A 144,179-nucleotide genomic window follows, 5' to 3' on the forward strand; every position below is an offset into this window, starting at 1 on the left:
GTGGAGTGATACAGCCACAAATCAGGAAACACCAAAAGAATTATGGTAATCACCAGAAGCAAGGAGCAAGCATGAAATAGATCATCCCTCATTGCCTCCAGAGGTAACAAACCCTGTCAACACCTTGACTTCAGATGTCTGGACTCTGGAATTGTGAGACAATACATTTCTATTATTTTAAATAACCTACTTTGTGATCATTTATTACAGCAGTCCTAGGAAACTAACATACCCCCTGCGAAAATCTCATTCCCCAGCTTTTCTTTTTAGCATTCTTTTTTTTTTTTTTTTTTTTTTGAGACGGAGTCTCGCTCTGTCGCCCAGGCTGGAGTGCAGTGGCGCGATCTCGGCTCACTGCAAGCTCCGCTTCCCGGGTTCACGCCATTCTCCTGCCTCAGCCTCCCGAGTAGCTGGGACTACAGGCGCCCACAACCGCGCCCGGCTAATTTTTTGTATTTTTAGTAGAGACGGGGTTTCACCGTGGTCTCGATCTCCTGACCTTGTGATCCGCCCGCCTCGGCCTCCCAAAGTGATGGGATTACAGGCGTGAGCCACCGCGCCCGGCCACCCAGCTTTTCTTTTAACCTTTTTCGGTCAGCAACTATTTTTTTTTTCTTTTTTTGGTACCAACTATTATCTCTGACTTAGGCAGCTGTCATGTTAAACAATTGTCTCTGATATTTTTGACAAATGCCTCAGGGAAATGTTTAGTCAAATAATGACAAGTCATGAGAGGTAGTGTTTCCAGCAAACTTCCAGACAGGTTGAATAATAACATACTCTATGGGGTTAGGACTTTTTGGGAAAACTAAACCTGTTCTGCCCATCTAGTGACTGCTAGGCTGCTGATTTCATGGTTACTGTGATTATCACAGAACTGACCACCACAGAACTAAGGGGAAGGGAATGCAAATGAGGTAGGTTGAAGTACCACAGAGCTTATTTTTCTTAACAAGATTCACCTGTTTTCCTTGAATAGATGCTACTCAGATTGATGCAATCTTTATGTTAATTTTCAAATTTTGAAAAAGTTGATTTTGAGAATTTTTGCCAGTGTTCTCATTGCTCTTGTGGAGTAGATTTTAAGAGAGCTTTATTTCAGTACTCCAGAAGTGCTGTCTCCAGTGATTGATTTTTTTTTATATAAGACATGGTCATTTCTGATAACTCATAAACAAAGTCAACTACCTCAACCATAATTCTCTAAGTGCTTTAAATGTGTGAAAGTCTTTTAGTTTTTGTTTTTATTCCCCATTTAACGGGGAGTAATACTGTAAATGCATTACTTCACTTTCCTCTCAGACATAGATAAATGTATGAATAATTAAATGAGTGGAAACAACATGACCCAGGGGAAAGGAAAATAAGTGTTAGGAGACAAGAATAGGTGGATTTTTGAGATCTCATTTTAAAACTGGCCATAGATGAAACAGGATAGTTATTAATGTGCTATGAAAGGGTCAAATAGCTTCTTAGCCCTATTTTGTTTTACCATTAGAGATCTAATACCATAAAAACCTAGAAGAAAACCTAGGTAATACCATTCAGGACATAGGCATGGGCAAGGACTTCATGTCTAAAACACCAAAAGCAACGGCAGCAAAAGCCAAAATTGACAAATGGGATCTCATTAAACTAAAGAGCTTCTGCACAGCAAAAGAAACTACCATCAGAGTGAACAGGCAACCTACAGAATGGGAGAAAATTTTTGCAATCTACTCATCTGACAAAGGGCTAATATCCAGAACCTACAAAGAACTCAGACAAATTTACAAGAAAAAAACAAACAACCCCATCAAAAAGTGGGCAAAGGATATGAACAGACAGTTCTCAAAAGAAGACATTCATACAGCCAACAGACACATGAAAAAATGCTCATCATCACTGGCCATCAGAGAAATGCAAATCAAAACCACAATGAGATACCATCTCACACCAGTTAGAATGGCGATCATTAAAAAGTCAGGAAACAACAGGTGCTGGAGAGGATGTGGAGAAATAGGAACACTTTTACACTGTTGGTGGGATTGTAAACTAGTTCAACCATTATGGAAAACAGTATGGTGATTCCTCAAGGATCTAGAACTAGAAGTACCATATGACCCAGCCATCCCATTACTGGGTATATACCCAAAGGATTATAAATCATGCTGCTCTAAAGACACATGCACACGTATGTTTATTGCGGCACTATTCACAATAGCAAAGACTTGGAATCAACCCAAATGTCCATCAGTGACAGACTGGATTAAGAAAATTTGGTACATATACACCATGGAATACTTGCAGCCATAAAAAAGGATGAGTTTGTGTCCTTTGTAGGGACATGGATGCAGCTGGAAACCATCATTCTTAGCAAAGTATCACAAGAACAGAAAACCAAACACCGCATGTTCTCACTCATAGGTGGGAACTGAACAATGAGATCAGTTGGACTCGGGAAGTGGAGCATCACACACCGGGGCCTATCATGGGGAGGGGGAAGGCGGGAGGGATTGCATTGGGAGTTATACCTGATGTAAATGACGAGTTGATGGGTGCTGACGAGTTGATGGGTGCAGCACACCAACATGGCACAAGTATACATATGTAACAAACCTGCACGTTATGCACATGTACCCTAGAACTTAAAGTATAATAATAATAATAAATTAATTTTTTTTAAAAAGTCTCCATTTACAGCCTATTGTGTCATATGACCAATTCAAATGGTCATTTCTTTAAGAAGTAGATGCTCCATGCTTTAGGGAAACTTGCCTAGGTAAAGGCTGATCATGGTGGGAAATTAAACAACAGGCAGTAATGGGTGTGGTTGATGGCTGCCTATATTATTAGACACTAGAAAACGTTGTGTTGCCTGATTTTGTTGTTTTCTTTACTGAAGAATGAGAATAATTCTTCCTTTAATATCCCTCTTCTGAAAGGTAAATGAGGTAATCCTACAGCCCTCACAAGACAATTTGACCTATAGGATATGTCACTTTGTTTCTAATTAATATTTCTAAATAAAATTTATTGCAGTATAAATTACATCCAATTATGCAGTTTAATGAGTTTTTGGCAAATATTCAGACCTGTGTAACCACCCCACCTTCTGCTTTCGGAACTTTCTATCACCTCAAAAATGTTCACTTGTGGCCCTTTACATTCAAACCACCCACCCCAAATTCGAACTCCAGGCAATTGTTGATCTTTCTGTCAACATAGATTCATTTTACCTTTCTTAGAATTTCAAACAAATGGAATCATGAAGTATATACTCTTTTTAATTCAGCCTGTTTTTCTCAGTATATTGTTTTTGAGATTCCTCCATGTTTTTGTGTGCATCAATAATAGTTCATTCATTTTTCAATGCAGAGTAGTACTACCATGTATGACTATACCCCAGTTTATTTACCATTCATAATTTAATAAGTACTTTATTTTTTAGCAGTTTGGGGCTGTTGTGAATAAATCTGCTATGAGTGTTCATATATGAGTCTTCATGTGGACATTTATTTTCATTTGTCTTATATAAATGCTGAAGAATATAATTACTAGGTCAAAAGTTAACTATATATTTAACCATATAAGAAAACGCCAAACTTTTTCCAGAGTATTTACACCATTTTACACTCTCACCAGCGATATATGAGACATCGAAATAGGTTCCAAATCCATGTCAACACTTGAGACTGTAGGTCTTTTTAATTTTAGTCATTTTAATGAATTTATAGAGATATTTCAATGTGATTTGAATTTGCCTTTTCTGAATAACAAAAAATATAAAACATCTCTTTAGGTAAAGAGTGATTGCTCATTTGTGTTGTTTGTTTGTTTTGAGACCAAGGTCTCGCTCTGTCCCCCAGGATGGAGTGCAGTGGTGCACTCTTGGCTCACTGCTGCCTTGACCTCCCTGTACTCATGTGATTCTCCCAGCTCAGCCTCACAAGTAGCTGGGACTACAGATGCGTGCCACTACAACTGGCTACTTTTTGTGTTTTTTATAGAGATGGGGTCTCCCTGCGTTGCTCATGCTGGTCTCAAACTCCTGGGATCAAGTGATCCTCCTGCCTCGGTCTCCCAAAGTGCTGGGATTCCAGGTGTAAGCCATTGCACCCAGCCAATGTTGCCCATTTGGATGACATCTTTTTTGAAATATGCACTCACATCTTTTACTGAGTATATATTGGGTTATCTTATTGATACACTGAAAGAGTTATTTATATATTTTGGATATGAGATATTTATTTTTTCACTATAAGATATTATTTTCATGAGATATTATTCATTTTGAGATATTTCACTATATTCATTATAGAATGATGGATATTCACAAATTGACATTTGCCTCCCAGTTTGACATTTGCCTTTTCATTTTTCTGTTTTCCAAAGAACAAGTTTTTAATTTTTTTGAAGTTCAATTTTTCAATTTTGTCCTGTTTTCTTCTAGAAATGTTATAATTTTAGCCCTCATGTTTAAGTCTATAATCTGTTTTGACTTAAATTTTGTATATATTTACAATAAGGGTTAAAGGTCCTTCCCACACTCACTCCCAATATGAGTATCCAGTTGTTCCCACAGAATTTGTTGAAAAGACTATCTTTCCCCCATCAGATTACTTTGGTACCTCTGTCAAAAATCGCTTGTCTAGATTTACTTTTATTTAAAGAGTCTGTAATTTTTGTGTGGCAAGTACTTTGGTTTTTTCAATATCGGTGTTTAAGATCTATCAGGACATGACAGAGGAGTCTTTATTCTATGACTAGCTTAAGCCCTGCTCTCAAGGCCAACAATTTTGGAGTTTCTAACAAATGTTCCAGGTATTCAATAATGTCTCTCTTCACTCTGGCTGTTTGGAAATGGAATATCCTCCTATCCTCTATGAACTCTGTGAATTATTTAACTTATAGCTGTTTAGTAGTTTTTTTTTTATCATGGCCTCATAGAGTTTTATTGGATGCAAGCTCAGTTTTTTCAAGCAAAGACTCAAGGGGATTCCTGGGCAAATGTTTGGAGCTATTTTTCTTGAAAATTCTCTCTTCTCTGCAACCCAGCCCTTCCAACTTGAGCTGCCTCGGTCTCCCTGAATTTGGTTTTATGTTTCCTCACTCACTGAGAGTGCCGTGCCCTTCTTGTTCCCCCACTGTGCATGCTAGTTCAGAAAAGGTTCCCATGTGGAAACCTCAGGTAATTGTGGGACTTGCCTTGTTAGTTTTCCTTATCTTATGAGTCATAGTCCTGCAGTTCCTATTGCTCAAGATCTCAACATGATGTGTCATGTGCTTTGTCCAATATTCTAGTTGTTTACAGCAAAAGAGCAAGTCTAAATATCAGTTATCCCATAGTGGCTATAAGTGGAAGATTTGGGAAACAGTGCTTTGTGAATTGTTTTATGTCTCTGCACTGTCAGATACACAAATTACCGACAGCCTTGTTGGAAGGATTGAAAGGTAAGCATGCTTTATAAATCAGAAATAGTAAATTGCTCTGCAGAGATCTGAACTTCCATCTCCATCAGAACTATTTGCTTACGCTCTAAGAGTGATAAAAACCTAAAGATTTTCCTTTCCTCTCCCCAGAGAGCATCTGTTTACATTTCAGAGCAGCAAGGTCTCTTTCATTCTCCCCTCCCTTCAGGGCAGGTAAGACATATGTGCCAGCCATCTTATAGAAGCTTCAAGTATCGTAATATTAGTCTTCTCTCCTATGAAGTAACTCCTGCACAACTAGGTAAATTTGGCCCCCACTATATTACCCCCACAACAAGAATTGGGGCGTGGGGAACGAGTGCTGCTAAGATGCTCTGAGTGAATGATCTGTTTCTGACCCAGAGACCTGTATTGTCAGAAAAAATAGATAAGTAAATATAGGGAGGTTTTTTTTAGACTCTTTTAAAGTCTATCCTGATTGTAAATTTAATCCATGTTCATATTTAAAACCTTTAAAATAAAAATCAAAAAGTATGAAAAGAAAACACTGTAAACAGTTTGACATGTTTCTGGGGATGAAAAACATAAAGAGAAGATGAGGAAATAAAGGGAAAATGTTTAAATTGTGTTAATAGCCTTTTTAAAACTTAGCATTATATTGTGAGCTGGTTTCTCTGTCGCTGAATACTCTTTGAAAACATGGCATTTAATAATTGAATAATCTTCTATTCACTAAATCTCGTTTGGTTTATTTAAATATTCACCTATCACTTGACATTTAAGTCATTTCAAGCTTTATTTATTATAAAGAATGTGACTTGCATGTAAGTTTTTAGCTACATCTCTGATTAAATCATATTCTTGAGATACAAACACATAGGTGAAAATTTTAGGTCAAATGAAACGAACTTCTTAAAGAGTTAGAAACGTCATTGGTATCACCAAATTCTTTGGCAGGTTCCGAGATGGGCTTCTGTTTTATTTTGAGGAGAAGCTTCTGCCTGTTTTTTGATAGCCAACAGACAAAACTTGCATGTGAAGAACATATAGAGAAGGATGAACCGACTTATTCTGGCTATCAACAGTTTGCAGGAACCTCTGAGCACATACCTCCCTCCCCATTCAAATAGTTTGCACATTTCGCACTCTTGGAGAAAAAGAAATTTTCTTTGTTTGCTTGGTTTCCTTATTTTGTTGTTGTTATTTTGTTTTCAACTACAATATTTAATCAAAATTATACATTTAAGGTCAAGATCCATATGCCTTAATAACAATGATACAAAATTAAAGTCTCACCAGAAATGCTATTTGAAAACAAGTGGATTTTTCTTCAAGATTTACAATTTGGATGTTCTCTTGCATAAGATAATAAGTTCATATTTTGTAGACAGATCCTTGGTCAATTGACTAGGCTATCCCTGGTCTTTCTGCACACTGGACATGCTTTGGTCAATGGTTCTTACTATTCTCACTAATGTTAGGCCCAACATTATGGCAGCAGTAGTACATCAGTAAGAGGAAGCATAGGGACAGCTTCGAGGTGAGTTACCAGAGATGTTAGTTAATTTACTCTCATCTCTGACTAAAATCCAGAAAAATATTTACATATCCCTTCCTAAGCCCAAACTCTCATCTGACATAGATAAATGTTAGTCATATGGAAGGGGAATTACTGGGAGAACAAAAGCTCTGTCTTTGGCTTCTCACACCTGTTGGCACTTTCTGTGTGACAAGAACCACGCTAGCATGTGGGAAACAGTGATTAACTGTAACCATGTGAGCCGATCAGCCAGGTCAGTCTGCTCCAGAAGACAGAATGTGGAATCACCTGTTCCTGAAATGGCCCCGGGAACATCAGTTGCATCAGTAAACAGACAATTACATTGGCAAATATTGATATGAAAAAAACTGCATGCTAGTTCAGAGTGGTATATGGATATCTTTTCTATTTTAAAAAATAAAAGGGAAAGTTGGAGAATGGCAGGTAGAGAACTGTCTAATCACTGGGGCCCTTTGATCTTTGGAATGTTGGTTCTAAAACTCTGCTCGAGCCTCTTTGCTGTGTTTCCCCTTTTTTATTTTGATGGCTTCTGTTTGTCAGCTTCTCTGATTTTTCTGTCTTTATTTCAGATAATTGATGACCCTGTGCAGCTGTTAAAAAATGTGGGAGTCCCTTTGGACTAGTCTGGATTCCTGATGCTGAGGAAATTGACCACATGGACAGCTTCTGGAATTTAACCAGATCCACAAGGGGTGAAGAGAGGGCAAGAGATCATCTTGGAGAAATTTTCAACGATTCTATTGTCTTTTGTTCTGCTTCATGAGAAAGACTAGATTGTGAAATTCATCCCATTTCTAATTCCCACCCTGGGAATAAAAGAGAGAATATTCATTTCCTTTTAATATCAGCTTAAGCAAAGAAAAATGCAGTTACACCAAGGAGAGATGATGGGAGAGTCACAGATGATTCATAATTGACTCCAAATTTCATTCCTCAACATGTCTGGTGTCAGTAATAAGACAGAAAAACAAATAAAATGTAAGAAGCTCCAATCGAGTAGAGCCTCCTTGATTCTTGCCATCTGCAGTGCACTGCATGTGACAGTGGCCATTTAAATCATTATAGTCCTCACATGCCATTTTTCAAACAGAAGACCTAGCTTCTTATCATTGTTTTAAGTCAGTTATGACACAAGCTTTCCCCATATACAATTAGCAGCTTGAAAGGTGGTACCACATCTTATCTATCTTTATATTTTTTTTATCTTTATCTTTATATTTCTATTTCTATTTATATTCTTTATATTTTTCTTTATATTTCTAGTGTGTAGTATGAGTGCCTTGAACACGGTAGGTGCTCAGTAAATGTTGTTAAACTGAATAAACATAATGAAAATGTGGGTATGGGGATCCCAATGGAACTAATACTTACTGAGCCCCTGATACTTTTTCCAAACTGTCTCATTTATTAGCTACAACAACTCTATGCAATAAGTCCTATCACCTCCATTTTGCAGTTGAGTAAACAGGACCAGAGAGATAAGTACAATCAGCCCAGCTAGTTAGTAGCAAGGCTGGTACTGAAAGTGGATGGGTTCAACTGACAAAATCAATTGACCTCCCCAACTGCAAGATGATCTGAACAGAAACAGGAGGTTATCTTGTCCCCAGCATCCTTACTCTTCCATAACCTCCTTCAACCAGGCTTTAACCTTCTTCCCTTCTGAGTATTTACTGGGATGTTACTACCGGAACATTAAGGTGTTTACATAATGTATCATCTAAAGTGGAAGGCATTCAGAGAGAGAATATGAATAAAATGAGAACTAAAATATACAGGGATTTAGGCAAAGTTGTATTAATACTAATTGGGAATATTGGAGACTAAGAAAATTGGAGACTACTAAGAAAATATGTAAAATTTGGTTGGACTGTATAAAAATAGTACTAATTACAGTTATTTACATAAATTGCTCAACATTCAGTCTAATTACTGTGAATTGCAATAATTCTTAGGTAAATGTTTAAATGTGGCTTTGATCAACCTGTGTAGATGGTGCATCTCAGAGCAAACGGCCCAAGACTGCTCAGTCTGTGGGTGTGTTGCCCATGGAGCTTGGATGAGAAGGCACAGAAGCAGAAAGCTTGCTCAGAAGGTAGAAATTAATTCATGTCATCAAAAGAGAAGCCATAAGGACTAGACTCTTCCTCAATCCCTGCTTCCCTTTTCCTTTCCCACTCTAAGTTTTAATATTTTTGTTAAAAAAGAAAAACCGAAAACACAAGTCCTACAGCAATATTGTCAACAGAATTATCCTTTAATGTGAAGGAACAGTCTTCTCTCTGTTTCTGCAGATTGGACTAGTAGCTCCTCCTTAAAAATCCAACCAGTTTCATAAGACTTTAGAGGTATGTTTCCAACTGTCTGGTAGCCTTTTTCAAAATGACTTCATAGTAGGCATAAAGCCTCAAATAAAAGAAGAAAACACTCAAAGGAAAATATTATTTCATAAATTAATGTACCATCTCAGAGTCTTAGAGGCAAGAAATGTGTATTGAATTACTTTTTCTTGGATAAAGAGGCTTGGAATGCCCACTACGTGCCCCATCATAAAGACACTGTATTTGTAAGCTTCCATAGTGTGCTGTCTCACTAATAGATGTACCTAAAAGGTATATATTGGTAGCAGCAAACCATGAAAGTTTACTATAGCCTAATGAGTAAAGTTATCATGCTAGGCTAGAAGTATAGAAATAGCTGGTAACATAATTTGAAATAAAATTGGAGTTAGTCATTCAAGAAATAGAAAACTATAACTTAGTTTAGCAAAGATTTAAAAAGCAGTGCTAATTCACTGTCTCCCTGCTTTCTCATGCATTTCCCTCCTTTCTCCTTCCATAAGAAATGACTAATCTTTAATATGAGGTCAACAACATAGTAAGTCTTTGGGTGGAGAGGACATGGTAAAATAACAAGAAAGCAAAGCCACACATGGACAAATGCCAGGTAACATAACAGCCACTTTCTAGATGTGAGTTGAGGGGTATGGAGTCCAGTCAATTTAAAAGAAACAACACTGATATAATCATTGAGAGTAATCAGGCCACATGCAATCAAAGTAACTTGAAGGAAGTAGTAGATGTGGGTTGGTGCAAAAGAATGACAAGGCTGTGCAGTTGGAGGAAGGAGCAGCCATTAATAGGCATATGTTGTTTGAAAGATACTGCTGGGGATGTTCATTCACAGTTGTGAAGGTAACAAACATTCTTCATATCCAGTAATATGTTTTAGTAAACAGAATGTACATTCACAGGATGATATATTAATTATGTGATTATTTAAAATGATCAGTATTACTAAGCAATGACTTAAGAAAAAACTTTTGATATCATGTTAAGCAACAAGAGTAATTACAAAGTTGTAAGTATGGCATACCTACAACTACATTAAAAATGCCTAGAAAAAATGTTAAGAAATAAACCAAAATATTTACACTGGAAATAAGTGGTAATTTTTTTTTCTTTTCAAAATCATGTTTAATGAGCATATACTATATTTATAATAAGAACTCTGGAGAAGCACAGGCTGCTCAAGAGAGTGGCTTGCTCATAATATTCTTCTCCTAAAAGATCTCCAGCATAACCTCTCTCTAGGCTTCAGTCTCTCCATTTGGGAAATTTGATGCTTACTCATAACAACTTTGCTGCCTGGCTGTCAGAGTAAATTGAGATGAGCAAAGCAGCACATATAATCATATCTTGTTTACTTAAGAGTCTGAGAACTCACTCCCAACATACATTTGTAATACATGTTCAATTACACTTCAGCCTTCTGTCTCATGATAAAAATAACTTTGAACAGATTTTCAGTCTAAAGTTGAATCATTGCTGATTAGTTCTTCTTGAACCTCTACACTCTAGAATTAGGACTTAAATATTTCTAATGATTACCAGCAACATCTATGGAAACTTAGTCAAAGACTACCATTGGCATGATCCAACAGAGACATGAAGGAACGTTGTTCGGATGGTGGATCTATTTCTCAGATGTCTAACTTTTAAGTTTCTTGAGATTACAAACAATATTTTTGAGCCATTTGCTAAGTTAGGTCTCTTGGAGGTACAAATAACAAGAGCTGCTCTAGCCAAGCTTAAGCAATGAAAGGGAAAAAATAGTATTGTGAGGATTTAATAACAGCTTAGAGAAAACAAGAAAAAATAAGCACGCTCTTAGGAAAGGGATGACAACCAGAAACTGAAAAGTTGTAAGAAATCCAGGTAGACCTCTCTATACCTCTCAGCTTTGTTCTTTCAGAAGATGTTTCATCTTTTTTTCTCTCACATGCCATAGACACCAACAACTTCCAGATTTACGTAGTACATACCCAGCTACCCAGAGAGAAACTGACCTCTCCTTTCGCTTCGAATTCCAAATTCCTGAATATACCACCCTAAACAGCTCAGCTTGCTCAATCCCCCAGTGAACAATGTACCCAATAGGTAATTTTTCAACCCTCCTCTCCTTCCTACCTTTTCACTTTTTGGAGTCTCTAATGCCTATTATTCCACTCTGTATGTCCATATGTTCCCGTCGTTTAGCTTCCACTTATAAACGAAAATATACTGTATTTGACTTTCTGTTTCTGCATTATTTCAGTCAGGATAATGGCCTCCAGTTCCAACCACACTGCTGCAAAGGATATGATTTCATTCTTCTTTATGGGTGAGTAGCTGGAATATGTTATGATGTTTAGCTGTTTGCCTCAATCATCTTTTAATGGCCTGGTGTCAGCAAAGATGTTTTATCACATTCCCTAATAATGAAAAGAGAAACTCTCAGATTGGTAAAATCTGGGTCATCCCATTTTGCAAAAACATGAAAGCCTGGAAACTTTCTCTATCCTTCTATCACACACCCACTTTGGACTACAGTAGCCTATTAGTTTACCCTGTAACCACTTACTGCCTACTCATGTGTGGCCTACACTTAGGTTTCCTCCTGTACGTTTTTTTTGTCACCAAGCTAAGAGAACACACTGGCAATAAAGTAATAGGTAAATGCCAATCAATTATAGCACTTCAGACACTCACTGGCCAGAAGACAAGAGTACCGGATCATCTGTCTCCTTCCTTTCTGAGTCTCCTATTTTTCAATCTGTCTATATCCAGCCAATGCATTTCATCCTCCCTACACAAACACCAAACAGTTAAATCAAAAGGGAAGAGAAAATGGGGCTGTTTAATTTTGGAATGTCCGAATAGTTTTTTACATCCCTCTCCTAAAATATCTCAAGGTCTTTGGCAAAGGGAGTTTGGTATTCAAAACCTTGGCATGGTGATATCCTAGTCTGGGATCCCAACAGTTGTCTGTAGCATTCTTTCTAATTTCCCATTGGGAAGAGCTAGGAGATGCCATTTATTAAATAACTGCCCCAATTCTGCAGCCCACTTCCCACCCCACCACTAGGAAATCACTAGGATTTTAAGGTTGATTACAATGAAGTCTGTCTACTGTCATGAGTGTAGAAAAGGCTGGGTTTACTTTGCAAGGAAAAGATGCGTTGTTACTGCTATCCTATATTATCAAGGGATTGTTAAATAGGTAAGAATGGACTCCAAATGATAAAATAATTGACAACCATCCTTCCACTTCCTTGGTAAGATGTTTCTGGTATTACCTCTTATGTCTGATGCACACTTAAGTGGGAGGTAGGATGGATAGGAGACTCCGAAAAACAAAAGTAAAATCACGTTCGCCATCTTTTTCCTTTTCAGAGTAAGAATACCTAAAAACATTAAAATAAACTCAGGATCTAATTTGATGCTGAGTATGACTCAACCAAATATCCCTCCAGGGACACAGACAACTTAGTACATTTCTTTCTGATGGCTTTATTAACTACACCTTTTGCCAATAAATGTAAGTCCATTTGAGGACAGTGGGCTCTAATTGCTCCAGGAAACATGGCTGAGGCTCTTTACTCTAACTCATCCCCCGCACAGAATCCACAAGGCCGCTCCAGCTTGAAACAAAGACTTCTCTCTGAGACAGGGCTATTGCCCTTGAAAGCCATGTTGACTGAAGTCCTGTGGGTTCATAGATGCTATGTGCACTTTTCACATTTCTATTGTATGAGGGAGACAGAGGGAGATAAATTTAAAAAACAAGAAAATTAAATGTAGTAATATAAAATGAATAGTACCCTGAGTCTAATTCATAATTCATTAATACCAGTGTTACATCTCTGAGATCATCTGTCTCTGATGATCTCAGATCATCATCTGAGAATATTTCTAAAAGAACTTTAGTGGATTCTGTGACTTTTCTCCAGGACATCAGTGAAAAATATTTAGGGATTCTTCATGTTATCTGGCAGAATACTTGAAGGCCTTAGAGTCTGCATATTCTCTGACTATACCTCTTTTAAGGAAATAAGTTTTGAAATTTTAGTTTTGAAACCAGTTTTGTGAAGGTAACTCCCTGTAATTATGTTCAAATACATCTCTTAATCCTTTAAATAATGTTGCCATAGACAAGCAGTTCTCAAAATGAACCAAGGAATCTAGGGGTCTCTGAGACCATTTAAGAGTCCATATGTACGAATTCTTTTTCTAGTAATACCAAGACACTATATGCTTTTTCTACTGTATTGACATTTGCACTGATAGTACAAAATCAATGACAAGTAAAATTGTTGGTGATTTAGCACAAATTAAGGCACTAATACCAACTATATTACAGCATAAATATCCCTTATCCAAAATATGAAGAACCAAAAGTTTCAGATTTCAACTTTGTTTTGGATTTTGTACTATTTGCATCATATTGGTTCAGCATTCCTAATCTAAAAATACAAAATGCTCCATTGAGCATTTTCTTTGAGTGTAATATTGGGGCTCAAAAAGTTTCAGATTTTGGAGCATTTTGTATTTTGGGTTTTGGAATTTGGGATATTCAACACATAGTAGTTGTTGTTTTATTCTTGCTGCACCTTCCCAGATAAGAAAAAAGTACCCGTTTCACCTAAAAATAACCTTGATGAATCAGTAAAAACTATTAATCTTATCATATCTCAACCTTTGAGTATGCATCTTTAACATCTATGTAACAAATTGGGAAGTAAACATAAAGCAATGCTGCTATACACCAAAGTATTCTGATTGCTTCAAGGAAGAGCACTTGGAGATCATTTTAGTTGCAAGCTAAACTAGCCACTCATTTCATGGATCATTTTATTTATTTTAATGATTGTCAGACAAACTGTGGTTAGTTAAGCTTTGGTATTTGTCAGACATTTTCTCAGAAATAAAGTGATTCTATCAGTTCAATAACGCAACTGACAGTATTTGTTGTCAGTGGTGAAATTTGAGATTTCAAGTGAAAATTAGAATTTTGAAAAAATCTTATTTTGGCATATAGCTTTTTATAGTGACATTTAGTTTGACAATTTCCCAATATTTAAAGCTATTTCTGATGAGATTAGCGCTAATGTTGGTGAATGTAATTTGTAATATTGTATAATTGTATAATGAAATACGTCAATATTTGCAAGGGCTGCATAAGACAATGTAACATCTAGAATTTTGACCCCATGACCTTTGACTTTTGGCTTCTGGTGCCATGGTTTTGATATTTTACATGACAAAAGAGTTGGCAGATATAATTAAGGTTACTAATCAGTTGATTTTAAGATAGAGAGATTACCCTGGATTATCTAGGTGGATTCAAACTGCAAAAGTACTTAACAGGAGAGAGAGGCAACGGAAGAGAAAGCCAGAGAAATATGAAGCATGATGAGGACTCAGCTTGCTTTAGCTGGCATGAAGACAGAGGATGCCACGTGAAAAGCACAGGAAGGAAATGAATTCTGCCAACATCCTTAACTTGAGAGTAGATTCTTCCCCAGAGCCTCCAATAAGCAATATAGCACTCCTGACACATTGATGTTTGCCTTTTGAGGCCTAAGCAGAGAACTTAATTCATTTATGGTATGTCCAGACATTTGACACATGGAATTTGGGGAAAATGTGTGTTGTTTTAAACCCCTAAGTTGTTGGAAATTTGTTGCAGCAGCAATAGAAAACTAATACATTCAGTGAACCAATAGTTTCCAAATGGCCAACTCATGATCTAACAAAATCATGCATGATTAAATGGACAAACTAAACTAATGGATTTTAATGTCACTAATTATGAAAGTTTCACAATACAGTTTCAGAATCTAGTTTGCAGCTTACCTTTAAGAAATTGTCACTTATGTAAGTTGAGTATAGTATCAAAGAAGAATGTTTACACTTTCTTTTAAAGGCCATTAAAATGTTTCTTCCTTTTGCAGCTACAGCCATCTTTCATTTGTCATTATTAATGCATTTAGCCTTCAAATCTATTTGTCTATGTTAATATGGCTGCACCAGCTTTCCTTTGGTTAGTGTTTGTATCTTCGGTCATCCTTTTACTTTCAAGCTTCCTAAATTCTTTCATTTTAGGTGTGACTTATAAGTAATACACATTTGGATTTTCTTTTCTCTATCTACAGTGTCAACTTTTGTTTGGAATATTTAGTCTATTTACATTTTGCATACAGTATAATATATTTGACTTTAAATCTAGTATGTTGCCATTTGTTTTCTATACATCCAATCTGTTCTATTTTCCTTTTTCCTTTCTTTCCTTTTCATTTTTCAATCAATCAAGTGTATTAAAAAATGGACTCTTTTTCCCTCTATTTACATATTAGATGTATTTTTTACTTAAAATTATAACATGCACACATTAAAATTTAGTTTAAATTAGTACTTTCACTTCATTCCACATAATGCTGAAACTGAGAACATTTTAATTATGCTTCTCCGAACATATATGCTAATGTTGTTGTATGATACATGTGTGTAAGCTCATATGCTATTATCATTATTCATATAGATATTTGTTTAGATTTACCCACATATTTATATTTTTATATATACATTGTTTCTTTCGTACTTTATTTTTTTCCCACTTCTTCAAGATTTCATCTGAGATAATTTTTCATCTGCCTGAAAAACAACTTTTAAGTTTCCTTTAGGAAGAGTCTGATGATTAATTCTAACAGTTTTGATTACATTTAAAATGTCTTTATTTCACCTTCATTATTGAAAGCTATTTTCACTTTGTATAGAATTTTATATTGGTAGTGATTTTCTGTCAGCTTTTTTAAGTTGTTGGACTTCTGGTTTTTATTATTTCTGTTAAAAAATTAGTTGTTAGTGTTACTGGTCCTTTGGTTTTCATTATTTCTGTTAAAAAATCAACTGTCCATCTTATTCCTGCTCTTTTGAATGTAATTGTCTTTTTTGCCTCTGACAACTGTTAAAATTTTCTCTTCATCTTTACTTAAATATGATAAGTTTAGATGTGATTTCCTTTTTAAGTATTCTTCTTTGGATTCATAATGCTTTGTAAATCTATAGGTTGAGACTTTATATCATTTTTAGAAAAATATCTAGGCAAATATTGCTTCTATCCTGTTCTGTTTCTCTCCTCTTTGAACTCTAATTACACGTAAATAAGAGCAAGTTCTGAATTATATGGATTTCCTTATATGTAGTTCATGTTATCCATAAGTATTTTTCATCTTTTTGGTTTTTAATTATTTATTCTAGAAATGTTCTTACAATTCATCTTCAAGCTCCCTAATTCTCTCTACAGCTATGCCTGTCTAATCTGTTAAATCCATCCATTGAGTCCTTAATTTCAATTACTATATTTTATCAGTGTTAGAATTTCCCTCTTGGTTCCTTTTTAAAGTTTCTTGTTCTCTTCTAAAATTCTCAGATTATCATGTCTTATGCATTAATTGAAGATACAAAGTCCAAGTCTGAAAGTCTATTCTCTAGACCACCTGTGAATCTCTTCCTATTTTCTGTCATTTTCTTGTTTTCTAGTCATGTTGTTTTCTTGTGTCCTAATTTATACATGGTTATACATGATCACATACACACCTGTACACACATAGGCATGCACATTGTATCTCTCTCTTTCTCTCATAAACACACACACACACACACACACACACACACACACACACACTTGTAGAGATAATTTGAAGCTCTGGATGATATATCTCTCATCTAGGCTTGTGCTAGGAGCATGCTGAATCCCAGACTCATCTTAATCTAATAAGTAATTGAGATTCTTAAACACTGAGTTTTAATCTCCATGTTGGTTTGTATATTCATTATACAACTTGAGTCCAAGGCTACCATCTCTTGGGACAGTAACCAAAAGCCTGGATGATTTACCAGTATCCTTCTCTCCTTGAGGGCTTCTGCAGGCCAGTGTTTTCCCTAGTCCTTTCAGACTTCCAGAAGCTTTGCTCAAGTTTACTGCTTCTCAATGGACTCTTCCACAATTGGACAATGCATTAGACGGAAAGCATCCCAAAATGCCAAGCTTATCTCTCTGAGTTTCCTTTTCCTGAATTTTGTCTTCATAATTAATTCTGAATTATGGCAGTAATCTGGTGTTTTCAAACATTTGTTGTTTACATTTTGTCCATATGTGCTGATTATTTTCAGTATGAAAATTAGTTCAATTTACTAGTCTTCCAAGTAGCTTTTAAGGTTTTTTAATTTTCCTGATATTTTGTAGTTTGTCTGTGATGTGTATAAGAATCAATTTGTTTTTATTTATCCTGCTTGATACTCATTGTTCTTTTTGAATCTGCATCCAATATCTCCTTTCAATTCTTGAACTCTCTGCCATCGTCTTTTTGAACATTGGCTGTCCCCATTGTCTCCAATCTCCTTCTCTGGAATTTTTACTAGACATTTGTTGGAGCCTCTCCTGTCTTCTATATCTTTCAACTTATCCTCCAAATTATTCATTTACTTATTATCATCTAGAAAATTCTAAGTGGTTTCCTTAAAATTATCTACCAATGTTTTAATCTGTCTTCTGGTAAACTACGAATTTTATTAATATTTTAATGCCTATTTTTTATTTTCAAGAATTTCTATTTTTTTCTTTTCAAATGTATCTGTTCTACTTCATATTTTTTGATTATTATGCTCTGGATTATTTTCCCTTATGATTTGAACATCTTTGATATGTTAATTTTTAAGTCTATTTTAAGGTTGAGAAGAAATAAATATTTATCAGATCTGTTTTCTGAATAGTTCCCACCCTTTCCTATAGTTAGGAATGTATCCCTAAAGCCATAGTTGTTTCTGTTGAGACCCTTTTGATATCACTGGTTCTAGACAAGCTATGTGTTAGAGTCTTGCCTCTGAATTTTCTTATTATATAGATAATATACTCATCCTTTGGTATTCATGAGAGATTTGTTTAAGGACTTCCAGCAGATACCAAAATGCACAGATGCTCAAGTCTGTGATATAAAATGGTATAGTATTTGTATATAGCCTATGTACATCTTTCTCTATACTTCAAATCACCTGTAGATTACTTATGATATCTAATACAATGTAAATGCTATGTAAATAGTTGCTACACTGTATTGTTTAGGGAATAATAACAAGGGAAAAAGTCTGTAAATGTTTAATAGAGATGCAATTTTTAAAAAATATTTTTGATTTCTAGTTGGTTGAATCCTTGGATGCAAAAATCCATGGATGTGGGTGGCAACTGTCCAAGAGTTTTACCTTTGCACCAAAGCACAATGTAGGCTAGAGGTTCTGATTGGTAATGGTGAGTATGCTTTCATCATATTAGTAAGACGACCCTAATTCTGCTTTGTATCCTTGATCAGGGGCTAGAGTTTTATTAGGAAGCAGGCTTTCTTGCAAAGTATCCATTTTCATCTCCCTCCAGATACGAAGCTTGCTGCTGGGCTCCTGTTCTGTCTTTGGTATTCAAAATGTGCAGCTTTCATCTGGTTGTGTAACCTGGGCCATATGGCTTCCAATCCTACTCAATTATTTCTTGATCCTCTTTATCATCGATACCTGAAGAATTCACTTCTTTCTTTCAAAATTGGCAATGTATTTTTTTAAAAAATTTAATCCATTATCTTGTACTTTTACGTGTTTGGCAAATAGTGACTTAATGAGGCCACTTCCAGAATTTACCTAGTCTACCGACTTGAAAGGGAGCCAGAATATTCTTTAAACTTCTAAGTGCAATCATTTTGTCAAGAAACGCTGGTGTATCTGCTGGAAATTTATCATAAAAATTCTAACTTCTTCTCCTCTTCCTGACAAAATAAATAAATCAGAGCAATTGCTTGAACCCAAGATCAAATTATATACATTATAAAAATGTATATACATATCAAAACATAATGTACACTGTAAGTAGGTATGATTTTTATTTGTCAATTATACCTTATTAAATCTGAGAAAAAACAAATATAATAAATACATAAAAATAATAGTTATCTGTGTTAGGAGAAAAAAATGTATAGCCTTTAACCTTATCCCCAACTTTATTACCAATAGATGAGAGTGCATTAATTATTAGGATTTATTTCAAGTATTTTTCTCAGCTTTGCCTTGGTTTAATACACCAATAAACCAAAAGCATCATGAAAAAAATTTAAAATGTTACGTTCATAAGCTAAGAAATTATGCATTAGATAGCATATTTACTGGTGTTGGTGGTAGAGAAATAGTCTGTCTTGGGCCTCATTTCCAAAGAGGTTTACTATAAAGTATTCAACAGACTTCATTATCAAACAGTGTTTTCTGTTTTCTCATTACTGTGGTGCTTCCAAGGACCATGGTCAGGAGGCAGAGGTCATTTGAGAGCATAATCCTACAAATATATATGTACATGTTTCATTGATGGACCTTGTAGCTGCCTATCTGAAGAAACTATACTATTTACTCAGCAGCAAAATGAGCACCACTGCTCTTTTTCCCCCAAAGTCTCAAACAATACTCAGCCCATAGTAGGATCCTGACAAAAGTTAGTTGGATAGTTAGAGAAATAAATGACTGGGGAGAAATGAGAATGCTGAGACTATAGTATTGATCACTTGCTACAACTCTCAATGTAGAACTCCTAAAGTCAGGCAGGAGAATAGTTTTAGTCCTGCAGTCCATGGGGATCTGGAATACTAAGCAGATAACCCATAGCTCTTTCCTGGACTTCTAAGGGTTTTTGTCATATGAGTAATCTAAAGCTTTAAATATTTTTAGTTCCTCGTGTAAAAGACAATCAATGCAGCAAGTATTTATTATTGCTGAATGCAAGCTTGGGAATTAATAGGCTTAGTCTTGGCTATATACCTTGAGTGAGTCACTTCTCCTTTGGGACTTCAGTTTCCTAATCTGTAATTTGAAGTTTGAAAGGCTTTGACTAGAAGGCATTTTAAGGCCCTTTCCAGTATGAACATTCTCTGATGTGTTAGTGACTTTCTAGCAGATGTAGTAACTATAAAGCAGATTTTTGATTGGGCTATTTTTTAAGCAATATGGCTATTTCCAAATAGCCAGTGGTTATTAAAAATATAAACACAATTCCTTCTTCATTCATGATATTTCTCCAAAAATCAGCAGGTTATTTACCACATATATTTTCAACAACTCAGAAGCCAGGGTTTATATTAATACCAGCCTCCCTTTACACAGTGCATTTTATTCTAAACTGCATTATCTTTAAAATTACCCTGAGACATTCTTTCACTCAGTAATGAAATGCAATTATTTCAGTAAGGAAAAAAATCACCTCTATTCAAGCACGCACCTGTGTGGCCAGATGAGAACCTAAAAACAAACCTGCTGCATTTGAGGGAGGAATTCTCAGTAGAGGAAATGAGGCAATGGAAAGCCTTTTGGTGGGGATTAGAATCCTGAGTCCCACCGCTCATTCAGCACTTCAAGCTGTGTGGCCTTGAGCATATCACTTCACCTTCAGCTTCTTTTGAATGAAATGGAAGGTTCTCTAGTGACTGTCTAACCCCGGCTGTGCCACAGGATTATCTACGGACCCTTCTACATGCACGGTATTGGGCCCCATCCAATATAAAGAAATCAGTACTTCTAGAGGTGGGGCTTTGTAATATATGTCGTTAAAAATTCAGCAAATTCTGGCTTCACACAGACTGGTATTTGGAGATAAGCAGGCTTGGAATCAAATCTCTCTCAGTCTTGATTTTTTAGGATTCTGTTAATGCATCTTTTGAATGAATCACTCCCAAATCTCCTAAGGATATGTAATACAATCTCTATTAGCAGTGACGGGTCCTTCTGAGGAGGATTAACAAACAAGCAATGACAGAAAGATACCTTTATCTTCAGAGTTATGGTAATTTAGTCTAATTATTGAATTCATTCAACAAATATTTATGGACAATCTATTATATGTATGGAAATGTGCCAGGTACTAGGGAAAAACATGAACAAGCCTCACAGATCTTATATTTGTTGGAGGATACAGACAAGTAAAGAGGCTATTGGAAAGCAGAGTAATAAGGCAAATAAAATAAGAATAGGGTACACAGGGCATGTTACAGGGGCTATAATACAGATTTCAGAAGACCAGGGAAGGCTTTCTGGAGGAAGAGACATCTAAGTTGAAGACTGAAAGGCAAGAAGAGAATGAAGAAGAGGGTTCCAACTGGGGGGAAGCAGCTTGGGTAAAAGCAAGGAACTCCATGCTAGTATAGGGTAAGCACTGAAGGATATGGTTGTTGCAGGGGTTTATTAAGGAGAATTGACCACAGGATCACAAGGTGAAGTCCCACAGTAGGCCACCTGCAAGCTGAGGAGCAAGGAAGTCATTCTGAGTCCCAAAACCTCAAAACTAGGGAAACCAACAGTGCTGCCTTCAGTCTGTGGTCAAAGGCCCGAGAACCCCTGGTAAATCACTGCTGTAAGTCCAAGAGTCCAAAAACTGAAGAACCTGGAGTCTGATGTTCAAGGGCAGGAAGCATCCAGAACAGGAGAAAGATGAAGGGCCAGAAGACCCAGCAAGTCTGCTCCTTCCACCTTCTTCTGCCTGCTTTTTTTCTAGCCACCTGCCTGCTTTCCTTCTGGCTGCACTGGCAACTGATTAGACTGTGCCCTCCCAGATTGAGGGTGGGTCTGACTCTCCCAGTCCACTGACTCAAATGTTAATCTCCTTTAGCAACACCCTCATAGACACACCCAGGAACAATACGTTGCATCCTTCAATCCAATCAAGTTGACACTCAATATTAACCATCACAGGATAAGAACAGGAGATGAAGCTGGAGAGCAGGAAGGGGAATCAGGGACCAGACCATGAATGTTGGTATCAGGGTTCCAACAATGACCACCCCTTTGGGAACTTGTCAAGTCCTGACCTGGACTCTGGTATGTGCCCCTGTGTTCCCAACTGAGTTTGAAGGTGTTTCCCCAGCCTTTCCCAGGAATGCTCACCTATCGTAGAGGCAATAGGCACTAGACAAGTGTGATGAGGTAACACTACTTTTCTAAGTGCTTTGTTTCCCTGAACATGCCATTTATTACATTTTGGGTTTTAGCTAAGGTTCAAGGGAATGGACTGGAAGGATGGGGCTTCCCAGCTCAGGTTCAGAGTGAAGCAGCATGCCAAGTGAGCCTGTTTCCAGAGCCCAGTGGGAGAAGGCTCAGGCGAAAGCTGTCAACTGGGGTGTGCCAAGAGGGTGGAGGTAAATAATCACCATGGCACGGCACCACCCTCTCCAACCCCGGCACTACTTTGAATTATCAGAAAACATACAGATTTCTGCCTTACAGAAGACCCCTTTATTTTTTGTTTTTATAACTTTATTGTGATATAGTATCAAATGTACAGAAGAATCACATATACTTCCATATATTCCTTATTCAGTCTCCTTATATATTAAAATTTTGCCCATATTTGTTGTGTTATTGCCTTGAATTATATACATACTATTTTCTGAATCATTAGAGAGTAGTTTCATATGTATATAATATAAATACATATTTTACTTTTAATTTGCCAGATATAACTTTATTTTTTTTAATTTTTCATTTTTGTGGGTACATAGCAGGTGTCCATATTTATGGGTTACCTGAGATATTTTGATACAAGGATGCAATCCATAATAATCCTGTCAGGGTACATAGGATATCCGTCACCTCAAGCATTTATCCTTTGTGTTTCAGTCAATTTAATTATAATATTTTAGTTATTTTAAAATGAAGGATTAAATTATTTTTTTTATTGTAGTCACCTTGTTGTACTAGCAAATACTAGGTCTTAATTATTCTTTCTAACTATTTACTGTACCCATTAACCGTCTCCCACTCCCGCCCATGATTACCCTTCCTAGCCTCTGGTAACCATCCTTCTGGGAGTAGTTGTATATATCATGCCTCTTTATTCCTGAATATTTCCATGTGTATTTCCTCAGAACATTCACACATAGTCACAGTGCAATTATCAATGTTTTTAAAAAATTAACATTATTATGAAAGTGTTAACTTATCCAGGGTCCATAATCAAATTTTGCCAACTATCTCCCAAAATGTTTTTTATTGCTATTTCTTCCTAATAAAGCATCAAATCCAGTATTACACGTTGTATTTAGTTGCCATATGTCTTAGTTTGCTTTAATCACTAGCAGTTCACTATGTACATCATTTCATTTAATCCTCATAACTGAGGCTCAGAAATGTTTAAGAAACTTGCCCAAAGTCACAGAGATTGAAATCCCAGTCTATTTGATTCCAACGAGTCTTTTCTTTCCATAGTATCATCCTGACCATAATTAAAATATTATGTTCTTCTAACATGGAACCAACTCTCTCTCAGAACTATCAGAGAAAAGATTTGGTTTGCTGTCCAAGATGTATCATTTGTTAAGTGCATGATCTTGAGGTTCTCATAAAAAAAAAAAAAGAAAGAAAATGAGCGTATAAATGACTTTTGTAAATTGTAGAGCTAGAAACATAAAAACCTACCAGTGCCACATTCACACTAAGGTGTAAATGGCTGAAATCAGACCCTACACTGAGTAATGACAGAAAAAATGGAGCAAGAATTAAACAGAGTAATAAAATATTCACGTAGAAAGGTAAAAAGGCACAAGAATGGGTTGAAGATTTTGGAAGGACATGTTTCAGCTACTTCCTAACTTTTCTGAACCAATTCCTTCCCAGACCCAAGGTGGTATCCTAAACTTTTGCATATCTCTTTCCTGTGTTTATCTAAGATTCCAGAATCCATAGACTGCCCCCCTCGCCCTCCACCCATGCACACACTCACACTCACTCCCCCATCCCTGGGGAGAAGTTTCTTCCTTCTCCAAATATGTACAAAACCACCAGTCCCTAAGCCCAAGTGGGCTGGCTGAGATCAGGGCTATTCTGGGGCAGCCAGTTTGCACGCTGATAGGGGAGGATTAATGAGACAGTCTGCTCATCCATTGCAATTAGAAACAACACTGGAACTGTTCTGAGGCTATTTCTATGCAGGGAACTTGAACTGCTCATCAGCCCTCCTCACTCAGAGACCTGTGGGTAATTAGGGCCGTGTTAAATATAGGAGAATCAACCCAGAACAGCCCCATCTGTGCTGGCGCCTTGGGTTCTGAGGATACACTGTGCCCTCAGCTAGCACTCCAACAGCAGGAAAGGGGGATTTAGCTTCAACCTGGAGGATTTTGGTGTTGCTTAACTCAAGCTAAAAATGCTCCGGCCTTTTAGCCCCACATGGGCTGTCAGATAAAATTCAGGAGTGAAAACCACATCAGCCCCAGGAAATCACCTAACATTTATGGGCCCTATTTGCCAAGCCACAGGGTTGCCACCAACTCTTAAAAAGGACAGTTTAGCTTAGGATGAAGGCATGGAGGGAGTCCAGTGTGTCTGTAAACCTTATATCTGAGGAAGAACAACTGAAAAAACAAAAACAGTGGGTAAGGAAGGATGCCATAGCATGTAATTACAACACTTTCTGACTCCAAACAGTTGTGTGGACACTGGGTCATAATGCAGCACTTTTCTGTCCTTCTGAAAAGACACTCCTAAGTAATAAGCTCATAGCACACAAGATTGGAAAATACTGCACAGTCTTTATTTTCTCATGATGTTGCTCAGGGGTAGAGGTGGTGCTGAATATATTAGCTCCACTTTACGGATTTTATTTTCTAGAAATTGTTGGGGGAGAGAATAAACTCAGACCCATAGGTAGAGCCCACAGTAAGTCCCAGAGAGAGTCATCCTGAGTTCCTGTGGCCACTAGTCTTCATGGTAATTACCTCGTTGCAAAATGCATCCTCTGGGACCTGCTACTCAAAGTGTGGTCCTTGAATTGGCAACTTTGGCCTCCACTGAAAGTGTGGTAGAAATGCAGAATCTCAGGTCTCATGTACTCAGTCAGAACCTGCCTTTTAACAAGGTCCCTTGGTGATCCATATGAACTAAGAGAAATATTAAAGTTTAAGAAATATTCTCCAGGAGGCCCATTGCCTTGTATCTGGGAGAGGGTGTGAGGCCATTTGTTGCAATGCCCCAGGTATTTGTTGTTTGCTTGTTTATGGTTGGTTGGTTTGTGTTTCCTGATGTCTGATGATTAGAAAGTCTTACAACATCTCAGGCTTCCAGGATGGGTGCATTTGAGGGTCCTAAGGTAAAATTTTAGGCCAAGTCTTCATTCTTAAGCCTTTCCATTTCGTCCATCTCATAAGGGATGAGGAGTCAAAGGTTTTAGACTGGGAGGGCCTGTCTCCTAATTGATTTAGGACATTCAGTTGTGTTTGTGGTTACCAAATGTCATAGGGGCTTGTCTTGCACTGATCTATAGCTCAGTGACTAACATCCTCAAGATGGGAACGTGGCTTGGTGTGTTCCTGTAGCTGTATACCTTGTTTCCACGGAGCCCATTTTTTATTCACCCTAAGTTTGCCTGGCCTTACAAAACTTCTTGGGTGGTAGCAGGGGCCATTGTATCCTAAGAAGATCCACTGGAATCAATGTTTGGTGGAAGCTGGCTCCAGTAGAGGTCAACTTCCCCAGGTAGAAAAGGAAATTGCTGTTTTTCCAGGTATTTGGGGGGCTTGCTGGCCAGGCAGGTTGCTGTCAGGGTTTGAAGGCACTAAGACCCAGGAAGCAGACACTCAGCCCAGTTGTTGAGACAGATCCAGACTCTCCATCTCTGACAAGCCATTTGGACTGTCTTTTTTGAGTTCTTTATGTTTTCCTAATTCATGGACTTCAGGCAATCACAGCCACCCATATGACATCCTCTTTCAGCTGCAAACTACCATGGGGTGATGGACAGAGCACTACCCTGGAGACACTATTTCACAGGCAATTTTGCATCCACTTAGCCCCATCTGAAGTTGACTCAAGTGGACTAGTATGGGCAGCAAAGAAGCACACAGATGGTGGCATCTCTAGGAGTACTAAGCTACCCAGATGACCGAGAAGGACAGTTATGATAAGGTGACAGGCTGCATTTCTCCAATCCTGAGTAGGAAACATATTTTCATCCCACATGGTCACTCAAGTTCTATGGTTGTCAGGAGCTTCTAATGTCCCCATATTAAGAACCACATAATATATTACACCACCAGCTATCTCAAGACACATGGGAGAGAGTTTCAGAAGAATGTCGCATTGGTTCTACTTCCTTATCCCTAAGTAATTCTCCTCTTGCCCATGGAAGCAACAGAAGTGCCATTTGCAGATTACCTTCCTTTTTGAGTTGTTTCTTTGACAAACTTAAATGCCCAGGCCAGACTATGTAAGTATTACAAGTATAGCAGTGAACAGGCAGATATACTTCTGCCTAATGAAACTTACTCCTTGGTGAGATACACAGACATTAAATCAGCAATCAGAGAATTAATGAGTAATTAAAATTATAACAAGTGTGACAAAGAAAACATACAGGATGCTGTATACAGTGGTTGTTGGTAAAAGAGCTTTCAAAAGAAGTCCTGATTTGTAGCATCTGCCAATTTCTGCAGTGTAAATATATCCACAGTTAATTTCAAGCTATGGGCAGTTGCAGTTGCCAGCTCACACTGTTCTAGAATATTCAACAATCAGCTCTGGTTAGCCAGCATGAGCCAACTTCAGCAGACCACTGCGTCACATCAGATATTATAGAGAAGGACTAAGCTGAGCTATGGGGGGGTCAGAGCTTTTCTGATGAAGTGAAATTTAAAGTGAGCCTTGAGGGAGCATCAGTAATTTGCTAGGGAAGAAGTGAGAACAAAAGACTTTTCATGCATAAGGAATAACTTGTACAATGCATAAGGAATAACATGTATAAGGAATAACCTGTACAATAGCTTGTACAAAAGAGGTAAGAAGGAACATGGTGTTTTATGTAATGGGAGAAGATCAATGTGGGGAAGCTTAGTGTGCCTCCAAACCAGATGAAATAGATACTATTATAATTATCCTCATTTTTAAGGAAACTGGGCTGCAGACAGGCTGAATAACCAAATAACTAGCTCAAGGTCACATAACTGTAAAGTGGTAGGATGTGGATCTGAATCTTGGCAATCTTTCTCTAGAGGCTGCCATGCTATCACTTTGTGCTGCCTTTCAGCTGAGAATGAAAATGGTAAGCAAGGGCTCAAACCATGCAAAATCTAGTAAAATGACTATCTTCTACAGGCAATATCAAATTCATTTCTCAAGGCAGCTCTCCAGGCCAGCAGATCTTACTTAACCCATTTGGTTAGGAGACCATAGGAAAATCTGATGAAATATGTAGACACCCTCATCGTAATGAATGTGTTCAAACACATACACAAATTTACATATTTTTTTGATGGTTCACGAATACGCTAGTCCATTTATAATCTCCTTAGTAGTCCAAACATTGCAGAAAAGCAATCTCTGTGGGCTGCATTTTCCCCTCCTGCTTGCCTCCTGCCTCCTATCTTAGATACTTTTCTCGATTCAGTTCTTGCTCTCTGCCATCTTACAAGGAATTTGCAAGTTTCTCTTGCTATTCCAGGAACAGAAGATTTCATCTTTTACTGAAGACCTGGGGCCATGTCATTTAAAATACCTCCAGCAAGAGTGTTGGGCTGTGGTCAGGAAATGTTGATTTTCATCTTAACCTGCTCTCTGATAACTTTCTCCTGTTTCCCTATCCTTAACATGGAAATTTGTTAGCACCTGTATTTAGTGCTTTCCTTGAAGACCTGTATCCTGGCACTTCCTATGTTAAAATATGCCATGAAAATCCAAATGTATGTCTATAATTAAGTTTATGATAAGTCTACTTTTCACTGAATTATATTTGAGAGTAAAATTGTATTACAGTATTGAATTATATTTCAGAGTAAAATTCTAGTATAATTATGCTTTACTCTGACTTCTTCATAATTGCTTTTGAATTTATAGCTGATATTCAGAAAAGTGTTCTGAGACCTTTGGGAAAAAATCCCATGTAAATGCGGAGCATTGCAACTATAATAATAATTATTTTACTGCTATTTCCACCACTGACCCTGACATATTTTTCCCTCTACTTCCAATCAGCTATTTTCTCCCTCCCATCCAAAATAAGGAGAGACAGCTTTAAATTAGCTAAAAAACAAAACAAAACAAAAAACAGATCCTTGAGGTACCATCTGCTGTGACAGCCTTACGAGGTAGAGGAGAGCTTTTTGATACCATCCAACATACCAGCTTATGAGAGCTGATTGTTAAATATCTTGGAGTTTTATAAGCTGACAACTGTTTTAGATATCAAAAACTAATGGAATAAAAATGCTCTGATGAGTCAGTAATAAAATACTGAGCAATGGCTGGGCACGGTGGCTCACGCCTGTAATCCCAGCTCTTTGGGAGGTCGAGGCAAGCAGATCACGAGGTCAGGAAATCAAGACCATCCTGGCTAACACAGTGAAACCCTGTCTGTACTAAAAATACAAAAAGAAAAAAAAAATTAGCCTGGCATGGTGGCGGGCATCTGTGGTCCCAGCTGCTCGGGAGGCTGAGGCAGGAGAATGACGTGAATCTGGGAGGCAGAGCTTGACTGAGCGGAGATCGTGCCACTGCACTCCAGCCTAGGCGACAGAGCAAGACTCCATCCCCCCCAAAAAAAAAAAAAAAAAACTGACCAATACTACAAGCAAGACACTGACCTAAGTGTTATAGGGAAGACCAAGTACGTCTTTAACCTATAGTCTAAATAGATACATGGGAGGCTATGGGCCCCTCAAGGGTAGTCTTCTTAATAAACACTTGCCATAGTTTGGGCCACTGAAAGATATAAATGAAACACATGTTTGTTGAATGAACAAATAAATGGATAAATGCTAAGGTGCAGTGCTGCCTAGCATTGGGAAGATGACTTTCAAGAGAATCCCAGAGACTCATGCCCAGATTAGGACAAAGGAAATGTCTTTCTGATGACTTTCCTGAAAGTGACATATATAAGGAATAAGAACTAATGAGTAAATACTTGTGTACTGTTCTGTTCTTTGGGCCTTTTTCTCTACCTTTCTAACTTCTCTTCCTGACTTGGTAGACCGTAATCCATTTGAAATACTGCTCAGTGGAACCCCAGTGGTTTAGTAGATCTGCGAAATTCGATATTATTTTCTTACAAAACCTCTCCTCTGGGGATAGTAACCTTAGTCAGTCTCCTAGTTTTGGCTTTGTTGCGCGAAGTGAACTATCGTGGATTAAAGATGGCCACAAGTTCTTTGCTGCTCTATGCATTGAGAAGTGAAGTCTAATTACCCAGCCCTTGGATCTAGGCTTGCATTACTGATTCATTTAATATATAGAATTTGGCAGAAGTGATCCAGAACTTCAGAATTTAAGTGATTCAGAAGACTTACAACTCTCATCCATGCCTTTTGGAATACGTGTTCTTGGAAACTAGCTGCCATGTTTTCAGGAAGCCCAAGCATTCCTATGGAGAGGTCCATGTGGAGAGGATCCAAGATATCCAGTAGATAACCCTGGATGAGTTCCAAGTCAACTATAAGAAGCACTTGCCAGTCATTTGAGCAAGCTATCTTGGAAGTAGGTTCTCCAGCCCCAGTCAAGCCTTCCCAGATGACATTTTTTATCTGCATGAGTTTATCAGAGGTGAACTGTCCCTACTGAACCTGCCTAAAACAGATTAGTGAACAAAACAATTGTTATTGTTTTAAGTCCCTAAGTTGTGTAGGAGTGTATTATGCAGCAATAAGAAACATGCCAAAATAGTAAACAAAAGGAATACTGGATTCTTAAAGGAGTATGAAGATTAATTAGAGCTACCAACAGTAACTGAAACAAAATGCGAGGATGGTGATTCCTACTAAATTCCCCATTTATTTTGCTGATCTATCCCATGCAGAACACAGATGAATTTTGAAGAATGACAGTGAATTTTTAATATCTCAATCAGATGTTGGCTCCAATTGCGGCTGTTGTTCCAAATGTAGTTTGATGGAACAAATCAATAAGCCTCCTGGCACCTGGTCAGGAGCCATTGAGCTGGCAAATGCTTATTTCTCTATACCTGTTAATAAAGTCCAGAAATTAGCAAATTCTAGCTCATGGGCCAAATTCTGACTACTGGATTTTTATAAATAAAGTTTTATTAGAACACAGTTACATTCATCTATTTACATATTAGGTATGGCTGCTCTTGTGGTACAACAGCAGATTTCAGTAATTATGGCAGAGTCCATCTGTCCTCCAAATTCTAAAATATTTATTTTCTAGCTTTTTACCGAAAATGTTTGCTAACCTCTGGTAAATACCATCTGAAGCAATTTGCTGCCAGCCAACAGGGTTAGTGATATGCCTCCACTGTACTACTTCAGGGCTCTTTCAACTTTACAGCCCTGTGTTATAATGTAGTCCACAGGGACCTTAATTGTCTACCCATTCCATCAGATAACATGCAGGCACATTATATTAATGATCTTATATCATGATTACTGTACCTGATAAATAGGGTGAAGTAACTAGTTCTAGATATGACGTTAAGATACTTGCATACCAGAGAGTGATAAATTCCACAAAATTCAGTTTATATCCAACTGAATGTTATTGAAATTTGTAGTGATCTACTTGTTTCGAGCATGCCAAGATATTCCTTTCATGAACATGATGACAAGTTGCTATATCTGACCTCTCCTACTATGAAGAAAGAGGGATAATGTCTAATGGGCCTTTGTGGATTTTGAAGAGAATATATATTTCATTGGGCATGCTACTATAATCCATTTACCAAGTAAGATGTAAGGTCATTAGTTCTGTGTGGGGTCCAGAACAAGAAAAGCCTCTCCAATAGTTCAAGACTGCCATGCAAACTGCTCTTACATCTAGATCCAGTAGATTCCATGGTGCTCAAAATGTCTCTGTTAGGCAGGAATCCTGAATGAAGTCATTAACCTGATAGATGAATCATAGAGCAGACATTTAGAATTCTGGAATAAAACTATAACAACTTCTTCAGAAAAATTCTTCTTTTAATTCAGAAATTCCTCTTTTCAAAATTCTTCTTTAGAATACCAGTTTGAAACTGGAAGTTTGATCATGGGCCATCAAATTATAATGCAACCTGAACTGCCCATGATGAACTAAGAGTTGTTGATCCATCAAGCCTCTAAGTTGTGCATGAATGATAGCATTCAGTGATCAAATGGAAGTAGAATATATGAGATCAAGCACAAGTACATTGAATAAGCAAGTGACCCAGTTACTCATGGTGTCTATTTGTGCAACAACAGCTTCAGAATCTTACACCCATGGCCTCATGGGAAGCACTCAGTGACCAGTGGACTGAAAAATATTTGGCCTTGTTTACAGAAATTTTTGCGTAATATTCTGGTATCATCCAAAACCGAATGATTACATTGTTGTGGCCCTATACTAGTGGTGTGGGGAAGAAAAATTTTCCCAGTAAGAACTTCCAGCAGTGTACCTAATTGTTCATTTTGCCTCAATGGAAAGACAGCCAGAGGTATAAATCTACATTGCTTCATGGGCAGTAGCTAACAGTTTAGATGGATAATGAGGGACTTAGAAGAAACATGACTAGAAAATTAGTGACAGGAAAATCTGGGGAAGAGGTAAATGGATAGACCTTCCTAAATGGGCCCATATGAATGCTCATCAAAGCTCAATCTCAGCTGATAAGAATTTTAATAATGGACAAGAGGACACATTCTGCAGACCTCTATCAGATTTTTCTTTCCAGTTTCTTCTGTTCTTGACCAATGAGCTCATGAACAAAATAGCCGTGATGGTAGACATGGAGGGTATGCATGAATTCGGCAACACGAACTTCTACTCACAAGGCATGAAAGGACAGTATTTTGTTCTTGCTCCATAGAAACTTACTCTTCATAGGGATTTGTCTTCCCTGCCTGTAATACCTTTGCCAAAATCAGTATCTGTGGACTTAAAGAATTCTTACGTCTTATTTCCCTTCATGTTATTCCACGATGCTTTGCTTTTGACCAAGCAACTTACTTTGCAACAAATGAAGAATAAGAGATTCATGCTTATGGAATTCATTAGTCTTAACTTGTTATCCATCACTCTAAAGCAATAGATAGGTGGAATTCTTCTTTTAACTATTTACTGTGCTAGATGGTTGGAAACACTTTGCAGGGCTAGAATAATATCCTGAAAGATGCAGTAAATTCTCTAAACGATCAATCAAGGCATGTTGCTGTTTCTCTCTTATCCAGATTTCATAGATTCAGGAATCAAGGGAGAAAAATGGAAAGGGCTCCTCTTACTGTTACCCATAGTGATCCACAGCAAAATTTATTCTTTCTATTCTCAACTTTAGACTCTGCTGGTCTAGAAGTTCTGGTCCCCAAGGAAGAGATGCTTCTACTAGGATATACAGTAATGATTCCATTAAGATAGAAGTTGATACTCCCTGCTGCCGACTTTGGGCTCCTCATGCTAAAGCATCAACAAACAGAATAGGTTATTGGTGTATTGGCTGGGATGACTGGGGAAATGGGATTACTACTACACTATAGAAGTAAGAAAAAGTGTGCCTGGAATTCAAGATCGTATCTTATACTCTCAAGTCTTGTAATTACTTTTGTTGCTGTAACGAACAAAGTAAGTGGAAAATAACCCAATACAGGCTCAATTGCAAAAGCTTGGATCCCTCAAAAATGAAAATTGACATCACCCCAGGCAAGAAACCATGACTAGGTGATGTGCTTGCTGAGAACACAAGTATATGGAATGGGTAGTGAAAGAAGGACGTTATAAATACCAGTTATGACCACAAGATCAGTTATAGAAATTAGGATGGTAAGAATTAGGAATACTTATTTTTTGATATAAATATATTTGGTTGTATATTAACCAATTCTTTTTTCTCCCCCATCTACCATCTAATATAAAATGGGGTAATAATAGTCTTTGTATTAGTTCCCTAGGGCTGCTATAACAAAGTACCACAAATTGGGTGGCTTAGAACAACAGAAATTTATTTTACTGCAGTCTGTATGTGAAAAGTCCTAAATCAAGGTGACAGTGGGGTCACTTCCTTTTTAGAGGCTCTGAGGGATAACCTGTCCAATGAGTCTCTTGTAGGCTCTGATGGTTGCTGGTAATCTTTGGTGTTCCTTTGTCCAATCTCTGCCTCCATTGTTACATGACATTCTTTGTGTCTGTGTTCAAATTCCCCTCCTCTTGTAAGTACACCAGTCACTGAATTAGAACCCACCTTAATCCAATATAACCTCTTCTTGATTATATCTGCAGAGATCCTATTTCCAAATAAGATCATCTTTACAAGGTCCAGGGGTTAGTACTTCAACATGGCTTTTTGACAGACACAATTCAACCCGTAATATCCTTGTATCTCAGTATATTTATATGACATGACATCGGAGGGAAAGTGGATCTCGGCTAAAAAAGGACTGAATATCATTCCAAAATGGACAAAGCAACCTATGAGGCTAGGTATCCTGTTTTTTTTTTTTTTTTGGGGGGGGGGCATCGTCTCACTCTATAGCCCAGGCTGGTGCCATGGTGCCATCTCGGTTCACTGCAACCTCTACCTCCTGGGTTCAAGAGTAGCTGGGATTACAGGCGTGTAACACCATGCCTGGCTAATTTTTGTACTTTTGGTAGAGACAGGTTTCACCATGTTGGCCAGGCTGGTCTCGAACTCCTGACCTCAAGTCATCCACCCACCTCAGCCTCCTAAAGTGTTGGGATTACTGGTGTGAGCCACCGCGCCCAGTCGTCTTTTAAGTGTGTTTTCATCTGTAGAACTGAGAGTTGCATCATACTAGATAGAAGCATCATTTTGCTAATGTCTTCATTTGGAAGTTATATTTAGTTAAGAGAAGTGGACATGGATGCCAAGTTGGCAAGGGATGGATTTTGGTAGCATCCTACGGTATCAACTTAGCTAAATCAGGAGCTATATTTTCCAGAATTTCCTCTCCTGATTCACACTGAGTTAAGGTTAGTCTTAAGGGAAATTTGCATGAGGTTGGAAAAGCAGAACTGAAGCAGCAAGCACATGAAGGGGGCACCAAACTCTATGATGGCAAAGCACACATTTTCCCTGATGTGGTGATTTACCTGGACTTAACGCAGCAGCTGTAGTTGAAGCTCCCAAAGCTCTGTCTTCAGCTTTGCCAAGTCCTATGCTAGGAACATGTTCAGCTCCATGGCAGAGGGCACTAGATCTCTCCGGAAGTCACTCCCATTGAGGTTGGTAAAAGGCTGATATGGGTTCCAGTTTTTCCTCCTAATTCCTATTCTTCTTTGTTCTCCTCTACTTCATGCCCAGCTTTTGTTACTGATGGCTGTGCTGACCCGGAGAGTTCAGCCCATTATCAGACAGATGCAACAGACTCCCATTGACTTATTCAACAGATCTCACACTTGCCTGAGGTCTAATCCCTGGAATAAACCCCTCATTCTATGTCACTGTTTCTGCTTCTTATTAAACCCCAATACATGTACCTTCTATCAACACTGACAAAGGTTGTCACGAAGGAAGAAATCAGGAACCACGGAAAGCACTGGTGTTCATATTCCACCACCTCAAAAAGGTGGGAAGTCTTCTACAGATAGGTGTGATTTGGCACACTTCTGAATTATGACCCATCCTTCTGGGTGCCAGTGCTAAATAGTCATTTTCTACCACCCTTCATCTGACCTCCATCCATATGCCACAACTGTCTCCAATCAGAGCTTGAAACCAAACAGCAACCTATATTTCATGAGATTGCATGTTTCATGTTTGGGGAAAAAAGCACAAAATAAAATGTGTTGTGGCCTATTTACAAGAGCCTGTCCCCAAATAAGGTGAAGGCCATCATTGATTGGTCTCTATTTAACTTGGCTCATTGGACTTCTTACCATCAGAATATCTAGCTGAGCAATTTATTAGCATTCTATCTTAGTCAGCTTCTGGAGTGTCATTCAGATCCTAGTTCTTTACTCTGACACAGGTTTTTTTCTTTTCATTTTAGCCTCCCAGTTTCTCCTGTTTCTCATATTACAAAAGGCCGTCTTTCCCCTTTACTGCCAGCACGTGATTGTGGGGTTGTGCACGTTTCTTCTTGCATATTTCCCCTTGTACATGTTTTTTGTCAGCTTCCTTGCCCTACCTCCCATGATGCCTTTTCTTATCCAGAAGAAACTGGCACAAACTCTTTCAAGAAATGAAAACTCCCTATCCTGGTTCACATGCATTGATTAGAAAAGTATTAACTATTGAAATAAATGTAATATATAAAGCTGAAGCTGCTGTTTTATTCAATCTAACAATGTTTGCTATATTTTAAAAAATTAATTGCAGATTCATTCTACTAAGTAATTAGATTCATTTAATATAAAACAACCCTTGCTGGATTCTGAGAATGGTTCATGCATTGGTCAGGGACTCAGCTTTCTTGGGGTGACACAATTATTTCCTAGGGCAGCCCGATAGCTCCCAGACAGCTAGTGAGGCCCAGCAACCTGTGGAGTCTGGCTTCTGGAGCTATGGCTTGGTTAATCTGTATTATTTTCATGAAGTGGTTAACATTCCTTATGAAGAAATGGAGGCTAAGTGACTCACAGCAGATTAGTAGAAAAGTCCTGAGTCCCTCTCAGAATCCTTGGTATTCTGGTTGGCAGGATTACTGTTTGCCTCAGGATAGGCTTTTCTCTCAAAATCATAAATTTCCAAAAACATAAATCACTTCCATGTGGATAAAGATGAGAAATTGTATTGATTTTTCTGTTTTGTTAGAAAGAAAAAAGAGAGGGAAAGAGGGAAAGTGGGAAAGTGGGAAAGTGGGAAAGGGAAGGGAAGGGAAAGGAGAGGGAAGGGAAGAGGGAGGGAAGAAAAGGAGGGAGGGGAACAAAGAAAAAGCAGAAGGAAAGAAGGAAGGGAGAGAGGGAGGCAATATACCTTACATGCTATCAGAAATTTAATATTTAGACTTAAAATAACAAAAGAAAAAGTCTGATAAATTACCATGTATTTTAAATCACTAATTATATATCAACCTGACTCCTTAAACCAAGGAAATTGTTAGCCTGAAGAATAGAAAGCACAGAGATTTACTTTTTACCTGATTAACACTTTGTATTAAAATAATCCAAAATAGCTGTTAATTCCTGTTAAATTCAGTCTCCACTTTTCTATAAAAGAAAAATTTAAATTATTTTTGGTAGAAAAGCTATTTTTTAATGTCAAAAATATTTCCTTATAACATTTTCAAGCCAACATACACAAAATTATTTATGTCAAATATTGTCACATAGAATCCAACATGCCAGATTCTTCAACTCTTTTATTCACCCCAGGCAAATTTCAGTTTGCCATAAATCTTCCTTATGGCCAAGTCCCACTAGACTTTTAATTTAATTAAACATTGAAAATATTTGCATTGTGTTTTTCCCATACTCCCAACCCTCCATCAACAGTGAATTGGGAACCCAGCTATGCATTAACCCAGAGTTATAAGGAAGCTGTACATATGTATGGAGCTCAGTTTCAGTTTGCTGGGAAGAGTAGGCAATAGCAATTTGCTGCAATGCATTCCACGGTTAATGTCACCAAAGATGTCAAGTGAGCAAGTGACAATGGGGCAGTTGGGGCAGAAGAGGGGGAGAGGAATAGCAAGATCCCTAAGTGGAAGATTGTCCTAAGTTTTTATCAAATACCCACTAGGGAGATCACTGAATTCTCACCAATCAATCTGGCAGTGATTTGGACACCAAGGCGCAAAGGCAGATGGGATCCCCTTAAGTTCACTTTATGCAGGGCTTCCCCAATGCAAAAGGAATTATATTTGCAGGAGAGGATGACAGCATTGTGAGAATAGAAGGGATAGTGACTGGGCAGATCAATACTGGAGCTGTTTCACTTCCTTGCTAATTCTGTTTCACAGTGAGAAAACTGGATATGTTTCCTTCCTCATCTCTCTTTCCCTATATAAAAATCTGTGTTTTATTTCAACTTTTATATGCAAATTACCAGAGCTAAGAAAGGCTTGAACCTGAGTTAAGGTAAAAGAGGGGGGAAAAAAGACACATCCCAAACCAGTTTCATTTATGTAATGAAAATAAATTTTTACACAATCAACAGAAACACACCAAGATTTTTTTTGCGAAAAATATTTTTAAATAAATTTTTCTTTTTTTCTTACATTCTGATATACATATGTAACAAGGTTTATGGCGCTGTAACCAGAATCAAATCAGAAAAAAAAAAAAAAAAAAAAGGAAAAAGGTGGGAAGGAAAGTAATTGATATATTGTTGAATTCCTTTCTATCTCCAACCTGGCAAATTTGCACTATTTGTCTACCATTCAGCTGCCAGCTCTAACTTGTTTGCACACTTAAAACATCATATTATTGCACAAGAAGCCAGTGAAGGCATATGGTATAATGGTCAGTTCCTCACTATTTCAAAAAAAATCTCTTAAACCCAGAGAAGGAAAAAAAAAAAAAAATGCAGAGCATGAAACACACAAAATCAAAGGTATCCTTTGTCTTTTTAAAGAATGCCTGAAGGATTCTTAGACCACTTAAGCTGCCCTGATCTTCTCTTTGCACCAGTAAGCACAACAGGGCTTGGTTTGGTTGGGTTTTTGTTTTCTATGTGGACAGCCCAGGCGGGTCCCAGGCCTTGGTGATTCAATGTCTTTTCTATTTACTTTTGGTTCTTTTTAATTGGTTTAAAGTGTGTAGTATTTTCGGTCTATGAACCTGCACAGACTATTTAGTCATAAACTCTACAAATAGCTTAAAAGGAAAAGGGGGAGAAACAAGTTGTATTATATTTTTATTGTTGGCTTAAAAAAATTACTTCTTTAACCTCCTGAATTTGTCAGTTTGTGGGAGGTGAATCTCAATGGCGTCAAAAGTTATAGTCTTCTCACACTTGTTAAAAATAAAGTGTTTAAACAAGTTTGTTTCCATTCACAAACTTTACTCCCAACTAAAAAAAAAAAAAAGAAGAAAAAAAAAAACCAGAATCCATCCTCCTTCCTCATTGTCTCCTAATGGAGAGCAGCAATCCTTTCCATCCAGACCATTGTCACACAACCGTCTCCACACCCATCAGCTTTGGTGTAAGGATTCTCGGTGTCACACCGTTGTTTAGGTCTTCCTCAAATTCTAGCAACTGCCCCATGAAGTTAAGGTTTGGGGAGATAATTGGTCGTTTGCCTTTGACAAATTTATAAGCATCAGTCATGGTCATCCGAGTGTGCTTCATCAAGTAAGCGATGACGATGGTGGCAGAGCGGGACACCCCAGCCTGGCAGTGGATGAGAAGCCCCTTCCCACACTGGTGAGCTTCCTCTGAAAAAAGGGAGAAAGACAAGAGATGAAGGGCAGATGGAAGGGAGAGGCACGGAGAGAGAAACTTTTATCTAAATTTTGCAATGCCTTATTTTGTAGAGAAATAATGAATTAAAACTGTTTTAAAGCCAAGTATAATCTACTAGTTCATTATATATATTTATGTCACAACTTCCAGAACTGGCTAAAGTTGATAGCAGCATGAACAAGAAGCTATACATCTACATTTAAAGAGAGGGAACAGTTTGCTTCACAGGTGACAGTGGCCTGAAGCCAGACCTATAACACAGTTAACTTTCACGCTGAACAAGCTACTGATTAAGTCAACTCTAACAGTCATTGAACCTCTCTCTTAAATGTCTTGTTCTCTTATTTTCTGGAATTATACTACTGAAAAAAAAAGAATGAAGGAAAAGGAGAGAGGGAGGGAAAAATTATACCAACACATGAAAATATACACTCACACACACATATATATATGTATGTGTATGTGTATGTGTGTGTGTGTGTGTGTGTATATATATGTTATATATATATATATAACAGTTCCTCTTTGGATTAAGGATGTTAATTCCAATTTTTGGTTGTGTGACTTAACAAACCTAAAGCTAGTAACAACAACTCTCTCACTTGTAATAGAGAAAAAACACTTTCTTTATTCTATAGAATTGCTCTGTACAGGAACGGGAATTAAATGGATAAGAGTTTTAGTCTTACTAAACCCTGATTAAGGTTAAAGGAATAAAGCTAAACTAGAAACATGCTATGTTCAGCTTCTCCCCAGAAAATCCAGTTGTTGCAAAGTTAACTAAAGGCCAGTAGCATACAGGCCCAGGGTGTCACCTCTCAAGCGTTCAACCCCATTTGCATCCACGTATGACATTCCAATGTGGCAATAATGCAGAAGATGGAGGAATCCCAGCAATGGTTCAAAATCCAGAGCAATTGAAAGAGGAAGACTTGCTAAGTTTTCGGATATATTAAAAGCTCAGGACAATAGCGTGTGGGCACTGCCTGAACAGATTCTTAACGACATTTCTAGACTCTAACGCATCTCTAAGCAAGCTTCCTTGAAGGAACACTAATTAGATAAACAGGTAGGGAAGGAGAAGGAGTAGAGAGAATAGCGATTTCACCTAAACTACATCTACTGGCTAGCCACCAGTGGACCAAGGAAAAAAAAAACCTGATGTAAATTTTCATCTTAAAAGTTTACAGATGAGGTTTACTTCTCATAGTCAACAGTATTTCAAGAAAAGTAAGCATCTCTCTTTTTCCAACCTTTTCCCTTCAGTGCACAGTATTGAGCTCCAAATCAAGACCAGAAAGCATGGTGATAAGAGAATGAGCTTCCAAGTGCCTGGCTGGACCACTGGTTCCACTACACACACTTGATTCAGGAATAAACAAACTGGCATAAACACTAAACTTAGATGCTGCTTAATTTATATTAGACTCTCAGTGAAAGCTATTATGTTTATAAAACCTGCTGTGTTTTTCCTAACGCAAGACTGTAAGATTTCAGTTTATCCAATAACATAACGATGAAAATAAAATTGTGCCTATGCAGGTTGTGATTTGGAGTTGTTCTTCGGGCTGAATGCTATTTGTTATTGGTCTCATTTTCCTTTAAAAAAAAAAAAAAAAAAAAAGGCAGGTAAGCCTGAGTAATCTATAAGGAATGTGAGAGCTTTGGTTGAAATCCTCGTAGAACAAGTATATCTTACCCTAGTCATTAAATAGAAAACAATTTCCTAACTTCCTCCAACTGGAATTAAGTCAGATGGAATCTCACTCATAACACCATGTATCAACCAGAAGTTCCTCATCTGCTTGTTGAGAAATTTTTCTTCCTCAGAGTTCCAGGTTTGGCTCAGATTTTATTAATAAAGAATCTGCAGTGTCTCTGCATCCTCAGTGTTGCCAGTTGGGAATTACTTAATAGGGCATCAGAAACATCACCTTAGTATGTTGTGAAAAGGCCTCAGGCTTGGGTCAAAAACCCTGGATTCTGGCCCCTTCTTGGACACTAGAATTCTTATGACCTCAGAGAAGTCACTTTCCTTCTCTAAGTTCAGTGATCACCCTGAATTTCCTTTCACACTCAATATTCCATGGTCCTGTGCTGACGGCATAATTAGCAAGGAAAACAGCTTGGCAACATGGCCGCAGATGTCAACACTACAGCAAATCCACCAGACCCCAGTGGCTGTTAAACCTAAGGCTGTTTTTTTTCTCTGGCGAAGGAACACCCCACTCCACTTAACTGTATTCTTCCTGGAATAACAACCTGCTGTAATATTTAGGAAAAGTACTAGACCACCCCTTTATGGTGACAAAAGTTGAAGTTACTTAAAAACAAAACAAAACAAAACAAAAACAAATGTTGAGTTTTGCTATATTGCAGGTGTTCCTAAAATGATATTTTGAGTCTTATAGCAGTTTGGGGCTATAGAAGTTGCAGAAATTAGGATTAGGATTAGGCTGATAGTTGCTTCCTTCTGGGGATTAAAGCCTGCTGTTGCTAAAACTTCCTCTTTGGGAACTACTCTGTCTACACAACCTGACCTTTCCTAGTTCAATGAGTTTGGGGCAGACTGTCAAAGGAAAGCTAGTACCATCTCCTCTTATGCTCGATGAATAAGGATTAGTAGGGTGACCGGAAGGCATGGGTGTGTTTGGAAGGGGTGTCATATTCACTAGATGTTGCTTCCAAGGTGCTGAAGGGTGCTAGTAGATCCAGTAGCAGTAGCACCAGCTCTGACCTCCAATTCCTTCCTTTCCATCCATTTTTCTGGTTATAGAGCACATAAATGCTAACTCCTACCACTATTTCACTGAGAACGTGAGGGATGAGGATTTCTAGTTGAACGGATCCCAACAAATTCAATTACTGCCCTTTTATATCCATCTTGATGGCTTGGATACACTTGACAGGCTATGACTTAGGAGAATGCTTAGGCTGTTTCAGTTAGCAGAGCCCTTCGAAACTCCAGGGCAGCTTTTTTTTTTTTTTTTTTTTTTTTTTTGCAACATAGGAATAAACCTTGAACTTGATATCAAAGCAAGAGCCGGAGGGAAAAGGAAGGCAGAGGATGAAAATTCCCTATGGGAGACAGTTACCAATGAACTCAAAAGCCTCTTCAAAGTACTGCCGCAGGTTCTGCTTGTTGCTGTCAGTGGCCGGCAGCCGCTTGTAGTTGAACAGGCCTTTCTCATAGTGGTAGAGGGGAAGATGAGTGGTGACATTGATGACGTAGCCGATGTTCAGCCGCTGCATGGTGTCCAGGTCCTGAGCATCCTGCTCATTGCCAAGGAACAGGAAGGGCAAGATGGGGGTGAGCTCAGCGTTCTCGATGTCAGGGGTGGTGGGGATAGGCTGAGGTAGCAAGCTCGAGGCCGCGGATGCGCCGCCCCCCACCTCCCGGCACTCTTGGAGCTGGAGGGAGTTATCACAGAGGTTTTCGTGGTTCTGCTTAAAACTACTAAGTCCACCTGGAACACAAACACAGAAAGTGAGAGTGACTGAGATTTCAGAGCTGGCAGAAAATGCTACCTCCCCATTAGAATGAGTTTGCATTGTAGCTCAAGCATATTTTAAATACACACATAAATATATATTTAAACAAAATACAAATAAAAATAAAACAAAAAATAAAAGTCCATTTAGAGACCCAAGACAAGCTTCGGGGAGTATCACTGCATGGAGCACTTGGGAAATGTGCTCTTTCTACAAATGAGGGCATGTTCCCCTAGAAAGAGTTCCACGCAGCGTCAGGCAATTTCCTCAGCTGCAAATGTGACCTGCCTCAAAGAGCCATATGCTCAGTGGCCTACATAGAACCCTGTGCTTTGGGAGCCAAGAAAGGCACAGATGACCTCCTCGGGTGGAATCTCAGCACCACAGGAGCACGTCTTGCACCCTTCATAGCTCACCTCACCCAGAGGGCCAAGTGTGCTCCCAATACAGCAGAGTGGTTACAAGCAAGAACGTTGGAAGAGACAGGTTACCTTGATTATACTCTGGGTACCATCATTTCCTGACACTATGACTTAAGTTCATTTACCTCTGTGCTTCAGTTCCACCATCTGTAAGCTGAGGGTGATGGCGTCTCCCTTTGAGTGCAACTGTGAGCCTCAGATAAATGAGTATGTGTAAAATACTTAACACATCTCCTGGCACACAGTAGAGCTCAGCAAGTAGTCACTATTTTAATTTATATTATTTATATGATTGCCCACAGGTGAAATCAGCAGAGAAGTACTTGGAAAAGACAAGCCAGGGTGGGGTGGGATGGATTGCTCTTATAATCTTTTTTCATATTCTCCATGTAGGTCCCTGACATTTGTCAACCCTGACTTTCAGTAGAACAGAATGTGAGAGCAGCGCAGTTGCTTACTCCTCGACTTTCCAAGGCTTATGGGCACATAAACCCATCAAGAAACCTCTTGTGGAAGTGTGAATGCATACTTTTGAGCTTACGGCTCTGCTCTGCCTCCTAAGAGTTATGCATCTAGCATAAAAAGCTTATAAACTGTGCTTGTTTCTCCATTTTTAAAATGCAAATCTTCCCCTGAACTAGTGCAATCTCATTTTGGGAATGGATCTTAGGGAAATCATCTAACCAAAGACAGTTAGCTAGATACATGGAGATGGTCACTACAATATTATCTGTTTTATATATATTTTTAAAAGGCCAAGTAAAACACAAAAACAAATTAAAAGAAAAAAAAGTTATTACATTCATTCCATGGAGTATTATGTGGCCTTTAAAAGAGTAGTTGCAAAAACGATGTGAAAATAAATAAAATATTTTGGTTTAATATTAAATTTTTAAAAAGCTAAGTAAAAAACATTCAACAAAAGCTGAAGGACTGTACAAAAAAATGAATAATTGTTTAAGTTAGGGAATTTATGGATCACAGTTTATTGTTTAAATTTTCTGCTAATATTTTTACACACAATGACCTGCACAGATAAACCCAAAGGATTATTACAAAGCTCAAATTATATAATATACATGTAAGTGCTATAAAATCTGGATTGACATTATTAGTGCCAACTGAACTCTAATTCAAATCAAACAGAACTAGATACACTCTGGCTTTCCCTTTGAAAAGAGGGGGAAGTAGAAAACTCCTATTAGCTGAAAGCCACCAGAACACAACATCTACTACCCTCAAAGACAGATGGCTTGTGGCTGTCTTGATAGTTCCAGGAGATAAGGCAGAAAACCCAAAGCATGAACAAGAGACGGTTATGTTGCAATAAGGACAGGAAGTCTATCTGTCCACTCGCCTCTGAGCCTAGCATATGTTCTTCTCCATTTCAAGTCTCATCTTTGACAAACCACAGCGGGAAACTCCAGACCATAACCTAGACCGAGTCTCATGACTTTTCATAACCAATGGAGCCGGAGCTGGCTGCGTAAAAGAGAGAAATCATATTCTCCTTAAGGTATGGTTATGATCCAAAGAAAACTCAAAGGGCAATACTATGTTCACTTTACTCATCGAAAGTAAAAAGTCAAAACCTACCTCAGCTTTTTGAAAAGAAAAACAAGAGCTGTATACAAATTTCAGCTGATTTCTAGAATTAACCTCTGCCCTTACGTATGACAGTTCATTCTGCTAGGCAGTTATGATAATAAACTTTGAACCTGAAGAGAGAATTCTGAAGTAGAAAGAAAGAAAATATTGAAAATAACTTCACCAGTGAAGACTTAAAAAATAAATAAGATAAAAACTACCCATTGTCATCATCACAGCCTCCACAAAAGGGATTCTGAAGAGTTAAAATCTGCTCAGCTTTGCCTCCACAGAAACCCAAATTCCACACAGATTCTGTGATGGGAACCTAATTCACTTTTTTCTTCAAAGGCGGCAGTTGTTACATTTTTCCATATAAGATGAGAGGAAAGAACAACAAAACAAATTCAAAAGAAGTCTCTAAAAGCAGGGGAAAAACCTCTCTGTTCTTATTTAGGGTACTCAAGCTGTAATTTGTCTTAAAAGCAGCTAGTTTAAAAAAAAATGCTAGAAAACCCCACACACAGAAAAAAGCAGCGTCCAGCTTTTTAAAATTCTGCCTCTACACCTCCTTTCTCAATGACATCAGCTGGAGGCTCCCCACCTGCCCAGTTGCCATAGCAGTTACACAAAGACATACAATGACATCAGTTGGCATGATATCAGCTCTTTGAGTGCAAACAATACAAGAAGAACTACTTTGTTTAAGGCCTTTGGTGCAACTGTGTTCTGGGGAGCCAATGATGTAATGCTAACAGGTGGCATGGGCCTTCCATTTGCCTAATGGGGGGAAAAAACCATGGGGAGTGGGGGGAGGAGGGAATTTGAGACAGACATGCAGAATGCTCCAAATCACAGAGCATGCTTATGTGCAAAAGTATGTGTGTATCGTATGTTTAAGCCATGTAGGAACTCTGTTCATATAATATTTGGAGGTGGGAGGGGTGGAGAGAAAAAGGAGATATTACAATTTAAACATATAAGGTAAACAAGGAAATTCTCCTTGAGGGGTCTGAAGAAATAGTCTCCTGTTCAACTGCCAGTATGCTAATCAGCTTGGGCATCAGTTCTCCATAAGGCTTATGCACAGCTACGTATTGCAGTTAAAAACTCTCTCTGTGGACGGTGCTTAAAGTAAAACAAAACAGTGGAAGCTCACAGTGGTGGCTTTTTCCAGAGAAGTCGGCAGGAAGGATTGTTTTCTTCTCTTGGGGAAGGGTTGAAATTGAAAGCTGGAGGGGAGGGGGAAGAGTAAAGCTAATCTGGTTTTTCTTTTCCAGTTACTTTCCCCCGACCCTACCCCATCGAATATCACCAGAGGCCAAAGGGACTGATCACTTAATGAGGAACCTTGATGATGTTATATTTATTACTATTTAAGAATATTAGAACATGATAATTAACAAACAAAGCAGGAGCAGTGTAGTATGGAGGTTAAGAGCAAAGGTCAGAGACAAACACACCTAGCTGCAGTTATGATTCTGCCTCCTAGCAGCTGTGAGACCCTGTGCAGGTCAGGTTCCCTCATTAAGCCTCAGTTTACCAATCTATTAAGTGGATGTAATATCATCTACCCAACAGGGTCATAGTTCAGGAAGGCTATGTAAAGGTTTTGATACACAACCAGGTATTCGATAAATAATGTCTTATTACCCCCAATATTATCACCTTTGTCGTAAATTCCAACTGATCTATGCAAACATCTAGTCCATGAGAGCCCTATGTGCAGTGCAGTCATTCAGCGCAGGGGTACTGAGTCTGGACTTACTGGGTTTGAATCCCCAGCACAGCCAAACACTAGCTATGAGACCCTGGGCAGGTTTCTCACCTGTCTATTCCTCCGTTTCCCTGTACACAAAATAGGGATAATAACAGTACCTACCTCACTGTACTGTTGTAATGATTAAAGTGGTTAATACAGTATTTTAAAACAATGTCCAGCACATTGTAAGTGCTTTTTCTTTCCATCACTTTGGGAAACTACCATTTTAAAGTTCTAAAAAAAAAAAAAAAAAAATCTGCTTGCTATAAAGACTCTATATAAGTAAGCTAATGTTCCTGAGTTTTTACTTTTAAAATTTGATTTAACAAAAAAGAATTAGGAACCAAGGTATCTGAGCAGTTTGAAAGTCTGCATAACATCCTTTTAACATAAAGAAAGCAGCAGCTCCCTATTTTTCCTAAACAAATATATCTGATTTTACTTTGTTGGTGCTAGCTTTCCTAGTAAAGACTATGTCTTTGCATTTCTGGTTTTTCCACAGGATTGGATTTTGAAAATAAAACCTTTCTTCCCTCTTTCTTCCCTTCCTCTAATTTCTACCAAGGTGGCTAACTTCTCTATGTGCACAAGAGCCTGCAGTTATTAGTGCAAACATATTGTAGCCATGAGCAACAATGCTGGGGTGGGGTGAGGCAGGGCAAGGTGGGGGTGGGCAGCAAACATTTTCAAAGCTTATCTCAAAAGTAGGTTCTCTGCCAAAATGAGTATGGTCAGTACACTGATTCTAAATGGCAGCAACAAAGAATACCTAGCATCCCTAAAGAACTGTATGTGGAAATACTGCCTGCCAGTTTCTGCTAACACAGGCTTAGTTCAGTGACAGTCCTACTGAAGCAATGGATTCTAGTTTTAGTGGGAAACTTCTCTTGATAGATGCATTTCAGCTCCTGTTGCTGTTTTGGCTACTGCAGTCCTGGAAACAGAAGAGTCCTCTGTAATGTGATTCAGAAGCAATGCACGAGGTGGTGAGTTAAAGAAACCACATCCAAATGCAGAATCTATAAGCAAGAGATTTTTATATTCTAAAGGTGGACAGCACTTTCTGGTCTTACGCTAAGCTAGAAAGTGAGTTGTTTCCAGAAATTTAAGGAACACTGTCACTGAAGGTCAGCAAACAGAAGTAATGTCCAAAGACCAGGGCGAGGGGTGTAGGCTAAAATTGGACTCTTCCACAGTTTGCTATAAGCATATTGATCACCTCTCTCTGTTGCCTAGTTTTTCTTACTGAGTAACTAGTCTTTTAAAGTAAAACAGTACCTTGATGATAGCGGTTAAGATCATAGACTGGAGCCAGACTGCTTGAGTTAAAAATCCTGACTCCTATCACTTACCTTGTAACAAGTTATTGATGGCTCTGCATTTCAGTTTACATATCTGTGACTTGTATATAATAATATCTATCTCACAGAGTTCTCAATATGGATACAATGCTACATGAGAGTTAGGTGTTTTATTGTAAGTGGGAGAGACATTGGTGTAAGTTGGATGCTATTTTGTTTATACCAAGAACAGATGGATGCTATGATATACTCCACAGAAACAGTAGAACATCAGAGCCACTAAAGATTCTATAAGCACAAGAATCTTGTGGAAGAACAAAGCCTGGATGAACTGGAGCTGATGTCAGGCTGCCAAGGCTGAAATCTTCTTCAAAGACAGGGTCAGAGTCACTTCATAAGTTTCAGGGCAGAATATCACCTAACAGGAGAAACATGTGGCGGCAGGCGGTGGGGGGGCAGTACCAGCTCCATCCACAAAGATTATTTCTACTTCTTGTTTTCTATGAAATGTTCTTTATACTCCATAGATGTGATTGGGTATTTTACAGTAGGAATTGGGTATTTTACAGTAGGGTATTTTCAAGTTCACTTGAAATCATTGCTACTGTAAAATACCCAAGGAAGTGTTACTTAAATTGTCTTATGATCTTACCCCCAGGGAACTTGTATTTCTTTCCCAAGAAGAGTGAAGGGAGGCCCTATCAAACAGAGGCAGAGAGAGTTGAATGGGAGTGTTGTCTCACTAGGTATAAGGTATGAAACAAGAGATAAAGAAGTGTTTCTCTTACTCACGGGAAGAGAGATTTAGGAGGCTATGAGTCAGAGAGAAGTCTTCTTATGATCACGTCATTTGACTGCTTCCCTCAAACCAGTGTGGTCTGGCTTACATGTGAAATGCCTTATGTGTGAAAAGACATAAACAAGGAGGTATCACAAGCTTAAAATACACACACATATACATAAAACTTCAGATATATACATACAACATACTGGCATCTTGAATCCCATTGAGTATCCATCCACATTATTTGGCTTGCTATATTATTAAGTCTTTTAGGAAGATATATCTAAAAATATTTTAGTCCCCCCACTCATGGGTTTTTTCCTGTGTGAAGGAAGCACAGTTATCTACAGATATATCTTAACAGCCAGCTCTAGAAAAGACAGTGGATGATATATAAAGCAGCAAAAAAAAAAAAAAAAAAAAAAAAGAGCTTTGCCTTAGATTTAGAATAGTGGGTCTACCACATGCCAAGTGTGTGACTTTTTGAAAGCTATTGAAGTCTTCTGGTCTATCTTTCCCTAACTATAAAATAGGATACTACTACTTAGGTCTGTCGTAATGATTCAATGATTTTGTGTGCACAATAGCCATCCTGGTATTTTAAGAAGGCATTCAAACCCTGCAGCTATTTGAATGATTATCAAATGGAGCAGCAAAGCTAACTAGCACTGGAGATAGTCCGATGCAGGAAGATGACCAGAGACTACAGTGGTCAATGTCAGTGTTGCTAGAGATGAACTTTTGACGCTGGTACAGTTGCTTCAGAGCAGTGGGGAAAAGGAGACCATCCTGCAGAGGCAACCCCAAACAAAGGGCATCAGCAGATAGAGAGAACAAAGCAGGAGCCATCGGGACAGCCCACTGTGGCTCTGCTCTGCTAAAAGTGTACTTAGTGTTGTTAGCCTAGTCTACACTCCATCACTGCCGGAGGAAGTGGCATGCAGAATGGGGGTTGGCGCTGGTGGTTAGTGTGGTCGCCCTTGAAAACCTCATTATATTTAGTTCTTTATGTCTCTGATTTTTAGAAGCCTTGAAAAAAAAAAAAAAGACTTTTTTTAGGCGTATCAAATAGCCAAAAATACATTTCTGGTATATTTTCTAAAAATATATGTATATTTCTAGAAATTTTAGAAATGGACATATAGAAAAGTTATCACACACACAACTTTTTCATACCTCAATTTTCTCAATAAGTTGAGGTGTTTACAGTTCTTAGTCATTCTATAAAAACTTAGTTTCAACAACTTATTATACATATACATGCAGCCTCACTCTACAACTATAATAGCATTATTAATACATATTCTTTTAAAATATACTTTTCTCTGTGTATTTCCAAATTAAGAGCTTTAATAGAATTTAGGTTCTTGGAGAGCAGGACTAGTCTTATTTAAATCCCTTTGTACACAGGAATTAGCCCCAAGTCACATGAAGACAGGTGACTGCTGATGTGTTAGATACCAACAGGAGCTATAGGGAAAGAGGTGTTGAGATAGGTGGTCAATTTCTTTCTGGAAATAATTTACAAAAACTTAACAATAAAGAGATCTTCCTGGTGTTTTCCTAGTGATAAACAATAGGCTGAAATCACTTCCAGAATAGCCCTCCCAAAACAACCTTCCAATAATAAAAGTTGTTCATTTTTACTTAGTTCATCTAACCAAGTAGTATTTAGTAATGTTTTAAGAGAAAAAAAAAATCTGAAAAGTTGATACCAGAATTTGCCTGAATTTTGAGTTAATAGTAGTCTTTTCTTTGGATTGTCTGGACAAAACAGCATAATATAGAATACTGATGCTTCCATGAAATAGACATTGCTTCTTTTGTTGTCATATAATAACTTTGGTATCATAGTGATACAGGAGTTAAGAAGAAATTACTTAGGCAGATAGTGAGGGTAAAGAAGTCCTAAGGTTTTCCTTTCAATGAAGAGAAGCCCCAAATCATTTTCTAACAAAGAGTAGCCTGTAAAGTCGAGCTGCAGACACAGACAAGCAAATTGGTAGCTTGCACGGGTGGATGCCAGCAGGAAAGAATTACCTGGGACTAGGCATGTTCAAAATGGAGGCTCCATCTTCCCTTCTCTGCCAGCCACATGTAAGGTAAGGAGCAGACAAGATGGCGCCAGGCAAGGGGAGAGTTCATTTGCATAATAAGTTTAGGGTGGGTTGACCACCCTCCCCAGAGTGCTGTGTAAACCTCACACCTGGTCAAACCAATCTGTGAGCCCTACATAAATCAGACACCGCCTCCACAAGCCAGACTATAAAATCTGGTGCATCCACCACCAGCCGGCCTTTTTCCTCTGGGAAGTCCCCTCTCTCTCACTAAAGAGTGAGCTGTTTTCCTTTCTCTTTCTTTTGCCTATTAAGCCTCTGCTCCTAAACTCCTGTGTGTCCATGTCCTAAATTTTCTTGGTGTGAGACAACAAACCCCAGTTATTTAACCCAGACAAGGTAACCACTTCAACAGTTACTGTTGTTTCTCTCAGATCATGTCCCCTCCCTCCCACCCCAACATTAAAAAATCCAGCATTCCAGAAATAAGCTAATACTTGATGATGACACTTACCAAGAACTAAAACAGTCACTTTTGCTCCTTCCTAATCTTTGTATAATTAGCAATGTGCTTTCTTCTCGATTTTTTGTTCCATATACTTCTACTTTTTCCAGTCATTAACTTGTTTATCGGAGGGGTCTTGTGGTTTGTTTTTTTTTATATATTTTCAAATATACTGTTCCCTTCCTTGTTTGATAAAAACCTTTGCCATGCCCTCAATAGGAATAATTTTTAAAAAATTCTTGCACACATATTTACCTCAAAAAAGTGAACTGAGTCAGAAACATCCAATGATTTAGGAATTGTGATTTATGAAAATTGAAAATAAAGTTTAATTGGAGGCCTTCCAAGAAATGCTGACCCTGGAAAGTTTTTATCAGAGCTTTAAAGATTCCCCTCTGCTGCCACCACCCTCCCCTCCTGGCTCAGAAGTTGCCTCAGGACAGAATTGGTATAGAAAAGAGCTGGGGATTATATTTCCGCAGGCTGGAGTAGCTCAGTCCACACAGAAAAGTCAGCCTCTGGTTCCTACCCCCTGAAGAAAGGTACACTTCTCTTGCCCCCCTCCTACCATTTCAATTTTAAGGTTTTAATGAATAACCAATGTTTGAGCTACCACAAGTTTAATTTGTGTGTATTTGAATAACACAGGCAGATTGTTTTGAGAGGATACCTCCAAGTATGTAAAGATTGTTTTGAGAGGATACCTCCAAGTATGTAAATACAGCCTGTTTCTTTAAATCTGTTACCTCATTTATTTACATTAGAACAGAAAGCACTGCCAGAAGCAACAGCTGATGACAGTCATGTAATTTTCCACAAAGACAACAATTAAACAGCTTTGTGTTATTTTAATGAGCAGATGACTTTTATGTGAGCCAGATTTGAACTGTTAAGATCTCAAGAGTTCCCAGAGCCAGGAACCCCCTCAGGTTTTGCAGAAGTCAGTGAGACTCTAAGACTCTGGTTTCTTCCCCACCGGGGCCTTGGGTTTGGTCTCTATCTCTATCCCTCTTGCCCACTTCTCCTCTCTTCTCTCCCTCACCTCTTCTCCCAGGCTCTTGCTCCTCTACCCTGATCCCTCCTCCCTCCCCTCCCCTCTGCCTCTTCTCCCTCCCTTCCCTGACATCTCCCTTCTTCTACCCTTCTCTCCCTCTCCCTCCACCTTCTCTGTCTCTCATAAATCCATCAGCAGTAGATGGGAAGAAAACATGAAAGAGAGGCATTCTACCTGGAATACATTTTGATGCTTGAATTTCAAACGAATCCACAGAATATTTGTTAGACCTATTTTTAAAAAGTCAAAGGTGGGCTGGGAAGAGTGATTGAGCACTCATTCCTGCCAGCCAAACACACAGTAAGGCTCTGCTAATGCAGAGAATACCATCTTTAACTCACCCTCCCCATTCTGTCTCACAAAGGTTTCCGTAAGAACCATCTGAAGACACTGTGAGGGCATGGTTGACTTCAAGTCAGTCCCTCTGCCAGAGGGGCAGGGAAGTGCCTTCTGCTTTCCCTTAAGCCTAGTCTGGAATGGAAGGGTCAGAACAGATGTTTCTGGTGGATCCAGTTGTCCCCTCCATCCACACACCCTCCTCCCAGCCTGTGTAGTCCCTTTTTTTTTTTTTTCACCAGGATTTTATCTACTTCTATTGAGCTCCATTCTCACTGACAAAAATGCCAACTAAAGAAAATAAGAGTAAGTATTTTTGCTTTCCAGGAAAGGGTTTTGGGCTTCAATCAAGTGAATGGCTAAGAAGGGTACCTACCAAGATCCAGTCTGGGGGTGAGGGGTCAGGGGCTGACAGAAAGACAGCCAAGTTCCAGCCCCCATGTTCCTGAAAACTTGCAAGTTCATTTTTTTTTTCTGGTTTCTCTAACTGTACATGTCTAAACTTTACCTATGTTAGCACAGACCAACCAGTTCCCAGGGAGAAAGGCACACCATAAACACTCATATCAAGTCTGGGATTTGTTAACAGACATGCCAGTTACATTAACACATTTTTCACTGTTATAATCTCTTGTATTTAAGATCAAACCCTCCCCAAACATTCTGGGAGTTGAGGAGGTAAGTGACATGCTGCAGAGGCCCCTTCCCCGCCCCTCCCCACTCCCTCAGGAGGAGACAGATGAAAATCATAAACACAGATTCCAGAAGGCAGTCACAAATTAGGGTAAGTCATAATGGAAGCTGCTCTCCAGTTCCTGGGTGCTATGAGAGGGGACTAATTAGATTGGGGTTCATGGACAGCCCTTCTGAGGTATGAGAGGAGACAGAATCCAGGAGAACAGAGGGAGAGGGAACACCACACTGGGAAAGGCAGAGAACTCAGGGGGTCTCTGAGTGACTCAAGGGAGCCAAATGTGGGGAGGCACAATGACTGGGCAAGAGGTGGGCGGGGGGAAGGTCTAGGAGACAGGGAGGTAGGGAGGCAGGGACCCTCCTCACAGGGCATCCTAGGCAGGTTTTATTCTGAGTTCAGTGGGAAGCTCGTGAGTGTTCCAAAGTCCACAACAGGTGATCAATATGTGTTTGAAAAGAAAAGGGGGGGGGGAGGGGAAAAGAAACAGAGAGAGAGAGAACGCACTGATTTACCAAATGGTGCAACTTTCCTACACTCCAAATCCTGGGCAAAATTCATACCCTTTCCTTTTCTGAATGCATTTTTTGTGGCCGCTATGGACTGATTGTATCTCTCTTCCCCACATTCAAACACACACACAAATTCGTATGCTGAAGCCCTAATCCCCAGTGTGGGGTCATGAGGGGAGGGCTCCTGTGATGGGAGTAGTGCCTTTATAAGAGACAACACAGAGCTTGCTGTCTCTCTCTCTGCCTTGTGAGGGCACAGCAAGAAGACAGCTGTCTGCACGCCAAGAAGGAAGCCTTCACCAGAACCCAACCATGCTGGCACCCCAATCTTGAACTTGCAGCCTCTAGAACTGTAAGAAAATAACTTTCTGTTGTTTAAGCCATCCAGTCTATGGCATTTGGTTAAAGCAGCCCAAATGAATATAGTTCCACTTGTAATTCCCAGTGTAGCTTACTTTTAGAAATATAACGTATAATACTTACTTTTGAAGAGCCACACCAAAACTTGTGGGCTGCCTGAGAACAAAGCCCCTGAGAGCCAGCCCAATTTGGTATCATACCTTAAAGCCAAGCCAGAAATGGTCCAAGGTCAGAATGGGGCTGGCAGGGTGGTGGGGGTGTGCTGAAAGGACCAGCATGCCTATAAAAGGCAAGCCCAGTAAGCCTTGCAGAACCTTAGTTCCATGAACCAGCTGCATGCATGCACAGAAGCCCACTCTGCTCCCAAAGACACTTCCCTCCTCATTAGATATACCCCCTTTCAGATCAGCACTGGCACATGACCTCCATGTGGCATCCTTCCGGGCAGAAGAATATTTTAGCTGGAGACATTCTGCGTACTGCGGAGGCTACTCTATACCATGTTAGGGCTCCACCTTTTTTGCTCACTGGTCTCAAACTTAATACTGGTTAATCCATCAAGACGGATTAAAGGAGGGGGAAAAATCCATGAGATCATCCTGGGAGGCTGCAGAGAGAGGAATGTTAACAGGAGGAGAGTGCTATAAAACACAAAACCATATTTCTCTCAAGAGCCCAACCAGATATTCTGCATTATTGTTTAATTCTCTAAAGAGAGAGAAAACATTCTTGCCTTTCAGTGCAGAAGTTTAAATAATGGAGCACTGCTAAACAAACAAACAGAGGAAAGCCTAGTAAAGCTATTCATTAAACAAGCCCACTGTACAAAAGGAAAACTGTTGCTCAACCATCCACCCTGAGGACCAACATTTATCCTAGACCCCAAATTAAACACATCACAGCTTCACAGCAAAAGTATGTTTCCCAATGGGATTTAAGTAAAGTCCAATTAAATAAATCTTCAGAAATGTCACGCACGAGCCTCACGGGAGAGCATATTTCTACTGTGAAACATTCCCATTGGAAGTTGCATTCACAAAAGGTCCTCTAGATACATCCGTGACAGGAGGGGTGGGGGAAAGCAGGAAGCTAGCAAAGTTACACAAGTGAAGCCTGGATAGGGTTCCATTGCTAAAATCATGTATGGAAGTGCCCAGCCAAAAATGCTGCATCTGAGTTTGCTTTGAATGAAACCCCCATGTCCAACAAACGGCATTTATAACTGTGTATTTCAGTAGGATCTGGAGGTCAAGGAGTTGTGGCTTAGGGAATTCAGGAAGTGGTAGGGGAAAGGATCAAATGTCAGTATCGAAATTTGAATTGTTTTCCTGAACCCATGTTTCCACTTCACAAAAGACATAGCAACAACTTCCTCAAGTCACTGAGCTGGATTCTATATTTGGCGAATATAATGAGCAAGGTTGAGTACTAAAGGATCAACTTCCAGAAAGAAGAGGCATGGGCTGTCCTTAAACATGGATTCAGCCATGTCCAATGATCACACCATACCATGAGGGCTGAGCTTCGACAGGTCCACCCGAAGGAAGGTGAGGTCTCCATGCACTAAGAGACATACAAAGTTACATTGGGTTAAAAAAAAAAAAAAAAAAAAAAAAAAAAAAGACTAGCATGTCCTTGCCTGGGTGACTACCTTCTGAGATTAGGGGCAAAACAAAACAATTAAAAACACTGCTTGTCTCTGAGGAGGTGGGCTGGAATTACATATTGTCAATGTGGACTTGAGGCTAAGTGGAGGACCAGCCAAGTAATGGTCAGTTCAACCTGGGGCATGCGGAATGAAGCGCTGACCTGGGATGCACCCCATATCTGGCACCATCAGACTTTCGACCATTTTTCCTGAAGCCATGTCTCACTTTGCGCAGGGTAACAGAAGCCCTGACTGCAAGGACTCAGAGGGCAGCCCTTCCTTCCACGCTAAAGAGACACTGGGTTCTAGCTCTATGACCTCTTTTGCCACCCCTATACAATCAGGACTTAGGGTAATCTTTAAGTTTTTCCCAACTCTGGTGTTCTAGAACTTCAGTATAGCCTTGATAAAGCATATGATATATGATATATATGATATGATATGGTATGATATGACATGAATGAACAATGGCAAGAACAAAATCAGCTGTCAGAGGGTGTGTAAAGTCTGGGTGCTCTGCTTCCCACTTCCAGGCCTTTGCATTTGCTGTTCCCTCTTCTGGGAACTCCCTTCCTGTAGATCCTCACTGTGACAGTGTGATATGAAAAAATATATATTTGATCTCTGCCCCTGGTTCCTGTAGCATAGCTTCTAAAACTCTTGGAATCTCTGAAGTTATGAGTGTTTTTTGAATGCCAATGAGATGACTAGTGGCTGGGGGTCCCTAAATGGCTCCAGGAAGGGAGCTGGTCACCAGAAAGAAAACAGCGTAATTAAAGGGTTGGGACATTCAGCCCCATCCCCCAAACCTCCAGGGAGGAGACAGGGACTGAAGGTTGGGTTGATCACCAATGACCAATGACGTAATTAATCTTGCCTATGTAATGAAGCCTCCATAAACCCCATCCATCTTCTTCATCTGACTATCCATCTATATTCTTTGTAATATCTTTTATAATAAATGTGTAAACACATTTCCCTGAGTTCTGTGAACTGTCCTAGAAAATTAATGGGACCCAGGGAGGGAGCTGCAGAAATACTGACTTATAACCAGTGTTGGAAAGGTGGGGTAATCTTGTAGGACTGAGCCCTCAACCTGTAGGGTCTGAGGCTAACACCAGGTAGAGTCAAAATTAAGTTGTAAGACATTCTGCTGGTGTCTGCTAGAGAACTGCTCTGTGTGTAGGGGGGAAAAATCCACAGAGGTGTTCTGAAAGTATGGTAGGAGAAAAATTTATTTTTCTTTAGACTCACATAGGTGATTCAGACCTCAGACCAGATGTGTTCTCAGAAAAGTCTTCCCTGACATTCAATTTACAGCCACCCTTCCAAATCTCTTTTTTCATTGACCACATTTTTTAGGCACTGTTTTTTTTTGTTTGTTTGTTTTTTGTTTTTTTTTTGGAGACGGAGTCTTACTCTGTTCCCCAGGCTGGAGTGCGGCGCCACCTGGGCTCACTGCAAGCTTCGCCTCCCGGGTTCACGGGTTCACGCCATTCTCCTGCCTCAGCCTCCTGAGTAGCTGAGACTACAGGCGCCTGCCACCGCGCCCGGCTAATTTTTTGTGTTTTTAGTAGAGACGGGGTTTCACCGTGGTCTCGATCTCCTGACCTTGTGATCTGCCCACCTTGGCCTCCCAAAGTGCTGGGATTACAAGCGTGAGCCACCGCGCCCGGCCCAAATCTCTTTTTTCATATCATGAAGTTTTTAAGAGTTTCATTGTCTTCAGAACACTTATCACTATCTGAAGTTACCTATTTATTTCTTCCCTGTTTATTGTTCTTATTAAAATGTCGACCCCAAGAAAATCAAGATGTTCTTTGTCTTAGAGGAAATAGAGTATAATGGTTTGGTGCACTAGGGCCAGACTGTCTCCACAACTTTCCAGTATGATCTTGACAAAGCTGTTTAACCTCTTTGTACCCTGAAATGGAGCTAATAATAGTACTAACAGGCAACAATAGTTATTGCAAGAATTAAATCAGCTACTACATTGTAGTTATTAATAGAAATTCTAAGTATTCCCTGTTTAGCATCTGAATTGTATATAGTAAGTGCTCATTAAATATTTTTAGATTCAGTGAACATTGGAATGAGATGAGAGAGGACCAATTTATTGTAAAGCATCTGTTATATGCTGTTCAGCACTATGCTATGTATTTGCAAGATCTGATTGAAAAAATTATCCCCAAAGATAAATCTAATGAGGGAAAAGAGGAAAGAACATTAGGGAAATTCAGTGACAGGACTGGCAGAAGAAACATTTTCAGAACACACTGAAGATTGATCTGAACAATGCCATCCAGCTGTAACTCACACAGGCAGGTGCAGGACTGGCCGGGTGAATTCAGCACAAGGATTTATAAATCCTGGCATTCCAAGGCTGGGAAGGAGGGCTGACTAGGCTTATGAGGAAGAGGCAATTTACAGGGGTGCTGGGCCTCCCTTAAATGTGATAAATGGGCACCTTCCAGGGAGGGCTCAGATCCAAGGCAAATCACACTTGGTGGCCTCTTACCCCTTCTCGTCTCTCCTCGCCCCTACTCCTTGGACATTCTATATGAGTGATGAATGGTGGAGATGGATGGAAGGTAGTCACGAAAGAGAGAGGACGACTCAGGAGGGAAACTCACCCTGAGGGATGTCACTAGGCAGGAGGAAGGGCCGTCAATTCAGTTTAATGTGCATTTATTAAGCACTAAATATGAAATGGGGGCACAGTACTCAGTATAGGGTATACACAAGCTAAGATCTAGGTGGGCCCTCCCAAGAGCTTGCTGGCCCTCTCACTTAGATGTGGTAAGCAGTAACAGATGATTCCGACAGTATCTTTCTTCACCACCCCCGGGTGGCCCTGTTTCTTCTATCTCCTTTTGAAGGGATACAACTCTGGATCTGAAATCAGTAATTTGGGGTTCCTCTTATCCCTCTTACTAACTGTGCACCTTTGGGCAAGTTACTTGACCTTAAGACCATGTGAAACCACACGATCATATCATAAGAGCTATTTCTTCAAACACAGGAGTTAGTTCTCTCTTTTCTAAAAATAAGGGCTGTTACAGCCCTAGATCTCTCCAAGAGCAATAGCACACTATAATGCTCTTGAAAGGTAGAAAAAGGGCCTTGAAGCCTCTGGTCTTCTGGAAGGTGAGATGCTCAGGGACTGTGTGAGAAGTGAATGCCTCATGTTCTGTCCCTCTTCAGTTGGTCCTGATGAATTTGCTCTCCCCCTGTCAGAAACTGGGACTGAGACTTCCACAGTCATTCAGTGGCAGAGAACACTGCCTCATAGTTATCTGGTGTGAACTGTTCATAGTCTCAAAGCTGAACACCTCTGAAGAGCAGGTCTGGTGTGGTGGCAGATGAAAAGTGCCCAGGGCTGGCCCGTGTTAGAAAAAACAAGTCATATGGATTTCTTTTCGAAAGAGGCCTGTTTTATACATTCCAAAATCTTGTTTTATTCCTGGTTTTCACTGGTGAAGGAAACTTTCCTCCCAATAACTGCAGAGTTCATGTTGGACTTTTCCTAGAAATCTGCATTCTAAGGTGGCCCCAAGAGGTACTCATAGGAGTCAACTTTCTAGGAGCTGGTGACCTAAGAGGGCCTTGCAGAACATGGGCCGGACCTGAGCAGGAAACAGAAGAGTAGTGGTTACCAGGACCACAGACAAGAGGCAGTGTCTATTTTAAGCAGGAATGAAGGAACTAAACCAAAATAAATAAAACACATGGATCTTGGCTTAAAAATTCAAACAAAAGCCCCAAAAGAAAAAGCAACAATTGAATTAAATACTTTGTTTATGAAATGTAATAGGACATACCACAAAAGAGTAATTCCAGACAAGGCAAATGATTAAAAAACACAACAAAAAAAATCAAAATATTCCTTACCCATAGTATCACCCTGTGTCAGCTTCCCATGAAGATCTCAATCCCAAAACCAACATTTAAGAATCCCTGGTATCAAAGAGGGGCCAACACATATCTCTGTTACCACCACTAACATGATGCTAACTGGGAGATGAAATAGAGAGGCCCAAGAGACTATAGCCTGAAGGGTTTTGAGTATGAAGGTCTCAGAGGCCTGCCTGCCTCCCAACTGATCCTAGTGGTCAAAAGCAGTTGCTCAAAGACTGAGTCATTTTCCAAGTCTAGAATGCAAATGGCCATTGTCACCAAGGAAATGGTGTTACAGAGATAAGCAAGTTAAGCTGCAGCACTTAGCTCTCTCAGCTGCTGTTTTCCTAATACATACATCCAAATAAAAGGCAGTCTATTCTTGCAATACTGCAATATAATTCTGAAACTGACTAAGCAGAGTCAATGCAGACTCCACAAGTTAAGGCCACAGTCTCAGTAAGAATGCTCTCACTTCCAGACGCTAGCCACAGGTTCAGGGGTTCCCAGGCCACCTACATTTCTAACCAGCTGGTTATAAATTCTGTGGCTTCTACAATGCTTCAGGTTTGATAATTCACTAGAATGACTCACAGAATGCAAGCCCTGTCCTTATGATAGCTTTATTATAAAAGCTACAAATCAGGAAGACCAGATGAAGACACATACAGGGCAGTATCTGGGAAGGTCCTGTATATGGGACTTCTAGGCCCTCTCCCTGTGGGATCAGGACACGTTACCCTGCTGACACAGCAATGTGTTCACTAACTAGGAAGTTTAATTGAGCTTTGGTGTCCAGAGTTTTTACTGGGATTCCATTACTTAGGCATAATTAATTATTGGCATTGTGATTGAACTCAATCTTCAGTCCCACTCTCCTCTGCTGAGGAAGATGAACTAATACAAAGCCCTGACCTTCTAATCATGTGGATGTCTTTCTGATGACAAACTCTTGTCCTGAGTCATCTCATTAACATAAACACAGGTGTGATCCAAGGGGCTCATCATGCACAACAAAGACACTCCTAACATTCGGGGAGTTCCAAAGGTTTAGAAATTATTTCCCAGGAACTGAGGACAACAGCCAGACAAATTCTCTATTATAGAACAGTTTCTTAATGATGAAGAGTGTGGGCTCTGGAATCAGGCAGGTCTGAATTTGGCATTCTGCTGTGAGACCTTGGGCAACTTACCTAACCTCTCTCAGCCTCAACTGCCTCATCTAAAAAGTGGGGATAATAACAGTTATTACCACATTGAGATTGGCAACATTTGATAGACAAGTGATTCAGGCTACTATAATAACAAGAATTTTTTTCCAGTAGCTGCATTCAAGAAAGTAAAAACAAACAGGTAAAATATTGCTAACATATTTTTCTTAACATGTCCAAATATTATTTCAAGAGTCAATATCAAAATATTACTAATGAAATATTTTACATTATTTTCTATATAAAGTCTTGAAATCTACTATATATTTTACATCTACAGCACATCTCCATTTGGACTGGTCCCATTTCAAGTGCTCAATGGCCACGTTTGGCTTGCGGCAAGGCTACTATATTGGACACTACAGGTAGATTTAATAATACTATTGCTATCCCCATTAAATGAGTTAATGCTCAGTGTCATAATTGTTCCCATTCTACAAATGTTAACTAAAATATGCATTTGTTTGCATGTGAATGTGTGTGCATGCATGTGGAGAGGTAGTGACCAATGACTAAAACCTAAGGTGCTATAAGCCACACTACACCAGAAGTCATGCGGTTCCCATGGAACATCATCAAATAGCCACTCTTTTCAGGAAAAGAAACACTTCAACTTGGGGAAGAGACGCTCTCTGATGGATTAACCGTAGCATGCTCTTTTATTTCAGCACTCCCACATCTCCCAGCACATGTTTTAATATGAGCCAAATCAAGTAGCCATGACAATAGCTTTGAATGAGAAAAGACACCCCAAAAGCAGTGCGTAGATACATGGGGATGCCTGAAGAAACTCAGAATGGCTTAAGGAGTGGAGGAAAGAAAAACTGCAGAGAGGAGCTTTGACTCATTGAGTCATTGAGCAATTGTTCCATGCCCTCTCAGGCTACCTCCCACAGCCACTGCCCAGCCAACAGCTAGCTGCACCCAGCCAATCACTCACGCCACTCCCTGGAAAAAGCTCCACATTGGGAAGCCAGAAGAATGTCACTAGCAAGAGATTGAATTCAAGGTAATTATTTAGGCAACTTTGTAGCATCTCATTCTCAGACCTAAAAGTATTCTCAAAGTTTGTTTTAATAAATGCATACATTAATATGAAATCTCTGTGTCTTTTAATAGTGATATCCCACATTCAGCTCCTCCCAATCTTTGTAAGAGAGGGCTTCATGGATGCCATCACCACAGCATTCATCCAGTTCTTTCTATTATCACTGGAGCAGAAATGGGGCTTTCTAGCCACCCTCAAAGTAGGAATGAAGAGATTCACCTAATAAGTGTACATGAATAGATTTTTACATAATATGCAAAATTAATTATAATAAACTCAACTAATTCATGTATTTTATCAAGGAAGACAAGCTAATTATCTGTCAAAGAATTATCTCCTATTTAAAGGGCACTTTACCTCAATTTGGCAAAAAGAACTAATGGGGACTATCTTTCCATTCTGATGTGTTTTTACTGCCTGTGTTTGCTTAAGCCCCCAGAAGACCTCAGCACTACACAAAAACCTCAGGATTTAGAAAAGTTGGGAAGGAGGGAGACACAAACACATCTACTCAACATCTCACTAAGTCTACCTCTTGCGGTTTTTATTGTCCCTTTAAGGGTATTTTATCTACAGTGTAAAACTAGGAGTGACTCATATTTGTGAAACAAGGAGCCGTTGTTAGTCTTGCCAGATCATTCACTTCCACAGTAGCTTCTGATTTTTAATGGCGCTGAGTAGTGCCTCCACATGCCCTCACTCTGCCCACCAAAGAGGTCCAAGATCTGCAATATGTGCCTTACAGGACATGTGGTAAACACACAAATTCAGGATCAGTATCAAGACCTGTAGTCAAGGATAAAGATGTCCCTACAAACTCACAACTTTGATAGGTAGTTGAATCTTACATTCAAGAAAGTAAAGCAGAAGTTAAAAAGTGAAAGAGAATTGGGAGGAAAAATAAACTCAAACCGGCACTAGCATCCAAAATGGCAGCTAGTACCCATTTCTCTAAATGGGGAGTGCAGTTGGGTGGGAAGGTGGAGAAAATTCCAAACAAGGGTTTCCTGCAAGAGGTTTCTCTTGTCATATCAAAATGTTGGAAACAATCTTAATTTATATTAATAGGCAAGTAAGTAAAATGTGGTAATAAGACAGGTTACAGCATTAAAGAAGAAAATCTACGATGACAACACAGGAAGCAGAAGTACATGCAATGTAAAGTGAAAATGAATTTCAGTTTCTATATGAGAAAGCCTGCAAAACATGCACATATATGGGTAAAGAACAAAAAGAAACATAAAAATGAAACTAGGCCAGTCAGGGCGGGATTAGTAATATTATGTTTTTCTTTCTAAAATGTTCTTAATATCTTAACAATAAGTATACATAAAGTGTTTCTGCTAAGACTTTTATAAGATTTCCTTACATAGAAATAGTATATAATTTTTCAGCACAGCACTATTTCAGGGGAAAAAAACAAAAAAAAACAAAAAACCTACGTAGTTCTCTATCCACCCCACAAGAAACATTGGGTTTTTCCAAACTTTTAAACAAAAAGATCTACCATGCATCAGAAAAGTATTTCCTACTTGTACTGCATTAGTGGTGACATCAAAGCATTTTACTGAACTATACCACTCATATGTCAGTTGAATATAAGCAGATTATGAATTATTATTGTAGATATTCAATATTATGGCTAATTTTTAATAAATGTTAGCTAGTATGCATTAGTTATTGTCTAAAGCACTTATACATATCTTATCTAATTCTCAACTGAGCACATGAGAAAAGAGCCATTACCCTCCCCATTTTATAGAAAAGCAAACGGAGGCACAGAAAAGTGAATTTGTCCAAGTTCAAAATTATAATAATTGGCAAAATCAGAATTCAAACTCAGCAGCCTGGTTCCAGAATCTGTGCTCTTAACCTCCAAACTATACTCCCTTCACTAGAAAATACATAAACTCCTTATAGGAAGGCTGAATACAAATATAAGGGAGCCTCAGCCGGCTCATTCAGTCACTAAATACGCTCGTAAGAAAGGTAATGAGAAAAATTATGGAATGACCTGGCTAAATACTTGAACCCACAAGATTTGCTTGTTAATTTAACAACAACTCAGATACTAATCCGAAGAATTATATACTGGGTGGGCTTTTAAACGTTCTAAACTGAGAGTTAGGAAACATGAATCCTATGCCAGTACTGCTACTAGCTACTTAAATTCTCTTGGATAAGTAATCAGTTTCCATGTCTGTAAAATGGAATGGTTAGATCAAATGCTTGATAACATCTCTCACAATTCTGCAACACCATGTTCCTTGAAAAATGTCCTTCCTTTCTTTTTTAATTCAACATCGAGTAAGTGAATGCTTGCTGTGCAATGGACTATAATTCTGTGGTTTTTTCAACATTTCTAAAGTCATCCTGGGGTTGTTGTGGTTCAGAAAACTCACCTTGCCATGTAAATGTGAGAACTTATGATCAATGAAGTCAATCTCCTTGAATTTAAGCTTTCTTAAAATTGATTACTTTTACATTTCAGAATAAAAAATGCTCAGAATTTTGTTCTCCATTCACTCATTCTATCACCTTGATCACCCATATCCCCCACCCTTCCCCTCTCACTGGAGGACCTGAACGTTTGGGGTGGCCTGACTGCTATGGTTTGAATATGTCCCCCAAAGGTCATGTATTGGAAACTTAATTGTCACTGTAGCAGTATTAAAAGATGGGGCCTTTAAGAAGTGATTAGGTCATGAGGGCTTCACTCTCAAGAGTGGATTAAGGCCATAATCACATGGCCATTCCACGGAGTGGGTTATCACAGGGGTGGGTCCTAAGAAAAAGGATGAACTCTTAGCCTCCATTTTCTCACTGTCTTGCACACTTGCTCATCATGTGATGCCTTCCACCATGGGCTGACCCTTGCCAGATGTTGGCACCCTGCTCTTGTACTTCACAGCTTCCAGAACCATAAGCCAAATAAACTTTGGTTCTTTATAAATTACTCAATCTCAGGTGTTCTGTTTTAGCAGCATAAAATGAACTTAGACAGTGACGAAACTTTATAGTTGATATCTGAGAGGACAGGCAGATACTTCCACTGTGTGAAGCTGGGTGCTCTGTCAGAAGACAGATTCTGCCTCCATGAATGCTGCCCCAATACAGGATTCCAAGGGGTCCATCCTGCTGTCCCTTAAATGTGTTCATTATTATTTTTCCCAGAGTCTGTCCTTGCCACACCTCCAGATTACCTGAGCTATATTTGTAGGCTTAGACTGTAGAAGGGAAGAACAGAGATAAGAAAGATTAGGAAAGGAGAGGAGAGAAACTAAACAGTAAATGGTTTGATAGGATCTGTTCACTTATCCCTGAGAATTAACCTTCCCAAAGGGCAATCATAACCTGCTAGAGATTCTTTCTTCACACACTTGAGGGAAAACAATCTATAGTTTTCACTATCATCCACACTAATAGGACAGATAATGAATATAAAGCATGAACAATCAAACACCTTTGGCATTAGAATCTTTAGGATGTAGTCATCATACTCATCACAGATTCTTTCTTGCTCGTTATACCTAACTTTGTACCTGTACTTTTCTTTACATTCACTCATCTACTTCCTACTCTAGAAAGTGGGTTTATTAATGTGTGCAAAAGCAGGAAATATCATCCTTCTATCCACAGGCTACTAGGAGAATGAATTCTAAGGTTCCAGACATCAAAAGCACACTGAGCAGAAGTATACCAGAGCTACATCCAGGATCCACTAGGCACCAGCTGAGTGACTCTGAACAGGTGTCTGAACCTCTCTGAGTTTCAGTCCCTCATATGTAAATTGGAATGTGATCACGAGACATAACACTTGTAGCACTGAGTGTGGTATGTAAGAAATACTTCACATACGTTAGAGAGAATTATCATAGTTTTCAAAGGTTTGTTTTGCTCAAATTGTTATTCCTTAAAAAACTGTCATCACCAAAATTTAAAGTATCCAAAAACTGGGATATAATTTGAGGCAAGGTTACTGGGAAGTCAGTCTACTCTAAGGACACAGCATAGGCTACTCACCTTAGCACTGGAATTTTTATTTGAGGATATACAAGAAAAATGGGGAAAGAAAGATGGCATTATAACTAAGGCACTGCAGAGGTAAAGCACAACTAAAGCCACCATAAGGAATGAGACTTGCAAATAGATATGGTCAGCCCGAAAAGAACTTGGGCTTTGAAATCATAAGAACTGGATTTCAATTCTTATTCTCTCATTTGCTAGTAATAAGAAGGGAGAAAATATTTAATCTGTTCCTCAGATTCCTTACCTATAAAACTCAGGATATAAAATGACATTCACAGAGCTTCTCTGAGAACTAAATAAGACACATATATATGACAGCCCAATGCTCAGCATCTAGAAAGCATTCAAGAGCTTTTAACTTTTTTTTCTTCCAGACTATCTGGAAAGTAATTTTCTAATTTGAGGGATGATAGGTTAGTCAGAGCCAGAGTAGTTCTATGTGATTAACTGATGTTCTGCTGGCAGATTAAAATACCACCTCATGAGAACCATAAGATCCGTTCCTTTAAAGTCTTATCATAAAAACACAGCATTTCAATAAGAATGTAAATTGAAAGAAAAAAATTGAAAATGTCCCCTGTCTCTTCAAGGAAGGCCCTCTTAGAAGTTTGTGTCTAGTCTTATTATTGTAAGCCAGGAAGAAATACTGTAATGATTGAAGAAAATGACTCACAGTCTTCAATACTGGAGCCCAGAACTCAGGTCTGGGAGCTAGAAGACGTGCTGCTGTCACCCTGAGACCCTCTACCCTCATGTTATTCTTTTCTATCTACTCCCCCACTCCTCCTCTTTCTCCTTTCATGTTTTGCTTCTCTCTTGCCAGTAGCAACAGCTGGTAATATTTAGCTCAATGGTAGTGAAGCTTAGGGCTGTGATACAAAGAATGTGAGATTATTTATTCCATAAAATAAATATAAGATATTAAGGAACCAGATAGTGATGTTCTGATGCAAAATGGTGACTGCCTTCTTACCTCAGCACATAAAATAAGATCAGTCGAGTTCACATTGTAACACGAGAGGTTTAAACTCCTCAAAAGGAGGACAGGCCTGATGCTACCCCTTGGCTCAGGCAGTTTAATCTGTTTACTTGATATGTGCAATGGACAACAGATGCCTGACGGTGGTCCTATCTGAAGTGGTAAGCAAGAAAGCAAAATCCCGTTGTGGAAGCACTCAGGAAGAGTTGTGCTTTGTTTTGCGTTCCATGAAATTCAAGTCAGGGATCCAGGGCTGGGGACAGTGGCCTGGGTAGGCCTTTACCACACATAAAACATTAAGGGCAATGCAGGTAATTTGATGCATCCACAAATCCTTTTCTTTCTGTAAGTGATTCTCTACTTTGCCAGAGGCAGAGCGTAGGGTAATAGCCTTTATCTTATATGAAAGCACTAGGCCCGAACAGCTCATTTCCTTATCCAAAAACAGATGCTCAAGTTTTCTTTTAAGTTACATAAAATATGGGTCTTGCTTGGGTGGGGGACTGGAATGAATAAAAATTATATATATCTGTATCTCTCTATATATGTACATGTAACTCCAACTTTTAAGTAATAATAGATGATGTACACATAACCTGGAAAAAACTGATGCCAAGATCTCATTCTGGGGTTATGGATGAAAACATCTAAAGAATCGAAGACTTCATAATTAAAAGATTACATCAATTTTAACATAAAATGTACATTTTAAAATCTTTTATAATGAAATTCAGGCTACAGGTCATACTCATTTTCTCTTCCTATATTTTTCTGAATTAGTATGATTACACTCGTGAATACAGAGTCTACAGTATATATAATAGAAACATAATCAATGAAAATTTGTTGAAGAGGGATTCAAATCTTCCTCGAAGGGGATTTAGGGGAAACAGCACAGGTTTGAAATCTTGGAGATATGTTTTCATCCCACCCCTGTCCCTTATACTGGTTTTTAATTGTACTTGTAAACATTTTTTTTTTTAAAGCAGGCCAAAACCTTGCCTCTGAAATATTGTTTACAATGCTTGTTTGCTTAGCACATCCTCTTTCCATAGAGAGTATGTAGTGAAAATAAACAAAGCCCTTATTCCTATCAGCAACATGTACAAAATATGGGGGGTCAAAATTACAAAGTTTCACTCTCCCACACAGAGGAGACTTGTCAGCCCTGAGTTTTTGAGGCAGAGAGGGCACATATATTTATTTTTTCATTAAAAACCAGCAAATCATTTCTTTTCAGATCAAGACATTGGAAAGAAATCCTATTGGCCCATGACGTATTTAGAAAAGGCCAGGCTATTTCTTTTTTTCTTTCTTTTTTTTTTTTTTTTTGATATGGAGTCTCGCTCCGTTGCCAGGTTGGAGTGCGGTGGCACAATCTCGGCTCACTGCAACCTCCACCTCCCAGGTTCAAGCAATTCTCCTGCCTCAGCCTCCCAAGTAGTTGGGACTACAGGCACGCACTACCACACCCAGATAATTTTTGTATTTTTAGTACAGACAGGGTTTCACCATGTTGGCCAGGATGGTCTCAATCTCTTGACCTCGTGATCCATCTGCCTTGACCTCCCAAAGTGCTGGGATTACAGGCGTGAGCCACCACGCCCAGCTGGCTATTTCTTAAAAAAGGAAAAGGAAAAAAAAAGTACAAACATGTGCCTCACAGAACAAAATTTCCTGAAGATGAACACTCCCTAAATAAGATTGTGTGATGGAAGAGGATGAAGAATACAAACATGAACATGATTTTCAAGACGGAAAGGATCTGGAAGCCTGGTCCCATCCATATATGTTGTCTTTCTTGTATTTGAATAAGCATTGTGATGCAAATTCCCCAGCCTGCAGATTAGTGCCTAGCACACCAAAGGCATTCAACAATATTTATTGAACAAACAAATGAATCTCCTCTACCCACAAGTTTGTACATCTGTGGAGACCACCTACCAAAAAGTCCCTAGAAGCCTAAGATGGTTGGGCTTCTTTGATACCTGTTTCGAAATCTGTTTTGATAGCTGTTAACAGCTTAAACCACTAGATTAACAGCTTAAACCACTAGGTTCCCTAGTTGAAGAGATTAAATCAACATTAATATTTGGTCCATATTATAATATCCAGGTAAATATATAGACCATGAACTGCTGGTTTTGAAAGTCCTCAGACTTCGGTCTTTTTAGTTCTGAATTGAAATCTCAAAATTCAAGAAAAAAGGCATCAGTACTAAAAAATGTTAATTATCTTATATTTTATGCTATATATTAGATTATGCTGTTATTAAATAATAATACATACAAATACATCAATCTGTTGATATCTGTTGAATCTATTGAACCTGGCAAGACCTACTTTAACATTAAGGACCAAATCTCCAAAATTAAGGTCATGCATGTGACAGGTCATAAACTGCTCCAGGCCCCTTTCCTGTAGTGGCATAGTGAGAATACTGGACTAGATCGATGGTTCTCAAACTTTGCTGCCTGTTAGAATCACTTCGGGAGCTTTAAAAAAATCTTGATGTGCAGGCTGCACCCCAGACCAATTTAATCAGGCTTTCTGGATGCAGGAACTGGGCATCACAGGTTATAAATCACCTTCAGGTGATACCAACGAACAGCCTGCAGTGAAAACTACTGGATTAGGGGCCCTCTAAAGTTCCTTGCTCTTCTCAAAGCTGGGATTCTTTGATTCCGCAAAGGTGAGATGACCTCTCCTGGAACTAGAATTTCTCTGCTTAGTATGTAGTCTATCTTTTTCAACCAACTTGGATTAAATTGCCTAAGCACTCCGATATATCACACATTCATGCCCAAACTGCTCTTCAGCAATGCTGGGGCTTGGAGGTTCTGGCTTCTGATAATGCTGGGTTTAAGGAGCTAGATTTTGCTACTGGTCAAAAGCTCCCACCTAGTCCCTGAGGGTGTGTGCACCAGGAATATGTGACGGAAAGTTTTTCTGCTCTTGTAATTTTGTCAGACCTCCAGATGGGTTTGCCCAAAGAACCAAGTAGGAAAGTGTACATATTCACCATTCTCCCTTCTGCTTTCTCCCATACACACGTTTTGAAAACAGAATTAGGCAAAGTGCTTTACCTATTCAGTTTCCTTCCCCTGCTTTGCTTTTTCTAATCTGAAATAATATCTACTATTGCCAGGAGAAGAGTTTCTTGAACTTGTCCATGACAAGCTGAATGTTCTGAATTGGTAAGGGCAAGAGTATTCATACTTAACATGCTCCCACAGTACTGTGCTTAGAATGACTTGCCCATCCTCCCCAACACCCCCGGCCCCTGAAATGTAAGCGGTTCTTACATTAGGGCATGAGAGTAGGAGAGCAGGGTCCAGAGGCTTGATTTATTGAGGGCCATCAAATGCCAGGTACTTTATGTCACCTCATTTCATCCTAGGATGCTGGAGCTGTCCCTGTTTTACAATGAAGAAAACTTGGCCCCTGAGAGATCCCCTGATTTGCCTAAAGGCATACAGTTGGTCAATGGAAATGCCTAGATTTGAACCCAGGTGTGAGTGAGCAAAATTTCACTCTGCTGAGCACATCGTGAATGAGGAACAGATGAAGCAAGAACACGGCTGGGAGAGAGAGTTCATTTATATTATCTGTTCACCTACACTTAAATTAGGAAGCAGGAGAGTGTACCTGAAAGCTCAGAGAGAGGACAGCCAACTAACAGTGTAGCAGTTCAGAAAGAGGTTTCAGGACTTCTTGAAAGACAGGAGCAGGCCATTCAACTCCTTCCCTCCTTTTTCCTTCACATTCCAACGCTTCACAACCCCAGGCTCAGGAACCAGCTCACCCCTCCTTCTATCTACCCTTTTATAGTCAGTCCACAATCCTTATTCCAAAAATAAATCTTCCTGATGAGATGATGAGAAGTAACAAAAAGCAAAGCTAGAAAGTTTTATACTTTTGTTATGGGACTTTAGTTGGACAGATTATGTTTTTACAAATTTTCCTAAAACAAATAATTATGGGATATACCAAATTACTCCAGCCTCCTGGCCCAGTATGTTTTTGCAATTACTTTGGCACTCCAACTCTATGCTACTTAAATTAGTTAACAGTCATTAAGTTATTTTTAGGCCATAGCAACACACACTCTACTATACCTAGCTTGTTGTTTGTACTCCTTAGGAGCAAAATTTGCCTTTTTACTGGCACTATCATTTCCTTTCAATCAATATCAACAACATTTTACCATATTTATGGAGTGCTTACCATGTATGTGTGTAAAGTTCTGAACACTTTGCACACATTAATTCATTTATTTCAGAAACTAACACTTTGAGACAGCTATTGTTATAATCTCTTTTTGTTAATGAGGTAACTAAGGAACTGAGGGATTCGGCAACTTGCCCAAGGGCACATACCTAGTAAGAGGGGAGCCAAGACTAGCATTCAGACTGACTAGATCCAAAGTTCTGCCTTGATTTCCCCATCGTTTGCTACAAAGCTAATGTTTGACATTTTAGTCTTGGATGTTAACCAGAGGCACAGAATAACAGCAGCACGTTTGTGAATGCAGATATGTCTTTATTTCAGATACCTTTTTAAGAATCCTTATAACATCTCTGAGAGACAAAGGGAGACTTTTATTCCCTTCCCCATCCCCCAGAAAAGGCAGAAACAGAATATTTTTCACAGGGTCTCTGATTTCTGAGCCTAGCCATCCACTTTGTCATAGAACTCTACGTTGCTAACAAGAGTATATTTCAGAATCCTTTTCAACTAGGGAAAAGTGTGCAATCTATGATGCTCAATTCTAAGAAGTGATGAAATTTTACAGTATAAAGGCCTAACTCACTGCATGGTCAAATCCGTCCCATGGATCATCCTCTTAAACCATTTCCCTCTTCTTCTCTCATTCCCCAGTAAAGGCCTTTGGTACAGAGCAGTCCTATAAAGATTGTAGCAGTTGGTCATTATTTGTTTTACAATAGCATAGAGCAAGTACAGGCATGGGCTCTGACATAACAGGGGAGGAAGGGGGAGACAGACCCCAAGGAGGCACCTGGAGCCCTCCCACTCCCAGGGATGGAAGCTCCTCTGTAGACCAGACTGCCGATCAGTCACAGAGGGATTCTAGGTTGAAAAGCACTTAAAAATGGGTACATGACACTCAAGTGTTTAGGAGTGAAAATGTTGTTCTTAGTATACTATATTTCTAGCTTTCTTGAATTGGAAACATTAAGTTTAAACATTAAACATACTTAAATACATTAAAACGTTATCTATATTTTTAAATATTTCAACAGAAAAGAGAAAGCAATTAGGAAAAATAAAATTGTTTAATCTGGTTGACAGGTATATGGGTGTTCATTACACACTTTTCTGCTTTTCTATATGCTTGAAAATGTTTATAACAACATTTTTGGAGGCATGTATTGTCTTTAAGAAAAAGGGGCAGTAGACTATTTTTTCCTACCTAAGTAAATGACAAATTATTTCTCTGGATCCAGCTTTACTAAAAAGAAAGGGAGCCCAAAAATCTTGATAGCAAAAACGATAGCTCTCATTATGGATGGTCTAGTTTTCTTATTTTTAAGAATTGTTTAAAATTGTTAAAAGAATTTTAAGAATACTTTAGCTTTCTTATTCAGTTTGACTAGAAAGCAAGTTTTAGTTGATTAAAAATCAGCTTTGAGTAAAACAGAATATAATTCTTTCAGATACCTCACAAATCCCTAAATATTTATTCATTTGGATCATTTTCACCAAGTTGAAGGGAAGCACAGGTCTGATGCCATTTATTCTTCAGAAGATGAGACTAAAACATGGATTCTAACATAGGTCACAACAGGGAGGGCACCGTAAATTAGAACAGTAACTTAATCCCAGGGGCTGCCATGCCTCTGATCGGTTTCTTCCCAGCCTGACACAGCATTACTAAAATGGCAAGTTAGCAGCCGCTCTACTTGACAGACAGCACCAAAAATGGAGAGCATGGCATGGAGACAGGGGGACAAGGAGCTTGGACAGGGAGGGTAGCAACCAGTGTTTACAAACATAAACCAGAGCATCAGATGGGCCAGCCATAAATTACCCAAGATTGTACTGAAATCTCTGAAAATAAATTAACAGGCCCTTAGAAGTTTCCTCCTTATGTTCTAACTATGCCCCCTTCCCACCAGCTTCCCTACAAAAATTACTCTTTCCAAAATGGTACCACTACCCCTGTTGCTGAAATACAATCTTATCACCAAGGGAGGGGATTACTCAAATAAATCTGAGAGGAGAAGCCAGACCAGAATTGTTGCTTGACCCACTCAAGAATTTGGGAGAAGTCTGCTGGTCATGCCTTTGGGGAATGCCCACCCCGTCTTTCACCACAATGGTGCTATGGTATTAATCACTGGTTTACCAAGTTGAAAGGATTATGAAGGACATTCTAATACTGACCCATTCCTTTCCCTTCTTTTCCATCTTGGTCCCAATTTTAGGCCGTTCTCCCAAAAGATACCAAAATGACAATGATAATTACAAAGTAGAATATAGACCCCTTCACTCCTGAACTACATATTTTCAATGAAATTCCCAGATATTTGAAGAAAAGGCCCCCAAAACTACAAATAATCTAACCTCTACCACCAGAGCGTCTTCCAAGTCGACCAACGCGGTGTCTCACCAACTCAAAAATGACGAGGCCTCGCAGTGGCTGCCCAGGGCGCCCAGTGGTGAGGTCAGCAGTGTGTCCGGCCCCGCCCCATTGAGGCAATCTTACTCTCTGACACTGAAGAACAAGCCCAGGCTGTCTGGAATCTCAGCTGCATCCACAGGAAAGGGAGAGAGGCACCCCACTTTCACCAGTAGCACCCAGGAGATTCACTTTTCAGTGACTGATGGGTCACCCCTATCCACAACTTCACCCGCTGCAAAATAGAGAGTAGAGTCTGCAACTCCTTCTAATCATCCTCATGATTAGGTCTAGGTCTAGGGTCATGATTAGGAGGTCTAGGGTCATCTTGATCCGTGTTTTTTCCTCTCCTCAAATCATGCAGACACAAAAGACTTGCTTTTAATTGTGAACACCTGCTCTGCATGAGCAAAGAGGAGATCATCAAGATCATTAGCTATCCTCCTCTTTGCTCCCCAAGACAAACTATTACAAATGGGAAATTCCCAGGTAGGATTTTCTCATTTGTAAGAGGCCAGACACACCAAGATTATAGTAAGACAATAGCAGGGTAAATATCCTGGGAATCACTCAAAGTCAACCAAACAAGAATACAGAAACAATAAAATACAGAGCTACGCAGAGGAAATATGAACATATTTGTGACCTCAAGAAAACCCACCACCACAACCACCACCACCACCAGGAAATGCCTAGAAGCTTCTGGAACTCTCTACAAACAATTCCATCATGTTCTCCTTCCCAGCAAAGCCCACCAGCTCTAAGGACAGATGTGCCTTTGTGGTAGGGGAGCCCCATGAGGACAAGTTTGAGGAGAGTGGAGGTTGGGAAAAGGAGATTGTGTCAATGGAATTCAGAACTATAGTTCCCAGAACGCTGCTTAACAAAAGGCAGAATGCCTCACTGGGAAGACAAGAAGGAGAATGGCAAAGCTGTCCCGTAGAGACAAAATAACTAACTTGCTCACCCACATGGCCTATTGCAATTTAAATATGCAATGTGTTCAAACTCAGCAACACCTTTGGTCAACACACTTTAGGAGACTGGTTGGAGATGTGACCCAGAAACTGTGTACCTTGGCTCACAACACAAAAGGAGAGAAGAAGATGACTATCTCTCACTACCACCACCAGGTAAAAGATGCCGATTGAGAGTGATGTACGGTGCCCCAAAAGTCAGTATCTGAGGGCAAAGAGGTGCAACTAGGCTGGACACAGGATGCAGGCTACTTGGGAAGGTTAGGCAACACGGTATGGATGGTGCTCCAAGAAGACTGGGTGAATACTTCCTTCTGCTGGAGCTTAGTTCCACTAATCTCAGTTATTCTGCATTCAGTATACTGGGGCAAGTGACCCACTACTCCATCTTGGGAGGAGCCATGATGCCAACTGTTGTCAGGTGAGGCCAGAAAAAAACAATGGATTGGGGAGTGTTTCATAAAAACGTCTCTGTTCCCTTGGAGCCTTGGCAGAGGAATGGATGTAATTGGTGAACTTATACCTTATATGGAACCTTAGAATAAGAAGCTCTGCCCTTCTTCAAGGTCACTTTATAAACCACATAAAAGTCAAGCTGGTCAGAAAGGTGAAAAAGAGAAAGAATTTCCCACAAAAAGAACTGGTACCTGTAGGTTTACTTGTAGTTCACCATAGTTGCTCCTTCCTCTGTTCCATCAACATTGGTTAAGTCTGAGAGACAATAACTTTCCAACTAGTGATTGACTGGAATAGAGCTAGCAGACCAGGCATGACTTGAGATACCATCTGGTGTATATAAAGCCCCTTTTTAGAAAGATGAGAAAACAGTCCCAGAGAGGTGAAATGACTTGCACAATGCAAATTAGAAGCCGAATTAAGGGTAGAACCCAGATCTTCTGGCTTCCAGTTCAGTACTGCTGGGTTTTTCTTACTAAACCAACATAATAAAGAGCATAGAAGGGAAGACAAGAATAAAGTCTATTTTGGTCTTTGGTAGCCAGGGTAAGGAGAATGCTGTCACTTCTACGAGAAAACCCAAAGTGAACCCGGCTAATCAGGACTGTGCTTGGGAAGGGAGCAGGGGCATTACCTTTCAACACCAGAGGTTCTTTGCCTTCTCTCTTCAGGGACTCGAGGACTATGTGAAGTGGCTGGGAGGGCATCACTCGGCTTGGCTCATTGGTATTCTCATCATAAACTATAATTTCTTTGGAAAAGATCCTCTTGAAAGAGTCCTTGCCTTCCCTACAGGAAATCAAGTCTAGGACAGTGATCTTGCCCTGCTGCAGTCTCCGCCGGCTGATCTTATCGGCGCAGTTAATGTGGACAGCTCCTTGGATGTGACTCTTGTTGTACTCCATGAAGGGCCTGCAGTCAATGATGACAGGGCCCTGACTCGGCAGGTGACTCTTGTTGCATTTGGTCATCTTCTTTGCCAAGTCATTGGGGTAGATTATTTTGATGCTGGCTAGCTGCTTGGGGGTCCCTGACACAGGGCTGCCCACCCCACCTGATGGACTTAAAGAGCCTGTATTCTCATTATTGTTGACCATCTGGTTAGCAGGGCAGGTGGTAGAGGTTCCGATGGCAGTGGTGGTGGTGCCAGCAGCAATGGCTTGGGTTTGGGCCTGATTGTCCTTGTCGTAGGTTGCCACAGTGCAGCAGCTGGCACTGCTGCATCCACAATTCAGGGAGCGGGCAGAGCCGCTGGATGAGGGCATATACGTCAGATTCGCAGCCTTGAGGGACACAACGGTGGTGGCGATGACAGAAGGGTGGCTGTTACTGCCTGGGGTGGCAGAACCAAGGTAGCTAGAGTCTAAACAAAGGTTGAGATCCTGAGGTCGGACGGGCCTAGATAGTGCCACTACTACCCTGTCGTCTAAAGGAGATGGAGGCATGAGGAGGCTGAAAACTGGCAATTCAAGAAGAACTCAAGACAGTCTGTAAAGAACGGGAAGGGAGAAAGAAAGGATAAAGTCACGTGACACAAAAGGCAGTCTCATCCAATCCCTAGGAAAGGCCTTTGCATCCCTCTGAGCAGTCTTCCTAATTGCCCTCTATCATACCATAATCAAAACTTGAAACTCATTTTTATGTATTCAAAGAGGATGCAAACCTGAGGGCCCCAATCAATTTGGTTGCTAAATCTAAGGTTAAATTTGGATGTAAAGTTGTAAATGTTAATGAATATTTCCTGGACCTACATAAAAGTTCAGCTGTAGAAAAGGTATAAGCACAAATAATTAGAAAAGCTGAAGACAGAAGGGAGGCTCTTAAGAGGCATCTATTCTGAACCTCAGCTCTTGCGCAGAAGTACACGGCAAACATCTGAGAAAGACCCATTTGTCCACCCTTGCATGCTTGCCAGTTAATTCCCTCACTCGCTGCAAAGGCAAAGGGGCAACCAAGAGCACTGGCATGGTTCACAGAAATGTACAGCAGCTAAATATACATCAGAGTGGATGTCAACTTTCTGCAAATCCCCTTAAGTGAATCTCTTTAACTTGGAGCTATTCTTGCCTTCCATCCTATTGGGGTCCTTTGAAACGCACAACATAGTCATATTAAAACCTCACATGTTGTCTTTTGGCCTCTTATAAATTAATCTGCATTTCCCCTTTTCACTACTAACTGGTGTCCTAAAACGAAATCTCAAGCCATGGAGCCAGATCTGGAAACCTGGAAACCCCAACCCTGGCAGATCCATCACCCTTTGCTCTCCCACCTACCCCTACCCTCATTCCTGCCTGGAAAGGACAACTTGAGCTCACCTCCCCTCTTCATCTCCCTGGCTGGCACAGACTGTGCATCCCAGAGCTTCTCTCAATGGGAGGCAGCCACGTTGTATAAGGTTCCAATCCCATACAGATATCCCCCCTTCAAGAGTACCGACTCCATAAAGAGGACCTCCCAATTAGCCTGTACCCGCTGAAAGGGGCAGTGAATTGTTGCCCACTGGATCTATCTCTGATTTCAAATATTGTCTGCAAAAAGACGGCTCCTTCCTCTTGTAGGCACAGGGACACTCTACAACCCAGGCTTGCTAACTGTTCTTCTTCTATTAGACATGCACACAGCAAAGACACCAAACCCCACGCCAAGAGTCGCTCACCTAAACGAACTTTAAGAGCTGTCTGGAAAAATACCATCATCCGTCTACACACGACCGTCACCATTCTCATCCGTCTACACACGACCGTCACCATTCTCTGACACAGAACCAAAGTGTCACAGGCAGAATCCACACTCACGCGCGCACACGGGGGCATGCACCCATCACGTCGGCAGATCTCCAACGACTCGGGTTTCTCTCACCCACCTTTGGATGGGAGCGAAGAAGCCAACCCCCTTCCCTTGCGTAGTATTTTTTTCTGAAGAGCGAGTACTATTCCAGAAGCTATAACTGTTTCCCGGTTGGACCAAGCGCTGAAAAAGTCTTCGCTATGGTGTTACCTGGTAGGACACGTCCAGGATCAACAGACCATTTATTTTGAGAGGGACGCATAAGCGTGTTCACAGAGACACACGCTGGGACCCACACCTCCACACAGAGTGCGCGGCTCACACACGCACGCACGGAGTGTATAGAGAGATCTGCATCCCTGCAGCAGAGGGTCGGGCGTATATACTGCCCGTGAAACCATTCAGTCTGGCCCAGAAAATCTCCCGGAGAAATACTGAGCTATCCCCTCTCCCTTCCACCACTAGGCAAGAGCTGGAGAGAAAATTAAGTGGTTAGAGAATGCTTCTTCCCCACTCCTGGAGCACTTAACATCCCCCCGTCCCTCCGCCACCCCCCTTCACTCCTCGGCACACAGCGCACTAATGAACCCCGGGCATTTAAAACTGCCGCAAAGCATCCCAACAAACCTCATTTTTTCTTCGCCCCAAATCCAAGTAGACTGCAGAGAGAGTAAATGCACAGGGTAGCAGGAGCCAACAGCCGGAACCTTATAACCCTACCTGCTGTAGCTCCTCCGTCAGCATCGCATCTCTCTTTTTCTGTCTGTCTCTGTTTCTCACACACATACACACACACACACAAACACACACACTCACACTCACGCAAGCACCGCCTTACAATCCTCCACCTCCAGTCCCGGGCTCTCAGTAGTCGCGGTGACTTCCACTTACTTCATAAATAAGTGTAGTCCTCCACCATCTGGCGCTCCGCTTCAGCTATGGACTCTCACATTCAACCCCCATTCACTTGGCTTCATTGATCTCCAGCAGCAACATAGTTACTTTCTCTTTTGCTACACTGTAAATGTAAGGTTCTGAGGGGGCGGACTCGTCACCGACCGACGGCGCGTTGGACCAATAAGAATCCGGACAAAGCCGACCGCTACCTCACAAAGCCCCGCGACCAATGGGCAGCCTAGGGGGCGGGGAAGAAGGCGTGGCCTCATCTCTCTAAGGAGGGTTTATCCGACGCTGCTCTGGGTCCTCGGTGTTATAACACGGGCGGTGATGTCATTGGCAACCAATCAAAAACTTAAAAAGAGCCAGCCGGGGCCGCGCTGAGCAGCTGCTCTCTATTTACTTGTAAACCGAACCGGCAGGATGCAGTTAACCCTTTACCAGGCTGAAGCGTCAGCGGACTGGACGCGCCGCTCCGCTAAAACTGGCTTTTCCCACTGGACGGGATCCTCCAACACTCCCTCACCCGGGGGCAAACCACGCTGTTTTTCCTCCTTAATATGGACGGATGATCAAAAGTGTCGGAGTAACTTTCTAAAGGAAAGAGACTGCGATCACCGTCCCTAGTGGGAAAGCCAGGTTCTCTCCGCGTCGCTCGAGGTGACTTGACAAACCCTAAGCCAAAACTCGCGGACCTCGCCGGGTCTTCTGCGCTAGGACCAACGTGAGCGCGCAGGCAGGGGCGACGCTTCCGCTCCGATCCGAGGTCCGGGGCCACGCGCTTGGGGCCAGAGCTTGGCAGCTGACAGTACCGGACAGGGAGGCCCTTCAGCCTCGACGCGGCCCGCGTCCTCCGGACAGCCCTGCTCCGCCCGGGAAGCGTCCGCCTTCCGCCGGCCCGCAGATGTCGCTGCCCCTCCGGCTGTCCCGGCCTGACCGCCGCGCGCCGCCCTCCTGCTCACCTACTTCCGCGCCCTGGTCACGCCCCTGTCGTCCCCAGACTAACTCTCCCGGGGCTCGACCCGGAGCACTAAGGCGGCGCCACTGAGGGCTGCTAGGAGGAAGAGGCCTGAGTCGACGCCAGAGGCAAGGGACGCGCCCTGAGCAGCGGTGCAGAGGCCAATCCCCTGGCCGGGCGTCCTGGGGCCCGCTACGCGCCCGCCGCCCCTCCGGGGCTTGGTCCCCCCCGCCACCTCTCCCTTTCCCACCTGGCGCGCTGGGTCCCCGCGCCGTGCCAGCCGTGCGCAGCCCACCCGCCCCACATGCCTCGGCCGACCCTCCCCTCCCCAGTCCCTCACGGCCCCTGCCGAGGCCAGGACTGCCAGCCCGGCGCTTCTGGAACAGCCGCAGCTGGGCGGAAAAGAGCCAGAGCCGAGTGCAAATAGCTAGATTGAATGGGGCCGGAGGAGCGTGGAGGAGGCGACGCCGCCTCTCCTAGCTCCCCTAACTTTGGCCGGCACCAGGTAGCTGGCCATAGCGCGCATCCCGGGAGACGACTGGGGGGCGGGGCAAGCCGCCCCGCGCCTAGTCCGGAGAATATTCGTGTTAGGGAAACTGCAGGAAAGTTGCCTTGGGATACAAAAAGAAGTGGAGATGAACAACCCCAGATGAACTGTGGAGAGTCTACGTCCAAGAACCCTAAAGAAGTAGAGCTTTTTCTTTTCTTATCTGTGAGAGGAGAGATAAAAAGTGAAATAATTATAATGGAATAATACATTATGAGCACTAGGGAATGTTGGGCTATCATTTTTCTCCCTTACTTGATTGAATGGGGTTTGGAGGTCTACTTCAGACTCCAGGCCTAATAGTATACTAAGTAGCAGGGGCATATTCATGTAATTGTTTTCAGGGCAGATCTGAAATCACCAGGTGTCAGACCCTAGCTGGCAGGTCAGCTATGCTCAATGAGCTGTGAAGAGAAATATCTTTGGGCGCTTCCACTTACATGCAGGCACATACCCCCCCCAGTCCAGCTTTTCACACCAGTGTTACAACTGGCATCACGTACATTTGATAGTCTTATATAGGAGAGGATTTTCTGTAACATCTGTCGATGGGAAGAGTCAAACTCTGTAAAATATTTGAAGAGATTTATTCTGAGCCAAATATGAGTGACTACGGCCTGTGACACAGCCCTCAGGAGGTCCTCAGAACGTGCTCAAGGTGGTTGGCGTCCAGCTTGGTTTTATACATTTTAGGGAAGCATGAGACATCAATCAAATACATTTAAGAAATACATTGGTTTGGTCCAGAAAGGCTGGATAACTCTAAGGAGGGGGTGGGCTTTCTGGCTATACGTAAATTTAAACATTTTCTGGTTGACAGTTGGTTGAGTTTGTCTAAAGACTTGATATTAAAGAAAGGAATGACCGGGTTAAGATAAGAGCTTGTGGGGACCAAAGTTTTATTATGCGGATGAAGTCTCCAGGCAGCAGGTTCAGAGAGAATAGGTTGTAAAATGTTTCTTTCAGACTTAAAGTCCATGTTGATATATAATGGGGCGCATCCCACCCTCACTTCCCCTCATGGCCTGGACCAGTCTTTCAGAATAAATTTTCCAAGAGTCCTGGTTCAGAAATTAGTCCATTCAGATGGTTGCCTGGGAAGGGGGGGTGAGGAGCTTAGAATTTTATTTTTGGTTTACACCTCTCTTCATCCACACACCAACATACACATCCATCCACCCTCCTGATAACAGCAGAATGCTTAGGGCACACCATTTGGTTCTTAAATGTTTGAAGATCAACAGGTTATGGTCAGGAAACTTGGGTGCTGGGTAATTTCTATACAAATCAGAAAAGAACTTCCCAGAGGTTCTACCCTTGATATATCTGGAGCTGAAAGGCTGCAAGCTTACCTTTCCCTAATCGTAGACAATTATTGGAAAATTTTTCATTAACTCAGAGTTTGAGAGTTCTACGTTCTGATTCTGACTCTATCTGTTATATCTGTTCATCCAGTCTCTGTCTTCATTTATCCATAAAATGGTAATACCCCAACTTAGAAGAAAAAGGGAACTCATTCAAGTGCTTAGGGGGAAAAAAGATCCCTTGCTGATAAAAGGTATTCAGTGGAAAAAAAAATTAATTTACTTGCTTTAGGAAATAAGGTGCCTATCTTTAAAGGTATGTGTAATCTATAAATGATGAAGTAATTGCTACTGCCTTGATATCTAAGCCCAAAGTATAGATTTATATAATTGCAGAAGAGCTCTTAACAGCTTTTCCCACAAGGCCCTAAAAAGAAAAGTAATTTCAAAAAGAAAGGTAACTCTTGTAATGAGATGATTGTTTTATTACAGTTTCAAACTAGTAGATTATTATAATTTAGTTGACTAAGAATCTAAGCCATCCAGGCTGAAACATTGGGAAAGATGGCAAAATTCCTTATCATGTATCACACCTGAAACATGAATAATTACTGAAACATGGAATAATTAACAGATTGTGAATATAAGCAAAGCTGTAGTTATTTTTTAAGTTAGGCATCTCTAAGCTTATATTCAAGTCATAAGACTGGTGAACAAAATCAGATTATAGATGGAATTTTTTTCCATTCACTACTCTTCAAAACATCTTTTGGACAAGAAGAGGTGATTTTGTTCCTGTTTTTGAGTCATAAATGTGAAAATACTACACCAAAATATACTGCCCTGAGACTTAAATTCATAATGCTAGTCAGCCAATGGCTACAAACCTGATCTGTATGTCAATAACCAGCAGCAGAGCCTTAATGTTAGTTTCAGTCCCAAAGAAACAGTGAAGCATCTTCGTTCAATTTGGATGTTGTAACGTGATTTTATTGAGTCATATCTTTGTTCCCACAAACATCATAAGAAAAATATTGACTGTTTCAGTGCAAAGTGCTGTGTATTAAAGACAAAAACTGAAGATAACTTAGGCCAACATGTAAGATATAATATGGATAGTATTAAGCAAATGTATTAATTAAATTACTTCTTTTTTGTGCACTCAAATGGTTAAGTGTGTGGGGTAATGACAGAAGGTGTGGCCTTCAAAATAATCCTCAAGGTCAAGGTAGATTTCTGGAGGTACTAGAATTAAGGCAAAGAATGGCTTGGAGAAAACTTAAAAAATAATCCAGGCTAAAGATGATATCATACTAGAAGGAGTAGGGAATAAGCTGAAGAATAGGAAAGTGGCATGGTAAGTGTTTGAGGTCATTGAGGCCAGTCTGGCAAAACATCCAACAATACTCTCCAGTCCTAGGGAAGGGCTGATTAAAAGGAGTCCCTGAAGGAAGGAGCTTCTGTGGTTTGAATGTGTTCCCCGAAAATTATATGTTGAAACCTAATTGCCAGTGTGACAGTATTAAGAGGTGAGGCCTTTAGGAGGTGGTTAAGTCGTGAGGGCAGAGGCCTCATGGAAGGGATTAGGGCCATTACACAAGGGCTGCAGGGAGTGAGTGAGTTTTCTTCCATTCCCCTGTAGGGACACAACTTTCATCCTCTCTGGAGGACACAGCAACAAGGTGCTATCTTGAAAGCAGAGACTGGACCCTCACCAGGCAGTGAACCTGCAGGTGGCACCTTGATCTTGGACTTCCCAGCCTCCAGAACTCATGTGAGCAATAAATTTCTGTTCCTTACAACTTCCCCAGTCTCAGCTATTTTGTTATAGCAGCACAACTGGACTAAGACAGTGGCTACTGCAATGATGGAAACAGAGGCAGGGCCATGTGCTTGTCCCACTATCCACATGTTTGGACACAAGAGGCCTGCAGTTCTTTCCTACAAAATTCATGGGCAGGTGTGTTTGTGACTCAGGAAAAGACTCTGAGGCATTTAAGGCTCTATATCTGTATTTTCCAGTGTGGTGGTCATTTGACACATGTGTTGGCCACTCGAAGTGTGCCTAGTCTGAATTGAGGTGTGCCATAAGCTTAAAATACAAGTGGGGGCAATAGAAATGGGGGCAGAGGTGAACTGGTAGAGCCTCTGTGACCACAATCTTGTTCTCCACACCTCCACACTTGACAGATGTAGATATAGGTATGGATAGATGTATGTCTTATTTGTGGGGTTCCGAAGTAAAATTTCAGTTAAAGGAAGGATCCTGGTTGGGATTTTTTTGTTGTGGTGGTTCTGGTTTTTTTGTTTGTTTGATTTTTGTTTTTTTGTTTTTGAGATGGAGTCTTGCTCTGCCACCCAGGCTGGAGTGCAGTGGCACAGTCTTGGCTCACTGCAACCCACGCCTCCCAAGATCAAGCGATTCTCCTGCTTCAGCCTCCTGAGTAGCTGGGACTACAGGCACACACTACCATGCCTGGCTAATTTTTGTACTTTTAGTAGGGATGGGGTTTCACCATGTTGGTCAGGCTAGTCTCAAACTCCTGACCCCATGATCCACCCACCTCCACCTCAGCCTCCCAAAGTGCTGGGATTATAGGCGTGAACCACCACGCCCATCCTCTGTTTTGTTTTTTAATCCTGTTCCTTTTTTTTTTTTTTTTTTTTGTAAAGTAATTTCACTGGATGGCATGGCCAAAGCATGGGTGACCTCAGACCCCTTTTCAAGGTTCATCCTGGCCTCTACTGATCACACAGAGGTGACTGGCTGGTTAGGAGAATTAATATGCTCCCTATCTTCATTTAGGCAAGTGGATCCCTTTCAGTTTTCTCTTCCGCTTCACTGGTCCCCTATTTGTAACCCCACAAACATCTGCTGCTCTTTCTCAGAAGAGGATTCTGCCTCAGCCCAAGTGTGTGGACCATGGATGTAAACTTATTTTCTTTATAACACACATAAAACATTCACTGGCCTTGGGTCTCCAACAATGCCCTCCTCAGTGGCGGATGGCCTGTTATTATTATGTGTTGCTACATCAAAGTCTGTTAACATTTTCCTCCTCACTAAACTGAGCCATCATGTTTTATCATTACGATATGCTGTCAGCGCCAGTTTCTCAACCCCAGGAGGCTGGGTCTGACTGTGTTACTGAGGGATGAAAAGTTATAAGGTAAACATGCACGCAAAACATTCCTAAACCCCCTCAAGACTTGTTTCAGGTCTAACACTAAGGAATTAATCTAACGTTCTCAGCATCTCCTAGTAGGTTCACACTGTACCACTTCTACATGTAAGAAGTTCCTTTAGATGACAAAGTGCATCATAATGTACTTTATCTTTATAATTGAATGTTAACTGAACTGATTTTAAAGATCTAGAATTTGGGGAAAAATAATCATAGGTAACATTTACTAAGTGTTTTGCTGTGTGCTAAGCATTGCTGTAAGTGGTTTACATGCATTAACTCACTTAAATCTTCACAGTCACATCGATCTGTAAGTAAGTACATTTTTATTAGCTTAATTTAAAGATGAGAAAACAGAAATACAGATGGGGTAAGTAATTTGCCCAAGGTCACAAAACTAGAAAGCAGCAGAGTCAACATTTAAACCCAGACAATCTGGCACCAGAGCATCTGCTTTTAACCATTGTGTGTTGTTTCATTCACTCTTGTTGTGATTTTATAAGCTTCTATCGTGTCCCCCCTCAGTCTCCAGACTGCAGTATATTTTTAATTGCCTCTTCATACGAATTTGCTGTTTTTTTCTTTTGTTTTCTTCCAAACTTTTCTAAGTCCATTATGATGTGTATCACCATGTGATCTCAATCTTACAACTGTAGCCTCCACATTGGGAAATGGATCCAAACCTCCACTTTATTTCCAGAACAGTCTCAAATATTGCCCTAAATCGTGTCAAAGGCATGGTTGCTACTGCAGATTGGACTGGTAAATTCAAGGAAGAGTCTATGACACCTCTATTAGCAAAACCATGTCTTATTTGCCATCCCATCCCTAGCAGGTGGCCCAGGAGCTAGCACATAGTTTGAACTCATTAAGCTTCGGTTCAGTGAGTGAGTGACTGAATGAATGAATGAACTGAGAATGTTTTTTAAACATACTGTCTTTGTCCATTCAGGCTGCTATAACAAAATATCACAAACTGAATGGCTTACAAACAACAGAAATTTATTTCTCACAGTTTGGAGGCTGAAAGTCCAAGATCAAGGTGCCAGCATGATCAGGTTCTGGTAAGGACTCTCTTGCAGGTTACAGACTATTAACTTCTGGCTGTGTCCTCGCATGGTGGAAGGTGCGAGGGGTCTCTCTAGGGCCTCTTACAAATCCCATTTGTAAGGGTTCTGCCCCCATTATCACCTTGGGCCTTAGGATTTCAACATATGAATTCGGGGGGGACACAAATATTCAGGCTGTAGCACGAACGTATCTTTGAATTATTCTTTTTTCTAGAGGCATATCCTGGTCCATCTGATGATAGCTTTCCAGCTACTGATTTGGCCTTCTGTAATAGCTGGAAACTTAGAAACCTCCAAACTCCCTAAATTCAATCCTCTTTTGAATAATTTATGCAGATATTAGCCAAGTGTCTATCTCTGGGGAGCTACACTGATTACACATCACTCGTTTTGTTTTGTTGTGACCATATTTCCCTCTTTATAGTTTAACTCCATTTTTCCCCCATAGAATTTAGAAAATATCAACATCTTTCTCGTTATAATCCTTCTCATTATACTCCATACCATACCTGATTTTTGTTAGGTCAGTGCTCTTTGCAGTTATAATTGTCTTTAATGCTTAGAAAAAATTCCTCTTCTTGTTCACTGAATTTCAGCAGGATGATGGTATCTTCCTTTTCTCGTTCAACACCTTCCTTCTTGTAATTCTCAAAAGCATGCATTTTCCATTTCCCAGTTTTATCTCCCTGACAGACGGATTGTCCAGTGTTTATTTTCTAGCATGTGACTGATGCCAATAAATAGCTTTCTTCAGAAAGGCATTTAATCAAGGACCTGAGCCTGGACATCAATGAGTTCGTGTTCCTCATGGATGTGCTCTGAAAGGAAATGACACTATTGATTCTGGGTTAGGTGGGGAGCAGCACCCCGAGAAGTCCTGTTTCTAATGCTCTGTGAACAGGCCCGGGTCCACCTGGATTTCCCACCCAGAGGAGGGTTCAGTGTTTTCCCTGGTTTACGTGGTAAATAAAGCAAACACTTTGTAATTATACTTACGACCAGCAAGGGCCACGAATGTATGAACATGGTGGATGAAGTCCTTTTTGGGTGAATGTAAGCATCTATGCTATGCTAAGTACTGAGCCCACAGTACCACTCAGACAAATTAATCCAAATCAGGTCAGGTCTAGTCAATTCAAGTTATTCAACAGGTAAGAGAAAAATGCCTATTGGAATTGGCTAAAATTTTAGTTCAGTTGGAAATGTTAGAAAAGAAGGAAGTGTTATTTTTGCCATTAACTTGCAGCTCACAAAAATTTAGAATGTAAGGAAGATAAATAGATTGGATCAGAAAGTAGCTAAACAGAGAGCTGACACTGTGCTTCATTCATCTACCAGCGCTCACCATCACAGGTACGGTGACAGAAAAACTGTCATTTTTCTACAGTAGTAAACTAAGATGTATAACTACAAGGATTCTTAGCCCCCTTCATGCTTCAGTTTGCAATTCCTATTCCCAGTAACTAGGAAAACTGATGTAACTCTATGAACCACCATTCTAAACCTTAAATTGGATTAATAATAGCAAACAGTCCAATGAAGTGTCTTTTCTATAATCTACAGAATAGAAATGCCAATAGATTTGGACTCCCTTTTCAACACAGTCCTAATCTTCATGTAATACATGAGTCCTCCCGAATATGGATTAGAGGAGTTAAAGACTTAGATGTTTTAACTCATCAAGATTGCCCAGCATATTAAAGGAGGACTGAAAGAAGTAAGGTAGGCAGGCAAAAAGAACAGTGGGCTGGTTGGGTTTTTTGTTTTGTTTTGTTTTTGCTTTTGTTTTAAAATTTAGTTTGTATTTTGACTCCAGGATTGGGAAGGGTGACTCTGGGCAGAGAGAAGACAAGGAGTGGACAAGTAGAGGGAATTTTGCTATTTCCAGAAATTTACAATTTCACAAGCTATTAAATAGAACAGGATCTGGTTACAGATGGGTTGTTGAATGTTTGCTGGCAAAAAAAAAAAAAAATTGATATTACTAAAACTCATTCTGATTGACTTCAGCAGACACTGGGCCCCACCACCCAGGATAAGAAAGAACGAATAGGGCTGTCCCTGTTGGTGCATGTTAAGGAACGCTGCACTAGCTTAGACAGGAGCCAACTGCTTTTGTACAGTTGAGGGATGTCAAGCACACACCTGGGGCCCCTCTCTTTAAACCCAGGAGAACCTCAAAGACAAGTTCCGCAAGTCCCATGGTATGAGGAGTAGTTTGTGCCTCTCTCTGTGTGGATGCAGAACTTTTCCCTTTGTATGTTTAAGCTAGTGCAGTCTTCCTTTCTGATGGTTGATTCTGTGGCCAACTTGAATGGATCATGGCATATGTGGTCAAGTGTTATTCTGCTTGTTTCTGTGAAGGTGTTTGTTTCTGTTAGGGTGTTTTTGAATGAGATTAACATGTAAAGGGGTGGACTTTGAGTAAAGCAGATTACCCTCCATAATTTGGGTGGGCCTCATCTAGTCATTGAAAGGCCTGAATGGAACAAACAACTGACTTCTCCTGAGCAAGGGAAATTCTGCCAGTTGGCCTTCAGACTTGAACTGCAACGTTTGTTCTTTCCTGGCTCACCAGTGCATTTGCCTACTCTGCAGATTTTGAACTTGCCAGCCTCCATATTGCATGAGCCAATTCCTTAGAATAAATCTCCATATATACACATACACATCCTATTGGTTCTGTTTCTCTAGAGAATCCTAATACACCCTTCTTCCTCTTTGGCGGACAGAGCAAAGCATAGCCTAGAAGACGAGCATTGTACCAAGTGTCCTGCAATCCTTTCCTGTATTACTAAAAATGTACTGAATTGAGTTCATCTTCATCTTTGAGTAACATAATTGCCATGAGTTTAAAACTACCCTAAAAAGGTGATGAGGATACACTTAATAGATCTAAGATAGAATTATTGATGCCAAAGAAAAACAAATTTCCCCCCTACAATTTATTAAGGAAAAATAGAAAATCCCAGTTGAAATTTCTGGCTTTGGGATTCTAAAGAAATCTAGAGATTGGAATGATAAAAATAAACCTAAGATACAGTTTCTGGGCCTCTGATTTGTGTCCACTCAGCCTGAAGGAAGAAATATATGAATATTTTTACTTTCTCTCAATGCATATTTAATCTTTTTCTAAACATCCTGAATTTTGAGACTGTCAGGAGTTTTCATAGTAAGAATAGATTGCTTTCCCAATTTTATAGCCTGTATTAAGAAAACCATTTTAAATCTCAGTATCAATGTTGACATCTTGTTGAGGTTATTTATTTGTTACTTCTGCTTTCCCAAGTTAATTGACATATAGTTGAATTATAAAATCTCGGCTAAGAGCCTAAGGAGTGGATTGCTCAAGAAGGATTCACAGTTCACAAAAGCAAATCAGAGATAAAAATGCATGCCATTTTTGCAGCTGCCTTATGTTTTTGGTTTCCCTGGCTCTTTATCAGAGATATGTAGAGTGCTTGACTGTGAATATGTGGTTCTACATGTCATTCTCCCTCATTTCTAATAGACTGAAAACTCCCTGCCTGTTAGCCAGACCAGCATTGCTCCAACTCTAAAGGCACACAGATCCCTGGGGGCTTGGTTCAGTAGATTTGGGATAGGACTGGAAATTCTACATTTCCTTGCATGCTTTCCATCAATTCTGAAGCAACTGGACCACGTACCACACTATGCTTGTCTAAATCCACACCCTCCAATATAGTAGCCACTAGCCACATGTGGCTCTTTGAGTCCTTGAATTGTGGCTTGTCTGAATTAAGATCTAATCTAAGTATAAAATGCATACCAGATTTCCAAGATTCAGTAGGAAAAAATGAACAAAATATTTCATTGATAACTTTTTATTGATCACATGCTGAAATAACATTTTAGATATATTAGGTTAAATAAAACATATTACTAAAATTTATTTCACCTGTTTCTTGTTATGTTTAAACATGTAGTTACTAGAAGATTTCAAATTACTTATGTTGTTTGCAATTGCTGGTTACATTATATTTCTTTTGGATAGTGCTCCTCTAGATCAACAGAGCTGGACTTGGAGAGACTGTGAGGGAGAGTAACTTCTCTGCTCCTTTGGTCACTTTTCACCAGGTACTCGATCCATCTCTTAATCTATCTCCTCCGCTCCTTGGAGCTGCTGTGGAACTATTTATTTCTGCATTCCTCCTCTAGGCCCCTTCATGGTTGTTCCCAACACTACTTGGCCATCTAGGATGCTATCTGACAGGATATACACCTTCTAGCAAGATATAGCCAAAAATGACATGAAAGATCTCTCAAAAATTCATTAATGGGGCTCTCCTTTGTGTTCCCAAAAAACTTTGTGACACAAACGTTGCGTTTATAAAGGACCAAGTCTCCTAGGAAACAGGGCATGGGCTTTAGAATCAAGAGACCCTGGAGTTTAATTTGAGCAACTGATTGATTAGATTGTTCAGTAGCCTACTCTGTACCTACCTCTTAAGTGCTAGCGATTCAGTAACGAACAAAGTGAACACTTTCTCTGCTTTAAAGAACCTACTGTTTAAAAGAGAAAGTAGACATTAAACCAGAAGGCACATTAATAAATATGTAATTAAAAAACACAACCCCAACTTACCTTTTTTCTTGTATAAAAATTCCTTACTGTTTCTGAGCCTCAGTTTATTTTTTGGTAAAATGGGAATAATAACACTGCCTACCTGAGTATTGTGAGGATTAGAAATAATGATTCTATTTGTGTACTTAGCATCATGTCTGACACAGAGAGTAGGTGCTCAATGAATGGTTTTTGGATGGCTAAAACAACGAAGCACCCTAACCGTATTTAGTTTTTTATTTACATGCTGCCTCATTCTACAAAGTGTTTTCAGTAGCTGGTTAGGTTATTGTTGCATGGCAGATTGTAGGTGAATTTTGACTCCTGATGTAACTCATACTTCTTGAGTATATTTTCTAAATCTATTCTTGGCACATATAAAACATGCAATAAATGTTTCTTGAATCAAACTATACCTGGAATAGACTTTGGAAGTGTCACAACACAACCCTGCTCATTTTGTGGAAGAAAAAAGGCAAAGTTGGAGTGACTTACCCAGAAACATACTTTCAATAGTAGTTTCAGAAAAGAAACTATTTTCAAAAGAAACTATACCAGGAACTTACTTTCATTAAAAGTTTCTATGTTCATAAGAAACTTATGCAGGAATGTACTTTCAATAATAGTTTCAGAAAAGAAACTCTTCAAAAGAAACTATTTTCGAACTACTTTCAAAAACTATTTTTGGTAGTTTTGAAAACTATTTCAGAAATTAGTCATATCTGCTAGGCATTTGTGGAAGGAGAAGAATTTGTGGCCAAGTGGTCAGAGAATTGAGGGAAAAACTGAGAGAATGAGGACCTTAGAAATGAGCAAGTTTCAAGAAGAGTAACTGATGTTTGACTAACATTGTAGAGAATTTTAGTAGGTAGAAGATGGAAAAAGACGTGGCCATAACAACTGAGAATCTCACCAAAAACAGGTTTCAGAGAGGGAGGGAGTTGTCCCCTGAGGGACAGTGGAGGTGAGGACGTAGAGACAGACAGACAAAAACTCCTCTTTCAAGACAGTGTGTGATAAAGGAGAAGAGAGAGCTAAGGAGCTAGACGCAGTAGCCAGGGGTACCCAGGAGATTTCCTGTTTATTTTTTTTCGGAATGGAGGACTTGAGTGTATTGGAGGCTGTGTTGAGGAGTTCATGGAAATGAACTCCTTTCAATACATGGAAAGTACAAGGGGGAGATCATTGTCAGCACCATGTCCTGAATGAAGGAGAATGAATGAATAGGTCAGCAGGATCGGGGGCAATTATTGTATTTTTTATTTTTATTTTTTTGAGATGGAGTCTTGCTCTGTCACCCAGGCTGGAGTGCAGTGACTCAATCTCAGCTCACTGCAACCTTTGCCTCCCGGGTTCAAGTGATTCTCCTGCCTCAGTCTCCCAAGTAGTTGGGATTACAGGTGCATGCCACTACACCTGGCTAATTGTGTATTTTCAGTAGATACGGGTTTCACCGTGTTGGCCAGGCTGGTCTCAAACTCCTGATCTCAAGTGATCCACCTGCTTTGGCTTCTCAAAGTGCTGGGATTAGAGGCATAAGCCACCACACCCGGCCAGGGGCATTTGATAGCCTTCAAAAGTGAGGAGGCGCCTTTGCTTCTGAGATGAAATGGAAATATGGATAAACATTTAGCTATATGTTGAGAGGAGAGAAGGGCAGTTGAAGAGGTGAAGAAGGAGAAAAGACCAGCTATGGAGAGTGAAGACAGCATCATATGTGGATGGTCTACCTGAATATCTAGTCCCCACTCTCCTGAACTCCTAACCTAGACCTGAGCTTCTCAAAGTCGGGGTCCCTTGGGCCAGTGCGGGACTACAGATTGTTTGTTTCTGGCTCAAATTCAAAGAAGCTTGTGTTGGAATGCAAGTAAACAACTGATTTTCTTCTTCTCTTTGAAAGAAGCACAGCATTAATTTAACTTCTGGCAGCACTCTGTTTCTTATCACAGTGTCCAGAGCAGGTACTTTTGGGAAACACTGATCCACACAATTTCCTACTGACATATCAATTTCAATACTTCAGAAATGTCTCTAACCAACCTGAACTCATCACCTTACTTCCTATACTTTCTTCTGTTTGTTTACTCTTCCTCGTGAGTTGGTGCCTTCCATCGCCAAGGCATCAAGCCAGAAATATGGAGGAGTATTCCTCTTTACCTGCCTTGACTAATCATTCACCAACCTAGTTGATATTCTCCCCTACATAGCTCTCAAATCCACCCTCTTCTCTCTATCCTTATTACCACCAATCTAGCCTAGGCCACCTTGAAATTTTGCTTGGATATTGCCAGGCAAATCCAAGCAAGGCTTTCTGTACACTGCTGCTCCAGTGAGCTGTCAAAAGTCCAAATCTTAACACTTTATTCCACTGGTTGACCCTCCGCTGCTTCCTTATAGCCCATGTAAACACCAGGCATGGCTCAGTTAACTCTCCATAAGCCTGGCATTTCAAAATACTGGAATCTGTCCTTTCCTTGATCTCTGAGTTTTTATGCACGTTGTTTCCTTCACGTAAGATTTTTGGCCTATATTTCTGTTGCCTCTTAGTTCCTTAACACTAAGAATAGACATTTGGTTATTCCAAACACCCAGAACAGTGCCTGGAAAATAGTAGTCATCCAGTACATGTTTGTTGAATGAATAAATGAAGCCAAGGAATAACAATTGATTTCATACTGAGCAGAGCTCAGTGGTGTCATTAAATGCTCCTTGATTATGGTCAAGCTGGTTTCAGATCCCAGAGCCGATAGAGAAAGTCATAGAACCCCAACAATGGATGTGGAGTGCTGTGGAGGCTGAAAGATAGGAAAGCCACTACTGAAATGCATCTATTGGTTGTGGCTTCCTTCACTGAATCTGGTACATTCATGAAAGCGTTCCTGGATTACATCAAAATCAGCTGTACCTGAGATCATCTTTCAAAATGAGAATCTTACCATCCATGCACTTTGTCTGCTACTCTTCATTTCTAGGTTTCCCTGGCTTCTCTCTCTTCCAACCCTAATATTACCATTCCCCTTCCCCATCACCACAGACACCATCACCATTTTGGCTTCTGTCCTTGACTTACCATTTAATTTTTGTCTTTGCATTCCTATAAGATACAACTTGCAAAATTTGGCCACAGACACCAATGTAGCAGAGATAGTAAAACAGCCCCAGTTCTGACATTCTATCCTGGTCTTTAGGACTTCACCTGCTAGATTGTCACTTTATGCCAAAAGAATGGTAGGTAGGACAGAGAGGGAGTGGGGGTGGGGAAACTAGCACAACCATTTGGAGCTAAATAATAGATTATGGCTGGAAACTCCCGTCTTGATTTGGCCCAAGGGCCACAGCTATATTCGGCTGGCCCCTGATTGACATAATTATTATTGCCAGAAAGTAATTTTAGAAAGAACTTAAAAGGAGGACATGGGTGATTAAACTTCTAATAATAACATTTTTTAAAAGTCTGGGTTAATGAATCTGTAACTTAGGTAAAAGAAAAGAGGCTTCAAGTGTTCAGGGACTAGTACCTGGAACTAAGCTTTGGGAAAAAAAATATTCTGTTGGGGAGTCAAGTAGGGCAAGAATAGATCACATGCCCCTAAGAAATCTTGGGGAAATATAGAGAGACGTAGCTCATTTTATGCTGGAAGTTCTTCTAAAAATGTTGTGAGCAAAATAAAGTTTCACAAAGCAGACAATGTTTCGAATTAATTCACTGAGCATACCTTATATGCAAGGCACTGTACTAGTCCCTTTGGAATATTCCCATGGGCATGTGCAGGGCTGTTGTGAGCATGGGCTTAGGCATTCTGGCTGTCCATAGCCAGTGTCTGCTTTGATTAGGCCAATGTCCAGTCTGATTGGTTGATGCTCTACCAGTTGTTAAATATTTTGAATATAATAATTTTGAATATCACCTGGGTAAGGCAAACTTCTTGTTTTGAAATAGCTTATAGTTTAGATGATGAGATATGCTTACAAATAACTATAATGCAATGCTATGTCATAACAATTGTCTTTGCAAAGTACTTTTATACATTTTATCTCATTTGAACTCCACAGTAACTCTGTGGTGCATGTTCCTATTCTCATTTTGCAGATTAAAAAAACATGAAGTTCAAGGAGAGAGGCAGTCTTTCACATTTCATAGAGCAAGAACTTGCCCTGATTTCTCAACATTTTATTTCCCCTTTAGTGCTCACCCCACAGTGCCCATGGCTTTCCCTATTTAAAACAGCAGATTTATTAATGCAAATAATTATTTTATGAATTAATTATTGATTTCTAAAAACAGACTTTCATACCCAAATAACCCTATGAAGATTAGCCTTTTAACCCCATCATCCTGATAGGAAGTTTAACAAGCCTCATTTTGAGAAACAAAGAGTCACAGAGCTCAGTTGATATACATTTGGGAAAGCATTGAGTTGCCTTTAAGCCCTCTTCTAGGCAGTGAGGTATAAAACAAAAAAGTACAAAATAAAACAAAAAGGCAAGGGCAATAAGAGAGTTGACTGCAGAGGAAAGAACAAAGACAAAAAATAAGCAAGGAAACAAACAACAAATAAAACTTTAAAAATAAAAAGTGCTCCATTGTCTGGGTTCAGATCTACACACCTGAACAAGCTGTAGCAAGTCACAGTAGCTCAGCACAGAACAATGTTGGTGCTCCTCATACTGGCTCTGAGTAAAATAGGTTAGAAGCTGCTGAAAGGAGTGCTAATATTTCCAGAAATAAGCCCAGATTTTCTGGGAATTTACTCATGTAGAGCACCATGTTCTCTAAAGGGCCACATATACATATGGCTGCTTTTAAAACACCTCAAGTCTTTATGTACAGGGCCACATACAACATGTAGATAGGGCACAGGGAAGAAAACAAAATATCTCCCAAGAGAATGATACCTAGTGTTTATATAATAATTTGTCCAGTGCTTCTGATACAGGAGGATACCCAGATCTAGGTTTTAAGAGCTGGGATCCCTGGTTAATTTGACAGCTTTTCCTCTGTATCTAGCATGCATTTAGCCATGTTCCATCCATTCTACTCCCCCAGAAAGATTTCTTCCATGGAAGCATGTAGAAAGACTATGTCATAATGGAAAGAGAATTTACAAATTGTTTAATGCACCTTCTCCCTCTTTTTCCAGGAAACACAAATGAAACTTACAAAAGTGAACTGACTTGTTCAAGGTGACAAGAGAGGTTAGTTATGAAATCAATACTAGCAACTCTAATTTATGGTTATTGTTACGAGGCCTTTCTTATTTCATGTGATTTCCATGTTTGAAATAATCTTACTATGAAAAGACTTGTGGAACTAGGAACTCCACTAGGTATTACAGTGTCAGTCACAGAATTAGGCCACCTTATTAGTACCTGCTCACTAGAACATCCTGCCCTCTATATGAGGAGGATTTCTGAAAAGTTTGGCATAAATTCACTTTTGATTATTTAGATTCTGTTTTGCACGTATTCAGGGATCTCTCTGGTGCATCTCTGAAAAGACTCCAGAATAAACTTTTTTGTGTGTGTGAAGCAAAGAAGCTTGTTACAGGAAATATTTGCTGCCTGATTAATTCTTTTGACAGCTCTAACTGTGCTTATCTTCAGGCTGGCATACCCATATCGCATCGTCATCTGATTTGGTTTGGTCGCTGATTAATTCACTTTGCTGCAAGAAGTGCACAAATTAAACCTCCATAAGGGTAGGGATATTTGCCTATTTTGTTCAACCCTGAATGTCTGATACTTAGACAAGGGCTTGGAACACAGGAGGTGCACAATAAGTATTTACTGGCTGAATAAATAAATTGATGCTTAAGAAGAGAACTCCTGACCTTGTCTCACCTCACTTGTGTCCACCTTCACAGATGCTCCTCTTGCTTGGGGCTGCTTCCTGTGAAGAGCATGGCTGCACAGCTGCAAACTACCCTTTCCCTGCTGCACTGGCACAGGTGGCCGCTGCCACCTAGGAACGCCTGAATTTTGCCATCTCCTTCTTGTGGAGTATGAACAAGCAGGCCTCCAGTACGATGCGTCAGATCCCTCCTATTATGGCTCTCCATCTTCCATCATTCTTCATGCGACTATCTTCTAAGCTTCCTCAGACTATGTTTTGTCCTCATGCTAGAAGCTGCCCAACTTAGGTCTACCCACTGTTGGAGTTTCCTTGATCACTCATCTTGGAAAGTACATCCCCATCCAATACCGGGTGGAGACCACAGTGGAGACCTTATGGCCCTACTCCTGCTAGAAACCCAGCACCCTCCTTCCCACTAAGCGACAGAGCTGCTGCCACTGCCGCCACTGTTGCTGCCCACTTTATAGACAGGTGCAGCTTAGTTTCCATACCATTGTTGAGTTGTAAATGCTCTCCGTGTAAAGGGCATCCACAGTTGTGAAGTGTATCAATATCATCTGGAGACAGGATGGCATCACGGTTAATGGTATGAGCTTTGGAATCAACTGACTGGAGGTTAAGTCTGGCAACTTCTACTTCTTGTATAACCTTGGGCAAGTAATTTAATTTTTCTACAACTCAGTTTTCTTATTTGTGGAATTGGGAAAATAGCAGAACCTTTCTTGGAGGGTAAAAGTGAACATTAAATTTGAAAAGTTGCTCACAGCCTGGTACCTATTACAAATGCTCAATAAATCTTTTATATGTATGAGAAGAGAAAAACAAATGATTATTTTCAGAGGATGGCAATTCAAATAAAAGTCAAGAGAAGGCCAGATATCAGAAGAAAACAGGTTCCAAGGAAGAGATTAGGGATGGGGTTGGACTAGAGGAAATATAGGCAAAGAAAGGATAAAGAATGTTGAAACAGGCTTGTAGGGAGGGAGAATCAGGAATTGAAGACAAAGGAAGAGTAAGAGGAAGAAGGTATATTCTAAGCTTTTGAGGAAAGATAATTGTAGGGAAAGAATTTGCCAACCAGTTCTCCTCACCCCCACAGTAGCGTATGCTCCCCAAGAACTTACAGTCTTTCTTTTAATTTATAATTTTATGAGTTCTTACCACTAGACTGTAATTTCTGAACAGTAACAACTCCTCCAGTTTTACTCACTCATGTATCCCAGTGTCTAGCTTAATCTCTGGACCAGATATCTGACAGCATAGAAAGCAGCCCAGGTCTCTTCCTGTCTTTTCAGAAAACATGGGCTTCAAATTCATTTGATTTTAAAATAATGATTGAAGAGACAGAAGTCATTAGTCCCCTTCCTGCCTGCTCTTACTATGAACACAACACAAAGATAAATCAATAAAAGCTAAGTGTTTATTCTCCTTAACTTCAGTTCATTTTGAGATTTAGCCTCCTGTTCATGTATTTACTCTATAATGTGCTTTGCTCAATAAGAGAGAACAGTTATGGATGATTGGGACCCTGATCTATTTCACAAGTTTCAGCTGCTTTTTTATACTTGTAGGTGGTCTGGGTCTCATCAGGGAGCCTCTCAGGGCAGATAAATGGCAGGTGGGTGGAGACGCCCAGCTTTCTGTTCCACCCCAGCTCAGCTTCTGAGCTCTGCCCCTAGGTTCCAGCACAATTCTGACCATAGGTGAGAGAGACTGCATCCCAGTGCCCATGCCCCAGGTCCTCTGTGCTGCTTAGAATGTGGTTCCAGGTTTCATTCTCCAGCCCTTTCCCCAAAGAGGCTACAATCTTCAAACTGGACTTTGGTCACTTATCTCTGAGTCCTTGCTCTAACTCTCCCTTCTCTCTTAAGACAACACGTTGCTTTGGTCCTAACAATAGTAACAACAGTAATAATAGCTAACATGTTTTGAGCATTAGCAGTGTGCCAGACAATGTGGGAAACACTTTATTTGCATAGCCTCATTCAACCTTCACAATCACCCTGTGAAGTATCAGAACTATTTATTTCATTTTACAGATCAGGACACTAAAAGAGGTTATGTAACTTACTCAAGGCCACATAGCCTGAAAATGTCAAAGCTAGCCCTCAATCCAGATAATTGGTCTTTCTGCTTCTTTATTACGTCTGTCTAATCTGTTCCTCTTACAGAATAATTCTTTAAAAGAGGAAAATCTGAATCCATCAGTCCTCTGCTTGAAACACTTCACTGTTATTTCTCCGCTTTTAGAATAAAATCACTTTGTATTGGGAGACCCTGGAGGGTCTGGCCTCTACTTCTATCCCCAGTTTCATCTCATATCCTTTCTTCTTCCCTCATTAAATTCCAGCCCCTCTCAGTTCCTGGAGTAAATGGACTCCTTTCCAGCCTTAACATATATGAGTATGCCATTTCCCCTCCGGAAGGCTCTTATCTCAGCTCTTTGCGTATCTGGCTCCATTTTTTCCTTCAGTTCTGAGCTTAAATGCCATCTCCCTAAGAATTTTTCTAAATTGAGTCCTCTTCTTATTCTGTATCATAGCACCCTGTTTATTTTCATCATAGCAGATAACATTTTGAAATTACTTGTTTACTGGCTGATAATCTGTATTTTTTCTTTCTGTTAGAATGAGTTTGGGGTGAGGGCATGAAGGCAGGGACTTCATCTCACTTATCATTGAACACTTAGTCCTTTGCATATGTAGGTGCTCAGTACATTTTTGTTGAAAAAATGATCTCTCTGACTCAGGAGTAGATTTGCCATGAAGCTAACAAACTTAAGCTTAAGAGTCTATTACTTGCTTGAGCTTAACAGTAACTTAAGCTTAGGAGTCTATTTATTACTTGAACCTCTGCCTCCCATGTTCAATGATTCTCCTGCCTCAGCCTCCCATGTAGCTGGGATTGCAGGTGTGCACCATCATGCCTGGCTGATTTTGTATTTTTAATAGAGATAGGGTTTCACCATGTTGGCCGGGCTGGTCTTGGACTCCTGACCTCAGGTGATCCACCTGCCTCAGCCTCCCAAAGTGCTGGGATTACAGGCGTGAGCCACCACACCCGGCCTGGTCCCATCTCTTAATACCATCAAGAGGGGGATTAAGTTTTGGCATGAATTTTGGAGGACACATTCAAACCATAGCACCACATATACTGAAATTAAACAATTAAGTGAATAGATGGTAGATGGTGAGAACCAGGTTTCTTGCTATTGGAGTAGGAGGTTACAGAAAAGCAAAAGGAAGAAGCTAGAATGAGCCATAAGATAATGGATTGGAATTAGAGACATCAGGGTGAACTGATGTTTAGCTTCATATAGATATGGATGGTTACATATGGAAATATTTATTGATATGTATATGTACATAGGTTAGCATATACACCTATTTTTCCTTGGTTTGTTAGTGGCAAGGGCCCACAAGCAATAACACTGTAGTAGCAATGAGCACACCTAGTACTTACAACTTGGTTTCTAATACCATTCTCCAATAAAAGAAAATAGAGCACTTTGGAGAAATAATTGATTCTAAATTGGGAGAGGAAACATACAAGATGAATCTGGAGCATCCTATAGTGTCAGAAAGTAATAAAGGATTTAAAAAAGTACAGGGGTATGTTAAAGGGGCACAAGATCCAACTGAAAGAACTCCCGATGGTTAAAGCAGAAATAATTTAAGCAAAAAATAAATAGAATAATATTTCATTATAACCCAACATGTAACATAAATATCCAAGAGTCCACAGTGATATACATAAGTGATTGAAGACATAGATAAGTGGGTGAGAAGAGACAAATTTCCCATGCTGAGGCATTCCAAGTAATTTATGTAGAATTTCTTTCTCAAGGAGGTGGAATATAACTCACCACTCCTTGAGTATAGTTTGTGCAGAATGACTTCCTTTGAAGGAGTACAGCATGCAAAGGGGGCAGGGGAAAGGTGCAGAGAATAACTGTTCGGTAGAGAAACCTGAGAAGCACCACTTCAGCCAGGTGACCAAGGTCAACACTGATATTAATAATAAGTCACGTTGACAACATAGACCCTTGATAAGATATGATGAAAATGGTATTTTACTTCTGTGTTTTCTCCCTCCCCAAGACTCTAACTTCAGTCTAATCATGAAAAAAAAATCAGACAAACACTGATTGAAAGACTTTCTACAGAATATCTGACCAATATTCCTCAAAACTGGTCCTCAAAAACAAGGCAAGTCTGAGAAACTACCACAGCCAAGAGGGGACTAAGAAGACACTATAACTCAATGTAATGTGGTATCTTTTATGAATCCTGGAGTGGAAAAAAAAGACATTGGTTTACAACTAAGAAAATCTACCTAAAGTATGAACTTTTCTTGATAGTAAAATATCAATATTGCTTTATTAATTGTAATCAATGTATCATGCTAACATGAGAATCTACAGGAAATTCTAGGTGTGGGGTATATGGGGCCTCTTTTGACTAACTTTACAATTTTTTTTTTTTTTTTTTTGGTAAATCTAAAGTTATTCTAAAAAATAAAGTTTGTTTAAAAACTTTCAATAACATTTGTTGGAGAAAAGACAATTTATCTTTCTACTCTCTTTATAGAAAATGATATTGCAAAACCAGTTATATATGAAATGGTGGTCAAGGAATATGTGGTGAGTATATACAAGAAAAGAATACTTTAGAGGTGAGTCATGCAGTTATGTTCTGGAGGCCATAAATTAAGTTGAGCAATTAAGTTGTGTTGTTATACTGTTTTTCTGTATTTTGTAGAATTTGTGAACCATTAGCTTTGCCACATGTGTAATTTTTTGTGACTTCTCATTCTAAATGAATATCACTTTTGGATCAAATTTGGTATATGTAATTTGGTACTGTTTTCCTTACATTGGACTCCCCCAAATTGTATAAGCTTCAAGCCCCACAAAACCCCCTCCAACTCCAGAGCTGACCTCGATGTTACGTCAATGGCCATACCTTGAGCTCCAGACCAGATGCTTGGGGCCTTTATGAAACCCCTCATTTGCCAATTGCCTCCCTGTCTTCTAGAACTTCCTCATCTCTGCCCACTGACATCTCTAACTTACTACCTCTTGACCATCATTTACTCCTACTATAGTATTTCTCATACCATTTGGGTATTTTTCTTTTATACCAGATTCTTAAAATCTGCAGCAATGTGAGCTCCCCAGTTTCTCTGTGGGCCCTGGTCTCACCTCCATCCAGGCACATCATGATCTCACTGCACTACCACTATTTTTGCCAGGTAACTGGCCATGCTCCTGGCTATGCTTAGGAGCAGTTTGTTCCTATAAATACTTTGCACTTGTTCTTCCTCCTCATGATTCTACCACATTGTCAGAAACAAAGTCTACAACCCTGATGATTTTTCTCTTAATTTCTCTGGCAGTAAAATAAAAATTGTCTTTCTCTGAATTTCTTGAAACTTGATTTCCAAAAATCAAGGATTGGTATGTGGCTAGCTCTTCTCAGAATTTCCTTTAAGGGCCATTACAAAGTTAGGATGACATGGTTTTATCCCCCCACATATTCTTCCTCTTTGTACAGGATTAGTGTCTTCATAGTAGGTTTTTCATGTCATTTTTCTCATCCTCCCAAGAGATTCAAATAAGTAAATAAGTAAGTGACATCAACTCTTCTTCTAATAGAATATGATTTCAGCCACTTTTTGACCATCTAGATGATGCCCGCATCACCACAGTTTCCTTCTGCAGCTTTAGACGATTTAATATTATCCATTATCCATAGCTTTCATCGGGATAGGTGGTATGTAGTATATTACCATAAAAATGTTACCTTACTGTTTATTTTTACTCATATGATATCCTCCACACTTCAAAACTCACATTTTGAGGTTTGCATAGGCTTTATTTTTTTTAACCCATAGTATTTCTCCCCAGTCTTGGTAGGAGTGTGTGTCTGTGTTTGTGTGGGTGTCTGTGTGTGTGTGTGTGTGTGTATATATATATATATATATATATATATATATATACACACATATAGCACTTTTAGCAGCCTTGTTGAAAAAGAAATGTCCACTTCCATTTTCTGCACTTCTCAAGAGGATAAAAAATAAAATTGCACTGGGAGGATAGTGGAAACATTATTTAAGGTGTAAACTAGGATATTGTTCTAGTTTTGGTTGTTTTATTTCAGATGGAAGCATTTGTTGCAGACTCTGACCTTAGAACAGTTGTCAAACAGATGTTTTCATTTGAGGAAGGTAGGATGGATATCCAATTACCAAACATCCTGTTAAAATTCATGTGTGTGTGTGTGTGTGTGTGTACATGTGTGTGAAATAATTGCTACCTGTGTGATTCTCAATATATTGCTGGTCCCAAAAGATAACAAAAAATTAGATGATTAATTAAACCTAACTGTAGAAAAATTATTAGCTATAACTGAAAACAATAAGTCAAACCATTCATTTTAGTCAGTTATTTACTCCAGAATTGTTGCAAGAGTGCGTGAGATACTGTCTGTGAGGTGCTCTGCACAGTGTCTGGCACAGTCTACAGTCCAGGAGTTGTGGCCTCTTCATGCACTGTACTGTAGTCTTTCTGCTCCCTCTAGCCCCATTGGTCCCTCCATGCATCAAATGGGCCTTTGCACATTCCTTGCTCTCTTTGAAGCCCTCTTCTCCCCACCTTGTGTCAGGTTCCCTTTTAGATGCTGTCATAGATTTATAACCTTTCCTTCACATCACTAATCTCAAAGTGATTACCTGATTAATATGTTTCCCCTACCAGGTGATAAACTTCATGAAAGCAGGGACAGTGGCTGTTTTTGTCACTGTTGTTTTTCTCCTGCAGAGTGCTTAGCATGTACTAAAGTGTCAACAGTATTTGTTGAATGAATAGATGTTTATTACCACTAACAAATGATTATATGTTGGATTTCACTGATTTTATGCTTATTTTGGGCCAGGTCTTCTCCCCTTGTCTCTGCATTTCCTTCACCTCCTGCCTCTCCTACTCCCGTTTCACCACTCACAGCCCTCCTCTTCCCCTTATATTTCTTCCTTCTCTTCTTTTTCCATCATCATCATCATCACCATCATCATCACCATCATCATCATGCTATATTTATGGAATATTTACTAGACATTCTTCAAAGGGCTTTTCATAAGTTAACTCAATGAATTCTCATAAAATCTCATAACAACAACAATGGCGGTTTATTACTATTTCCGTTTTTCACATGAGGAAAACTGAGTTACAGAAAGTTATTGACTTGCCCATGATCATACATTAGGTACTAGTTAAGCCAAACTTTAGTCTTTTGGAATTTACTGAGATTTATTTTATGACCCAGCATGTGGTCTGTCTTGGTAAGTGCTCCATGTGCACGCAAAAATAATGTGTACTCTGGCCAGGCACTCATGCCTGTAATCCCAGCACTTTGGGAGGCTGAGGCGGGCGGATCACAAGGTCAAGAGATCGAGACCCTCCTCGCCAACATGGTGAAACCCTGTCTCTACTAAAAATACCAAAATTAGCTGGGTGTGGTGATGCACGCCTGTAGTCCCAGCTACTCAAGAGGCTGAGACAGGAGAATCGCTTGAACCTGGAAGGTAGAGGTTGCAGTGAGCTGAGATCGCGCCACTGCACTTCAGCCTGGTGACAGAACAAGACTTTGTCTCAAAATAATAATAATAATAAAAATAATGTGTATTCTGAAGTTATTTGCTGTAGTTTCTACAGATGTCAATTAGGTCAAGTTGATTGACGGTGTCTTTACATCTTCTATATCTTCACTGAATGTTATATATATGTTCTAGCAGTTACTGAGAGTGGTTAGTTTTATGTGTCAACTTGCATAGCCTTTAGTATCCAGTTTTTTGTTTGTTTGTTTTAATTTTAGATTCAGGGGGCACATGTTCAGATTTCTTACATGGGTATATTGTGTGATTCTGAAGTTTGGGCTTCTAATGATTCTGTCACCAAATGGTGAACATAGTACCCAATAGACAGGTTTTCAACCCTTGCCCCCTTTCTTCCCTCTTCACTTTTGGCATCCCCAGTGTCTGTTGTTCGCATCTTTATGTCCATGTGTACCCACTGTTTAGCTCCCACTTGTAACTGGGAACACATGGTATTTGGTATTTGGTTTTCTATTTCTGCATTAATTCACTTTGCATCTATGTTGCTCCAGAAAATAGGATTTTATTATTTGTTATGGCTGCACAGTATTCCAAGGTGCATATGTACCACATTTTCCTTATTCAATCCACTTTTCATGGGCATCTAGATTGATTCCATGTCTTTGCTCTTGGAAATAGAGCTGTGATAGATACACAAGTACAGCTGACTTTCTGGTAGAATTATTTATTTTCCTTTGGGCATTTACCTAGTAATGGGATTGCTGGGTTGAATGGTAGTTCTGTTTTCAGTTCTTTGAGAAATGTTCAAACTGCTTTCCACACTGGCTGAACTAATTCACATTCCCACCAATAGTGTATAAGCAATCCCTTTTCTCTGCAATCTCTCTAACATCTGATGTATTCAAATACTTAAACAAACACTAATCTAGGTGTTACTGTGAAGGTATTTATTTTGTAAAAGTGGTTAACATCAACAATCAGTTGACCATTAGTGAAAGAAATTCACCTTAATTACGTGGGTGGGCCTCATTCAATCAGTTTAAAGACCAAAGAGAAAGACTGCAACATCAATTCATGTCTGAGTTTTCCTTTTGTTACTTCCTTTCATGCTGGCCTGCCCTAAAGATTTCAGACTTGACAGTCCCACAATAGCATGAGCCAATTTTTTGAAATAACTCTCCCTCTATGTGTATATCTGGATCTATTATGGTTTTTTATATATATATATATATATCCTAGAGATTACATATATGATATGTAGTTATCTATAAATATATGTATATATAACATACTTAATATGTAATCTGTAGATTATATATAAAATATATATTCTGTTTCTTTGGAGATTCCTGACAGACATGGGGTGTTAAAATCTCCTTTATGATGGATTTGTCTATTTTCTTCAGTTCTGTCAGTTTCTGCTTCACATATCTTTAAACTCTGTTATTAATTACATTCACATTTAGATTGTTTTATCTTTCTAATGATTTTCCCTTTTATTATTATGCAATATTTCTCTTTGTTGCTAATACTTAAGTCTACTTTGTCTGATTAATATAAATACACAATTTTTAAAATGCATATTGTTCACACTGTATACTTCTTTCCGTCTTTTACTTTCTATTAATATTGTACCCCTTTTAGACAGCATAATTGGGTATTGCTTTATTTATTCAGTCTGATAATTACTTCCTTTTAATTGTAGTGTTAAGTTCATTTACATATAATGATATTATTGATGTCATTGAATTTTACCTACCCTCTTGCTGTCTTACATTTGTCCCTCATGTTTTTGTTCCTCTTTTGCTCTTTTTTAAAACCTATTTTGAGTTAATTGAATAATACTAGTATTGTATTTTAATGCTTATATTGTATTCTTAGTTACATCTCTCAGCTTTTGTTCACTGAAAAGGTATTTATTTTATCTTCATTGTAGAAGGACATTTTTCCTTGGGATGTAGAAAGCTTGGTTGGCAGGTTTTTTTGTCCCTTTTATCACTTTAAAGGCATTGCTTCAGTGTCTTCTGGCCTCCATTGTTTTCAGTGAGAAGTAGTCAAAATTTCTTGTCATTTCCTCCTGTATATATCCTTTTTAAAAAGATAGATAAATAATTGATAGAGTATTCTTTAGAACAGTTTTAGATTTACAGAAAATTGAATAGGTAGCACAGAGAGCTTCCATATTCCCCACCTCACCCCCACTAAGTTTCCCCTAAACATCTTGCATTGGTGTGATACATTTATTAGAATTGATGAATCAATATTGATACATTATTACCAGCTAAGTCCATAATGTACATTAAGTTTCATTCTTTGTGTTGTTCAGTTCTATAAATACACTATCATGTCATTTATCCACCATTATAGTATCATAGAGAATCGTTTTACTGCCCTTAAAACCCCTGTGTTTTGCCTATTTATTTCTCTCCTTCTCCCCTCAAACCCCTGGCAACCACTGATCGTTTTACTGTCTCTGTAGTTTTGTCTTTTCCAGAATGTCATATAGTTTAAGTCATATAACTTGTACCCTTTTCACAATGGCTACTTTCTCAAAGCAATATGCATTTAAGATTCCTCCATGTGTTTTATGGCTTGATAGCTATTTATTTTATTTTATGTTATTCCCCTCTTCCTTTTAAAGATTTTTCTGTTTAGTTCTGGCTTGCAACAGTTTGACCATGATGTGGCTGGTGTGGTTTTCACTCTATTAATTTTGCTTAAGATTTCCCAAAATTCTTAGATTTGTAAGTGATGTTTTCCTTCAAATTTGGAAAAATGTCAGCCACTATTTCTTTGTGTTTTTTTTGTTTTGGTTTGGTTTGGTTTTGGTTTTTTCAGACAGTCTCATTCTGACACTCAGGTTGGAGGGCAGTGATGTAATCTCAGCTCACTGCAACTTCTGTCTCCTGGGCTCAAGCGATTCTCATGCCTCAGCCCTCTGAGTGATTGGGATTACAGGTGTGTGCCACCATGCTCAGCTAATTTATGTATTTTTTATGGAGATAGGGTTTCACCACGTTGCCCAGGCTGGTCTTGAACTCCTGGACTCAAGCCATTCTCACACTTCAGCCTCTCAGTGTTTGGACTACAGGCATGAGCCATGATACCTGGCCCACCATGCTTTCTGAACACATTTTTTTTTTCTTCTCCATTCTCACACTCCTCTCCTGAAAATCCAATTAAATGCATGTAATTACTCTACGGGTTTCTGAGACTCCCTATTTATTTTTCTTTCACCTTTTTCCCCTTTGTTCTGTTAATTGGATAATTTGTATCTATATTTCTTTAAGCCCCTTTAAATCTCATTAAGTCCTTTTATTCTTCTATCTCAAATTTTCTGTTAAGACCTCCTGGTAAATTTTTCACTTTAATTATTTTACCTTTTAGTTCTAAAATGGCCATTTGGTTCTATTTTACAGTTTTGTTTCCTCTGCTAATATTTTCTATGTTAAAATATGTTGACCATTAAAATATGTTCATTAAGATCTTGTTTTCTTTAATTCTTGGATATATTTTAGGTAGATGCCTTAAAGTATTCGTCAGTGCAATTCAACATCTGGGCCACCTTGAGGTCAAATTCTATTGACTTCTTTTTCTTGACCATAAATTATATTTTCATGTGTGTGTTTGTGTGTGTGTGATTAGTATTTTCTATTGTATACTGTACACTGTAAATTATACATTGTAGAGACATTGGACTTTGTTATCAATCTCTTAAGTGCATTGGGCTATATTCTAGTAGACAGTTCAATTACTGGCCAATCACTTTGAACTTGTTTAGACTTTATGTTAGGTTTAGTCAGGGAAGATTTGCAAAAAGCCCAAGATGTTGCCCAAGCCTTTTTATTTTGGTGAGTTTCAAATTCCTAACTCTGTTTTCCATGCAGATCTTGTCAAAGCTTGGTATGAGGGTTTGATAAGGTGATTATAGAATAGATCTTACTCTAGGGCATGCCTCTTACCTCTAGTATATGACTTTCCTCAGATATCAGGATTTGGGAGCACTAACAAGACCCTACACTGGTTCTCCAACATCCCCAGAACTGCTAGACCTCAAGTATCTCTGTTCCACTTGTAACCCCATAGCAGCTGCTACTTAATAAGACTCCTTTTGTCTCTCTCTGCACACACAGACCATGTCCCATTCAAGAACTCTTGGAGAATCCCTAAATAGATTTGTGGCCCTCTCTTCACATCTCCCTTCTTTCCTGTGTCCTACCCCACAGATTCCAGCCCCTTTAACAGCCTCGATGCTAATCCTTGGCTAAGGGACACCCCTGTGCTCTGCTTTTGCTCCATCCAATTCTCTCTGCTATAATGTGGATACATTTTCCATGAGAAGAGAGCTGGAGCAAATGTGAGTTTCATCTTGTGTGTTTTCCTTCTCTCAAGGATCATAGTCAGGTGCAATCTGTTGTTCAATAACTAAAAAAGTGTCTCATGTATGTTGTAGCAGTTTTACATTTGTTTATGGCAGGAAGGCTAGTCCAGTAATAGTTGCTTCATCATGGCCAGAGATAGACATCTTGATGAAGCAAGGATTTAAATCCTGTCGATCTGAAACCAGAATTAGTCATCTTACTCACTATGCTATCAGGCCTCTCAGTATAAAGAAAACAAAGTTGCAACCATAAATAAATTAGAAGCAAGGCAAAGTGCGTGGTTAAATCTAGATTGGGGCTGCTGACCAAGGTATATCAATTTTCAGATTGGATGGGATGGATAGAAGCTGTTCATGTGAATAGCAGTAATAATAACACCATTCTAACCTTATGAAACTTTCAATATCTTCAAAGAACTGTTGTGCTCATTATTTTACTCTCACAACAAACAAATCTTTTTATACCCAGTGGATGGGATGCTATCATTCCCGTATGACAAATAAAGAATGCAGAGACCACAAATAGTGAATTTGCTTGACAAAAGTCACACAGCTAGTTAGAAAGGGAGCGGGCCCAGAACCTAGGCCCTCTCACTGCTGAACCTTTGTTATCTGCCTTCTCCCAATACAACTAAAGACATCCTCAAAGAAAATAAGGGGTTGGGGGAGTAGTTGCAGCTTTATGGCAAGAAAGAGGACTTTGGTCACGACTACACAGTGAAAACTTAGCCTTTGCCTGTTCTATCTGTTCCGTGGATATTTGGCCAGAGACACAAAGGGAGAAGTGGCTGGACACAGTGGTCTGCTTCTTCAGAGGGAGGATCTGGGTTCCCCCAGGGCATCTACCATAAAAGATGGCAAAGACATCTTTCTGGACCTTTATACCAGCCCATTCTTCATTCCCTGCTCTTACTTATCCAGAGAGAAAACTGTTCAATGTAAAATAATTATGTAATAAATAACTGCAAGTCACTTTGCAAATATCAAACACTAAAGAAGTAATTATTAATATCTCATTCTCCAGAGTTTGGATTTGTGCCCTGCATCCATCAAGTGAGCCTTGGAAAGAACTTACCTAGTATATGTGTGTGTGTGTGTGCATATATATGTGCATATATATATATGCACACACACACATATGCATGTATATTGTATAATGCGTGTTATCTTACCTTCTGGAGGTAAGAATTTCTGTTGCAAGTTTGGGATGGAATCAATTATGGTTGAGTTTAAAAAAAAATCCTCTTCAACAGTAGTTCTGATAGAAACTACTTTCTGATAGAAATCTTCACTAGCCTTTATCAGTAAAGATCCTGCTGGCTCAGTTATTATTTTATCAATCATATTTAAAAGTAATATTCTTCCTATAAGAGTTTGTTCCATGTTTGGCTTATCACTTAGATGGATATAACAGGAATTAGGAAATCTGCAGTTGATTAGCTTGTGAAGCTCCAAAGCTGGAGCTGATAAGTGGCTCCTGCTCTCCTTAGGAAGGGTTGGGAGGCCTGTAGGTGGTTCAGGCTCCCAAGCCTAGTGGGAATGACAAGAAAGGGGTGGTGGCTAATTCAGCAGATTTATTGTAGTGTTTCCCTTCTTGTAAGTTCCCAGCTTGTGGAAAATAAGGGCTTAGACTCAAAAACCTAGGGAAGAAAAAGACTGAACTATAAGCTTTTTTCTTCATATGGGAGACAGATACAGGGCACCAATATAAAGCATAGCTGCTTATAGGGCAGGCATTTCTATAACGGAATTTCAAAATGTAGTCAGTGACTTTATTTTACAGCTGAAGACACTGAGTCCCAGAGAATCACTGAGGACTTGGACCGAAGTTTCCTTCTGATCACAATCACAATGTATTCTCTTTAGGAAGACCCCACATCTACTTAGTTCATCAAGCAGGGCCCTGAAATAGCACTGGAGCCATGGCTAGTCGACAGGTGGGGTTTGCCAGACCTGAGGGCAGGAGAAGGACAGCCGAGGCCTGAAGCACATGGGCTAGGAAAAATAGTCATTACCTCTTACATCTGTAGAGTGCTGGGCAGTTCACGAAACTTTCTCCATACATTCGCTCATTTCCTGCTCATGTCATCCCTTTGAAGAAATTAGTATAATCATCTTTATATTGCAGTTGAAAAAATAAGCCCCAGCATGTTTAAAAAGCACGGATCATCGTCTATCTAAACTTGGGCACAGCAGGAATTTGAATCTGAACCTGATTTTTTTGTACCATATCCAGAATTCTTCTGAGGTTCTGAACTCAGTTGTTTTGTGTTCAAAGCCTGTAGGCCCTGTTACTGCAGGTACAAGCCTGAGAACAATGAAGGGGCGCTTTCCCAAACTGCTGTGTGAGCTTAACACTATCTCTGCCATTTCCTTGTACTCCTTTAGCAAATCCTGTGTAAATAGAAGTTTTATTTGAACAAAGGAGAGTGTCCAGGATTCTTCAGCTTTGCCACAACATCAGCAAAATCTGTGGAGATAAAATTTTTTTTTTTTTTTTGAGACGGAGTCTCGCTCTGTCACCCAGGCTGGAGTGCGGTGGCCGGACCTCTGCTCACTGCAAGCTCCGCCTCCTGGGTTTACGCCATTCTCCTGCCTCAGCCTCCCGAGTAGCTGGGACTACAGGCGCTCGCCACCTCACCCGGCTAGTTTTTTGTATTTTTTTTTAGTAGAGACGGGGTTTCACTGTGTTAGCCAGGATGGTCTCGATCTCCTGACCTCGTGATCCGCCCGTCTCGGCCTCCCAAAGTGCTGGGATTACAGGCTTGAGCCACCGCGCCCGGCCTGTGGAGATAAAATTTAAGCCAATCAAACAGCAAGAACAAGCCAAAAGTTCTCTCCTTCTCCCTTTTATTTCTTGCTTTTCTTGGTGAGCTTGTTTCTTTCCCTGACTAGGAATAAAGGCCTCTCTTTGGGCACAGACAGCATCTTATTCATCTTTATATATCTCTTCCTGAGATAGAGGCATCGTGTACTTTATGTTACAGACACACACCACATGCTTATTAAACAAAAATTAAGTTGTAAACATAAATCTTATCACAATCCACAGATGTTATACAACTAAGTTAAGTTCACCATCCAGGCTGGGCATGGTGGCTCACACCTGTAATCCCAGAACTTTGGGAGGCCAAGGTGGGAAGATTGCTTGAGGTCAGGAGTTCAAGACCAGCCTGGGCAACATAGTGAGACCCCCCCATCTCTACAATAAAATAAAACAAAACAAAATAAAATAAAAGTTTCACCATCTCTTGGCTTTTATCTCCTTTTAAGGAGGCCCTCTGAACCTCCTGCCTACTCCTCAAAATGATAACATGTTTGGTGTTTGGAACACAGAAATTAATCTTACGCTTTTAAAATATACAGTTATGATTAAGGAAGCTCAGACTTAGCACAACTGAGGGTTTTCCCTATGATGCAAACCAAATGGCCAATTCAGTTAGTTCAAAGAAAAAATACTCCACCAAGTTGTTAGGTGCTTTCCATAAAGATTAGTGTGTACCAAAGGATTTCACCAAGTTGGTAACCGTGTGTAACAATCTTCCATTATAAATGCACCTAATAATTGGATAGAGAGTGGGAAAAAAGACATTTGACTGACTATGTTTTGAAAATCCTGATATTTGATTGAATTGTATAGGTGGCATTGAGGAGTCAAGGGCTGCATCTTCTGGGTCTGTGGTCGACACCTCGGCTTCGTAAAATGAAGACAGTAGCAACACTGACATTGCTTGGGAGCTTCTTAGAATACAGAATCTCAGTCTGTGTCTCAGACCCAAAGGATCAGAATCTGCATTTTAGCAAGATCTCCAGGGCATCGGAATGTACACTGACATTTGAGAAGTACAGAACTTAACCTCTAGTTCTTTGTATTTGGGAATATGGAGGCACCTGATTTCACCCCACACATTTGAGCAGGCAGAGTTGGAGAAATGTCTCCCCGTAAAACAAAGTTAGAGGAGACAGTATTGGGCACTGCTCAGCTTTGGAGCCCTGGGGAAAGCCATGGCCAAAGAAGATTATGAAAGCCACAGCCCAGAGTCAGCCTTAAAAAAAAAAAAAAAAGCTTTATTTAGATATAGTTTACATATGATATGATTCACTCTTTTAAATTATACAATCCAGTGAGATTTTGTATATTCACAGAGTTGTGCCACCATCACCACAATCAATTTTAAAACATTATTATCATCCCTAAAAGAAATCTGTACCCATTAGCTGTCAGTTTCCAATACCCTCATCCACTCCCCAGCCCTGGGCAACCACTAATCTACTTTGCACCTATATACATTTGCCTAATCTGGTTTTTCGTCTGAATGGAATAATACATAATGTGGGCTTTTGTGGCTGGTTTCTTTCACTTAACATAATGTTTTCAGGGTTTAGCCATGCTGCAGCATGTGTCAGCTCTTCACACCTTTTGACAGCCCAATAATATTCCATTGCACAGATTATACATTTTGCTTATCCACTCATCTATTGATGGATATTTGGATTGTTTCCAGTTTTTAACTATCATGAATAAAGATGCTATGCACACTGGTTTACAAATTTTAGGTGTGAACATAAATTTTTACTAGAGACAGGAGTTTTTTTTTTTTAAGTGAAAGCAAGTTTATCAAGAAAGCAAAGCAATAAACAATGGTTACTCCATAGGCAGGGCAGTCCCTAGGGCTGCTGGTTGCCCATTTTTATGATTATTTCTTGATTATAGGCTAAACAGGGAATGGATTATTCACGAGTCTTCCATGAAAGAGGTGGACAATTCCCAGGACTGAGGGTTCCTCCCCATTTTAGATCATACAGGGTAACTTCCTGATGTTGCCAAGGTATCTGTAAATTGTCATGGCGCTAATGGGAGTGTAGTAGTGAGAATGACCTGAAACAATTTTGACCCTTAAACAAAGTGGGTGATATGGCTGTCAGCAAGAGAAAGGCAAGTAGGCAGGACTCCTGGGAAGAACAGCAACCTGCTCAGGAAGAAACCCTTCCACCTCAGCTCTTCCACTACCTGTGCAACCACCAGCAAATCACCAGATATCTCAGATCCATGTCTGCAAAATGGACATAAATCTTAGCCACATTGACCTCACACTTTCTTTTTGTGTATTTCAAATGGGATAATTAGCATAAAGCTGCTTTTAAAGGAAAAATACTACACAAAGACCCAACAGGATAGTTGTTCTTATCACATCACTGTCATTTTGGCAATTCTTGAAATTGCCAGTAGCTAGTGTTAATGACCTTTTCACTCAGAACCGGGGAAGGAGAATCACGGCCAGACCTTTCTCTCTGGTGCCTGAAAAGATTTTCAGTACAGTAGAGATGTGATCTCATTGTGACTCTCAGAAGCTGTGCTTAGGCTTTCAGTCAATAGGCAACCTCTTTGGGGATAAAAGAACCATCTTATTCATGGCCGGGCACGGTGGCTGAAGCCTATAGTCCCAGCACTTTGGGCGGCCGAGACGGGCGGATCATGAGGTCAGGAGATCGAGACCATCCTGGCTAACACGGTGAAACCCGTCTCTGTTTTAAAAAAAACACAAAAAACTAGCCGAGCGAGGTAGCGGGCGCCTGTAGTCCCAGTTACTCGGGAGGCTGAGGCAGGAGAATGGCGTGAACCCAGGAGGCAGAGCTTGCAGTGAGCTGAGATCTGGCCACTGCACTCCAGCCTGGGCGACAGAGCCAGACTCTGTCTCAAAAAAAAAAAAAAAAAAAAAAAAAAAAAAAAAAAAAAAGAACCATCTTATTCATCTTATTCACAATGGCTTACTATAGAAAAAATTAGAATAAAAGAATTACTTAATTCATTGATTCCTTCACTATTTTTTAGCATTTATGATATGCCCAGCAGTGATTTGTGTGCTTATAGAGGGTGGTGGAATGAAGGGGGAGTAATATAAGAAAGTACTTGAAATTTGATGCTGCTTTTAGGGGAAGCCAATGTGGCCACTTCTGCTTTCTTATTGACTATTGGAAATGTAACACAGTACTAGTAATTGTACTCTGGAATAGCCCAATGGAAGCCCTGTCAGAAAAAGCAGTCCAAGGAAAACTATAATGCTCTGAAGGAGAAGGGAAAAATGACAGAGGAAAAGAAGAGAAAAGATGGAAAGAGAGAGACGAGAGAAAACAAGAAATTAGAACCTCTTCCACCTTTAAGGAAGTGATGAGCCCACATATAGCCCGGGTGATTTTGAGCTAAATATGAAGCTTGTGAATTCCCCCAATGCCCGATTTGGCCCCTAGAGGTAGAGAGGAGTTCAGAGGCCACAAACCCAGAGACTCTAAGTTCGTAGAAGGGAGGAGAGAATGGTAGGTGTGTGGGAGGAGGGAATTTACCCGCTTCCTGTTTCGGCCCCTTTTGCTAAAGTGAAATGCTGTGGTTTTGCTGGTTACACTTGTTAATACAACTCCCTCCCCTTGCAGGATATATGTGTGGTAATGGCACCATCTGGGTTAGCGAAATAGATACTCCAAGGTATAACACACTAAACACAGCAGGATGTTCATAAAATTCTTATTCTGGGCCCTTTGGACCACCAAGAATAGGCATAGAGGTTATACAAGCAAATTACTAAGTCAGGCTGAAACCAGACATATAAGCATTTTCATAAATACTTAAAAATTTACCTATACCACAAGAGGCCAACTCTCTGACCACTCTCTGAGAAATGCTAGACCACCCTGAGAGTCTGGTACCTTAAGCAAACATTGTCTCTTCATGTTGTGTGGTCATCACCACCAGGACATCCACCCCTCTCCTGCCCTGAACATCTAGAGCAATTTGGCTGGGCAAAGTGTTCTTTCCAGAACATTTGATTGCTATACTTACATAAGGAGAAAACTCCATTTTCATTTGAAGACTTCAGACCTCCTTCCCAAAGTGATACTGCAGTGAGGAGAAAATGCAAACTGAGGAGCCGCCAAAGCTTCCATCCAAACCCCAGTTCCAGCAGCTGAAACAGTGGGGTCTTAGACAAATGACTTTGCCTCCTCATCTGTACCACAATGATAAGAAAGTTCATCCGACAGAAGTATTTCAAAAGAGCATCTGCTTTCACATCTGGCACATTGTAGACATTCCAAGAAGGCTAGTAGCTCTTACCCAGGCCCTTTTGAGGTGATTTTCTCTTACAACCAAGCCAGAAGGAAGTCATAAAGCTCACAGACCTTGCATAGAGAGGAAGCATCAGAGAGTTCTCACTCTCGGCCCTCACTGCTCAGTGCAGGAGCCGCCCCAGCTGACAGGACTCACTTCCTCTGTCTACACTCCCAAACTTTCTTTGCTCAGCAGTGTGTGCAGGTCTGTCTACACTGAGCTCTAACCAGAGTGTCTGGTTGGGGTCATGACCTGGCTCATTCAGCAGCATGGGCTGGAAAGGACTTTGGCTAGTAGGACACCTGGTATCCAACAAATTCCCCACCCTGTATTTGTGACTGCTAAAAAGCCAAGTACGGATGATAAGCAATTCATTTTGATGGTAAAGAGTGGCCCATTCAGGGGATAAAAAGGGCAGCCCCCTAAAGAGACCCTGAGTGCTCCATGCCAGGAGCAGAGTGAGCTTGTGTGTGGGATGTGTGCTAAGGATATGTATAGCATGGTGAGTTACATTTTTTAAAAATCACAAAATATGTATAGGTCTAGGGCTGAAAGTCCTTATAGCTGCCTCACAAGAATTAAGGTCCTTTCCTGTTGTTTGCAATCTCAGATTGGTTCGTCTTCCCAGGGGCATGTGGCACACCGCATTTTGGTGATGGGGACTGCTTTGCTGATGTCAGGGTCAAGGGGTGCATGGACCATGGGCAGAGTCCTGGGCTTAGCCAAATGGTTGTGGGTAGGTCTTGCCTCTTGTAGCCTCAGTTTTCTCTTTTGTCTTGTGAAGTTATTATGAAAACTCATCTCTAGCCTTGGCTTATGGAGACAATATTCTTGATAGGACTTTGGAAATTTGAGATTTTGATAGAAGTGTAAGGGAGCAATTTTTGAGATTGGTTCTACGTACTAAGGGGGAGAGGGCAAACAAAGGCAAACTGGGGTGCTGGTTATTAGCTTGCTTGCACACTCGCAGTGTTTTCTTCTCTGGTCTGGGGCGTAGTGTCTGTTCACACAGTTGAAAACCAAAGGTGGTCGTGGAAAGCCCAGGACTTCCTAAGGACACAAGGCGGAACCAAACACCTAGCCACAAAACAGACTCAAGCAGAGCCTAGCTAGCTCTCCAGCCTCTAGGCTCTCCCTGCATGGACGGCCACTCTACCTACCTTTAAGACCTATCTGGGCTTGGAAAAGAAAGCTCCTGAGGAGCCTCAGCCCTGACGGTGAACTCAGCATCAAGCCACAGCTTCAATAAGTCAGCCTGGAGAAAGTAGGCCCAGAGATGCACATTAGGATCCTGCCTGGCTCACAAATTCCTCCACAGTGAAGTGACAGGGGTCAAGCTAGTACTGAAGCCTGAGTCATGTCACCTCCCTTGTAGGTTCCCTTAAGGTCATGAGTCTCCTGTGCGTGGATTCATAATCCATGATCCAGTTTGAGTAAGTTGGCCCTTGGCTTAGGCTTTGGTCCCCAAGCTTCTGTTTTGATATCTGTCTGCGGTCCCTTGTCCTTCCTCCCAACAATCCCACCTTCAAATCGAGTTTTCCTGCATTTCCAAATAGCACCTTTCCCCCTGTGGTAGACAGCTTCAAGGTAGTCCCCACTTATCCTCACCTTGCAGTCACACCCTTGAGCAGTTTGCTCTCACATTCACTCAGGGGTGACCTGTGTGACCACAGTAGCATGCAGCTGACATGACAATGTACAACCTCTGAGGTGAGGTCATGGAGGATGTCGCAGCTTGTCTTGTGCCCTTGGACCCATCCCCGTTGAGAAGTCAGCCACCTTGCCATCAGCCCCAGCAGCCTTGTAGGAGGTTCCCTGGGGAGGAACCAGAGCTGTCCACCAAGAGTCAGGAGCCACCTTGGAAGCAGATCCCAGCATCCAGGCAAGCCTTCATAAGACTGTATCTGGCCGACATCTGATTGTGACCTCATGTAAGACCTTGGGCCAGAATCGCCAACAAAGCTGCTCCTGAATTCCCAATTCACAGAAATCGTGAGAGAATAATTAAGTTACTAAATTTAGGGGCTACTTGTTAAATAGATAACAGAACTGGAGAATAGATAACCAATATATCCGCTTCTCTAGTTTCCTTAAGGCAGTGCTCCACCTACCCGTTGAATACCCCATTATACTCAGGGAGGATGATCCCCAAACCCTATCACCTCCCACTCGATCATGTGCGAGTGATCACTGTGCTAGTACTTGCTAATTCTATTCCATTCCTATTACTCTGTCCTGCTGTGAGTACAAAAGCCAGGCTTTTCTATGAGTTCTGAAATAACACTGTAACTAGGCAAATCCAAACTAGTACTAAGAGGATACTTAGAAGGGTAAAGTTCCCAGGACACAGACAACCCTATAGACTAGGCTTGCTCTAATTGTTAATCCCTTTGCAGATACATTCTATGGGTAAGAAGGCAAATGCCTTTTCCAAAAGGACCTGTGTCCATTTTACAGATGAGAAAACTGGTACTTATGCAGAGCCTTTCTAGGCTTGGTGTATATGAGGGCTCAGCACACTGGTTGACCAGCCTGCCATGGGGTCTCTGTCTTGCCCGTGAGTCACGTTTTCTGCTTCCAGGGATGCAGTCTGGTATTGAGCCACTTATGGCCTTTTTGCCTCAATACACTTGACCCAGTTCACTTTGGGGAAACTGAAGTGAAACTGCATGATGTCATCTGGCCGCTGCCCAACTGCAGACTGCCCTGTCCCTCCAGGTTGCACAGTCGCAGAGGGATTGTCACCTGATGCAGCTGGACCCTCTGGGAAAGGAGGAGAAGCCAGGGGTAAAGGTGAGCAAGGCAGAGGCATTGAAACCAGAGCCAAGCACCAGTGCGTGCAGCCTTGATACAGGCCCCGCCATTAGCTGCCAAATTGGAATAAATAAATATGATAAATCATCTCCCCAGCCATCTTGTGAAAGGGCTTCAGAAACGCAGTGTCATCATCAGTTCCTTTACTGGTGTTCTCGCAGATACATTTTAAAATGTCAACCTGAAATGGAAGCTCCAAGCCCCAAACGTTACAGAAAAATGGATTTTGTAGCAAGACATTTTCTCATCTGGGCTCCTTCTCTCTCCCTCCTGCAAAAATGTTCTCTTGAGCTGACTGAAATCTGTAGTTAAATAATAGCAAGGCAAGAGGTAAACTGAAGCAGAGAACGGTCTAGATACAGCCTGCTGTTGCAAAAAGATGGCAAGTCACAGAAAGGAAGTAAGATGACCATTCAAGATGGACATGGGCAAGCCTAGGAGAACTGTGTGTGGCAGTGGCTGTCCTGGAGGGTGGAAGTCGGGGAAAGTGGTGGAAGAACCATGAGTACTCACCAACCTGCCCCACCTCTAGCCTCTTCTCCAGAACTGGTTTTCCTTTCTCCCGCTGAATTTGAATGAGAAACGTGAGGTGTCAAGTATATCCATGAAACCTCAAGAAGAATATATGACACATCATTTTTGAGTTCAGAGTTGGAAGCTGCCCTGAGGACGATGTGGTCCTCAATATCGTGCTAGGCATGAAGGCCATTCCACTTTGCAGGAAAAAAGCTTTGGGGACACTTTCTCTGGTGGGGGCCAGCATTTGTTGAGGTCCTGAAGCATTGTCCAGAGGTAAAACATACCTTGGCCACAACATTGATTCATTGGTGTTTTTTTTTTTTTTGAGACGGGGTCTCACTCTGTCACCCAGGCTGGAGTGCAGTGGCCAGATCTCAGCTCACTGCAAGCTCCGCCTCCCGGGTTCATGCCATTCTCCTGCCTCAGCCTCCCGAGTAGCTGGGACTACAGGTGCCCACTGCCTCGCCCGGCTAGTTTTTTGTATTTTTTAGTAGAGACAGGGTTTCACCGGGTTCGCCAGGATGGTCTCGATCTCCTGACCTTGTGATCCACCCATCTCGGCCTCCCAAAGTGCTGGGATTACAGGCTTGAGCCACCGCATCCAGCCCATTGGTGTTTTTGAAAGAGACGTATCTTGTCTACAAGAGAGGGCATCTGTGATCTCTAACCACCTGAGAGCATGATAAACAATGTTAATAGTAGCAGCTAATACTTAGATAGCACTAATGGTACAAGCAATGTTCTAAGTAAAGTACAATTATTATCTCATTTAGTTCTCACAACAAATTGATGATGGAAGAATGACTGATATCCTCATTTACAAGCAAGGAAACTGAGGCTCCAAGAGTTTCAGTAACTGACCTAGATTCACCTGGCTAGTAAGCAACAGAGTGGATGTTCAGCCCAGCTCCTCCTTTCCAGTGCCTATGTTCTCTCCATTACTCAGGATTTCCAGCAGCACAGGCTCACCAGAAATGTGGAGCTACATTCCAGGAAACCTCTGAGAGGCCACACAAACCATTCCTCTTTGGAAAACAGTGAACTTGTCATTATCCCTGCAAAAGGAAGGGAGCAAAGTCAGGTGGCCGCCAAACCATTGAGGCCCCAATGGCATTGTCCTTTTGCTTGTGGCTTTTTTTTTTTTTTTCTTCAGCACAGATTTTCCTTTCCTCTTTTTTTTTTTTTTGTCTCTGGCACCATGATAGGAAACTAGCCTGCTTTCTAGACCCATTATGGTTAAGCGACCCAGAAACCCAGGATGCTAACATGAAAATTGCTGGCTGGTGAGGAATCATGGGAAGACCTCGAGCTTGAGAAACCAATGGGCTTAGGTGTGGCTCCCGACTTTGCTGCTTAGGAGTTACATGTTCTTGGTGAAATACAGAAATGTACCCGGGCTTAAACTCCTCATCTGTAAAATGGGGATTAACAAAAGCCTGCTGTGTAGGGTTTTTGTGCTATCAGGGACACAATGAAACCACACGTGTGGTTCTAGCTTGATGATAAGTGCTTGATGAATAGGAGCAACTGTTAGGTGTGAAATGAGGAAGATTCTACTTCTGTGGGGAAGTGTACTTTTTTTTCCTTTCCATTTCATTTTTAGAAATGTGGATTTTGGTTGTTCACCACAATTTAGTTTCCCTCTGTCTATTTTATGCAGAGGCGTGGGGAGGTCACACTGATTGATTTAAGAGGGCTTTGCCTGCATTGATAACAGAGTGGAATCATTTTGCAGCAGACAGAATGTGGAGTGCTATTTTTTCCCAGCCCTGTGCTAGAGTACATTTTTTTTTCTAACAATCTACCAGACCCATAAGCAGAGGAATTGACCCCTGTAGTCAATTGCCTGGGAGCTCTGGTGAGGAGAGGAGAGCTCTAGTTATGTTCTCCCCACCCCCAGGTCCTGCAGACTTCACATCTCTCTACACAGCTGGGGTGGGAAATTTTGACATTAGACTCCAAAGAGGCTTCTGTGCTTTTCATAGCCCACATCCTGCTTCTCTGTAATTGGGTCTCCGGAAATGATTTCTGCAGACAGAGGGATTCTCTAAAATGTGCAGAATGAATGAGTGAATGATGAATGAATTATCCAATCTGGGATGAAAAGTGGACTCAGGAGAGATAGATGCAAAAACTTTATAAGTTCACACAGTTGAATTGGCCATTGATCCCTGGACTGAATTAGAGCTGCTATCCAACATCACCTGCATATTCTGTGCAAAGCTACTCAAAAGGGAGAGTGGTGAACAGCATGGGGCAGGGATCAAGTCTAGGTAGGTAGCTTTCCAGGGTACCTGGAGGAGCCAGGGTCCAATCAGGAGAAGATAATTCACTCTAAATATTTAAAACAGAAGGAATTTAATTCGAGAACTTGGTCACCCAGGTTTAAACAAGGAAAGACAGAGGGATGAGTCTGAGAGGGATGTGGTTTTATTCAACATTTAAAACCAAGAACTGCCTGTATAGTCCCATCTGGGCCACATAGAAAGACCTGGGAAGCAAGGAGCTTGACCTTTATTATGGTAGCAACTGTGGCAAAGCCAGGCTTGTTTTCCCTTGGACTGCGGTGACCTAAGCTGAATAGAGGCTTCCTTGTGGATGTGGTAGGGTTGCAATGATCACAAACCAGGCTCAGAAGTGTAGTGGCATCATCAACCATGCAGAAGCCCAGACCCAGAATCCACCCATAGCACCCTCACAAGTCCCAGTGTCCTCCAGCATGCGGTAATGACTAGTTATTCTACAAGCCAGATATACATGGATTGCCCCAATCAACCAACTTGTAGGCTTTGCCAGCCCTGAATCTTGACAAAAATGGGTGAGCTGAAAAGCCCATTCAAACTTCACGACTGCCATCTTGCAAGCCAAATCATTAAACAGAAATAAGTGGAGCTATTTTGATTAAATTGGCCAGAAAAAGTAGAAGCCAAGCTCTCATTTGCAAGGAAGCTTTGATAATCCAGTGAACTGAGTATTCAGAATGTTCTTGTTTTTTGAGTATTCTCATTCAGCATCAGGGCTGCCTTTATGGTCAGGCACAGAAGTATTGCTTGACAAGCAGGCTTATCTCAGAGAAAACTCCAGGGAAGAAAGCGACCCAGAACCCATTCTGTCCTCTCTTCCAGGCTACAGTTTGGGCAGGCTTTGCATGTGCACAGAGCGACCTGCCTCTCATTCCAGCCTCATCTCTGCGTGGTAACCACTCCTAATGAGCACACTAATAAAGCCTCAGGTGTTATCTAGATTCAAAGGGGAAAGCAATTTAAATGCAAATAAATATGAACATCTTTGTCTCTTACAGACTAATGAATGTCGTGGGAAGAAAACATATGACAATTATGAGCAGAAACAGTCCCAGAGAGCAAAAAATGATTTGAGAAGGTCATAAAAGACTTTCCCTCAACTTCTGCCAGGGCATCAACCAAGACAGCTTGTGTAGCTATTACTTAATGTATCCTTCAAGCTCTGATGAATGAGTCAAATAGCCCTTGGTCATCTGTCCCAAAGCTTAACAGCTAGAACAGTCTTCCTGGTATCTACCTGCATTCTCCTTTTCAATAGCTGGGATAGATTTTCTTGCTGTATTTACAGTGCAGGTGACAGCATAGTGGATCACGGCCATTGTTGATTTCTGAACACTTAGTCACATATCTGCCTTTTTGTGATAGTTGGTGAACCATCTGATATACAAAAAGGATAGGCTTGGGGGTAGTAATATTAGAATTCATTCTTTTACTCATATTGTCATTTTAAAATCCACAATGCTCTGTAAGTAAATGAGTAGCATTTCAGCTAGTAAGGCTTTTGCAGAGGGAAGCCTCAATACCTGTAACCAAGGTGTTCTCAATACCTTTAACCAGGATTTCTAAACTTTGATTTATCCTGAGGCTTCAGGAAAATGCTAGGAAGCTCCCTGTGTCTGTCTACAGAAGCCAAAAGTGAGCTAGAGGCTAGGACTTACCATACTGTGAACATCTGGGGAGTAATTGCGGAAATCTGTCAAATGTCAGTATTCCCTGAGCTTTCCAATGTTGGGTACCAAGGCTTGTTGCCACATTTTCCTTTGGCAGAACAAAGTTTGGGGATGGTAAAATGTAGACCTAGCCCCAATATCAGAGAGCTTCCTTTTCATTTTCTGTGATATGAAAATTAGAGCAACATCAATCTCATTCAGAGATACCCATAGGCCAGGACTCTCATAAAAGAATACAATTGTGCATCTGAGCTCTGGAGTCTTTTCTTTCTTTCTTTCTTTCTTTCTTTCTTTCTTTCTTTCTTTCTTTCTTTCTTTCTTTCTTTCTTTCTTTCTTTCTTTTTCTCTCTCTTTCTCTCTCTCCCTTTCTTTCTCTCTCTCTTTCTTCTCTCCCTTCCTTTCTTTCTCTTTCTTTCTTTCTTTCTTTCTTTCTTTCTTTCTTTCTTTCTTTCTTTCTTTCTTTCTTTCTCTCTCTCTTTCTTTCCCTTCCTTTCTTTCTTTCTCTCTCTTTCTTTCTTTCTTTCTTTCTTTCTTTCTTTCTGTCTTTCTGTCTTTCTGTCTTTCTGTCTTTCTTTCTTTCTTTCTTTCTTTCTTTCTTTCTTTCTTTCTTTCTTTCTTTCTTTCTTTCTTTCTTTCTTTCTTTCTGCCTTTCTTTCTTTCTGCCTTTCTTCTTTCTTTTTTTTCACAAGTCTCACTCTGTCTCCCAGACTGGAGTGCAGTGGTGCAACCTTGGCTCACTACAACCTCCGTCTCCTGAATTCAGGCAATTCTCCTGCCTCAGCCTTCCTAGTAGCTGTGACTATAGGTATGCACCACCATGCCCACTCATGCCTGTAATCCCAGCACTTTGGGAGGCTGAGGCAGACAGACAGCAAGATGAGGAGATTGAGACCATCCTGGCTAACACGATGTAACCCCAGCCCTGGCGTCTTTTCTCTGAAGTTCTGCAAAGTTGGAGCAGTAGGTAGATGTGAACTGTTTTACTGAGCTAGTCTCTGGGTTATCTCAAGTGTTTGAGGATAGTCATCAGAGTAGACCCTTAAAGATACATCTCCCACCTCTGGCCATGTTGCTCCTTTCATCAAGGGGTGGAATCGATTTCCCCTCCCTTTGAATCTGTGCTGGCCTTGTGCCTTGTTTGGCTGATAAAGTGGGATGCAAGCAATTCAACTTTTAGCCTCTTGGAACCCATCCTTGGTGATCGTAGGAAGTCAGTCTAGACTACTAGAGGAAGGAAGGCCATGTGAGGGGAATGAAAACATCTAAGTTAATGGCCAGCATCAACTATAGTCGCATGAATGAGGCCATCTTGGATGTTCCAGCCCCAACCAAGCTCCCAGCTAAGTATAGCCACATGAGTGCCCCAGCCAGCACCATGCAGAGCAGCTCTACGCAGCTGAGCCAAGAAACCCACAGAATCAATAAAAATAATACATTATTATCATGTGAGGCCATGGAGTTTGGGGGGGGGTTAACTATGCAGCCATAAATAGTCATGTAGTCCGGATGCTTAGTGATGCAAAACATGCAGGATTTGCCTTATACACAAGTGACGGGGAAGCGCCCTTCCACCTCAACTGACAAACGATCAGGAGACAAGAATTTCCTCAGAGACTCTTAACCAGATTGTCACTGTGCTTAATAGGCAGCATCAGGGACTCATTCCGTTGGGCACACCATTATCTTTTCCCTTTTGTCTTCTTTTAAAATGCAAATGTAACCCACGATGTAACGTGGGTTACATCGATGGATGTAACGAAAAGAAAAAAAATAGAGGCGTTGAAATTTCTAAAGAGAGCGTTTTTCCTAGAGTGGCAGTAATCTAAACATAGGCCACAGCTTTGGATATTAAGGATGATACTTGTCCTGACGTAAGGAGAGAGGAAGAAATATTTAAAAGGAAAACTTGGAAAACAATAAAGAGAATGGAACTGGGAGAGTTTTCCCCAAGTCTGTTATCTTTCCAACCCAAACCAGTGTGATAAAGAGCATCTCCCAGCATTCTGAGAGTGGCAGTTACAGGAATCCTGAGACCCCAGTGCCCAGCTATGATAACATGTGCAGGGTGAAGCCAGGTCTATCATCTGAGAGCCTGGGTGGGTTGTAAGGAAAGGAAGATGATATCAGGGATTGACATGATCCAGTCATTGATTTTTAGCCAACAGCCAGTGTATTATCTTTTGAAGATGGGAATATAACCAATCTGGCCATGTCTGAATAGTTCTAAAACATATATATATATATATATATTTAGATGGAGCCTTACTCTGTCACTCAGGCTGGAGTGCAATGGTGCTATCTTGGCTCACTGAAACCTTTGCCTCCTGGGTTCAAGCAATTCTCTTCCCTCAGCCTCCCAAGTAGCTGGGATTACAGGCACCTGCCACCACACTGGGCTAATTTTTGTATTTTTAGTAGAGATGGGGTTTCACCATGTTGGCCAGGCTAGTCTCGAACTCCTGGCCTCGTGATCTGCCCGCCTTGGTCTCCCAAAGTGCTGGGATTACAGACATGAGCCACCGCACCTGGCCTAAAATGAATTTTTAAAGAATTATGGCCAAGATAAGAGATGTAAAGACCCATAAAAAAATAGATTGCTATGAAAACATCATTTCTCAAAGGATAGCCTATGAAACACTAGTCCTAGAAGTATCTTCCTCTTAAAAACAGCCTACAGTCCAGCACATTTGGGAAAACCTCCCCAGCGCACACTGTCACCCCCTTGCAGAATGATAGCACACATCAGTATACAAGGGCTCTGAGCTGGTCTAGAGCAAGGAAGCCTTCTCAGTTTTGTTAAACACATGATTTCACAGACATTTTGTTGATTATGAGAGTTACTCCCCACTTACCTGCCACCGACTGTCAAGCAGAAAGGAAAAATTGCTTTTGAATGGAAGGAACTGTTGTTTTAAAAGCCCCATTCGTGAAAAGAATTAGTCTTTCATAATTATTCTCAGGGCTATCTCTCTGCAAAACATCCAGTAGTGACCAGCCCATCTATCCACCTGCATAGGTCATTTAGGCAGGACTAGAAGATTAATAAAGAAGACAGTGTAAATTCAGCATCCTGGTCTACATGGAATCCCCACATCATCTCTATTAGAGACTCGTATCTAGCTAAATAAATGTCACACTGGGATTATTTCCTCTGTTCTGCTCAGTAGTCCTGAAGATAAGGAAACATTCTTCCTGACATAATAAGCCATCAAAATACATTTATAACAAATCCCAGGTACACCAAAGTTATCTGTGTTGCCGACAATGGGCTTTCTTCACGCCTGTCTCTCTCATTATGTTCCCAACAAAGGAGGTTCGCTATTACTCTTGCCCTGGCAAAAGACAGTGCTTCGGCCCTTGGAGCTCTGACAATTGTACTCAACCCATTTAATTACTTCCAGTACAGGCACACGCTTTATTAACAGAGCCAGGATCAGCAGGGGCTTCCTTGGGTCACAGAAAAGAGAGTTAATTGAGACTTATTTATAAGGATCTATGCACACACAAAGGGGACAGCAGCAGTGGCTATATTTTCTTCCTTGTGTATGAGGTCTAGGAACCAAAACCCAGTCTACACAACAACCTCCAGAAGAGTTAACAAGGTAAAAAACAAACAAACAACAACAACACAGAAATGAGAGTGAAATGAGCTGCTGCTCATTGTTTACAGGTTGAGAAAATTAAAAATTCCTCCAGACCTAGATACACAACCACCTTGTGCCTTCAAAACCCACAACTGCCCTCTCCAGCTCCTGCCTTGCACCCCTCAGCCCTCAGCACTACTCTCAGAAAACAACAAATGAACAAACAAAAGCCCAACTTTCCTCATGTTAAAATGTTAACTGGCCAGGCACGGTGGCTCATGCCTGCCTGCAATCCTAGCATTTTGCGAGGTGGAGGCTGGAGGATTGCTTAAGCCCAGAAGTTTGAGATCAGCCTGGGCAATATAGTGAGACCTCATCTCTACAAAAAAAAATTTTTTTTAATAGCCAGGCATGGTGATGCATGCCTGCGGTCCCAGCTAACCTATGGTCCCAGCTACTCAGAAGGTTGAAGCAGGAGGATCTCTTGAGCCTGGGAGGGTGAGGCTGCAGTGAGCAATGATTGTGCTACTGTGTTCCAGCCTGGGTGACAGAGTGAGACCCTGTCTCAAAAATAAAAAATGTTAACTGTTGTAGTGAAAATTGTCCTCATATCTGTGTTTTGCAGAAGAGTATCTTCTGTATTCTGCATTCTGTAAGTCAGTACTTAGGCATTGTCTTCAAAGTCCCTGAAAATACCCTGTGTATCTCCTATGTTGTGGAGGGGCTGTCACCACAGACTCAGATAAACTATAAGGTGAATCATTTGGGGTCCATTCATCTTTGAGCTTTTGAGCTCTGTCCAGGACACTTGGATGGTAGCTGAGCCAATATGACCAGAGGAAAGGTGGGGAGGAGGGTAAGGAGGTTGAATCTGGACATGGTTTCCTTGCTATTCAAGCACAGATAGTTTAAAAATAGAAGGATGAGCTCAGGGAGGTCACAGTCACTTAATTCAAATTTATTTTTTAAGTTAAAATACCTTTCTTATACATTCTTATATCGCTTTTTTCATTGTAAGTTGCAATGAGAAAAGATCCAATAGTTCAGTGGTCTGGATAGACATACAAAAAAGTTCAGAGCTTGTCCAAATTGTATCTGACAGCCTAATTAGGACAGCACGTGACTGGGTTGGGGGTTGTCTCATGAAGAACAGGGCATCAGACGCTCATGGCTACAAATACTATTTTTCTTCTGTGATAGCTATTCACCCACTTTGTGTCAGGTCAGGGAATTAGAGCAAAAGGAATTCTGGTAATTCCAGAAAGCCTTTCTCCCAATTAGTAAAGCAAATTATGCTGGGTACCAGGACATTACTCCCCCAGCCTAGGGGAATGCAGGGGCAGAGACTGAGGCCTGGATGTGAGTCCTCACTCCTCTGCCTCCCACCATGCAGGGGCCCCTCCCCCTACCTTTATGGACTCGTGGAGGCTCTAGCTGCCATGCCTCAGCAGACCTTGCTGTGGGCCCCTCAGGGATCCCATAGCTGGGGGAAGATCATGTGTGGAGGGAGGAAGAGTCTAAGAAGAAATGGGTGTGATGCAAATTTATTCATTCAAAAAATATAGGAATCTCCACCATGTGCAAGGCACTGTATCAGCTATCATAAGAGATACAGAATGATTACAAGGTTGCTGCCCACAAGGAACTTACAATCTATTGGAAGTAGCTCAATACCAATAGGAGGTAGTGGTATTAAGTCATATACATAATAAGTAAGCACACCTGCATAATGTGGCAGAAAGAATGAACTTGTTCTGTGTCAACCCAGGTTTGAGTCCTAGGCTAGCTTTGATGAGCCGTGTCTCTGTGGGAGAGTTTTCCAAACTTTCTCAACCTTGGTTTCCCCTAAGTAGAAATTAAGAGAAAAAAAACTCATTTTTTCCAGATTTTGTTGCATATTAAATGATATGGAAAGCACCTGGTTCCTGCACTAACCCAATCAGGTAGTTTCCTGATGTTGATATTGGGCCATATGAACTATGCAGTGTCTCTCTGAAATCATTTATGGTCCTTGAAAGGGAAAAAAGAAAAAAACAATTCTATCTTCATGGCCCAAGGATCTCTTAAATGAGGTATGGAAGTAAAAAAAAAAAAAAAAAAAGGAATGCAAATTACTTATTTAACATTTATTAAACATTTAATATATGCAAAATTCTATGTTAAACGCCTTTCGGATATGATCTCATTTAATCTTTACACCATATAAGGAAGGCACTTTAAAAAATTCTCAATCTACAGATGAGGTACTTGAAGACCAGAGGGGTTAACTAACTCTCATTAAGCCCACACTGGATCCAAACAAGCACCCTTTTGACCCAGGAGCCTGTGCTATCTATTTGCTGCCTACTTATTTCTCTGAAGTCTCAACCACAGAAGGATCTAGCTGGACAGCAATAGGTCTCAGAAATCTGTCCCCACCAGCAGTAGGGCTGGCCTCACTCAGACAGCCCCAGGAATATCAACATCCCTGAAAGTCCCAGGACTTGGATTGGCAAAGGGATGCTCTGGTGACCTGGGATTGTTGCTACAGTGAAAAGCTATGACTAGCTACAAGGCACACGTAAGATATTGCCCTGCCTCCAGTTTCCTCTACACTGTGAGATGTGCTTTTCAGGCTGGGTGAGGGGGCTCATGCCTGTAATCCCATCGCTTTGGAAGGCTGAGGAGGGTGGAATGCTTGAGCCCAGGAGTTTGAGACCAACCTGGGCAACATGACGAAACCCCATTCTATCATAAAGACAAAAAATTATTTAACAAAAAAGATGCTTTTCAGAAACCATGGCTGTATAGAAATATCATCCTGAATGCTTGCAAGAGACCCAGTCATTGAGTGGCAGCCTTAATTCTCTTCTTCATAAACTCAGTTTTTCATTTGAGTTTGTTTCTTTCTGTGGGCAGACCATGTTGCTGGTCCCGTTGTTTCGGTTGATGAGTTCAATTATTTCCTGAATCGACTCTGGCCCATTGTTTTCAGCCTGCTTCATGGTCATGGAACTTTGATCGTAACACTAGTAAATGCATTCCTTTTGCCCTGGCAAGGCAGGCTTACATATGAGATGATAGCATAACCTCACATCCTAGTGCAGGGGAGAACTTCAAACACCGTACAGCCATCTTCACAAGCACAGGGAAACACCTGTAAGTCTTTTTTTTTTTTTTTTTTCTATTCTGAAACATTCTTCTAACTCAGGAGCCGGCAAACTATGGTCTTCGAATCAAATCCAGCCTGCACTCTGCTTTTGTAAATAAAGTTTTATTGGAACACAACCATGCTCACTTTTTAAAAATGTCTTACTTTTGGCTGCCTTCATGCTACAATGGCAGAGATGAATAATCATAACAGGGAACAAATGGTCCAAGAAGCCTAGAATATTTACTATCTGACTCTTTACAGAAAAAGATCACCAACTCATGCTCTAATTTATTTTATTTTCTATTTCCATTGCTTGAACTGTTGTGATTTCCAGATTTGAGATTTCTTATGTGATCATCTAATATTTCATAATTCTCCAGTGACACCCCCCATTGTCTCCAGTACAAATCCCAACTGAATTCAGCATACAAGGCCTTTCATAACTTGGCTTCTATCTAGATTTCTATCCTCTTCTCCTGTTCGTTTTCCATCAACCACACAGATACCCTTGTGATAGAACCACAATGAGTTTGTCCTTCACGTGTAAATAGCTCAGGCTCTTGTATCTTCTGGTATGTTTTAGGTTATGTTCTCTGCCTGGAGTCTACTTTCTTTATGCTAGGCAATAAGCCACTCTTTCTCTAAGATCTTACCTGTCATATAGCTTTCATAATTTGTCGCTTTTCTTCTCCACTTTGTTTTAATAATTTGTTTTCACATCTGCCTATCCTATAAAACTATGTATTTCCTGAAGGCGGGGCACTCTGTCAATTGATATTTATATTCAGTGTGTCTGACACATATTTTGGTACATGGTAAATACTCAGTAGATGTTTAACAAATGAATGGGCCAATAGAGAAATGCATGCTATGCATATATTTGTGCTTCCATTAGTAAAGCATATGCTGTCCTTGGGATGACCCTCCCTATCTCCCACTCCCATTAACATTATCTGACAAGAGTCCTTTTTAGGTGGGACAAACATGGGCTTAGCAATGAACATGAAATTGATGAACACGCTCTGTCTGCAAGTCTGCTGCTCACTAGCCCAGGCATCACCAACTGAGGCATGTAACTTCTGCCCACTGGCCTGATCCATGAAGGTGGCAGAAGAATTTATTTTTCCTGAAAGACTGTGAGCATTAGTCCCTATATCAGAAGAAGGTATAAAAATAAGGGAGACTATATTGGAATGTCTAAGGGAAAAGCCATGCTTAGGGCTGCCTAGACTTCAGAGGCAGGTGAGAGTGTACCTGTATACACTTGGTAAGGTCAAGGCAGCTCTGCTGACAGGAAGGTTACCTCTGAGCCACGTGACTCAAACTGCACAGAGCAGAGCCAGTCTTTGGAGAAGGTCAACGTGGTGAGGAGGGAGGCAGACGAGGACTTGGAGGTTTCTTTGGGCTCAGTCATTGGCTCAGTGTTCAGCAGCAATTTTAGCCCAAACCTCAAGTCATAGACCAAGCAGAAAGAGCCTGGATTTCCTAGGACTAAATCATGGGTAAGGAGGAAGACAAGACAAGAAAAATGCATGGGAAAAGAGGGAGAAATAAGAAGAGACCAAAGCAGTCAGGATGAAGTAATTAAAATAAAAGCAAGGGGGTGAGATCACATGAGCAGAGGTGGTAGACTATGACCACTTGTCATTCATAAGGTCTCAGGCATTTCCTGGGCAGCTTCTCTCCACTTCAAGCCCGTTATCAGTTCCTCTATTGATCAAGCTGGCATTTTCTGCCTTTGCCACCTCTGCACTCTCTCCCTCTTCTGTCTTTCCTTTCCTCTCTCCCTCTGTAGTTCTCTATCCCTCCTCCTGCCTGTCTCAGCCTCTATTCTCCTCCTTTTTTCCTCTCTCTGACTACTCTTGTTGCCCTATTTCCAGTGCCTCCTTTCCAGTGTTAACTTGATCCAGAAAGGATCTTACCTCTTGGGGAGGGAGCTCAAAAGCAGTGAGAAGAGGCTGCTTTCTATTGGAATTGTCATGGAACCATACCTGAAAGTACCAGGCTGGAGCACTGGCTCTATCCTGCCCCTGAGAAAAGTGACCAAACTTTCCTTTACATACCCACGCACACACACACACATACACACACACACACCCCAACAACATGCCCATCAATTCAAACACTCTCCTGCACCAGAGACTGTAATCTCCTGCCTCAAGGGAACAATGCAATTGTTCAGAATGTTTAACCTGATTCCTCTGTGGGGAGTTCCAAACTATCATAACAAAATTCTGATGTCATGCTGGTGGCAGGGAAATAACCCATCTGCTCTGGGCTAACCATGTTACATCAAGTTTCTATTACATGCAATTATATTGGTGGAGAGAGAAGGGGATGACTTGAATTGAGGCCCTGTCAGTAATCACAGGCTAGGCTAAAGGGACTTTTGCTGGGAAAGTAAATGGGTGCCCTTACACGGAAGATACAAATACATGCTCTACAAAATGAATCAGTTGCCAAGTTCTGTTGGTTCATCCTGCGTGATGTCTGGAATTCTCCATCCCTTCATTTCCTTTCCATTTCACCACTAGTGCCCCAGTTCAGCTCCTGTTGCCTTAATCTCAGACTATTAGTGTAGTCTTCCAAATACTTTCCACCCCTCCTGGAGCTTTCCTTTTCAACCCAAATTGCCTGCTAAGAGTAAATTGATTATTGTAAAGAAAAATCTCATCGTAAAAGCTTTCCACTCACCTATAGAAAACAGCTCATTCTCTTGCCACATTCATGGCTCCTAGCATTCTGCACTCAGCCCACCTTTTCAGCCACATCTCCCACTACCCTTGTACATAGATCCTAGATTCTGGCCATAGTTGAATATTCTCTAAACATGTCTCATGTTAATTATCATTGAAACTTTAAAAAAAATTCAACTGCAATATCTGATACCCCTGTTTACCTAATCTTCCAGACCCACTCATCTATGGTCTAGACTCTGAAGCCTCTTTATGATTAATGGTTCAGAAAAGATGTCTCCCTTCTCTGAATCTTTAGAGCATTCAGATAGGCTTTATCCCTGTAAGGCAGTCCAATGAGGACACTGGTCTATACTAATAGCTCTTTGAAGGCAGAGTTAGTTTCTATTTAATTCATCTTTTATCTCCCACAGTATCTTACACAGAGTAAAAACTGAATAAATAAATGATTTTTGTCTATTGAAAAAGTTTAAATACAATGGGGCCTATAAGTTGAACTGGATGACAAGGAAATAAAACACAAGTACAGAAAAATGTATAAATTATATATACAACCAATCTGATAGTCCATTGTGAGACTAAACCAACACCAAGAAGTTGTTAGAAACTTGTGAATGGAAGCAAAAGGGTAGAGAGACAGTGTGGGCATAGTCTTTGAGACCAGAGGAAGATTTTGATTTGGGAACTTTTCTGTGCTAAGTGCTGTGCTGGTTGCCTTACCACACATCTCTTTCAATCCTCAGAACCACCCCATGTTACATGTGAGGAACCTGCCTAGGGCCACACAACTGGAAAGGCAGAGTCAGGACCCAAACCCAGGCTCCCAGATCCCCAGCCCATATTCTCTGCACAGTACTATCCTTCCCCTAGCATATTGTCCCTGGTGTAAGATGTCTGTCATATCAAAACTACTCTCATTGTTATAGAAGTTAAAGTAGAAAGAAATTCATTTTTAGAATAAAGTTATACAAACTATATTTTTGTTCTTTGTACTTCCTTGAAAAGAAATCATGTTTTGTTAAGTTGCCTTTTGCCTTATTAAAATATTATTAAGATACTTCAGACCCCCATCTCTCTCCTGTGCTCCCTTCCCTGCCACTGACTGTATGACCCCTAACTGTCTTCCTAAAAGCCTTGTCAACTGCACTCTGTTCACCTGATTGTTATGCCTTTATTCTTATAAGTATGGCTTTTTGCTTATATTTTAATAGAATAGTCATACATACATACATATATAAAGTTATATATATGTGTACACACATATACATACATATGAAAGAACTTGAAAAAATTCATGGAAAATGGAATTAAAAGATAAATATAAAATACATAATCTTTGTTTCTCAACATAAACTCTATCAGATTCAAAACACAATTGTAACTGATGATACCAGCCATTTAGTCCACCCCTAGAGAACTGAGGGCCCTGGGAATTTAACCATGTCAATGCAGTAATTTTTACATTATTAACTAGAGAAAAATGGGTGCCCTTTAAAGATTTTTTAAGATTAGGAAACAAAAAGAAGTCAGAAGGAGCCAAATCAGAACTGTAAGTTGGATGCCTAATGATTTTCCATTGAAGCTTTCACAAAATTGCCCTTGTTTGATGAGAGAAACAAGCAGGGGTATTGTTGTGGTGAAGAAAGACACTCTAGTAAACTTTCCTGGGCATTTTTCTGCTAAAACTTTGGCTGGCTTCTCAAAACACTCTCATAATAAGCAGATGTTGTCATTCTTTGTCCCACCAGAAAATCAACCAGCAAAATGCCCTGAGCATCCCTCAAAACTTTTGCTATAAGTTTTGCTCTTGACTGGTCAGCTTTTGACTGGACCACTTCCACCTCTTGGTAGCCATTGCTTTGATTGTGCATTCTCATCTGGATCGTACTGATAAAGCCATGTTCTATCTCCAGTTACAATTCTTCAAAGAAATGCTTCAGGATATTGATCCCACTTGTTTAAAATTGGCATCCAAAGCTCTGCTCTTGTCTGCAGCTGATCTTGGTGCAACAGCTTTGCCACCCATCAAGTAAAATGTTTGCTCAGCTTTAATTTTTCAGTCAAAGTTCTGTGAGCTGAACCAATTGAGATATCTATGGTGTTGTCTATTTGTGCTATTAATAATTGGTCCATTTCAATTAGGGCACAAACAAGATTAATGTTTTTCTCACAAATTGATGTGGATGGTCTGCTGCTATGGGCTTTATCTTCAACATTGTCTCATCCCTTATTAAAACAAGTTATTTATTTGTAAACTACTTATGTCTCTGTAAGCATTTTGTAAAGCATCAGTGATTTTACTATTTTTCCACCCAAGGTTTTTTTCTTTTTTTTGAGACAGAGTCTCGCTCTGTTGCCCAGGCTGGAGTACAGTGGTGCAATCTCGGCTCACTGCAAGCTCCACCTCCCGGGTTCACGCCATTCTCCTGCCTCAGCCTCCTGAGTAGCTGGGACTACAGGTGCCCACCACCATGCCTGGCTACTTTTTTGTATTTTTAGTAGAGAAAGGGTTTCACTGTGTTAGCCAGAATGGTCTTGATCTGCTGACCTCATGATCCTCCTGCTTCAGCCTCCCAAAGTGCTGGGATTACAGGCGTGAGTCACTGTGCCCAGCTTTCCACCCAAGTTTTAACACCAATTTGATGGGGTTTTTTTCCTTGCTTACATTTTAGCAGAATTCATGCTGCTCTGTTAGGGGCTCTTTTCAAATTGAAGTTTTATTCTTCTTAGTGCCTCAAACTGGATTCTATTCAGACATGTTAAAACAAGTTAGTACAGGTTCACTTTGGTACAAAAAAATCTTAAAATTCATACATAGTTTCCTCAAAATACACATTTCCCATGGACATTTTGAAGACCCCTTGTGCATATAGAAATACGTATATATTTAAAAAGCAGGAACCCAATATCACAATTTACCATTGTTGTGCACCACCTATGGGTAGACATGAACTAAGGAAATGTAGGTACCCTGAGAACAAGGGACTCATCTTCCTGTATACACAGTGTGTTTGCATTGTTGTTGCCAAAATCCATCACTGTGTCTGGCATAGCAGACCTTAACTAAATGGCTGTTTACTAATGATTGAAGAGATGGAGGATGGAGTAGGGGAAGGAGGAAGGGCCATGTAGTTTTTGATGTGTGCTTTTCAGGAGCCAATGAATTTATCTTTTAATGTGGTGTTACTCTGCCACCATTAAGGAAACTCTAGCTTCTGCTACTTCCACACCAGTCCAAATCTTTGGGTAGGACTCGCAGAGACCAAATTAATGGATTGAAATCAAGAAAATTCATGTACGTGGCACTTTGTTCATGAATTCTCCCAACCATTGGTTACATTAAATGTCATTTCATCAGTCACCAGTTTTAACATTTTTTTTCAAACCCAAGCCAGTTTCCAAATCTAAAAACCTGATTGTGTTCCACCAAAATAAGAGGTTACATGGAAAACACCTAAGTATAAATTTTGTTTAAATGTAGTTATCTAAACAGAATAAAGCAAAACAAAATTAAAAGTGGCTTGGTTGAATTGGATTTTTCAAAAAAGCATGAGACGTACATATAAAGAGAGCCTTGGTCAACAGTATTTGCTGAGGACCATCTGCTCGCATAAGCTTGCAGTGGTTGTTTGGGAACGATGTTACCCAAAAAGAAGATATATTTCTGCAAAACACAGCTATACAATAAGGCAAAAATGCACACCTTAAATGATATCTTATGTTTTTATTGTATAATATTCTGTACAGAGGCCATAAGAGAAAGAATGAAAAGAACTAGGGTAGAAACAAGAGAAAAAACAGACTTGAGGAACTGAGGTTTATGTAATCCATCCCAGACCTTTAAATTATATTTAGAGCATTTCATGGAGTTCAGACACATCATAAGAGTGGGGAAAACATGACGTTGGTCACAAAGCTATTAAGAGACTGGCATTCCAACCATGCCTCTGCCTCTTAATGGCTTTATGACCTTAGGCCAGACATTTAAACTCTTCAAGGTTCAATTTTCTCATCTGTGGAGAATTGCCTTGGAATTGGTCATCTTGGTGTTTCCTTCAGTACTGATATTCCAAGATGGTGGTCAATCTTGTTTTAAAATATTTTCTGTGACCTCCCCAGGTACTCAGTTTCACAATTTAATAACATACTTGTATACATGTATTTAATTGGAATCTCCCCTCCTGCACTTTAAACTAATTTCTTTAGTTTGGTCCTTGGCAGAATTATAGAAGAAGAGGCATTTACTTGATGATGAAACACCATGTGCTTAAAACAAATAATTAACTCTTTTTTTTCATAAAAGTAATACACACTTAACTGTATAAAAACTTAGAAATATAGAAAAGTATAGAAAATAAAATAATAACCACTTGTAATTCCACCCCAAGAGCTACTAACTGTTTATATATGCATTTCTTTCTGTTTTTTTTTAACATAGGATTATGTGCCAAATAAATTTTGTGCATCCTTTTTAAAAATTTATATTCTCATGAGGATGTTTCTTGTCATTAAAAATGATTTAAACACTGATTTTTTTTAAACGATGATTTAATATCCTATTGTATTCAAAGAGATAAAGTTCATTGTTAGACTTCTTTGTTTGTTTGGAATTCTAGTTGATTTTAAACTATCATTTATTTTAACCAAACTAATACTAGTACATATTTTAAAAGTTAAAAGATAGCTACAAAACTCTTAAGACAGGAGATGCTTCCCCTTCCTTCTTTTCTTCAGGGCCCAACTTCTAATGACAGATATTTTTTAACTCTTTGTTTATCTCTTTGCTTCCATATTTCAAAATTATGTGCTTATATACTTCCTCTCATTTTTGTCAGTTTTGTCACCAAGGTTAGTGATTTCATATGATGAGGGATGAGGATTTAGCATGCCTATCCCAACGACTACCATATCCCCTCTTACAATTCTCTCACCAGAATACAATTATAATTTTTGGTTAAATCAACATTGACACCATGATTATAAGTATATTCTTTACTGCTGAGACAAGTAGTATGCTATGATTAAATTTAATTTTTTGCATATGCAACATTTTACTTTACTAAAGACATCTTTCTTGGAGCCCTTTTATTGTCCTGTTCTAGTTTCACTGGTTGCTTTCTGGACCAGGTCACATCTGTTGTCCAGATACTTATGATTGCAATAATCTTGGATAGTCTCCTCACCTCTCTTGTGTTCTGTGTCCCCTATTTTTCCAGTTATCATGTCCTGCTCTCTTTTGGTTCACCCTTTCATTAAATGAAGCACATTCTTCAAAAGCTTCATGAAGAAAGGAGAATGGGAAGTAGAATTTTGAGGCTTGGCACATTTAAAAAATGTCTTCATTTTTCCATCACCATCACAGTTGATGTATAGTTTGGCTGGGTATAGTATTTTAGGTTGAAATCCTTTAGAACTTTGAAGACATTGCTGCACTGTCTTTTAACTTCTAGTGTTGCTTTAAGTAGTTCAATGCCATTTTAATTCCAGGTCTCACATGTGTCATCCTTTTCTTTTTCTCTCTCTGAAAGCTTTTAGAATCTTCCCTTTATTGGTTGTGTTAATTTGCAATTTCATCATGATCTGCCTTCAAGAATTTATTTATTTGTTTATTCATTCAAGCTAGGTACTTGGAAATTTTTATTATAAAAACTCACGTTCAGTTACGGACTTTTAAAAAAAAATTGTTTCTTTGATAATGTATTTCCTTCTGTTTGAAAATGTTTTGCCAATTTTCACAATAAAACAGCATCTATTTTAATTAACTTTTTGATAACTAATAACAGTATGACTTAATTCACTGCTGATATTTTATTTTACAAATAATACATTTATTGATCTTGTGCATGATTCAAACACACAGTGAACAGGTTGTATTTCTTTTCTCTCCCTATATTTCTACTCCCTTCCTAAGATAGCCATACTTAAAAATGTGCTGTGCATCTTTCCAGTCACCTTTTTTAACATATATGTAGACTCGCATTTGTAAAGTATGATAATAAAATCATACTACACTTTTTATTTTGCAATTAGATTTTTTCCACTTGTCAATAAATCCTGGATAATTTTTTGTCTGCACATATACATTTCCTAGTATATAGCACCACACTGATTTATCCAATTATATATCTATTAAGATGGTTTCATTTTTCTTAATGATACTTAAAAGCAGATTATAGATTAAAAATATTAAACTTTTAAAATAACATTTTACCATAAACTATCATATACTTTGATGGCACTCAGCCCTCAAGCTGATGAATTACTCTAGACTATGGATCAAATTCACTGGCCCTCCCATAGCTAAGTAAGAGACAGAAGAGAAAATCAAAGATGCAAGAGACAAAAGATAAGTATTGTGGTTTACATCAGGGGTTCCCAACCCCCAGGTTAGTGGACTGGTACCCGTCCATAGTCTATTAGGAACCCAGATGCACACCAGGAGGTGGACGGGTGGCTAGCGAGAGTATTACTGCCTGAGCTCTGCCTCTTGTCAGATCAGCAGCGGCATTAGATTCTCATAGGAGCATGGACCCTATTGTGAACTGCACATGTGAGGGATCTAGGGTGAACGTTCCTTAAGAGAGTCTAACTAGTGACTGATGATCTGAGGTGAAACAGTTTCATCTGAAACCATCCCTCACCAGCCCCACCAGGGAAAAACTGTCTTCCACAAAACCGGTTCCTGGTGCCAAAAAGGTTGAGGACCACTGGTTTACACAAAGCTCACACTTACCTTCAAGAAATTGTACTGTGTACTGGGGGGTGTATCTCTGTTCTGCTGAGAGGCGGCTCACCACAACCTTAACTGTGCTTCACTGGGGACTGGTGATTCAGAATAGTCATCTATTCTATATTGTGTGCAGTCTCACCCCCAGCAAAGCAGGTAATAAATATAACCATAATAATGGTAATAACATTTGTAGAGCACTTTATATTTGCACAGCTCTCTCAAATGCATTACCTCATTTATTGTGCACAATGCATAATAATAGCCATGCAATTTGTCCTCGTGGCTCCCATCAGCCACGTATTTGTTAAAGCTCAGAGTCTGGGATTGTGTCGGCCAGCTTTTCAGGCAGGCAGACCTGGATTCACAATTTCCTTCTCAGTCACCAGTTGGCTTTGTGACTTTGGGCCACAACTCAACCTACCTTAGTCTCAGTTTTCCAGGCCAGCATTCATGCTATGAAGTATGGTTGTTTTAATTAAATATATTGTAAAAGCATCTAGCACAGAGTTCAAATATTTTAAATTTGCAATAACTTAGAACTTTGCTTCCCTTTTACTCAATCCTAATGTCTAAAGAAAATAGACATACCCCTTTATTTCTTCTTGTTTTCAGGATTTGCCTCTTAAAGGAATGCTAACAATGTCTAGAGACCTATGCTCCCTTCAACAGGCCAGATAGAGGGCAGGAAGAGAAGATAGAAGTCATCAGGAGGTAGGAGTAGGGTGGGGCTGGAGAAAAGGTATTGGCATGGGGAAAGTAAAAGGGGTCCATTTGAATTCAGAATAAAGTGTGTTCAGGTGGTAGGGCTGCCTCGTATCAAACCTGACTCAGCTATTAGAGAACTTAGACTCATAACGTCTTCCAAATTGATGAGTTCCAAATTTTAACCACAGACACCTGTAATTAGGAGATTGGGTGACACAGGTTTCAACATAGCCTCAGTTAGTATTTGTCTGACTGTAAATCCTCTCTGGGTTCTGGAGCCAGGAACTCACAGAGCCTCATCCCAGAAGGGAGAAGTGATTCAGGAGAGATGACTCACTTGGGTGATTTGTTTTAACAGACACAAGCTGCTTGTATTCTTTTTCCCTCACCCTGTAATCTCCTTTCTACTGACTCTTTTCTGTGTTCTCTGCACTTCTTTCAAAGCATTATAGGGCCTGGCTCCATGGGGGACAAAAGCAAAGAACAGTTGATATGACATCTCAGAGAAAACCAGCCCTCAAATCCCCAAGGAGCTGGATGGTGACTGGCAGGGACTGGTTTTCCTATGAACTATCTCTGTTGGTGCGAGCTATTCCTTAACATTATTTGATGAATCTGATTTATGATTATTTTCATCTGAGAGTCAGGTGACAAGACCAATTACAGTCTGTCTAAAAAGGTCAAAAAAAAAAAAAGAAGAAAGCAAGCCATTTCAGCTGGCTTTATTTATCTTCAGTGACAAAGGCCAATTGTGCCTACCAGCAGTTTTTAATGATCTATTGATATACTCAAAAAGTACAGTGATGATTCCATTTAGTGCTTTAGATTTAAAGAAATGTGTCCTCAATGTTAGCTAAGTCTTATTGTTTATTAGACATGTAAAGTGTCATTAAGTGACTTTTTTGTTTTTGTTTTTGTTTTTGACAGGTTAGAATGCAGTGGCACAATCTCAGCTCACTGCAGCCTCCACCTCCTGTGTTCAAGTGATTTTCCTGCCTCAGCCTCCCAAATAGCTGGGATTACAGGCATGCACCACCATACCCAGCAAATTTTTGTATTTTTAGTAGAGATGGGGTTTCACTATGTCAGCCAGGCTGGTCTCGAACTCCTGGCCTCAAGTGATCCTCTCGCCTCAGTCTCCCAAAGTGCTGGGATTATAGGTGTGAAACACCTGGCCCAGCCGGTTTTTTCTATTTCTTGATCTGGAAAAATTGCCATAATGACATCAGGTTTCTTTCAAATCAGTTTGTCTATTATTAGGTAATACACAATGACTGAATGAGTTAATAAGCTTCAGCAGATATGGGTTTTTCTAAGGAAAATAGCATAGCATGTTTGATATGACCTCACTAAATAAACCCACTATCAATCTGCTATTCCACAGACTTTAAAAAAAAAAGCTTTATTGGCAGTAGATTTCTCAAAGCAGTTCTAATTGTTGTTTGCCATTTTTGTATTCAACTGTTTGCTTAATCTTACAAATTACACTATACAAATTTCTGTTTACAATAGTTTATAGATACTATTTACCATACCAGCATTCCATTTTTCTTGAAAAATGTACACAAACCTACTCCCCTTGGCTGATCACTCACTTCTCTTCTTTTACACTTTCTTATGTCCTTAGGGTAAAAAGAATGCACATTATTTGCTTGTAAGATTAAAATATAGTTTACATATATATATATATATATTATTTTTTTTTTGAGACAAAATTCTGCCTTGTCACCCAGGCTGGAGTGCACTCTATGAGATCACGGTTCACTGCAGCTTCAACCTCCTGGGCTCAGGTGATCCTCCCACCTCAACCTCCCAAGTAGCTGGGACTACTGGGTGCGTGTCACCATGCCCGGCTAATTTTTTGTAGACACTGAGTTTCGCCTTGTTGCTGAGGCTGGTCTCGAACTCTTAGGCTCAAGCCATATGCCTGCCTTGGCCTCTCAAAGTGTTGGGATTATAGGCATAAACCATGGTGCCCAGACTTGCTTTCTATATTAATAGTAATCTATGAAAACAAAACAAAGAGGAAAAAAAGGACATTCATCATTTTTTCCAATCATGTGTTGTCTTTGCTTTAAACTTGTGGAGCATTGTTTTTTATCATGACTGGTAAGAAACAGCTCTTCGGAGACAATGACTAGATTAGTGAGGATGAAGGTGAGACTCAATGTGAGAAGAAAGAGAGAATAGGAAATGTTTGATATAGATGAAGGCAATGAATGAAGACATTGTCCTCTCTACTGAGCCCCCAACTCCACAGCTTCCAGACAGAGTTTCATACTCTAGTTAAGAAAAACCAAGTGATTTATTTGTATTTATTTGGAGATAGAGTCTTACTGTGTCACCCAGCTAGAGTGCAGTGGCACTTTCATGGTTCATTGTATCCTTGAACTCCTGGACTCAAGCAATCGTCTTGTCTCAGCCTCTGGACTAGTGTAGCTGGTTCAACAAGTGTGAGGCTAAAGTGATATTTTTTTCCATAGCAAAGCAATTACTTATCTACTGACTGTTGTCATAAAGCTGATAATGTATAGTTAATCAAAAGGTAGGTGTGCTTCTTATATCTGAGTTCTTAGCAAAGCCTTTCAATCTCATGAAATTTCTGTGTGTGTGTGTGTGTGTGTTTCTTTGATAATTAACTCCCCTCTGCAGTCTCTGTTCTCTCTTTCTGGAACTCCCATTAGTTAAATTTTCTACTTTTTCTCTTCTGTTTTTCTTCTTCTTCCACTTTCTGGTGTGCTTTTATTAGCATAATCTCTCAACTGCTCTCTTGAATGTACGGTACAGAGTTTTTTATGTTCTTATCTTCTCTATATCATATTCTGTGTTTTTTATAGCATCTCTTTCTTCATTAATACACTATCTTTTCTCTCTGAGACCCATAATTTCTTCATAATTTCATGAGATTTTATTCCTGTCTTTCATTTTCTTAGTTTCTTTCTGTATTAGTTCAGGCTGCTATAGCAAAGTAGCATACAGTAAGTGGCTTACAAACAACAGAAATTTATCTCTCATAGTTCTGGAGGTGAAAGTCCTAGATCAATCTGTCAGCATGGCCAGGTTCTGGCAAAAACCCTCTTCTGGGTTGCAGAATGCCATCTTCTTGTATCCTCACATAGCAGAAAAGGAAGAGAGAGCTCTCTGGAGTTTCTTTCATAAGGGCACTAATTCCAATTATAAAGGATCTACCCTCATGATCTAATTGCTTCCCAAAGGCCCCACCTCCTAATACCATCACATTGGTGGTTAGGATTTTGATATATGAATCTGGGGAGAGATAAACATTCAGTCCATTGCATTTCTCAATTTCTTATTTCATTTTTTTGTTTCTTTTGATATCACTTTTAATGTTACATCATTTCTCCACACGTCTGATGATTCTTGGTTCTCTCTTTATATTCAAGAATGAGTCACTAAAAATAAGATTAGAACCAGACACAAAGTTAAAAAGAAAAATTCCCAAACAGAGAAAATATTTCTTGCCGGGCGCGGTGGCTCAAGCCTGTAATCCCAGCACTTTGGGAGGCCGAGACAGGCGGATCACGAGGTCAGGAGATCGAGACCATACTGGCTAATATGGTGAAACCCCGTCTCTACTAAAAAATACAAAAAACTAGCCGGGCGAAGTGGTGGGCGCCTGTAGTCCCAGCTACTCGGGAGGCTGAGGCAGGAGAATGGCGTAAACCCGGGAGGCGGAGCTTGCAGTGAGCTGAGATCGGGCCACTGCACTCCAGCCTGAGTGACAGAGCGAGACTCCGTCTCAAAAAAAAAAAAAGAAAATATTTCTTATATATAATACAATAATGGTCCATGCTTATATATCTAAAAGTCATGAAGACATCAATAAGAAAGGACAACTGTCTCAATAAAAATAAGTAAGTGCTATAGATAACCAATTTTCAAAATATAAGTAGTTAGCAACATTTCAAAATGTTAAAATAGTGATAAGATATACATGTAAACAATAGGATGCCACATTTAGCATCAAATTGTTAAGGATTTTTGTTTGTTTGTTTTTTCGGGGTGTTCTTTTAGTGATGATTCCAAATGTTGGCAAGGATGGGAAAAGGATACTCTCATACATTGCTGATAGAACTATGAATTGAGAAAGATGTTCAGGAGAACAATTCAGCTAAATTCAGTAAAGTTTTGAGAAATAGTGTACCCTTGGAGCCAGCAATTCTACTTCTAATAATCTTAAAGAAATAGTCATGTTTGCAAAGATCTATGTTTATTTCAGTGTTGTTTAGGATACTGAAGAAGGGACACAATACAAATGTTTAACATCGAGGGACTAACAGGATAAATTACGGTTATACCCACCTGAGAAATGCTATTCAGCTATATGGAATAACGTTATTGCAATATATTTTGTGACAAGTAAAGATGTTAATGATATATTATTAAGTCAAAAACTGTGACTTGATTATATCAAAATAGAGATCTATTGAAAATATTTATGATATATACATATATAGAAAACATCTAGATGATATATGTAACCATTATTGTTTATAAAATGTGGAAATATAGTTGATTTTATTTTCTTCTTCATGATTTTATATAATTTTCAGATTATTTAAAATAAACATAATACTCTGTGTATAATAAAGCAAATTCTGAAAAAGGAGAGACAGAGAGTAAAAATGGATTTAGGATCTCTAAGAATGTTTACAGGGTTGGAGTTGGGAATTTTTGGTTCAGCTGGCTTTACCATAGAGTAACAAGATAGGGACAGTCATTTTATGCGAGAACCACGCATACTAGTATCTACAAGCATGCTGGGCCCATGTATGTCTTTCTACAAGGAGCAATCTTCTGATCATTTTCTGGGGGAATATAAGATTGGCAGCCAGTATTCTGGGAACCAGGGCTCACCATAATTAACTTGTCACTTAATTGTCCCATTTCCAGGCTGGCATTTTCCCCACTATTTTCTGCCATGACTAGGTGCTCAAGTAGAGCCTTCCAGGTTAAATTTCCCTGAGAAAGAGCCTCCACTCTCCTGCCCAGGTGAAGAAGGGTTAATTGACTGGTGGTCAGAGATAGAAAGAGGATTGGAAATCTAACTCTTCTTTACACAGATTTTTAACTAATGTCCTATTTTAATCCCCATACTTCCTCTAACTTCAGAGTACCTACTGCCTCCAAATTTCCAAACGTTTACAGGGTTCTGAAATTCACATGGACTTTTTTCTTTTGCTTCCCTCCTCAATATTCTTTCTGGGCTCTGATAAATAATTACCAGTCATTCATCTATTTCCAGATTCCAAAATTTTGTTGACATTTCTTATTTGGTGGGCTCATCTTTCTTGTTCTCTTCCTCCTTGCTGATTTGTACCCTTCTATTTTTTCTACTCT

The 144,179-nt window shown here is 40.1% G+C and overlaps 1 protein-coding gene and 2 long non-coding RNA genes across 3 annotated transcripts; 1 reads left to right on the forward strand and 2 right to left on the reverse strand.

Moving 5' to 3' along the window:
- Window positions 1-38,059: 38,059 nt before the first annotated feature.
- LOC105493474 (dual specificity phosphatase 10) lies at window positions 38,060-78,407 on the reverse strand. The gene is made up of 4 exons (XM_011761153.3): window positions 78,059-78,407; window positions 75,012-75,865; window positions 41,722-42,093; window positions 38,060-38,598 (listed from the first exon to the last, which is right to left on the reverse strand). Exons 2-4 carry the CDS (start codon window positions 75,820-75,822, stop codon window positions 38,333-38,335), a joined length of 1,449 nt encoding a protein of 482 aa, XP_011759455.1. The 5' UTR covers window positions 75,823-75,865; window positions 78,059-78,407; the 3' UTR covers window positions 38,060-38,332.
- A 643-nt stretch (window positions 78,408-79,050) lies between these two features.
- On the forward strand, window positions 79,051-96,677 carry LOC139358970 (uncharacterized). The gene is made up of 3 exons (XR_011614474.1): window positions 79,051-79,710; window positions 94,855-94,909; window positions 95,578-96,677. It is a non-coding gene; the product is annotated as an uncharacterized lncRNA (long non-coding RNA).
- A 7,885-nt stretch (window positions 96,678-104,562) lies between these two features.
- On the reverse strand, window positions 104,563-114,754 carry LOC105493472 (uncharacterized). The gene is made up of 3 exons (XR_011608781.1): window positions 114,398-114,754; window positions 109,578-110,032; window positions 104,563-105,269 (listed from the first exon to the last, which is right to left on the reverse strand). It is a non-coding gene; the product is annotated as an uncharacterized lncRNA (long non-coding RNA).
- Window positions 114,755-144,179: the final 29,425 nt, after the last annotated feature.

This window comes from Macaca nemestrina, chromosome 1, assembly GCF_043159975.1.
Source record: "Macaca nemestrina isolate mMacNem1 chromosome 1, mMacNem.hap1, whole genome shotgun sequence".
In the NCBI taxonomy this organism is placed as follows: Eukaryota; Metazoa; Chordata; class Mammalia; order Primates; family Cercopithecidae; genus Macaca; species Macaca nemestrina.

Excerpts from the sequence above, each read along its gene's own strand:
- LOC105493474 (XM_011761153.3), bottom strand. The coding sequence starts at position 75,822 with ATGCCTCCATCTCCTTTAGACGACAGGGTAGTAGTGGCACTATCTAGG. Across the intron at positions 42,094-75,011 it reads AGAACCTCTGGTGTTGAAAG|GTGGACTTAGTAGTTTTAAG; the intron begins GTAATGCCCCTG and ends TTTGTGTTCCAG. Across the intron at positions 38,599-41,721 it reads AGAGGCTTTTGAGTTCATTG|AGGAAGCTCACCAGTGTGGG; the intron begins GTAACTGTCTCC and ends CCCTTTTTTCAG.